General features: G+C 37.2%; 2 protein-coding genes across 6 annotated transcripts; one reads left to right on the forward strand and one right to left on the reverse strand.

Annotated features, from left to right (window-relative positions):
- Positions 1–4438: 4438 nt before the first annotated feature.
- Positions 4439–25037, forward strand: LOC123813834 (histone PARylation factor 1). The gene is made up of 8 exons (XM_045831236.1): positions 4439–4579; positions 7895–8054; positions 10170–10359; positions 11499–11597; positions 16921–17071; positions 20163–20250; positions 22863–23035; positions 24792–25037. The coding sequence occupies exons 1-8, from the start codon at positions 4529–4531 to the stop codon at positions 24921–24923; spliced, it is 1044 nt and encodes a 347-aa protein (XP_045687192.1). The 5' UTR covers positions 4439–4528; the 3' UTR covers positions 24924–25037.
- A 3040-nt stretch (positions 25038–28077) lies between these two features.
- Positions 28078–97958, reverse strand: CLCN3 (chloride voltage-gated channel 3). Of its 5 annotated transcripts, XM_045830885.1 has the most exons (15): positions 97456–97958; positions 97243–97354; positions 87105–87280; positions 60361–60518; positions 54677–54776; positions 52901–53088; positions 51998–52120; positions 50663–50869; positions 47736–47816; positions 46276–46821; positions 43506–43692; positions 40122–40520; positions 37444–37660; positions 32685–32760; positions 28078–30992 (listed from the first exon to the last, which is right to left on the reverse strand). In XM_045830885.1, the coding sequence occupies exons 3-15, from the start codon at positions 87262–87264 to the stop codon at positions 30834–30836; spliced, it is 2601 nt and encodes an 866-aa protein (XP_045686841.1). In that variant the 5' UTR covers positions 87265–87280; positions 97243–97354; positions 97456–97958; the 3' UTR covers positions 28078–30833. The 5 variants fall into 5 exon arrangements, with proteins under 5 accessions (XP_045686841.1, XP_045686840.1, XP_045686844.1 ...); XM_045830884.1 differs by lacking the exon at positions 97243–97354 and having other exon boundaries at positions 97456–97957; XM_045830888.1 differs by lacking the exons at positions 32685–32760; positions 97243–97354 and having other exon boundaries at positions 97456–97957.
- Between the last annotated feature and the right edge of the window lie 8081 nt (positions 97959–106039).

Raw genomic sequence — 106039 nt, forward strand, 5'->3', positions numbered from 1 at the left:
GATCCTTGTCCTTTTTAAGCATTCTATTTGGCCGTGAAGTCTGAACTATGCCATCTAAACATTCCCCTTATTGTACTTGTTGCTATATAGTTCTGATAGCACAAGTCTGAGTTCCCATTCTTTTGAATCTATAGAATCACATCCATGTTCTTCCTTTGACATACATTTTTATAAAAAATGCATGTTTAAAATATCATATGATTCTTTAATAAAAAATCAAAGGTCCTGGCAATTACCAATCACTTCTGTTTTCATAGAGAATTTTTCTGCAGAAGTCTACCAGCACCATCACTAACAAAAAAACTTATTTTAAGGTATGTTGGTGATAATTGTTACCCCAAATTTGGCAAAAAGAAAAAGTAATTCAAATAAATAGGATCTGTGTAAGACCAATTCATTAGAGGAAAACAAAGAATTGGAAAGATAAAAATTTTGTAATTTCACACCACACCTTCTGAATTTCGAGAACTTCCTGGAATCATATAGACATGGGAAAAGCACCAGTCAGCCTAGTCAGCAAGAAGCTAAAGTATTTGCCCCAAAGAAATAACAAAGAAATCCTAAACCAACTAAAGGCAGCAGAAAATAATGATTGCATGTACTTATTCTGACCATTTGGAAAACAAGGGACCCAAAGCTCTGTCCACCTTCCTGATTAAAGGGAGGTTCAGAGGATACAGTAAAAAAGATGCATCCTTTTGATATGAATTTCCTTGGTTAATTCAAATCTGATAAAAATGCAAGTGGCCTTCTGAACTATAGACCTTATTCACTGTAATTACATAATTGAATAAACTCCACTAATTGCTAGAAAGACAATGTCACATAATGTTGAGTGCTCTGTCTGTCAGGCTATTTGGGTTTGAATCCCACCACCTGTTTTTGCTGTGTGACCTTGAACAACTCACTTAACCTAGGTCTTAGCCACCTTATCTGTAAATGGAGATAAAAATAGTAACAACCTTGTGTTATTATGAGAATTAAATGAGTCAAAATGTGGCCCTGGCTGGTGTGGCTCAGTTGGTTGGAGTGTCCTCCTGCAAACCGAAGGGCTGTGGATCAGGGCACAAGTCCAGGTTGTGGGTTCCATAGCTGGTCAGGGTACGTACAACAAGCATTGATCGGTTGATCCATGTTTCTCTCTCACACTGATGTTTCCTTCCCTCTCTCTCTCCCTCCCTTCCCCTCTCTCTAAAACCAATAAGCATTCCTCAGACAAGGATAAAAAATAAATATATATAACATATGAATCAATATGTGTAAAGAACTAAGAACAGTACTGTCGCATAATAAATACCAATACTTATATGCCAAATTTTACTGATTCTCTAAAAAAATTGCTGTACCTGTGGGAGTTCTGGCCAAGATGGAGATGTAGGTAGAAAACCTTCACTTCCTCACACAACCAAAAGAAGGATAACAACCAATCTAAAATCAATAAACAACCAGAAATGCCGGAAAATCAAACTGCATGGAGTCCCGACAACCAAGGAATTAAAGAAATAGTCAGCCAGAACAACAACAGTGGTAGGAACCCGTGGTGAGGTGGCAGACTGTGTGGGCGGGGCCAGTGGGCAAACCTGGGGCCAGGTAGTGGACCATGCAGGCAGGGCTGGCTGCAGATGAAACTGAGACTCAGAGCTCTCTGTGGACTATGGCGGTTGCTGCTGTGGGAGAAACTGCTGGTCTCACAAGAGAGTTCGAGAGTTCCTTGGAAAGTGCACTAGAGACAAGCAGGCAAGCTGCACCATGCCCTCTCTGGCCCCTCCCACACAGGCAGCGCCACAGCGCAGCAAGGAGGTTGCCCTGCGGGAGTGAACACCTAATGCCCCGTCCCCTTACAACTTCTTAGGTGCACCGAGGTAAAAAAATAGGGCCCAAATGAAAGAACAGAGCAAAGCTTCAGAAAGACAGCTAAGCGATGAGATTGCCAGCCTATCTGATGGAGAATTTAAATCCCTGGTAATCAAAATGCTCACAGAACTGATTGGGCTTGGTCAAAAAATGAAAGATACCCAAAATGAAATAAAGCAAAATATTCAGGGAACCAACAGGGACAGGAAGGAAACCAGGATTCAAAGCAACGATTTGGAACAAAGGGAAGAAATAAACATCCAACCAGAACAGAATGAAGAAACAAGAATCCAAAAAGAATGAAGAAAGGCTGAGGAATCTCAGGGACAACCTGAAATGTTCCGATATCTGAATTATAGGGGTGCCAGAAGGAGAACAACAGCAAGAAATTGAAAACTTATTTAAACAAATAATGAAGGAAAATTTCCCCAATCTGGTGAAGAAAATAGACTTCCAGGAAGTCTAGGAAGCTCGACTGTCTCTCTCGGAGAGTCCCCAAGATTAAAGACAAAGAGAGAATCTTAAAAGCAACAAGAGAAAAGGAGAGTTACCTACAAAGGAGTTCCCATCAGACTGTCAGCTGATTTCTCAAAAGAGACCTTGCAGGCAAGAAGGGGCTGGAAAGAAGTATTCCAAGTCATGAAAGACAAGGACCTATATCCAAGATTGCTCTATCCAACAAAGCTATCATTTAGAATGGAAGGGCAGATAAAGTGCTTCCCAGATAAAGTCAAGTTAAAGGAGTTCATCATCACTAAGCCATTATTAGATGACATGTTCAAGGGACTTATTTAAGACAAAGAAGATAAAAAATATGAATAGTGAAATGACAACAAACTCACAACTATCAACAAATGAACCTAAAAGAAAAGACAAACAACGGAAGCAAAAACTAAGCAAACAACCAGAACATGAACAGAATCAGAGAAATGGACATCACATGGAGGGATTTCAGTGGGGAGGGGGAAGGGAGGAATGAGGGGTGGAAAGGCACAGGGAAGAAGCAGCATAATTGGTAGGCATAAAATAGACGGGGAGAGATAAAAATGGTATAGGAAACAGAGAACTCAAAGAACTTATATGTACAACCCATGGCCATGAACTAAGGGGGGGCAATGCTGGAGGGTTGTAGGGTACAGGGCAGGTGGGAATAAAGGGGAAGAAATTGGGAAAACTGTAATAGCATAATCAATAAAATACACTTAAAGATTGCTATACCTGTGCCTGGACTGCACCGTCCCTGTTATTTCCACAGGCCTGAATCCGGCAGAGGAGACAAAGGCAGCCAGGAGACTTGGATTTCTCACAACTAAGAGCAAGGACTCACGCTTTGACAAAGCTGAGGGGTCAGAGGTCGATGTTGATCACCCCTTCATTTCCACAGCCCCCCAAGACCTTCCCTGAGGCCTCCACGTGATCATGCCTGTCTTAGGCGATTCTTCCTCTTGGGAAATCTTACCCATCATTGGCTAACTGACCAAGCATAGGAGGCCGGCACAGAACAGGCAGCGTTCATGCCAGGGAAATAAGTTTTGTCTCCTTAGTGGCTCCTGATTTGGAGGTCTCTTACTCAGTCTAAATCACGGAGGGTTACAGCTTCCTGAGACCAGGCAGGGCGGGCCCCAACACCTGCCTACATAACACACTTAAATATAAATGAAAAACATCAATAATTACTTTGTTTCAATATAGTGAACACTCCCTGAGGAAGTATGCCAAATTTGATGAAATTTATCATATTTTTCAAAATTGTGGAATAAATATATGAATAGAGCAAGACATTAAATATCAAATGTTGAATTAAAATTTTATTCACATCAACAAAAGTGGTAAAAGTCAAGAAAAAAGAACATACTTGTTCAGGAAATAGAGAACCCATCTCAGGAATGAGGCACAGGACATTCCCAGGATGGCAGTGAGAGAGACCCCAGGGCATCAGCCCAATGTACTGCCTCTCAAACCTTATTGTGCAAAGGAATCGCTGGGGGATCGTGTTACAGTGCAGATCCCTATTCAGTAAGTCTGAGTAGCGTTTAAGATTCAAAATTTTTAATAGGCACTTCACAGGATGCTCCTGCTGCTGCTTCAGGGACTACACTTTGCACGGCAAGGTGTAGAGAACAGTCCAAATTGTTACAAGACTGTACAGAGGAAGAATGAGAGTGAGAAATTGATTTGCTTCTGGGAGATAATGGAGGACGAGTTAGTGTCAGTCAATAATAGTACAGCAGAAGAGGAAGAGGGATGAAATAGAGGGAAAGATTACTCTTTTAAATAAACACAAATCAAGCAAAAACACAGACTGATGGGGGAGGGCCGGGACGTACTTGTTCCTTTTAAACACCTGAGGAGGAAGGCCGGACCACCTAACCGGGAACAAATTCGTGGCTCTGGGGTCTCAGGGGCACCCTGTAAGATGCTCTAGATGGCCGGGTTAGCCCGCGTCGCAATGCAGACCCAGAGAGGAGAACACCACCACCCCTCCGCTAGCCGGGTAGTGGGCGGAGCCTCGCCCGGCCCCTAGGGCGCGTGGATGTGGGCGGAACCTTCTCCGTAAATTGGGGTGCCAGTGGCGGCGCAGGAACCGGGATTAGTGGCTCTTGAACCCGGAAGCAGTCGGCGGAGCTCGGAAGCTTCGGAGAAACGCGGGAATCGGCTGGCACTTGGCTTCAGGATGGTTGGCGGCGGCGGTGGGAAGCGTAGGCCCGGCAGGGAGGGCCAGCAGGTACTGCCGCGAGGCTGTGCGGACTCCGCGTGAGCCCTCTGTGCTAGCCAGGGCGCCAAGGTGCAGCGCAGCGCATTGATCCAGTGATCCTTGAGCGCCCGCTCTGTGCCTTGGCACGGGAGAGCTGTCCTGCAGACCGTGCTTGGGGCCTCCATTTCTCCAAAAGCAGCGCCTTTGTATCTTCTCCCCTGCTCCTGGCGCGGTTCCTAGGGAAGTAGATTGAAACAGTCAACGGTTCTTTCGTTCAACTGGCTAAATTGAATGGAGACAGAGTACAAGCCTGGCGCTGTGCGGGTCTTGTGGATTCAAGATGAATCCTGCCGCCCATGCTTCACGTAGAGTCCCCAGCCCAGGGAGGCGGAGCACCAGTGAATATACTCGTTACTTTTTTTTGTTTGTCATTGTAACAAAAATGTATACAAAGTGCTGTGGAAACATTGGAAGAGGATTTAACAAGTCCCTGGGGGGCGTTAAGGAAGCTTTTAGGGCAACTCAAGTTTGAGAGGGTTCTTAAAGGCAGAGAAGAGAAATGAGGGTAAGGAGTAGTTAAGTGCAGAGGATGTTTGGGCACAGCGGAGAGTTCTGAGAGGCTGGATCCTGTGAGGTGGGAAGGTAAGGGGGACATGATCACTAATAAGAAGGGGGCATGAAGTATGTGCATATTGTCATATTTTTAAGTGATTTCCGAAGCTCTATAACCACTACAGTGGTACCAATAAGGCAGCAAAGAACTGTCATCGTGGTAAGCAGAGTTTTAGAAATCCCACTCTGGCTGTATTATAACCGGGTAGGGGGAGACAGGGTTAGAGGGTCTGATGAACTGTGAGAGGGTCGTAGCCTGGGCGTTCATTATGTCGGTCATGCTTTCTAGAACACAAGGGTAAAAGGCAACCTCTGAAGGGGACAGCTGTCCAACGTTCTAGTTATTGGGGATTTGGAGATGCTCGACAGGTGTGTGAGGTAAGGCAGAGCTGAAAACAGTATTTCCCTTTGGTGCAGTGAACTGCTTTGACAGAGAAATAGTGTTAGAAACAAAATACAAAAAATAAAGACGATTCTGTAGAGACTATAGCTAACAAGAGTAGCCACAGTGGGTTTTATGTATGTGTGTTTTTATAAATAACTTACTGCTTATAACAGCTGTATGATACAGGCAGAGCGCTACATATGCCCTTTTTGTAGATAAGATAACAAGGCACAGAGAGGTTAAGTAACTTGTCCAAGGTGGCAGAGCTGGAGATCAGAAGTCAGGAGTCAACCCAGGTAACCTCTCCATTGTGCAAAACTGCCATTCAGCAAGGTAGATTGAGGCTTTCCTTTCTAAGTCTGAGCCAGTCTTTGAAAGCTTAACCAAAGATAGTTATTAAAACAGAAGGGAGGATGCGTCAGAACTTGATATGTTCCAACTGATTTGTATTTGTAGTTGGAGAAGCAGCGTGAAGTGGTTGAATCTGTGCTCAGGAGCCAGCCCACCTGGGTTTAAATAAACCCCTGTTCTTTCACGTTATAGTTAGGGCTCGGGGAAATTACTTCGGTTTCTTTTTTTGTAAAATGTGGAGAGTATCATCTAGCTCATAAGGTAGTTGTGAAAATTAAATAAATTAATCTGTAGAAAGTCTTTAGAATAGTAGCCTGGCACATAGTGAATGCATAATAAGTACTTTTTTATTATGTATAGTTTTTATTGTTATTATCATCATTACTGTTCCTTGCTGTTATCATCAATACCCATTTTGGGGTCCATATTTCAACACCTTTTGGTTAAACTTAATTTTTTATGATCTGAGACACTATAATCCTTGGCATAATAAACTGTTACTGTTGGCCAATACATGATCCTCTTTTACCTTGTTTATTAATAATATAACAAACACCTATAAATCCACTGCCCAAGCTAAGAACCAAAACACTCAAAATAACTCTACACTTACCTGCGTTCTTAACCTATCCTCTGGCTAACTTCCTATCACTTGCACTCGGTGAAGCTACCATCCTGGATTTTGTTTTCCCTTGCCTTCTTTTTACAGCTTTATCACCTGTGAGTGTATGCCTGAATAACCTTTGTTGTTTTTGAACTGTATACAGAAGCTATGATGCTGCCTATAATCTTCAAGAACTTTTTCTTTCATTCAGCATTCAATTATGAAGACTGATTCGTATCATGTGCACCTGTACTTCCTTTTCACTCAGTGTAATATTACATTGTTTGAAAGTCCTGTAACTATCCATTCTCCTGGCAGTAGGCATTTTCCTTTAATTTATTCTTTTCTGCTCTTAGAAACAGTGCTATCAAGGACTTCCTCATATATATTATCTTTGTATCCTCATATATATTATCTTTGTAGACTTTGAATGCTACCTAAAGCAATATCAATGAACTTGAGTCTACTAGGAAAATGGAAGAATATAAATAGGAGAAACATTTAGGTTAGAATGTTTCAGCCTTGGCACTGTGGACATTTTGGACCAGATAAATATGTGTGTTAAGGGGGCCTATCCTGTGCATTATGGGATATTTAGCAGCATCTCTGGCCTCTATCTCACTAAATGCTAGTAGCACCCCCTCCCCCTGCACTGCAAATTTGTGTGAAATTGATCCTGGTTGAGAGGCACTGATGTAGGTGGAAAGGAAGAATAAAAAAAGAACTTAATCCAAAAGAAAGGTTCTAGAAAGAAAAAGATTGCTACTTACAAAACTAAAAATAAGTAACTTTCAGCTAAGCAGTTTATCATTATAGAAATTTGTCAAATACCTAATATGTATTATAAAACCTGGCATCATTATATAATGAGCCTGTACTGCAAAGACGTTGGAGATGAGTTTTATAACCTTGTCCTGACATTAAAGGGCCCTTCGTGAAATAATTATTTAACTGGTAGATTCCCTTATATCCAATTGTTTCTGCCATTTTGCACTTGATGTGATGACTGAATCTAAACCAAAGGCACGATGACGTCCTGTTTACCAAAAGAAGGCAAACCTGCCTTTTCCTTATTCATTTTTTTTCTACCACTTACCTTTTCTTGTTACTTTGGTTTTTTGTTTATTTTCTGTGTTTCCATTATCTTAGAGGAGGACATTAAAGACTTGCTGTGTGGGTCCCTCTTGCCACTATGTATTATAAACTGTTCTCTCCCTTTTTTTTTATTTGCCCAAAGAATCCCCAGATCTTACTCAAATGCCATTTATAGAGTTTTAAAGAAAATACATGTATGCCATAGAATTGGGTGAACAAAAATGAGCCATTGTGTTACTTAAGGGAAGTTACTGAAATTCCTTTCTGGAGAGAAAACATTTCGTATGCTAACTTTCAGAGTGAAAAAACAGTTGATGTGAAGAAGAGTAAATCCTGTGAAGCCGATGTCTCTAATGACCTTCGAAAAGAAGTAGAAAGCCACTATAAGCTTTCTCTGCCTGAAGATTTCTATCACTTCTGGAAGTTCTGTGAAGAGCTTGATCCTGAAAAGCCAGCTGGTGAGTTGTTTCAGAATCACTCTCCCGCTTCTACCTTTGGAAAAGACAGTGGGGAATGGAACCAAGGTCTAAGCAATTCATAGAAAAGGAAACTTTCAAACATGTTTCTAGTAAGAGGAATATAAAATTCTGCTGTAATAACACGTCACTATCACCTATTATCCTGGCAGGGGAAAATAAGTTCACGACATGCTTTGATGAGCGTTTGAAGGAAAACAAGTACTTTGATATGTTGGAGTTTTAGTATTGACCTAGCAATTCTACTTCTAGGCACTTGTCTCAGGGATTAGGTGAACCAAAAATTATGTTCAATGACGTTTTTGGAAACAAAAAAATGAGAAATGGCTTACATGCTCATCAGTAATGCATCATAGCAGTAATTCTATGAATATTCAATGAATAGTCATAGTTTTAGAAGAATGGATCAGATTTTTAGGCAATAGTGAAGTACTATGCCCCAAAGATTTTTAAGTGAAAAAGAGTATATAGAGTGTACTGCTATCATTACTGTTAAAAAAAAGTCAAGTGTACACACACACATTCCTATGTACTTTCTATGTGCTTATTACTATCTCTGAAAAGATACACGAAAAAAACATAGTAGTTGTGACGGAGTTACTTTTCACTGTTGCTGTTTTCTACTATTTAAATTTTTAGCATGAGATAAGGAGAGAGAAACGCTCATACTATTGATGGAAATATGGGTAGATAACTGAATTTTGACAGTATATCAAAATACTTAAACTGTGCAGCAATGTCTCTAAAAATAATAATGGCTGTGTACAAACATGTATTAGCAAAGATGTTCACTGAAGCATTGTGGCAGATACCGGCCAGCAGTATCCATCTCTGCTGCGGATGCTCGTCGAAACACGAGAAAAACATACACAGAGACAACCAGGTCCTGTGGGGAAGTAGGGACTGAACGGCCACTCTCTCTAGTGGAGAGTGCCCCGTTTCCATTCCCAAGCAGATTTTTATTGAGAATACCAACCTAGTTTGTGGATTCACAGTCTGGCAGAAAATATCAAAAGAAGTGGGTGACTTACAAAGGTGCAGACAGAACCCCCCACTGTGATTCTGGGCAAAGTTTGGGGTTTTATCACCACAGGACCTAAAAGGCTAGTCTCGTTTCCTGCTTGTGCCTTCATATTCTAATTTAATATCATCCTCCAGCAAACAGATCTCACAGGATCTTGCATATTCTATGTCCCAGGCCTGATTACCCCAGGGGTCCGCCGTCTCTGGTCTGGGCTGCACTGCCCCTGTTATTTCTGCAGGCCTGAGTCAACAGTGGAGACAAAGGCAGCCAGGAGACTTGGATTTCTCACATCTAAGAACAAGGACTCAGGCTTTGACAAAGCCAAGGGGGCAGGGGTTGATGTCCATTACCCCTTCATTTCCACAGCCCTGAGTCTCTTCCCAGAGGCCTCCTCATGATCATGCCTGTCTTAGGCAATTCCCTCCATGGGAAATCTTACCCGTCATTGGCTAACTGATCAAGCCTAGGAGGTCAGGCACAGAACAGGCAGTGTTCATGCCAGGGAAATAAGTTTTGTCTCCTTCGTGGCTCCTGGTCCGGAGGTCTTTCACTCAGCCTAAGTTACGGGGGGTTACAGCTTCCTGAGACCAGGCAGGGCAGTCCCTAACAAAGCATTGTTTAGAATAGTAAAAAAAGTAAATATCAATAGTAGAATAGATATCTATAGTAGAATATTTGCAAGTATTAAAAATTATGTAAAAAACTTAATAGCATGGAAAAGTATTCAGAAAATTTAAGTGGGAACAGGTTGGAGAACAAAAAAAACATTACAAAACAGTATGATCTCCCTTTAAAATATCTATATGATTACATTTGTTCACAGAGCGGGGGAAGTGCTATTATTGTATACCAAACCGTTAACCTTGTTATCACTGGCTAGTGAGATGGGTAGTTTTGCTGCATTTTTATTGCTGATTTCTTTTCCATTGAGTGTTTATAACTAACGTCTTCACATGTAATTAAAGATTTTTTCTTTTGCTTTATAAAGTTTTTAAAGACAATACTAACAAAAGGCATTGTGTCCAATCTGCATTTAGAAAGCTATTGTCTAAATAAACTTATTTAATTTATAGATTCACTTTCCACAAGCCTTGGACTTCATTTGGTGGGTCCATATGATATCCTTGCCGGAAAACATAAAATGAAAAAAAACCCAGGAAGCCTGAATTTTAATCTTCACTGGAGATTTTATTATGATCCTCCTGAGTTCCAGACAATTATTATTGGAAATAATAAAACTCAGTTCCACATGGGGTACTTCAGGTAAAGGACCGTTTCCTCTACAATACAGTTCCTGTCCTTCTGACGAGCATAGACACTCACTGGTCACACCCAAGGTGAAGGACTTATTGTCCCCTTTTTGGTGGGAGCATGGACCATCTGCTGCTCTGCTATCTAACCCACACAAGGGTGGGTGAACTCTAGGTTTAACTTCACTGGTTTTTCCTTTGGGGTTCAGAAGAGCTCTTTTAGCTCCAGAAAGATAATTTAAAGTGGCTGCTGGAACTTTAAGATTAGTCACCTGCTTCCAGGGGCCACAGAGGCAGCCCTTGGTTAAGAATGTGCTCTGGAGCCAGACAGACTGGAGCCTGATAGACTGGTCCTACTGTTCATTATCTGGGTGACCCTGTGCCAGTGACAAGTGACTGAGATTCTGTGACTCAGTTTCCTCTCCTGTAAAAATGAGGATAATGTACATCCCTAAAAGAATGTTAAGGGGATTAAATGGTATGTGCAAGGTGCTTAGAATGTTAAAGAAATAGAAGTTGAGGGGGAAAATACTTTGTGCACTGGTACCAGGGAGAAGTCTGTCATGTAAAGTAAAGGTTGACTGTAAGTTAGTGGAATAGAGGAACTAGAGGAAATACGCTCAGGGAGAAGTGCTGTGGTGCAGTAGAGTGCATGCAGACAGTGCTGGGAATTGGGTTAATGTGGTTTCTGCCTCCGGCTTTGCCATTATCTTCCCAGGACCTGGACTGAGTACTTCATCTCTCTGTGTTGGCTCCTTCAATTGTAAAATAATAAAGGAATTTGGTTGTATGTATATAAGTCAGGTCCTTTCGTCTGTAATGTTTTATAATCCTCTTCGTCCTGTTTACTTCGTTTTTCTACCTGTTTCTTTTTTTCACAGACTATAAAACTGGCAATGAGATGATGGTATATAATCTTCCCTACTTCTTTTGATAGGCCTTCTAAGTAGGTCCTAAGAATCTTAATTTTAGTTCCTGTTATATAAATGTAAGATTTGCTGTAGTTATTCCTGAGAAATTTAGAGCTTACACCTTGCAAGTTCCAGTTTTAAAAAATGCAGATATAAATTGTTGTCTATAGACCTAAAATACTACTTGCCTAATAATGTAAATCATGGGCAGCTAAACTCTTAATATCTTTTGCTTAATCAGGGATTCTCCTGATGAACTTCCTGTATATGTTGGTACAAATGAAGCAAAGAAAAACTGTGTAATTGTTCAAAATGGAGATAATGTGTTTGCTGCAGTCAGGTACGAAAATATTTCAATCCCATCCTAATTATAATATTTGTTTATAATTTTTGTGCTATATGGGGAATTGAGGAACCTAAAAATTCTAGATTTCTAGAGATAATTTCTGACTTTTGCAGGTAGTGTTATCCACATCCTTTTCTACTTTTCACCAAAATAGTATACCTCATATAACCAATTATTTTATTTAATGGAACTATTGCTTAATCTTGACCTTAGTTCTTCCATGACCAAATCAGAATATATTTTTTTTTAGTAAAAGATGGTATTTCAAACACCATGATTATGACTTCATTGTAAGAACTCGCTGTATATAGTCCAAACAGCAGGATTTGATACAGCGAGGCCCGTGCTCATAAAATCCATGGAAGGGCTGATGGAGCAGCCCGAAGCTCCCGGAATGACAGTTCTGGCAGAACTGGCTCGCCTGTGGAGCTTGTGTCTCTGTCAGCGTCAGAAAACTGGGAAATCAGCAACTGCTGCCACCTGGAAGATGGTGTGGTTTCGGGACCACACTGTCTTTGCTGTAACCTGTGCCGGTAACATGGGTGCCCTGCCCTCTGCCTCTCACCCTCATGAACCTGAGACCAGGTGCTGAGGTCTCAGCTGCAGCTGCTCCAGAAAAGACGGATACCTCCACAGCTGTGCTCACTGAGGGACACAGCAGAAGCACGGCCTCCACCTGGTATCTCTCCTGCCTTTTGGGTTTCAGAGTTGCATCTGCTTGAGAGAAGCTAGGTCCTGTGTGAAGTCTGAGCTGGAGAATAATATGGGAAAAGATTTTATTTGTTTATTTTTAGACAGTTGGGAAAAAGAGGGAGAGAAACGTCAATGTGTGAGAGCGACATTGACTGATTGCCTCTCACACGCCCCCACCACCCAACTGGGGACCTGGCCCAAAACCCAGGCACATGCCCTGTCTGGGAATCAAACCAGCAACCTCTTATTTCACAGGCCAGCACTAAATCCACTTAGCCACACCAGCCAGGGCCATCTTTATCATTTTATTTATTTTTTTTAAAGATTTTATTTATTTTTAGAGAAGGAAGGGAAGGAAAAAGAGAGAGAGAGAGAAACATCAGTGTGCAGTTGCTGGGGGCCGTGGCCTGCAACCCAGGCATGTGTCCTGACTGGGAATCGAACCTGCGATGCTTCGGTTCACAGCCCGCGCTCAATCCACTAAGCTACGCCAGCCAGGGCCATCTTTATCATTTTAAATACAATAAGTAGATCATGTTTTGTGGTACCTATTTTTATTACCTTACTTTTAAAAAAAGACTTTTGTGCCCCGTGTTTAATAATGCAGATTTACACAAAGAATTCAAACTGAGTTAACCTAGTGCACCCACTAGACTGATACGTAAATGTCATACATCCTGGTATATTTAAAGGGCAGCTCACTGTAGATGTCCGAAAAAGATTATTTCTCTTCTGATGCCTCTGAGTTTTATGAAATGTTTCTTATCTCTGTTATATAGTTCTTACGCTATCTTTTCTTATAGTAACTGTTAAAATTTATATAGAATTTATAGTTCTTTTAAAGGCCTTCAGATTTATCATTCAGTTGAAATTGGTGGCATCTTTATTAGAAGCTATAGTTGTTTACTTGCCTCTTGTCTGTCTCTTACACTAACATTAAGTTTCACAGGGACAGAGGCTTTCTCATGTACAGCACCTGCCCCATAATAAGGTTCTTAAATAATTTATTCATTCTACAAATACTTTGACGTGCAAGAACACCAAGGTTTTCATTAGTCTTATTAAAAAAATCTTTTTTAAAAGGAAAGTTATAGTGGTTATCTAAAATAATCCAAGACTGTTTTGGTATTTTTTTAGCTTTTTGGAGGACACAGAAAAGAAAAAGAAAAAAAATTGGTGATAAATTTATAATTTAGGTGAAGACCAGCAAGTAAGTATTTGAGTACCTGTTTCACTCAGATGTTTTCTGTCTCCAGTAGTTTATCTGTCTCCAATAGTTTATCTCCAACACAGAGGTAAAAAGATTATAATACTTTTCAAATATCACAACTATTTTAGTTTTTAAAACCTTCCTTTTCTTAAAAAGCTACTTACAACATTTAATCCACTTTATTTCTATATCAGCCTGAGTAAGGTTTTTTAAGGTCTTTTAAGGCCATTTGTTATAAACATTTGTTATTCTGTGCAAGATTGAACAGTAGTCAAAGACATTGAAAATCACCCAGCAAAGATTAATAAAGATTAAAGAATGATCATATTGTTTAATGCACATAGAAAATACATATGTATTCAGAGTTTTCATTTATCTTTGGATAACTAAAATAAAAATGAATTTCCCCCCATTCTGTTTTTTTTTTCTTTTCCTCAAGTAACTTTAGCAATACTTTTGACTTCATAGATCCCCTAGAAGGATCTCAGGGATCTCCAAGGGTCCACAGTCTGTTCTTTGGTGACTGCTATGCAGTTAATCGTTTCAAGTGTGACTTCATATCAGAACCTCCTGGGTTACTGGTTAAAAAAGTACTTGACCTTGAGCTGTACAGGTCCTACCTCTAGAGATTCCACTTTAGTACATCTAGAACAGAACTCAGGAATATTTTTTTTTAAATATACATTCCAGTTAAGTCTAAATGTAATACAAAATTAAACTTTTCTAATTTTAATACTTAAGTTTGTAAAATTTATTTACCCTGTGTTTAACGAACTCTTATTTTGTGCAGGGCCCAAAAACTATTTAAGCAGATTTAGTATTTATTAAAAGAATCAATGTATTTTATTTTGTCCAGTATATCAGATCTGGTGTGATCTTGTTAAGTGATCATTTTTCCTCTTGCCTGCTGCCCCACCTTTCTGCCACCCTACCTCGCTGTGCTGGGTAATGTGGGTTTATTGCATAGGCAGTGTTTTTTCAAACACTACCTCAAGGTAGAGTACTATTCACTAGTAACCCAGGAGGTTCTGATGTGCAGTTCTTATCAAAGAACCATGTATGGACCCATAGGGAACCCGGCACCACTTTGGGAGGCTCGTGAGGCCAGAACAAGTCATGGTAAGATATCATTTTGGCACCAGTGGCCAGAGGTGACGGATGGAGGCGATACTGTTGGCACCATGATAGGAACCAAGGCAGTGGCACTGCATGAGCAGCCATGATGTTATTGATAGCAGTGACACCAGGCAAGTGTCATTTGAAATGTCAGTGATGAGCAGTAGAAATTTTAGAGCTCTGTCACTGAGTATGCATCTTTAACATTCTAGATGACAAAATGGCATCTAGATGACATATGTAAGAAGAAAGCCCCCTCTGTGTACTCAAGGGAAAAGTTCCAGTGTGGCAGGGTTGTGAGCTGAACTTTTTCCCACTTTCACCTGAGAGTGTGACTGAGAAATGCTGGTCATTCAGACACGGTGTTTGGCAGACATTTTCTCAACTGAACTGAAGGAAACAAGTGGCTGTATTTGTTGCCAGTGATTACAATTCAAGGTTTCAAAAATAAAAATTAGAATTGGGGGAACTTTCAAACACCATTGTAGGCTTGATAGCGCCTCACCCCCTAAGGACTTGTCTAATGTGACTAGTGATTGTAATGAAGGCGATTCTTTCCTGCTGTGGTATACTGGAGTGAGGGTGCTACAGTGAAGTCTCAGTATTTGGGAGATCTGCATCCTTCAGTGGACCTGTATTTTCCAAATACAGGTTCATTCACAGGGTTCATTCACGGTTCAAGGTACCGTAGTGGATTTTAGTGCAACAGAGTACAAAATGTTCATGGTTATTATTTCAGTTTGTACTTGGCAATTGTAAGCATCAGAAAGCAAAGTATTAGATAGTAAGTTGAAGCCAGGAGACAAAAGCTTCATACATTGGTGCCAAAGCAGTCATAATAATGTGAAGTGTGGAAGACAGCAGTTGAGTGCCTTAAGTAGCAATGGAAGTCTTCACAGAGACATTTTCTCTAGGCCTTGAATGCCTAAGAACTTACTAGAAAAAGTGGGCAAAAGGGTACTCTAGGCAAGGTAGCAATAAATGAATGAGAGCATGAAAACAAGAGCCACATAGTATTTGAAGGCCTAAATGCCACACCAGAGAGACTGAGGAGGACTATGAAGATTCTCTTCGACCTGACGTCTTTAGTTTGCTTTTTAGTTAATATATTCTCTTGACACCCAACTGGTTATGATGGAAGGTCACAGTGTAGGCCTGTGTGCTGTCACCAGAGGACAATGATGAGGTGGTTTTGGTTTCTGTGGCACTTCAATCTGCCCTTCCAAGCTCTGTGAACTGGGCTAAATTGATTATTCTTTGCCTCAGTTTCCTGATGTGCAAAATGGGGATAAAAGTAATACCCACTGTAAATGTTCTAAAGCTTTGTACCACACCCAGCCCATAGTGAGCTGTCCAGTGTGAGTAGTGAACAGAAGTGTCTTTGCTCCTGGAGGTCCGGTAGTGGCCACAGGAGGTAGTTGACTTGTGTTTCCAACTGAGCACTGCTTCCAGCTCTTTATTTTACCCTTGTCCTCCTGTGCTGCTGAAGGTCTTAACATGCTTACAGTAAAACAATTATTTCCCTAACTGGCAGTAACATTGTTCTGTTCACATACCTTTAAAAGTTGTTTTGTATTGTGCTTCTGTATAAGCTTATAAAGTAGCCTTGCTTTCATTGTATGTTTTCCAACTTTATCTTAAATTTGAGCCCTGGCTGGTGGCTCAGTTGATTAGAGCATCATCCCGATATGCTGAGGTTGCGGGATCAATCCCCAGTCAAGGCACATACAAGAATCAACCAATGAATGCATAAATAAGTGGGATAGCAAGTCAGTGTTTTTCTCTCTCTCTCTCCCCCTTCCTCTCTCTGTAAAGTCAATAAATAAAAAATTAAATTAAGAATTTGAAGGTAACATATAAAAAATGTTTTCTGTATTGTAATAGTGTCCCCTGGCTCTTTAAAAATAAAAATTCCCTTTTGGTGTTTATATACTGCTTCTTTCTGTTACACCAGGCTTCTCCAGAGCAGTATGTCACTTCTTAATAACAACTAATGCCACCTAAAACTTGGCTTAATCTCAGCTTTGAAAATATCCCTTATACCTATATTGTAGACAGAGATAAGACAAATTCAAATCATGTTTGTTGGTATTGTGGCTGAGAGCTTTTTACTGATGCTGCTTTTTCCTTGTTTGAAGAAATCTATTAGGGATTCTGAGAGAGCTATTGGTAATTATTCTTCAGACTTTTTGTTGTATGGAAATTGATGTTTTTTAACTTAGCTCCCTTTACTTTCCAAGGTCTATGTACTCAGTGCAATGGCTTATAGTGTCATGAGGGCTTTTACTTCTTTTTCAGATTATTTTTGATGAAAAAACTTAAAGAAGTAACAGATAAAAAGAAAACTAGTCTCTTGAAAAACATAGATGAAAAGCTCACAGAAGCAGCCAGAGAACTGGGGTACTCACTGGAACAGAAAACCAAGAAGATGAAACAGAGAGATAAGAAAGTATGATTTAAATCTGCCAGTCACTGGCTACTTTGCTATTTTAGTAGTTTTTTCTCTTAACTCCTCCCCACTTGTACGAGTAACCTTGTTTCCTTATCTCCTGCCCCATCCCAAGGCTAGCTGGACGCCACCCCTAGGGGCCCCCTCCAGGCTGTGCAGCAGCTGGATTGCGAGGACAGCACTGGAAACGGGCCTGGGTGGCTGAGTTGTGCGACATGTCTCTGCTGTGGCTGCATAACTCATGCCAGTGTTTCCCACTCTCTTAACCCTGTTTCAACAGTTATTCATTTCATAGAATTGGGTGAAAGCAGCTTTGTACATAATGCTTAATTTTTTTTAATGGGTAGGGTCTAATACCAAGATTTAGTGCAGGGTGTCTTTGGGGGTAGTTTTGTAAAGGCATTCCTCAGATGCTTTGCCTGCCGGACAGTGTGTATTGAGATTTGTTGATTTCCTCCAGCATTTGTGGCTGTAAGCAGTCCTCCCTCCTTTTCCCTTATTTGTCCCATTAACCTTCCTTTGCTTTGCATCTCTACTAATGCCTGCAGTGTGAGTGGAGTGTTTCGTAAACAGCAAATACTTTGGCAAGGTTTTGGGTCCTTTGCTTTATCACTTACAACTTTCAGAGTAAGTTAACAGACAAGGTAGAATTCTGCTTTGGGGTAAATGAGAATTCTGTAGGAGTTTGTTTTTATAACCTCAGGGGAGGAAGGACGCTTGTCACTGGAATGAGGGCACCCCAGTCTCCTTCAGCCTCTCTCCATTGTCTGCTGTGGCTGTTTCATTTGATGTTCTAGGCCAAATGAAGTACTAGTTATTCCTGAATAAACTAGTACTGGTAACTAAGTACATTAGTGTACTTATAGAATATCCTACTTCAGTTGCTTGTTGCCCTTAGCTCAGTTGCAGGGTGATGTTCTGGTAAAAATTAGTTACTAAACTGCAGTGTTAGCATTTCTGTTTCTTTAGCCCCAAAGACTGGAAGTAGCTTCTGAAATGTGCATCTGAATGAAACTCCTTGCAATTGGGCCCTTCAAAAATTTTTAAAGATTTTATGTTTCCTTTCTCATTTTCATAGGGTGCCTCTCCCAGCTTGTAAGTAGAAAGAGGGGTAGCATTTGATCTCGTTATGATGTTATTTCTAATTCTCGACTAAAGACTGAGCTTGTACAGGAGAGCTGTTAGCAAATTCTTTCATCAGAGCCTTGTTTTATTTTTCTACCATCGACTATCATTTATTTCAGATGGGATTTCCTTATTTCTCCCTGTAACTACAAATAAGATGTGAGTGGGGTTTAAACTTCATAGGTATGTTTGTTCCGATCCCCTCTTCATGGTTTTTAAAGTTTCGTTCTTTCAAAAACAGCTGGTAAAAACATAAATACAAAGAAAAAAGAACTTATAAGATAGCCATGATTTGATCCTACCAAAGACATGTTGATTATGCTTTCAAATCCAAGTTTGTTCTTTATTATTGTCTAATCTTCATTTAATTCATGCTTGTCCAGTACTGAAAAATTCAGTTCCACTAGTGTATGTGAGTTAGTGACTTTGTCCTTATGTATGAGAGTAGTAATATATCCATTCTGGTATAATAAGCTACTCTGTAATAGTAGAAGTCACTGTTTCTATACTGACATACCCTTACAGTACTTTGGAGTGCAAAGTCCTTCTCAGTTACCTCATTTGACCCTCTCAGCAAATCTGCAGAATAGGTAGGAATCATCGTCCTACTTTATACATAGGTACATGGAGGTTCACAGAGCCTTCTCCTTGTCCAGAATCGTGAGACAATTTTTGATGCTTAGCATTCAGCCTGTCTTCCTACTAATTGGCTATATGCCACTTCACCTTTTTTTATTCCTAGATTTCATTTTTTAAAATGAACTTTGATTTAATGATATTGTAAAAGGAGGGCATTATCCGTCTATCTACCTCTGATCCTAATGCCGTAGAATATCACCACCCTTGAACAGGATTTTCCTAAATTTGTAATCCTATTTTTTTTATATTTTTGTTTTTATTGTTTGTATATTGCAGATATTTTTCATGTTAGTTTTTTAAACATTTTGTTCTTGATTTATTCTTGATTTTTTAAATGTAGTTGAGTCTATAAGCCTTTTCTTTCTCTGACCCAAAATTATTTTTAAAATTTGCCTTCTGTTTTATGGTTTTATTTTTACACTGAAGCCTAAACTCCAACTGCAAGTTATTTTGGCATATAACTTCATTTGTGTTTTTTTTTCCCAAGTGGTGAGCAATTGTTTGTGAACTTCTTGAGTAATCTGTCCCTTCTGGTGGCTTAATAAAAGATAATGGGACATTACAGTACAGTAAGGTCCAGACTTGGTAGAAAGTAGTTTATTTGGGGGCGGGGGTTGTGTCCTCCTTCTCTGCCAGTAATTTCCACTGGACTCCACAAAGAAGTGGAATATATGAAGCGGCTGTGTTTGTTTAGAAAGACCTAAGAATGATGTCACTAGTGTGAGTAAGAACAGTATGGACTGGAAGGGCTACGAAGGTGGCTGTGGTTGGGTCTGTTTTCATCTTTGAAGACTGCCCCTTAGTAGAAGCTCACTGGCTATGTTATTTGCCTCCATAGTGGGCACCACAAAACTAGAAACTGCCCTGCTTTGGGGAAGTTTGAATATTAAGCCTAAATTTTTTAGGTAAAAATAGTAGGCCGACTTTGGCAAGACAGATGACAGGAATTCTGTTCTACCACACCTTCGTGCTGACAAAAATATTCCTTTTAACTTTTAGGCCCAGATACAATGCTTTCTACCTAAGAGATACTTTGACCTTGGAGAAAATAATTTCCGGGCTTGCCCCTGTAATAGGCTGCATTGGCATCCTTCCCTCACAAAGCACAAATACGCAGAGACTTGGACTTGACTGATAGACTTAATAAAAGCCAGTTATTACTCTTTTTTACTTACTTGAAGTGCTTGACTTTTAGCTAGTTTTAAAGAAAAGGAATATTAACGTTATATTTTGACCAAAGTTGAGGGTTTGTGTGTGTTTTGTTAGGTTTGGGTGAGGGTTTGTTTTGTCTATTTACCATGATTATTTTTTTTCCCCTTTAACTTAGGTTGTGACAAAGACCTTCCATGGTGCAGGCTTGGTTGTTCCAGTAGATAAAAATGATGTTGGGTACAGAGAGCTCCCTGAAACAGATGGTAATGTACTGCTTGTGTAAACATGTGCAAATGTGAATATGCATGTTAATTTGTGAGGGGGAAGGTTTTCCTTACATAGTGCCTTTATCGGACAGTCACTAGGCGTTAGTGACAGATAGCAAGCCCAGGTTTTAGGGTCACTTGGGCCTGATTTAAACCTGGGTTTGTAGGTGTGTAACCTTAAGCAAATTATTTAATTGCACTAAACCTTGTCACTTTTATCTGTAAAATGGTTAATAATAGTGAATACCACTTATACGGAGGGGTTTTGAGTGTAAAAAAATGTGTCAGGTGCTTAGCACAGTGCTTACCTTATAGTACTTAAAATACAGCATTTCCAGGAGTTTAGGGACTTTTAACCTACTATTGCCTGTTAAATTTTCTGAACTATTTCAAAACCTTTATTAATCAACATATTTAATAGTAATTACTGAAATCGTATGTTTTTATACTTTTTTCATCTGCATATTTAAGTTAACTTAGCATTCAGAAACCCAAGATCCTGAACTGCTTCATTTAGAAGTATGAAAACCCTTTGAAAATGGACGATTCATACACAAAATACAAATACTGCTGTTAACAAAATCACTTCTCAGCTCTTTCCCCTCCCCTTTATCCCTTCTTACTTCAGACATCCCTGTTGGCTTTGCCTTATCTATCATCCTGTGCCAGGGAGCATACAACTCAGAGGGAAGTCGAAATTAGCACGTCCCCCGGGAAGAACCACGTGTTCCTGCCCAGCATGTGGCTTTGGCCGTCCATTTTTAGAACAGAACCAGTCAGCCGTGGTCGGTAGTCTCTGGGGTTGGGACCTAGAAATCGGCATTTTTAACCACGTCTCTAGATGTATGAGATGTCTTGTATCAGTTATGCAGATGTACTGTTTCGCCGGCCTCCCACCACATCAGAGGAATCCCGGGGGAACGCAAGAGAATGGCTGAGCTGTGCTGCGCAGTGGCCCCCCGCCGTGCATGGCTGAGCGCTTCAGTGTGGCTAGTGTAACTGAGGAGATGAATTTGTAGCTGTGATTTTAATTCAGTTGTTTATATTACATACTGAAATTATTCTGGGTAGTTGGATTAAATTAAATCTTAAAATTAATTTCACGCTTTTTAAATGTGGATGAGAAAAGGTTCAATTACACATGTAGCCTGCATTGTACTTGTTGGAGCGGATACGTCCCACTGCCCACGGCTCCTCCCCACGTTCAGGGTAATCAGTGTCTGAGAAGGCATGCAGGCTCCACCGTACTGGTCTGCCTCTGGGCACTCTGTTCGAAGCTTTCACAAGCAGAATCACTGTCTCGGTTGGGAAAGGCTGAGAACATTTGTTACAGAAACAGCAGTCTCAACACTTCTGAGGTGGTGGGCTTTGAATTTTTGTGTCCTGGAGTAAACCCTGTTACCCTGCCTACTCGGGGTGGGGTCCTGCAGTTTTACTTCTTTCTAACATTCTAGACATTAAATCCTTCAGTGGTTTAATTATTTTGAATGAGAAGTGGTAGCAAAACATAAGGACCTAATATCTTGCTCCTGCCTCGTGGTGTTTGCTAGGAGCAGTTGACTGGCAGTTGGTTCATATGCGAGTGTTCAGCAGATCAGTTGATACTCGTTTGCCAACATTTAAAGACCCTAGTATGTATTTCCTGCCATTGCTAACCCTTAATATCTTGTATTTGTAGTTATCAGTAGAATATTGTGCCTCATACATATAACTTGATAATCACGTCATCCTCAGGTGTGATTTTTCAACCAGTCCCCATCTCCCCAGTATAGTAGCCAGTTAACGTGTGATGTTGTGAGGTTTCCGTCATCTCCATTCTTTCCATTACTGACTGACTGATCCCCAAGGAGGTAGTGTGCCAAAGGGGAGTCTAACTAGAGTGTCCAGTGCACCTTTGTCCTCATACACATCCGGAGATCGGACACACTGGCACCCATCAGGCAGTATGAACAATGGGGAAAGCCAAAATAGAAACGGTAAACCACCATCCTTATTTAGATAAACATTAGAAATTTTCTGTGTTCTTTCTCCAAACTGCACTTCTGCCGTGGTAAAGGTTTCATTTGGCTATTTCTTACCTGTTCTATTGTCTTTTCCCTGTATTTTTTAAATGTGGTAGGATGGGGCAGAGTAACCTTTATGGTCTATTGGGATTTTGTTTAATCCAGCTCCTAATAAAGACTAGCCCAGGGGTATGTTACATGTGGTCTCCATTGCCATATTCTTTGTTTTTTTCCCCCAACATTTTAAAAAGGGAAACATTCTGAGCTGGATAGCCTTTAAAAAAGGGAGTTGGGCCGGGTTTGGGCCTACTTCGCCAGTTCCTGGACTAACGTACTGAACATCGTCAAAAACTTAGTAAGATCATGATCGCAGCTTGATCCACTGTGAAATAATCACATTCTGCCAATAAGAGAAATCATTTTGTTAGGCCATTGTTACACTTGAGTCTTAATTAGAAAAGTTATAAAATTGCCATTCTAAATCACAGTGCCATCCGGTTATTTATATCAGTTGTATGAAAAGTCCTGAGGAAAAAGAAACCTAGCTTATGTTTTTACCTTTGAAGATGGTTATAGATAATTTTTAATGTCACTGATTTCTTTCAGCTAATCTCAAGAGAATCTGCAAGGCAATTGTTGAGGCACCAACTGATGAGGAGAGACTGAAAGCTTTTGCTCCCATTCAGGAAATGATGACTTTTGTGCAGTTTGCTAATGATGAATGTGACTATGGCATGGGGCTTGAGTTGGGAATGGACCTCTTTTGTTATGGTTCACACGTGAGTAAAAAATCACCCCTCCCTCCTGTCCTGAACCCGTTCCCCTCCCCCGACACACACATGCACATCACAGCCTCAAGTCCTAGCACATGTAGCACAGGTAGGGTATGTATTTCAAAGGGAACTTTTTGAAGTGATGTTCTGGCAAACGCGAATAACCAAGGTTATTTGCCTTTAGACCTCCATTAAAGTGAATTTACCTATTAGACATATTAATGGGGGCATGCACGTGCGTGAGTATGCACACACCCCTTTCCTAGAGCTGTTTCATTTCCTGTTGTCGTGGGGGCCGTACTTGTTCTTGTGCTTGAATTACTCGATGAAGAATACATACTATTTTAAAATAGGCCTTAAATTACTTAATGGAAAATAGCATCTCATATTTTAAGTATTTGCTAATTAAATAGGAAACACCTCCCCAACTGTTAAGTCAGTGCTTACTCAACTGTGGTTGCCTCAAGGTCAACGAGGCAGTAAGGTGTAGTGCCTGCAATGTGTTTCTAGAGTGAAACTGTTTAGTTCTAAATTACTTCTTCCCACTTACAAGCTGTGTAAGGCTGGGCAGTTTTTCCAACCCCTCTGTGTATATCCTTACCTATAAAATTTGCACACAGATCATTTAATTCCAGTCAACCTATGATATCACCTATGAAGCACAGAGAGGGAAAGCACCCTGCACAGGCAGTCTGGTTCTAGAGTCAGTGTCTAAATCAGTAATTCCAAAAGTAAAGATACAGTTAAAATGCAAGCTGTCTCGGTAGCCCTGAGGTGAGGCCTGAGATGCTGCGTTTCTGACCTGCTCCCAGGAGGTGGTGCTGCTGCTGCTGCTGCTCTGCATGCACTCTGAGGAAGCTGGACTGGACCAGCAGCTAACTAGCATGCACTTGGGCGTCTGCAGGGCTGTGCAAACACAGGCGGGTGCACCCCCCCCGCCCCCCCCCCCAAAGTCTGAGTTCATGGGTGGGTCCCGGGAATTTGCATTTTTGACAAGTTACCACTTCTGGTGAGTCTGAGAACCACATTCCTGTCATTTCTCTGCCTTCCCCACGTGGTTAGGAGTAAAAAAAATCCAAATGTTTAGCAACGACAGCCCTTGACCAGGCAGAATAGTGGCCTGCCAGAAAATGGACCAGCTTAATAAAAAACCCGATTGGTATGAGAAATTAAACATGGAATATAGGAAGGTTTTATTATTAGCACAGTACTCAGTACACAGTGCCAGTTAATGTTTATCATCAACAAAAGTGTTGACAGTTTTTACTCTAGGATGTAATAGCACGACAGGCTAAGTCACTTGGTAAACCTAAGGCAGTGACTTACAGGATGTAGGGGTTATGTGGTGGGTGGGGGAGAGAAGGAATTTGAAAAGGGAGTGATCTGAAAACTCAGATTCAGTGTACCTACTCTTACAGTATCAACTGAGGAAATAACGATTAAAATCTTAAATGGTGGGGATACACTAAGGCAAAAAAAAAAACCAGTTGATAAACCTTATGTGAGGGAATAGAGAAGCTTACATTTTTAACCTGTTTTTCTTCTGAATTTCTTCCAAAATATACCATTGGTCCTTTAGAGCTACAAGATTGCCTCTTGGACTGAATGGCAGGTATCTGTCTCAGAACTCACTGTCCTGGTCAACTGAAAGTAGCTAGCAGGGTTAGGGGAGTGTGCTGTGTCAAACAGGTGCTTTTTCAAAGTACTTTGTTATTACAGAGCATCTGCTATATTCTCTTACTGTTATATTTTTATTTTTCAGTATTTTCATAAAGTTGCTGGCCAGCTTTTACCTCTTGCATATAATCTGTTGAAAAGGAATCTCTTTGCAGAAATTATTGAAGATCACCTGGCTAACAGAAGTAAAGAGAACCTAGACCAACTTGCAGCATGAGTGAGAGTTGGCTTTCCCTGGTGTACTGTTTTTAAAGCACTCATATTAAACTTGTGATTTTTTCTTTGTTTTTAAGGGATACAGAAAATAAAGTGATGGAAAAGTTTACTGAAACTTTTATAAGTCTTTTCTGGCCTGGTTTCTTTTTTATGTGCAAATAAATGGTAGTCAAATCATCTAAATGGTGAGGCCCTAATCACATTTGAAAGAAAGTCATCAGACTATCCTCTCCTTTCAGGGAGTCCTGTTTTGGAATTCAACATGGGCAAGTAAGAATTTAGTTCTAAGACTTGAGTTAATAATTGCTGTAGATTGAAGGATTGGATTTAAGGAGAGCAGAGAAGGCTTAAGGGAAAGAAACTCATGACACTGCCCAGCAGTCTCCCAGAGTCGAGTGCCTGGCCTTGACCCAGTGAAACTGCAGTTTTAACTACCTCCTGGGGACTCATGTGCTCACCCATCAATCAGTGCAGTTACCCCATATGGAATATTCTTTAAAACAATTCTCCTTTGACTCAGTCCATATTTACTAGTCAATATTGCATAGTATATTGATAGACTATACAAATCAATGTAACAATTTAAATTTTAGTTTTCCATTGCAAATTACTTCATTGAACTTGCAGTACAAATCTGTCAACAGCTGTGTTTTTACCAGATTCAGATCCTCATTAAACCTGACAAAATGTTCTTCACTTTAAAAACAGAGCAAACAGTTCATTGTTTGCAAACAGCAAACTTTGTGGACTAGGCTAAAGAGCCTTATTGTGAGCTCTTTCTCATTTATGTGAAGTTCAAGTCACCTAGTTTAGTGCCCACATTGTGAAGACTGGCTTGACTTACCCAAAGAACTTCTGTTGAACAGTTTCCAGTTACTTACCCTGTGAGCTGTGTCCTTAAACAGATGTTAGAAGATAACTTTTTTTTGATAGAAGGAATAAGTGGATTATTAAAAGGAAACACTTGCAGTCAGGATTTTACTTGAGTAGCATGCCTCCAGTTATGAGTTGTATCCCCCTCAGTACCAAACCTTTGTATAAAACCCATAAAGAGGATCTCATTTGAACCTCAAGTTGGTCATGCGGCCATCTTTCCTCAAACATGTAATACCGCCATCTTCAGTGTATTTCACTAGGAAAATACCAAAGTTAACATCCATGAAATCTCACCGTGCTACTAACTACACATTGCTCATTCTTAGGATTGTTGCTAACGTTGCACTATGTGCCTGAGATGCCATCCCTTTTCCCTACTCAAGGACCCCTCCGAGACCATCAATTTTCCCTCTCACACATTCACACCTACAACAAAAGCTCCAATGCCCTGCATCTTAAAACACTTTATTGCGCATCCCCTTTCTGAAAAACTCGGAAGAACTGTAACACCTGCCTTTAATTCCTCCCAATCTCAGGCAAACGTCCAACCAGACTTCTGCATGACCCCACTGAAACTGCTTCAGTCACACTCATCAGTTACCCCGCACTGGCTGGATCAGCAACACCTGACACTTGATCCTCCTTAAAGCCATTACTCACTTGGCTGAGGGGACTACCCTTGGCTAAATGATACAACTCCCCACCATCCCTCCCTCACTCACTGGATGCTCCATCTTCTGCTGGCTCCACATCTCCAATCTGAGCATACAAATGTGTCAGTGCTCAATCCGATTCTGTCCACTTGATCCCATGGTGTCTCATCTTGTCCCAGGGCCTCTCATTGTACTGAGATCTCTCAGACTAGAGGGTTTCATCTGGGCCTGAGTCTCATATATACAACTGCCTACTTGACAACCCATTTGGAAGTCTAAACATCATTTAAAACGTGATGTTGAAAACCAAAATTCCTCTGTACACATCCCCACATCTATCCGTGATGCCGTTCCCATGTCAGTCGGCCGTTCTATTGTTCTGTGCACAGGCCCAAACCCTGGAGACCTCCTGCACTCCTCGTCTCACCACTCCACACTCACTCCGTCAGCACATCCTGTCTGTGCCACCTTCAACACGTCGGATCCAACCACTCTCACCGCCTCCACCAGCTCCGGTCGGGTGCAACCTCTATTGTGGCTTACCTTGATTATTCTAAGAGCCTTCTAACTGGTCATGCAGCTTCCACCCCTGCCCCCTTCTTCCCAGTGAAGCAGCCAGAGAGATCTTGTCACTTTCTGCCTCGCTGGCCTCCTAATTTACTCAGAATAAAAGCCAAATTCCTACACACCCAACCTCTCTCATCCTATGCTCCTTCCGCCTCCAGCTACACTGACCTACTTAAGTCTTCCCTGTGCTTGCGGGGCACACCCCACACCGCAGGGTCTCTGCTGGGTTTCCTCTTCTGGGGACAGCTCTCATGGATAGCTGTGTCATCCCCTCTTTAGCTGCTCAAAAGTCACCTTATCCCTGAGGCCTTCCTGGATCACCCTCTATAAAAGCAGCATCCTCCCCGTTACTTTTCTCCATGAAGATTCTGTCTGACTTACGCACACCTATGACGGCGTGCAGCACATACGAATCAGTTTTTAAAATCCGCAGAATTCATGGTATTTATCACCATCTGACAAATGTATGTGTCTCTTTCCCTACTGGAATGTATGCTTCAAGAACACAGAACAGTGCTTAGTACACAGTAGGTGTTCAGTATATTCTTAGTGAATGAGTAAATGAAATGAATGATAAAAGATCTATCCTTGAATTTTTAGAAAAGTGTTCTCTTTACTAAAAGTTTAATATTAGAAGACTACTGAAATCTTTTAACAATTCAAATGTTACCACCTTCTTTTAGGCAGCTCTATTAGCAAATTTCCAAGGTAAAATTTAAAATGTAAATCGTTTACACATTTTCTCTTCATGCAAATAGTGTAATATTTCTTAAAAAAATTTAAAAACCATAATTTTGAAAGTAAACCGAAATGAAATCTTTCGGTATACTTGCAACTTTCACTGACGTGAAGGCTCCATACTGTTGCTACTATGTATTGAATATATAGCTTGCTGTTCAATCCAGCATCTGCTGTGCTGTGGCTCCTCGCTTGCCAAGTGCAGAAATGGCTTCACATACACCACCCTTCGAGGCTGCATGTGCCAGCTACTGGCCTATGCTGCACAGAGCAGTAAAGTGGGAGGACTGTCACAGATATAATTAAAGGCCAAACCACAAATTGTCATATAGATTTTAATAGATATTCTGATTAACTCATCACAGTAATCATTTTTACTGTAATGATATGCAGCTTTACTACACTAGTATAAATGAAAACAGATAAATACAGCTCTAGGCAACATCACAGATTAACAAACTAAGCATTCTTCATGAACCAAACTGAAAACAATTATTAAGAAGAGATGCTGACAGCCTTGCCCATTCTCATCATACCTTCTCAAAAAGGGTACTCAAATAAGGCGCTCCATTTACTCTATCGGTCAATTAATTTGCCAATCAGCTAGGCACACGTATTTCATGGTCTCCACTATTCATGGTTTGGTTAAAAAGCAGACACACCTCAACAAGAAGAAAAGAAAAATGGAACAGATCAGAATATCAAAGAAAACCACTGAATGCATAAAAATATGGCACTTTTCCTGTATTTCAGTTGTAAGACATACCAGGGTGGAAACAAATCAAGAAGAAAATTACTATCCACCCTGAAATGTCTGTCTCTGAAGCAGGATGGGCAATGAAAGGAGATCCTAAAATCAAAAAAGAAAACATGGAAAAAGAAATCCATGTGAAGTTGAATGTTATGAAGCTATCTGCAAAGAAGCTCGTCCCTCCTTTGAAGGCTTGTAATTGAGGACAAGCAAGTTATTCAGTAGCCAATCCTGCAGGGCTCCCACTCTAGCAGTGCCTTGCACTCTGCAAATGCACTCAGACAAGCTGGAGGTAAGTTATTTCACTCTAGATGGTCAAATAAACTCAGAAAGACCACTAAGGAAACGTTCTGAAGTCTGCCAAAGTGGGGGATGTCTTGGAGAAAATACTAACTTTAGGCAGATAGCAAAACTCAGCACGTTTCACAAAATTGCTGAAACTTTGCTCAACTTTCAACTGTTATTCTAATATGGCTTTGTGATCTTATAAATCTTCAAGATCTTACAGATATATTATTATTATTATTATTATTAAAAGCTAGGAAGAGACATTTCCAAAGAGCAGCTCATTGCCAGTTGTTTCAGAAAATGTCTGTCTGCAAAAATTTCACTTTTCGACCCAGAATGCATAATCACAGAATATTTAGGCCAGTCCTTCAAGTAAAACTGCCCTTGCCAACAGTGAATGCAGATCATGATTAAGACAGACATTTCCAAAAACAAAAACACCCAAAACACCCCAGTACCTTTTCAATTCATCCTGCAAAAATGTGCACTGTGGCTAGTCAAAATGTCACTGAAGAGAACACTTCTGGATGTGACATATCCAAAGATTCAAAGCTTATGTTCAGATTATGATTTTAACTGCTACCTTTGCAATTTTATTGTTTCCACTTGATTTTTTTAAAAAGGTAAACACTATTCAACATTTGATTTTAATCTGCAAAGTGATGTGTAGTGTTTCCACTCTCCAGTTAATGAGTCAGAATGGACAGGGTGGAGGGTGGCAGTGAAGACCAGAGAAAGGATTATGTACACACTGGACCAGAGAGAAGCCGCCACCGCCTCTCGTACACCCTCGTTCCCACTGTAAACTTTGTGTTCATATCTCCATATTTGCAAGTCTGAATTAGTCTATAAAAATTGCATTAAAAAGGTAAAATTATTTAAGTGAAATATTAACTGATCTGTATTTTATAAATTTTAATCCATAAAAATATAAATAAGAATGGTAAATTTTTAGGAGAAGAAATATACATTTAGTGCAAGTTATGAATTACATTTCTTCAGTGTCAGCAGTAAAATATCTTGAGGAAAGAAAAAAATGACTGATCTTATTTCAAGAAAAAAAAAATTCCAGTGTTTAAACATGCAGTTAATACCAGACACAGCTAGACAGGGTATTTCCTTCTCTTTACCGTCAAAGCAGCAGCACTCTGTCTCCTTACGCCACACAGCACTTGCATATCATAGTAGTTTCAGAGACAGAAAATATGTGTAAGACCAGGCCACATTACCCATGAAGTCTGAGAGGAAAAAAACAAAAAGAAGACTTTATCCGTACAAGTCACGTTTCATTGTGGACTCGGAACCACACGGCACACAAGCGGAGGGTTTCGTTCATGCTGCACTGGAGAGTTTACCTGTCTGGTCAGCCTGTGCTGTGGTGCCTGTGACTGCTCCAGGCACTCAGTGATGGTGCCGGCGGCAGGGCTAGTGGCACAAGAAACACTCCCTTCTTGTGATGAAACCTCAGCAAAATCACAGTACATCTCAATATGAGAAAGGACTGCTTCAAAGGGTACACCGATTTAAAGAGGCTTTGTTACAGCAAGAGAGAGAAAGAGAGAGGGAGAGGGAGGGAGGGGGGCGAGAGCTCTTCTGGAATGTAGAAAGGTAATGCTTAACTATACAATTCATGAATTAAACAGAACAGTTTTGATAAAAAAAGGGCAAGACCTGCAGTCTTACAGATGGCTCAATTCAAAGTTATCCCTCCAGGAACAGGGACTGATTTCATGTCTTGGCGATGTTGGAGTAACAGGCCAGGCGCTCTGAGCTGGGCTCCAGGGTCCTCTTGGCTGGGGCTCAAGCCTCACTCTCAGGACCCGTCCTCGGCAGAAAACGCATCCCATGCAGAAGAACAGGAGTGGGTTGGCTGCTCTACCTCACTCATTTCCTTCTCTCTCCTTTCCCTCCTCAAACAATTCCTTTATTCCAGCAGCACTATTTGCAAACCATGCTGCAAAAGCCTGGCTTTTCTATCTCCTTTTGTTTGTCTGTTTGTTTGTTTAAAGGAGAACTGTAAATAGACGACTCCCTCAGGTTACATAGTTGTGCTATTCAACAAACGGACTTCCTCTTCTGCCTCCTCTCTCTCCTCGTCCACGAGATTCAGTTGAACATTACTGAGGCGGGGTCTTGGTTTGCCGTCTGGGCCATATGACGGAGGATATCTTTTTTTGTTATAATGCCAAGGAGGCGCCTGAAAGGGATAAATAAAAGACGGCCATTTAAATAAAAGGGAAAAAAAAGAAGCAACATTTATAGCTAAATCCTTTTTGACAGCAACAGAGCAAAGCAAGCAGCCTGAGTTTTTATTTTCAAAAAGCATTTTACTGGTAATGATAATCAAATGATCCAGCAACCATCCTTTGACATACAAAGTAGTATGGTCACTAATAGTACAATGTCCTTTCACTGAGACTCTCATTGAAGTAGAGCTATTTTGATTAATGTATGCCAACAAAAAAGTAACAAAAAATGGACATGTGAGCAAGAAATGATGATACTGGTCCCATTTGAGAAGGAATATTCATTTTCATCACACCAAGAAAGCAGTAAAGTGTCTGATGACCAAATCCTCTCAATATTTCACTTTTTTAAAAAACCAAAACTAACTTTTAAAAAATAGACTGCTCAGTTGTATGCATAATCTTCATGAAAGCACATACAATTGAGATGAAACAGTCAACACAGGACTTCAATTGCAAACTTCAGAGCCCCAAGAATAAATCTACAAGACAACACAAGTTTCTAGTACATTCATCAATGTTTTCCTTTTTTGATTTTGACCAAAAAAGTTAAGATACAGTGCTTTTATGAAAGTCTTAGTTGTTAATGCTTACATTAAAAGATAGATGAAAAATCAAGAAGCAGTCCTAAAATATTATTATGTGAAGCACAAAGCGGAATGAATGAGTAGCTACTTATTATTCTGGTTAGTAGTTTTAAAAAGGATGCATGAACGACTTGTGAAATATTAGCATACAATAGGAATACATAATCAGTTGTGTTTTAACCAAACTGGGACAAGTTTTATACAGGTATGACAATTGCAAGGCAAAATAATTTCAGGCATCAATTGCTAAAGCCAGACAACTTTTAGCAGTTAAAATAATAATTCAAAATTTATCTTCAATCATTAAACCAATAGGACATAGAGCCAGTCAAAGCCAATGCATCTGACCCTAAAAGCTGCTTACAGCATTCTAGAAGCATCATACACAGGGGCATACACTCTTCTAGGCACACCTCACTAATGGAACGGCAGGACACACATCACTGACTGGGACAGTATGGGAGGTACGGAGGGTACAGCAAAAAAAGAACTAATGCTATGCTCATATATATATACACATATACGTATATACACACACGTACACATTACGTTCTACTTAGTGTGCCCATAAAAAAAAATCCATTTAACTGTCAGCAGTTCTAACATTGCTAAGCTCGGTTAAAATAATTTATGAGCTTAGATTTATCACAATATCAGGAAACATTTTTTATTAAAACGGGAGAATTGGGGGTGACGAGGTATGCATTTTTAACCAGTCTGGCGTCCTCTGAGACTGGCATGACCACTAAGGTAGACAGATATATTGTGTTACTTTAAAAATGTCCAGTGATATTCAGTCAACTACCAACTCTTTATAGTTCTTAAATTGCAACTAATGATTCTGGTGAAATGTTAACTTTTGTTTACTTCCCATGAATGGAATTCACACCTTTAAATTTATCTTACAGACATATTTTATGAGATATAAATGTGATTGGCAGCATGTAGGATTTTTTTTGTTCAGCAGGTATCTGGGAAAGAAAGAACTGACAGTTCACAAGTTTCATGCTTCCTGACTTCTGGGTGTCTATGAGGAGATCTGATATATCTAATCACCAAGGGTTCGACGTGCTGCTTTAGTTGCTCGAGATGCTCTAATATGTTCTTCTTTGTGATGATCCCCAAGACAATCCTGAAACAGATCATGTTATGCTAATAACTGTGAGAAATTAAATTAAAAGAGCTTCCAATCATAGTGATAATGAGAGGAAAAAAATAAAAACATGAACCATAAGAATGCTTTTAAATGAACTTTAGAAAAATATAAACAAAAATGATTTGAAATCCCTGGTGCCATTTGCATAAATTCTATTGACTTTCAAAAGTGACATGATGCTATTTTTAAATATTGGTGGGTTGTTTTCCTTTTTAAATTAAAAATAAAAATGATAAAAAGTTCACAGTGAAGATGACTACAAAGAAAAGTCAAAAAATATTAACACATAACTATAAAATTATGAAATTTAGTTTCACTTTTCAGTGTTCCTTCCTTTGAAGAAATTATTTTTCTATTTATCTAAAATGCCGCATTGCAGCAGCTATTATGTGGATCTACTTCAGCAATGAAAAGGTAGAAGTCTTAGCTTTTATTGCCTATAAAGAGATTTAAGCAATCCCCTGGATTTTGGTATTATTTGGAATTAAAATTAAAGGGAATGTGCACCAAATAAATAATGCTGACCAATATAAACACTCCCTAATTTTCAGGACCTGCAGAATGCTACTTCTTAGAATAACCTAATAACACATATTTAAGGTGTCTTTTATGCACTTTCACTTTATGCATTTTTTTCTTGACATGATTATTTCTCGGTTAATGTATCATTATTATAACATCAAGCAAAATAATGGACATAAATTCTCATAAGGATACTTAAGCATAATTAAACTTTTAATTATTAAAACAAAATACTGATTACTGATTATATAGTGAGAGTCAATGAATTCAACTATAATATATGGCAACATAGACAGTGAATGTCAAAAACCTTAGAAAGCTTTTAGTCATTGAATTCTGGAAGCCCACCCAGAATGCCCTTCAGATTAACTGAACACATCTCCCTGGTGACCAGGTTAAGCCTATTTTACTATGAAACTGTCTTTGAACATTCTGACTTCTTACTGGGGTCACCAGGGGACTTCACTGAGTCAAAGCAGGCTGGTCCTACAGATATGCCAGTTATCAAACAGTTACTTCAGGTGATACCTGGGAGTGGAGGCGGGGAAGCAGGGAAGGTGGGGAATGAAAAAGGCATAAATAGCTTCTCTGTTAATGTTTTTCAATTATTTTTGTTTAATTTATTGATTTTACAGAGAGAGGAAGGGAGAGAGAGAGAGAGGCAAGGGGGCGAGAGAGAAAACAGAGAAGAGACAGCAGAATGGGACAGAGAGAGAGAGAGAAACATCAATATTTGCTGTTCCATTTACTAATACATTAATTGTCTGATTCTTGTGTGTGTCCTGACGGGAGATCAAAGACAAAACCTTGGTGTATCAGGACAACGTTCTAACCAACTGAGCTACCATTATTTTTTAAACACAATATACTGATCAGAGAGAACAAAGATAAACTGAAAAGTTCTCAATAAAGTCCCTTTTTTGGAGAAGGGACTTTCTAAGTCCCTTCTCCAAAAAAGCTGAGACACTGCATTACATAAAATAAAAGCACTCGATCATTCAGCAGATGTTTTCCTGACTAAAAGTTCGAGGTCAAATAAATAACAACAAAAAAAACATCAATTCACTTGAATTTATACTTGTAGTCAGGAAATGTGAAAATCTTGACAAAATAATTCCAGTCTAGTTCTTATTCACTTTTTCTAGCTAATTATATACAATAATTAATTTCAGTTAATACATTAGTAAGCTCCGACAAATCATAAGGTACACAATGAGAAAAAATTATCATTTTAAAGGACCAAATGGCAAATTTAGAGATTTACAAAGCAATGTTTATATTTACAAAGTAATGGCCCTAAAAAAAGTGGAAGTAACACATTTCCTCTCTTTGGTTAATGGAGGAGAGTGATTTGAGAATGACAAGGCCAGGCTCAGTGTAGCTTTGTGAACTTCAGGAAGTGCAAAGAAAATCGAAGCAACAATGTGACTCATGTAAAGATTAAGTTACTGTTTCCTTGTGGGCTAACAAACAATGAGAGTTAACAGAGCATGACCCAACATCTTCCCCAAGTGCGATCCAACACCAGGTACAAGAGTTCTGCCCCTTTCCCTCCTTCAAAAAAAGGTCTGATATTAGAGTAAGTCTGGAAAACTATGTTTCTATTATTCCATCTGAGAATCAAATAATATCAACATTTTATAAGTTCAAAGAAGTTTCATAGTGAATAAACCTCAAATGTATTTAATCCAATATTTTACTAATTTATATGATTACAAAACTCTTTTGGAACAATCCTAGTAACATCCTGCTACTTCCACCAAGACTGAAAGATCCTGAGAAACTCTGCTAATTAAAATAAAAATGTAGGATCGTCTACAACAGACATCTTGACAGACACACCGCCCCTTCATCTCTCTGCTCTCATTTTCTCCTTGCACCCAAGGCTCCAGATTTGTTACAGCTCCTCCCCCAAAGAATGAGTTTCCACCTCTGAGGACCCAAAGCAACTGTCTAGAACATCACAGTCCACCCAGAAAACCCGAAGATGTAATTTCTTTTCTGGGTTTAAGTCATTTAAATGTAAGTAAGAACACTCTACTTTCTTACATATTTCAAGGCAAATGTCCCAGGAGCCACCACCCCAAATGATCTCTTTTTTTATCTATCAATGTTTATTAAAGGACAGAAATAAGGAAAGTATAATCAATGCAATCAAACACATTCTTTCAGAAAAAGCCACCCCCCCACCACAAGCTTTTTTATAAAAAGGAAGTATCATAAGATTTTAATTAACTATTCTCCCTTTTCCTCTACTTATTTTCACACTTTGTTCTAAATATTTTCCTTTCCAATGTCTGTGCTGCCAAACCCCTGAGGATTAATCAGCAAAAGGAAATACAGTAATTAACCCACACAGCTTTGTGGCCACAGTTAATCAATCATGACTAGAGAATGACAGTGTATTTATTTGGCAAGACATAAAAGGACGAACCATTCCAGGCATGGAGAACACCTTAAAGCAAGCAAAAGTTTATAACAAGTCACCTTAGCTTCCAATTGAGCCATTTATAATTAAAAAGGCCCAAGAACCAGTAAAGCTTTATGAAAAGTTACTCCATTTAACATGTTCTCATTAAGTTTTTAATCAGTGAAGTTTGGTACCATTATTTTTAAAGTTAAGCAACATTAAAGAAAAAAGTTACTTTACTACAAACATCTCTTCTCCAATCAGTACCTGTGATATTTAATAATTATGACCTCCTTGCCCTTAAGACTTTTATCTCTTTAATAATTTATTTCATATTACCTACACTTATTCTAAATGGTTAGCTAAAATGTTAAACATGGATCTAATTCTCTAGCATCTACTTCTATTCCTAACACAATACTGTCTAATATATTGTCTAAGAAAACAATAGTAGTTTAAGAAATCACAAAGGAAGACACATTCTATAAGTTAATTACAGGTAAAAAGACAGCAAGAGACTGGGTTTTAAAATTGGAAAGCTACTTTATTCCCTGATCTCTGACTTGCTTAACACATGACTAGGCAAGTTATTAAGCCTCTTCAAGCTCAATTACTACATCTGAAAGTTGGGATATTGCCACCTGCTTTGCAGAGGGGCTGCAAAGTTAAATGAGAAACATGAAGAAGGTGTTCAACAAATTTTCTTTCTTTCTGGTCCTTCTTCCTCCTCCCTCTAGGTAGGAGTCATGTGTTCTGCACAAAATGATGTTTTAAAAAACCTGCTGTGATACTCTTCAGTGTTTCATATTCCAATTCATGCTCTGCCTGCAGTTTATGCATAATCCTTCGTTTCTCATTTTGATCCTTTCTGTTATCAGCCTTCAGGTAAAACAATGTTCTTAAGTATTTCAACTAGGAACAGGAATATAATGGGAGAGAGGGGGCGAGAGAGAATGGGCCTGGAGAGGAGCCCCAGGTCAGGAGCAGAGGGCGCAGTGGGGCTGGAGGAGTGCGTCTGCTGCGGCACCCTGGCACCCTGTGCGCTCCTCTCCACCATCCCTGTGACGTCTGCCCAGCCAGACCGTCCTGCCCTCCCACCCTCGGGAGACGCTGGCAGCTCATATGCACAAGGCAAAAAGTAATCAACTTACACATTTCAAATACATAGTATTTGTCATTAGCAGTTTATGTAAAAGGTTTGTGAGAAGGAAGAAAACAGGAAACAAAGCATTTGCTCACCGTTCTCAACTAATTTACAAATTTCATTTAATTACACATTATTTCTCTCATTACGTGACAAATTAAATAATGGCTCATGCAGTAAACAGCCAAATATCTAGAAAATTATTACTGTACTAGATATATATAGTCTAAAATGGAAATCCTGACAGAAAGAAACAGGTGTTTGCAGCAGTTCATTCAGGGCAGGACTACTACTTGGCTAAGGGAGGGAACAACTCTAATACCACGAACATGCTGGGACTCTTTGCCAACCCTCAAGCATTCCTCACAAATGTCACTGCATTTGTGGGGGGTGACATTTCTCTTACTCTTTCTTAAGTGTCAGTCTGACTGATCTTTATTTATAACCAAAGTAAAAGACACACTTTCCCACTTTGAAGCTGATTACACTCTCTCCTCGTAACTGCATATGAATTCCACTAAAAAGGATTAAAAGTTCTGGTAAGTGAACTGCTTTCTTTTTTTTTTTTTTAAATGAAACCTACCCATTGTGAGTTACAAGGCACTGCCTCAGACCCAGCTTTCGGAAAATATCCACCACGATCTCCATGGGCGTGTGGTCCGTCACCGTGAAAGGGCTCATGTCCAGAATGCTGCGCAGCTTCAAGGGCCGGGGGCTTTCTGCCGGAAGGGACGGGGTGTGCTGCGCAAAACACACACGGGAACTGCCCACGATTCCTTCTTGTTTTTTTCTTGCACTTTCTGAAGAGATTGAGAAGGCCAAAAATTAAAATGTGATAGGCTGTATTTTGTTTTAAGGGTAACATGCTCATTCAGAGATTAAACAAATAAATGCATCCATGAGTTTTGGTCCTTTCCTTTTTTTCTTTCTCCTTAACCAAGAAAGGAATCAACTGAACAGTCATGGCAATTTATGTTTAACAGAATCAGAATCCACAAACACCACATCATCTCCACATAAATAAAATGTTGGTGTGTATTTTATGGGGCTGAACCTGTTTCCTAACTTTGGGAGATAAGGAAACATGGTTGGAATATGAGATTTTAAAACCTGCACAAATTAGAGAAATCCGTCATCAAATACGCCTGCCTGTGCTAACAGCTACTTGTACTGCATTGGAGGTGGGACTCAAGAGAGCTTCATCCTTGCTTTGACCATGCTCTGCACTTCACCACTGTGGACTAGCTAGTTCTTCCTCTTTTCTAATTTTTTAGTTTAATATTCTAGATGAGTCCAGAGCACTAACAGGTGGGTTGAAACTATAATTATTTGCAAAGGCTGTTAACTGCCCCCTCCAGTGTGCTCTGCTGCCTACTTCCACTCCCACCTCTGAAAGCACTAGACAGAGAGTGGCAAAGATGCAGAAAGCTACACAGGAAGAACAGAAGCCATGGAAACAAAAAGGAAATCCATGAAATGGAGAAAGTACAAAAATAAAATAGCTTTATGCTTCTATTTTGAATTAGTGTATACTCAAAACTATCCTTTAATAAGATATTTTATATGTTATACATACACATAAAACCTTGTATACAAGTCTACTTTTACCATTCAAAAACTTAAACTTTACAAATATATGTGGGTAAATACTTCGGGCGTGTCCAAAAAGTCATGTGGCTAACACTTCTGATGACGTGACTTGATCTCACATATGGCAAGTACTACCTCTATTCCCTTAAATGACTCCTCTCTGCTAACTCAACATTCTATTTCTCAAGCCAGTAACAAAACTAAAAAATATATCCACTAAATCAGTGGAATGTAATTCTTAATTTTACCACTTTCTTCTAAAAACCTGGTGCCTTTCTTTAATTTCAATGCAAATTCCAAAATTCTAATCTTTTCTGTATCTTTGCCTGGCTACCATTGAAACCTAAAGAATGGGAATCTAAACAACAGAATTCTTTTCTGACTGCAGGTTTGGCCATGGTGATGGCACAGAAGCTAAAACACTTGAACAGAGACAAGTCTGACCACATATTTTGCCCAGTCTGGCAACTATTATATTACTTAAAGCAAAACCTGGAATGATGGGATTGCCAGTTTTTGAAAACATCTTCCAAAAATGTAAGCCTTTTCCTAAACTGAGCAGGCTACTCTCTGTAGGCTCTTTCTTTCTCCTCCTCCTCCTCTTTTCCTTTAATAGCTCCTACAAAACGGAGAGTTTCCAGTCTGATTGAGAAACACTTCCCATCTGTACTGTGCAGTCTTCCCTCTTCAAGTGGCACCAGAATCAAATGTTTTACTCCCCTTTTACAATGGCCACAGGGACAAGTTGGAAGGGAGATGACGGGCTCACAGAAGTAACCTCTGGAGACAGACCAAGTGCTGGACATTTTCAGCTCAGGGTCCTCTACTACAATCTGCAGGGTGCCAAAGCAATAGCTTGATGAAAATATTCTCTGTCACCTCTAGGAGTTGAGGGAGAAGGGGTTGGTCTGCTCATTAAGATTACAGTACTACTGGGTAAGAGGAAAGATTAATTTTGGAGGAACACAATTGCTTCCTCCTCAGAAAAAGTTTACTTTATCTCCAATAAATAACATAGTATGGCTGATGTCTTTAAATGATATTTTCAGGAACATCAGCCCAAAATATAATAGCAATACAACTGCAAATACAATAGCAATTGTAATTACAATAGCAAATACAATTACTTCCATACTTTTTCAACCTGACATTTAACCAAAAATAAAATCTCAATGATTTTCTCACTTTAAACTAAATATTAGAAGTCAATGCTGTAAACCTGAATCCAAAAACTAAGGAATTAAAACCTTGTGAATCTAATATGAAATAGACCAATGAAGATGGAATTTTCAGATACCTGCATTCAAATAAGTCAACTTTATTCAATATGAGAGTGTATTTAGCTGGAAGCCCCAGCACTTGCTAAGGCCTTATATAACATGTTAATCAAGAATAATATCAATTTAACAAGGTCTATCTGAGTGGTAAAAAAGAATGACTCTAAACTGATGATAATGCCAAGTCAAAAGATAAAACTATATTTAGCAAGAAAACAATCCATGGAAGCATAAATTCCTTTCCTAAAGAACATAAGACTTCTGCCCACACAGACCCAACCGATTAAATTTGATTGCTTTCCTTCCTTCCAGAAATCTATTATATATCCATGTCTATCTACCTTGATACCAATACATGTAAGTGTGTGTGTATGTGTATTTTTTTAAAAGGTACCTATTGCAATTGTCAGATCTCTTCTGAGGGCAAATCCCACTAATCTCTGAGATTCTTTTGACATGATGACAGGGAAGCCATTGTAACTGGTTTCATTAATCATATTTTCTATGTCATCCACTGTCATATTGTCCTGGGTCAGGACAGCCAAGGGAGGGTCGTTCCTTCGAGGTCTCATGACATCCGCAGCCAGGGTGGTGTGAGTGAATTCTTCTTTTGCATCCAAGAAAGGGTATCCATTTAACCGAATGTGTGCTTCATAAATGCCTTCCCTACCAAAGGCGTCTCCAACCCATTTACTGGTCATTACTGCGGCCATAAGGGGAACAATATACTCCAGGCCTCCAGTGAGCTCAAAAACAATAACCACCAAGGAGACGGTCATCCTTGTCACACCACCTGAAAAAAATAAGCACCACTGGTCAGGAAGGACAGGATCCTCATCCATACATGCTAGCAGGATTTGTGCACTAGGCTGGTTGACATAAATTGTCAACAGAACTTAGTGAAAAGGATTATCATCAAAAACTACTATTAGGACAATCATCGCTATTTAATAAGATCTAGAAGAATACCAATCATCTTTGTTTATAACACAGAAGACTTGAATTAACATTTTAAACACAGAAGACTTGAAATAACATTTCAAACCTTTCTGCTTCGTATAAAAAAGAATACCTATCCAACCAAAACAAGTATGTCATTTTGGTTCACTGCCACAGCAAAGACATAATTTCTCCCTTGTAAAAGATTATTATTGATTCTTAAGGAATCTGGTGAAGCACATCAGAGCTATCATCTTCACCACTGATTTATACATTAAATTCATATGTGGGTAGAATATTAATTTGATTCATTTCTTCCCCTAAATCTTTCCAAAATGAGTAAAACATTCTGATGCTTTGTGATTCGTGGCAGCAGTATAAATTCCCTCCCTCAGAAAATTCATGCATTCCTTCACCCACATCACCAGTCTGAGCCGCCTTCTCTATGCGGATGACTCCCCAGCACCTCTCTGTCTACTGCCACACGTGTGCCCTGTCTCCGGCTCTGCAGGCCTTCTCTTGTGCTCGTCTCATTGATCGGTGAAGACACCGTCACAGAGAACACTGCACACTTAAAACTAAACTCCTCTTCTTCTCAAAGAGCCCCTCCCCCACCCCGTGCCAACTCCCCTGACTCCAACAGCAGGTGTGACATTCGTCCTGACAACCTAGGTAATCGTTCTTGGTTCATCCCTTTACTTTATCCCAACATCTGCACTCTCACCTAGTCCTCTATGATTTGCTCTGCAAAATACCTACAGGCACCTTTGTCAACATTCTCCCTGATACCAACCTAGTCCAGCCCCTCAAGACTTTGTTCCTTAATTTTAATACTCTTTTGTGTTTACCTCCTTAACTGCAGGCCTATTAGCTTCAATCCCCTTTCTAAGCCATGGTCCAGGTTAATTTTTCCTAAGTAATACTTTCCTCATGTTGCTTATTTGTGGAAAAACCTACCAGGGTTCACCAGTTCATACTATATTAGGCTTAAATTCTCCCTTTTTGTTTTTTAACCTAAAAATAGAAGGGAGAAAGGACCTATTGTATACTACATATCTACACTATGCTAGACATGCCCTCGTCAATTTACAAAGGCATCTTTAAAAATTATTTTTAACTAAGCAATTATTTTACCTGACACTATCCTAACAGCTTTACATACATTTTTATCTCATACAATCCTTAAAACAACTGTAGGAGATAAGTAATTATTATTTCCATTTTAAAGGTTTAAAAAAAAAAGTAGTAAAGGAACTTTCTCAAAGTCACCAAGCTACATGTGGCAAAGCCACAGCTCTGTTACCGATCTGACCAATTCCAAATACGAATTCATCCTAACATAAATCGTGCTCCATAGTCTGCTCCTTCCCACCAATCCAACTCTCTCCCCCAAAACACTCAAAATGCACTCTTACTTCAATATTGTCAGTTCCTTCAGAGCCCCAAGATTACTATTCCTATTCCTATTCTGATTTCTTTGTCTTCACATTATTATAGTCTTCAACAAAGTCCTCTCCCTTAAATTCTATTAATCTATAAAATAAAGCTCATGCTCTATCCTACCTGAATTACTTCAGTTCTTTTTTCCTCTGGATTCCTACAGTTTTCATAGACTCTTTCAGTACTCTATATAATCATCTACTGCTCACTATTTTCTCAGTGTGGGTCCTGTCTCCCCAACTTGACTGCAGCTGAGGTTGGCCCATGTTTTATACTTCTTTTTCTATCACTCACTGCACCTAGCACAGCCCTAAACAGAAAGTGGATACTTAATAAATACTCACTACTTTAGTGAAAAATGATTCTGTCCTTCACTTTCATTTGATATTACATTTCTGAAGATCAATAATTACTTTATACACTTTTGATCAATAATTACTTTAACACTTTTGATGCATGAACAAAGTAAGTCAAATGCCAACTATCATTAAATATGTAACCAAAGTTCAGCTGGCATGTTAAATATAAAATAACTACTTTTATGACCAAAAGGACAATAAATAGACTTTAAGCATTTTTTAAATCTTCACCCAAGGATATGTTGATTGATTTTACAGTTAGAGGAAGGGGTACAAAAGGAAGAAGAGGATGGAGGTAGGTGAGGAAGGGGAGTGGAGGGAGGGGGAGGGAGAAAAAAAGAGAGAGAGAGAGAGGGAGAAACATCAACGTGAGAGACAAACATCGATTAGTTGTATCTGTACACATTCTGACAAAGATCAAACCCTCAAACTTTCAGCGTGCTGGACGATGCCCCAATCAACTTAGCTACCCAGCCAGGGCTAGGCTCTCAAGTATTGAATGCAAATAGTTTGCTTTTCTTTATTAATAGAGTAGTTACCTTTCTCATTTTGCTATAAATACACCTTAAATGGAAGAAGGCTGGTAAAGAAATCTTTTACTGAGGCTAAAAATAAATCACTGCAGAGCCCAAAGTAAAGCTATTCCGCAGCTCTGCTCGCATGCTAATCTCAGGAACCATGCTCTGGCTGGTATAGGTACATCAAGATCCCTGACAATGAAAAAAACAAAAACATCCTTGGACAGGATTCAAATTAAGCCTATGCTGTACTGAGATGTTTTCTGTTATAGAGCATTATGTGGTATTATAAAAATGCTGTTATTAAATTTTTGCATTAAATTTTCAGAGACAGGTAAATAAAACCCAGTGCTATATAACACCATATAATAATAGTACTGTTTAATTTGTTAAAACATTCTCTTCCTCTGTCCTGTACCCCTCCCTCTCCCTCACCCCAACCCTGTTAAGCACGAGCAGAGTCTTACTCTGTTTCCTCTCAGATTCACAAGCACCCAGCACAGAGAGGCACAGTGGCATTACCTAAGCACGCAGCAGCACCAACCATGGCGTAAAGGCCAGGAGTAATGCAATCAGCCCCGACCTCACACCACTCCTTAAAGATAAACCAATCGTGGTGGTAATAGGCAAGCTGCTCCACGGCAATCCCCACAATCCTTCCCGCAATGGCTCCAATGGCCATGCTGGGGATGAACAAGCCTGACGGAACCTGTAACAAAACGGAGTGCTTAATCAGGCAGAGGTCCTCTACTTGCTTGCTTGAAACCTATGTTCTGTGGATTGCTCTCTCACACTTGATTCTTTTCACATTTATATAGCAAAATCCTAGTATAAACTAAAACTTTTAGCAAAATCTTATTATAGAGTATTTTGAAAATTCTATCAATTACAAATTTACATATCACATTCTCTACACCAAAGAGAAAGTACCCAAGGGTCAATTCTCCTTTATCTCAGGGGTTCCTTAATGCCAGTCCCTAACTAAATTTTCATTAATCCATGTAAAATGTGAGACCCCCCACAAAAAAAAACAAAAACAAAAAACCCCCAGCGATATGAAGCACTTTTCATAACTCTAAATCAACTCAGTCTGAAATTCTACCCCCTACTCCAAGATTATGTCCTTCCTATATATGTTTCTATCAAATGATAGAAATATTAGATGCTATTCCTCTTAAGTGTCTCAATGTAAAGTGGCCAATGTCATCAGGTCCCCCAATGTTTTTTAGTGAGTATATACAGGTATATATATTTAATTAAAAAAATTCCCTCCTTTTAATTAATTTGTTCATATTCATACATAAGTCATATATGTATGAATTAAAAGGAGAAAAAAGTTATCGCCCAAATTTAATAAGGATAACGGGAATAGCAAACACTGTGTAAGCAAGACCATTTAAAGACCATTAAAAGACTAAAAGACTAACAGCTACAAACTGTTCTGCATCTGAAATAAGATGAGCACGGAGTGGTGGCATGGTGGGGAGTGTGTCGGGACCATGAAATGGGCATCCAGCTAGGAGGGATCAAATATGTTTTACACTCTCCTGCCAGGCAGAATCCCTCAGCCACAGTGGAGGATCGTAACAAGGAGAGGCCTGCCAACTGCCTCTGGTCTCCTGTGGCTCAACTGAGGGTGAGAAAGTTGGGATTTACAGAAAATCAACTTACTGTAGAAATAGGAGTTTTAACAACTCCATTAATTTGATTCACTAAAGAGTGAAATTTCAAGGTGTTTTTTATTATTTAACTCATACTTAATATAATGTGGGCTACATACAGAGGACAATAGAAAAGAGACAGTATTTCAAAAATACCACTTCGATTTCATTAAAATTCAGCTGGTATTCCATATTACGTACGGCTGTGAAAGCACACTACCACTGGAGAACACGAACTATGGGTACAATGATTTAAAGAACAAGGATCAGTAGACATCTGATTCCCCATATGCATTACTGACGGTCACACAATAGCATTATATTTACTGGTAAATCACTGATTAACAAATGCTATTCTCACTTTTGTAAGTTCAAAAGAAGCTATGTCCCAGGTCATAAGGTCTTAAGTCCTTTATGGAAAAAGGCAAGGTGTTCATGGCCTAGTAATTTACCTCTTGAGCCTACAACGCCCTTTCAAGGTAACGCCCTGTACAGATATGGTGAGACAGAAAACTGGCTTCCCAAAGATATGGGTATCCTGATTCTGGGGAATTTATTATGCTATGTGGCAAGGAGCAATTAAGGTTGCAGAAAGAATTAAGACTGTTAGCTGACCTTGGAACAGGAGATTATCCTGGATTACTTTGGATCCAAAGTAACAAGAGTAATAATGAAGGTGTTTTAAATGTGAAGAAGGATTTAGAAGAGTGAGTTTCAGAATGGTGAGATAAAAGAAAGACTGCAGCACCACTGCTGGTTTTGAGGATGGAAGAAGAGCTAAGTATGTCAGCAGGCAGCCTCTAGAATGCTGGAAAAGCAAAGACTCTCCCCTAGAACCTCCGTAAATCCCTGTGAACACTTTGATGTTAGTGAGCCCAATTTGGGTTTCTGACCTCCAGAACTGTAATAAATTTGGGTGACTTTTAAATCAAATAAGTTTGTGCTAATTTATCACAGCAGCAATAATCACAAATTGTCTGACACTCTGTCCACTAAATGGAAGAGTGTGTTTCCCTCCCCCTGAACCTGAGGGGAGGGGGCTCTGTTACTGTCTAGACTAACAGAACACAATAGAAGGCATGCTGCTTGACTTCTTTGGCTAGGTTAGAAAACGATCCCCTTGGTGCGCTTGCTTTGGAACACTGAGCTACCATGTAAGAAATCTAACTACCCAGAGACTGCCATGCTGGAAAAACCAGAGAGAGAGAGAGAGAGAGAGAGAGAGATGTTCCAGGAGCCCAGATGTTCCAGCCCCAGTTGTTCTGAGTCTTCTCAGCCCAGGTGCCAGACAAGTGAATGTCTGAGACAAGCAGCCCTAGCCATGTCTGATGACAACTGTGTGAGAGACCAAACCATGCCCAGTTACGTCCTTCCCAAATAGCTGACAAATAAAGAGCAAAATAAGTTATCTTAAGATGCTAGTTTGGGGGGGTAATTTGTTACAGATTAACAGATACTATGGCTCAACCTTATCTCCTCATGAATTCTTTTATTCATTTCTTAAAATTAAACCCAAAAGATAAGAATTTTTTCAGGCAACAGTTATGAAACGACCACATTCATCTCTTATTCCACACACAAGTTTTGATCATGCCCAGATTACCTAAACATCGCCCCACATTGGCACTTACCTTAATACCAAAAGTGAATACTGTCATTATGATTTTAAATATGAGGGCTAAGCATAACTGCCATATAGCTGAATATACTCCGAGGCCTGCTGGACGATCAGGAATATCATCAACAATTTTACTGGCATTCATGTCATTTTTGTAGTCACAGAGAGAAGAGGATTCCAGGGGCCCACAGTCTGTAAAAAGCTCTCTAATCAGTTCACTGGTGTTGAGCCTCGTATATGGATTAGGAAAGGCTATCACAGCAGTAATGGCTGCAACAATAATGACTTCAAGAACAGGATACTTTCCAAATTTGGTGGATTTGCGTCGACGACACCAGGCAATATTTGCCCTAATGAAAAAGGCTCCCCAAAGCCCTCCAAATACCCCGAGGAGAATAAAAGGAAACAGTTCAAAAAGGTACCATGGTGTATGATACTCCACGTAAAAAAGAACCAGACGGCTATTTCCAAATGGATTAATGGATCGCAAAACAAATGCAGCAACTAAAGCAGCAAAAAATGATCTCCATAAAGTTTTAAGAGGAAAATAATAGCTAACCTGAAAAAAGAAAGGAAGAAAAATTAATGATATAATTTTATAAAATGTTTCTGATATGTTACAACTTAAGTGGTAAATACCATAGCTCTAAATTTTGCTACAGCTAGAATTTACATAGAATGGATTCTACTGTGGTAAGAAAAATATTGATTTTTAATTAACTTTAACTCACCTCATTATACATAAACAGTATCAACTGGTCATAAATGTCTAATAATTAATTATAATACTTTGTTTTATTTTTAAAAGGAATTTCACTTCCAATCATAGCAGTTAACAGTAAAATGTACTGCCACTAACTCATGTTACCTCATAAAGAAGTATTTAATTTACTTCTTCTATAGTAAATTAAAAAAGAACACAAACAACTACAAAAGTGAATTTGAAAACATTCCTAGTCATATTTTTGTGTAAATGTATTTTTGGTGCTTAAAAAGTCTTAAGCACCAGGGAGAAAACAAAAACAAAACATTCCACTAAAGTGACTAAAACTTTCTTAAACATCAATAACTGCAACAGAAATAATCACACAAGATAACCTTGCAAAGACAATTTAGTAATTGATTAAAAATTTTAAAATAAAAAGGCTGCATTTCGGCCAATAGGGATAGATTGTTTCAAATATTTCCTACTAAGTCATATTCATATCTGCTTAATGTCAACAAAGTTAATATTTAAACCATAATTAATGTTTTATATATAAGTAATATTTTTAAAGTTTTTCAAGGTAAGGAACATATACAGTATGCTACTTGTTATGTACTAGTGGAAAATAATTCTATAAAAATAAATTTTTAAAATTAAAACTAAAGACTGTATCTATTACACAAGATATAAAACTGAAAAGTGTGCCAAAATTTATGTGTGATGGTACTTATACATAATTTTAATGTTGCTATCTCTGTTTTACATACCTCTTCCAGGCTAAAAAGAACTCCTCCAATCGGTGCACCAAAAGCTACAGAAACACCTGCAGCTGAGGCAGCTGACAGCACCTTAGAAAAAATAATGTGGCTTATTTCATGTTTTTATAATTCAAATATATGCCGAACAAAAATTATTCATGTTACTCGAATTTTTGAAACGACTATTTGGAATTTAACTCACATTTCTCCCCTCCTTAAGCAAATGCAGATATTTTTTCTAAAAAGATTTTTTAACTTTTCTGCTTTAATTGAAAGGTTATTCATATATTTAATATTCCGTCAAAAAAACTTGTGTGAGATATACTAATGTAACTGGGACATAAAGAAGAGGAAATAAATACAATCAACTTACAAGATGTTTGTGAAGACCAACGGAGAGAGTGGTAACTGGTTTGAGGAGAAGAGTTGCTTACTTATTTTTAAATAGGATATAATTTCTTCCGATTTTAGAACTACATCATCATCAATAATTACTCTATTCTGAACCCTAGTGAAATATCCAGGGAACTAAAAGCCTGCTGAGTTTCCCAATATTTTCAGTACCCTAAGTCCATTGAAAACACTCTACTGCCAACAAAGGAGAACCTCACTCTGCAAGCACAAACAATGGCTACCCTTCTGACACAGTCTCACCAACCAGAACCAGTAAAATAAAACAAACTCTCTCATGGCTCTTCTCTCCAACATCCTGGTCTGTCACTTGGCACTGCCCAATCCTACCATTGTGCAGCCAATTACACATATTAATTCATTGGGCATTTATTTGTAATTACTTTTCTAAGACTCTTTATTCTTTTCACTACTTCAATAAATATTTGAGGCTACCAAAGCATTTCCTCAAATGGTCAATTTTTAAATTTCTGAAAAAAATTAGAAACCATCAAAATTAAATTGTAAATTATTAAGAGCACAAACTACATAGGCAGGCTACTGTTTGGTAAATTAAAAATAAACAAATATTTGTTTTAATTAAATTGTATCGGGCTTTAGGAATGTAGACTCTGCATCTTTTGAGGAAGTAGTGAGAGAAAATTTAACTTTTTTCCTCAACCAATGCAACTGCAGACAACTCAACTGAATTCTCTAACTCTACATTTAATAAAATACAATTTTACGATCAAGCTAACATCCATGAGCCTATAACTCACATTTTAATATCTTTAATAAGTAATCTAAGAATCATTTAATTAAAAAGTGTCAAGGGAGTGGATATAGAAAAAAGACAAACTATGAGGTTTTAATGCATTCACGAACAAGTAAACTCTCAACATTTATGTACTAAGGTGACAGAATAAAATTAATGTCATAAACATTACTAATCATCACAGTGAGTACATTAAAATTTAGGTGAATTTAATTTCTGGAACATTTTATAATAAATTACATTTTGCACTTAAAATGAATAAATAAAAATAAAAATCTTACCTACAAAATGTCAAGGTATAATAGCAAGTAAAGGAACTGGACTGGGGAGAAATCAAGACAATTCCGTCTAGCCACTGACTCGATGCACTACAGCCTAGCTCAGGGTTGTTGTGGACAAACACGTGCCCACAGTCCCAGGAGGAGGAGAGCAGTTCAGAGTATAGACTTTAAAGTGATTGGAAAAGAACTGACATTCTGCTTTGTAATCTCGGACAAGTGAGGCAAGATTTAGCTTAGTTCCCTATCTATAAATGAGAACAATAATGCCAAGTTAATAAGATTATTGTGGAATTAAATTTTAAAATGGAAGTAGAGAATGTGTCACAGAATCACATGCACAGTAATTAATCAATAATGTTAATTATCTTTGTTGTACAGGATTTGTTGTTTCAATACTTGAAAGCACAATTACCGCTCAGTGATGGAACAATGATGCTCTAAAATGTCCCACTTTTAGATTACTGCTAATAATGCAAGGAAAATATTTTAGTACTAACATTAAAATGAACTAGAATTATTTCAATTGAGGAATTAAACTAGTTTCACAAAAAATACTCCACTTTTTTCACTGCAGCATAAAAAAACAACAGGATGAAACATTCTCCTGTGCTAGGGCCAGAGACCCCTGGGTTCTCAATGTTTCATGATATGTAAAAATATTGTACCTTAAAAACCTAAGAGCTCTGTACTATCTAGGGCTGCAGATTAGACTGGGAAAACTAAAGGGATTGGAATTCCAAAGTCTAGAGCTAACACGGATGATTTCAGGAACCCACTTTCCTTCTAGAAAATATCCAGAGCAATCTAGAAACATCATGGAAACTCTAAAATATATAAAGTTTAAAGATCTCCTAGACGATCTTAGGCTGTCCTAAAAAAAAAAAATGGTAAAAGAAACTGCCCTGAACAGCTGAATAAAGAGGAATTCCTGTATCTCCTTTAATGTAAATCTGATTTAAACCTCAGGGGGTCTTAGAGGCCCTCAGAACTTCCCCATGGTGCCAAATAGCTCTCTGCAGATGGCACACAACTCCCACTGGCATTAGACCCTTCCTCCGGAGGAAAACAGGGCTGTTAAGATTTCCCAACTCTGGAGAAAGACTGATGGTGAGAAGTAAGAGTATAAATAATGTTGTATTTGAGAAACACTTCAGAGGAAGGGAGGTGTAATGCAAAGCAAAAACAAATGGAAAGACCTTTGTGAAATTCAACTGAAATTTGGACACCAAGTAGTCCATCACCAGGTAGAAATTGTATTATTTCTCTAAAATATACAATTAACTGAGCAGCACTGGGGATGGATTATAGAAAGACCTTAGTGATTAGTCACAAAAAGGAAAAACATAAACAATTTTCACATTAAATTTTTCATCTGAATATAAAATTTACCCAAAAAAGTAAAGTATGATCTTTATACTACAAAAGTCTTCACTGAAATAAGTCCATATGACAGATATTTATATGTTAAATCAACTACAAAAGAGACTTACCTCCCTTTTTTTAGCTTCATTTGTGCTATACTTTGGAAAGAGGTAGGAAAAGATATTTCCACAGCAACAGGCAACATGTACCAGGGGACCTTCTTTTCCTAAACTCAAACCTGATGCCACAGCCAGTACTAATGTAATGGTTTTAATCATTAAAGTCCATTTTCCCAAGTAACCTCTGATGATGAATCCACTCAAAATAGTTTTAATCTGGAAAAGAAAAATCAAGGAATCTTAATCTCCTTTAAAAAACCCCACAAGAACTTAACTAAACTTGTTCTCTTGTTTTACTCAGAAAACCACTTTGCAAATTTTGGTGGATTATGAATTAAGTCACAATTATTTTTTTCAAAGGTTTCAATTAATATGCTATATATAATAACTTCATATCACATTCTAACACTCTTCCCAAGCAAGGACAGAAGACAACCTTATCTCACAACATAACTAAAATAACAGGCCACGTTAAAAGAAGCACAGACCTTCCAAGGACTGCAATTACATAACCAGACTAAGGTGAAACTGAGTATGTGTTGTAGGAATATAATACAGTTACATTTCAGACTTTCTGTTACAGACTTTCTGTAACAGACATATATCTTCTCATAATTCTGTCATTCTGGGTAACTTTTACCTACATGTCAAGAAGGATGAGTGACAACTGCTAAATACTGCATGACACTGCTACTTATTGAAGACATTCTTTAATAGACTTTAAAAGGTCCTACTATTTAATTTTTATAAGAAATGCATGATAAAAAGCTGATAAATTATTTAAAACAGAAAAAAGGGGAAAGAATGAGTCAACATCATGTTCAATCCTTATAGTCTCCTTTACTGTTGATAAACAATAAACCCACTATTTGTGCCACTGACTCCCCATGATCAAATGTTCATTTTACAGTATAAAATAGTTATAAATATTATCTTCTAAATTCAAAAATTAACTATATAATTAAAATATGGTTATATACAGAGAAGGAATATATTTAAACAGATTCATAAGCAAAGCATCAACTGACCCATCAAATAACTTTAGGCCACAAGATATTTTTTAGGGTTCTTGGGGTTTAAATAAGTCTTCTGATATTTGTTTAGCCAAGTAATAAATTAGTGGTGAGAAAAAAATCAACCTCCACAGTAAATGATGAAATAAATGACTATAGAGAGGAATTTCTTTCAATGATGCTTACAATTAGCTTACATTTTTTAAGTTTTCTTTTTCATATTACAAACAAACCATTTCCCCAGAAAAACTACTTTTTCCCCTAAAGGAAAAAAGATAAGCATCGTAACAGTTACTGAATGTTTAATGATACTAAATACTGCATGGCTTACCTCTGGGATTCCAGAGCCACAAGCATATGGAGCAAATACCTTTACCAGGGAAACCGCAAGAAAGGCAAAACTCAAGGCCCAGAAGATGTACATTATGTAGTTCATGATGTAAGAACCAGGACCCTAAAAAGCAAATAGTTCAATAGTATGAATTTAATTTACAGTGTACCTCAAATGCAAGCTCTTGCCTCATTAAGAAACTTGAGTAAAACTTGTAAAGGCTCCTGGTTTATTTCCCCAATAATAAAAGGTTTATATAAACAAAACATTTAAGTAGAATCCAAAAACATATTTGTATACATCCCAAGAAGCCTTAATCTATAATATTTAATGTTTTTCCCGATCCCTAAAATCCTGTCCAAAATCTCAGCTATACTTCAATCTCTAAAATTCAGCTATAATAAAATTTTAAAAACATATCCATATATGATCATGTAACATTATATAATATTCTAACTCCTAAAATGTTCATTACAGAGCATCAAATGTAGTAAAATAACAATTTCAATACTGCAATGCCATGAAGAAAAATCTATGGATTTCTCCATGGTACCTCCAGTTAGAAGGCTTATTTAACTAAATTTTTTGATAATTCATATGTACCAAATAATCATGATATAATATGTTAAGCAGTTTTAACAATCTGACTTGATTAACAACTTTTTGCGGTTATACAAATCTTGCTGCACTTCTTTTCTACAACAGGAAATATATTTCACGTCATAGTCTGGGAGACTCATGTGTGACTGCATAATTAATAAAAGTTTTTTGAAACAATACTTATATTTTACTTGCTGCAAAGTATTCTCATTTTCCATTCTATCCTATCGCATTTCTTTTTTTTCTTTAATACAGGTTACAATCATCAATTATTACCTCATCATGAGAAAAAGCACAACTCACCTCTGCTTGACCAATGATTAATTCTGCCCACGTTTTCCACTGTGGACATTTATCCCTCTCCTCAAATGTTGTCTCACTAGATCCCCAGCAGCACTGCTCATGGTTGTACCACAACGCATTAAGGCAAATGCCCTCCTTTAGGTCGGTCATCCAATCAGCAGCAATGTCTATTAATCCCGCCAATGCCCCTACAAAAGCGTGTTGGAGATGGTAAAAAATTAAGTCATTTTGGGAGAGTTAAGAACTATCAAGTCAAAAGGGCCAAGGAAAACAGAGGACTCCCTACAAATAGTCACATAGGATATATCATGTGAACTTAAGATTTTCAAATCTTAGTTATCAGTTTTTATTCTCTTTTTAAAAACTATAAGTACCTATTCTTTAAAACTAGCTACACTGTTCAAATTAATTGTAATTTTAAACAGAGGTGTTTAAAAGATACTAAAACATCTTTAAAAGACAGCTACCTGGCAAGAGGTTCACAAATCTGGTTACTGAAGTCAGTTTTTACTAGTATGTTTCAATCCAAAACTTAATTAATAGACTTACAAATGATCTCAATCTCATTAAAATTTAATGTCCATTAGAAATAATTAGTGAAACTCCTAGCATTAATGAATTACTTTGATAATTTCATTTTTTCTTAGATAACAGAAGGTCGAATATATCATGATCACTTACTGACAAAATACAAAAAAAATGCATAAATTTATGGTCAAAACCTAGGTCCTTCTCATCAGATAAAAAGATCAATGAGTCACATATACAGTGGCCAAAAAAATTCTTGTGCATGTCATTTAGCGGTACCAGCAGTTCCCTCTCTCCTCCACACAATTTTTAATTTTTTCTCATGTTCTTCTGGACAGAACCTTCCATGGGAAGCTGAAAGTCATTAAAACAGTCCTTAATGTTTCCTTTCAGATCTTCAATGCTATTCTTAAAATTTCACATGTTGTGACTTTGGAGTTACTCTAGCACGGTGGTTAAAAGCATAGGCTCTTGAATTAAACTACCTGGATTTAAAATCTTTGCTTGGCCACTTACTAGCTACAATATATGACCTTTTAGTCAAGTCAATTAAGCTCTCTGTGCTTCAGTCCCCTCATCTGCAAAATGGTGATAATAATAACACATATACCAACGATTTTCAACCAGTGTGCCATGAAAAGCTTTAAAACATGCAACAGGTTTAGTCAGGGTCACTGACCTCTTTTCCCTTGGACTGTCAAATAAAAATATGACAAGAGCCAACATAACAACAGGAGTCCAGCGTGAATGAATCAAAAATATATCTACTATTTTGTTAGATGAGCAAAAAACATATGTTTAGGCATGCTGCAAAATTTTAGTAACTAGTTTATATATGACATGAGATGAAAAAGGTTGAAAATCGCTGATGTATAGCATCAGGTTCCCCTGAGGTTTACACACATAAAGCTTTTAGAGCAGTCCATGACACAAAGGAAGTACTCACTAAATATCACCTCTTTATTATGAAATTAACATTAAATGATACTTTATTCATCACCTGGTCCAAACCACATACTTCATAAATACAGAAATTGAGCCCGGAAAAATGAAGAAAAAAAATTGATAGAGCCAAGACTTGACTCAGAAGCCTCCTACCTTCTAGTCTTATATTTAAGTTTCTGAAGGAAAGAAATGAACAAAAAATGCTTTTAAAAATCCAAGAGTCCCTGAAAAAAATTGTGGAGAGGAGAGAGAACTATTTTTATTCTGTTACTCATAAGAGGATTGCATTAAAAACTTCTTTACCTGATGCCAATCCTGTCAGTGTTACGACCAGCCATCCTGACCATGCGTCATATAAACTTTTTGTCATTTCCCATGCTGATTCTTTCTTTTTGCTGTTGATCTGAAATTAGAAATGTTTACGCTTATTATTCAAACTAAAAATAGAAGCTGTGATTATACTCTAACCATTTTTCTCAGTTATTATACATAGCACAGTCATTTCTGCACTAAATAATAGGAAAGGTGGGTTTGGGACAGAACCAGTATCAGCTGCTATACCTGTAAACCAGATGACAAACGTTTACTCAGAGACATGTATTTTAACAAGAATACCTCAGAATTTGAGACCAAGGAGTCTACAAACCACATAAAGTCTGGCCCAGACTGGTCTAAATTATATCAAATTTAGCTTGTACATGTCTTTTATATTAACAGAAATAAGGCATTATAGCTTGAAATGTCTATCGTTCCCTAGATTCTCTGCTCCTAGGAGTTAAGTGGATTATTATATTCTTTAAAAGGTAAGGTCAGTTTATAATAGTGCCCAAAAATGTAGTATAGAATAGTCATATGAATAAAGTGGCTGTAAAATAAATTTACAGCCTTGGCTGGTGTGGCTCAGTGGATTGAGTGCCAGCCTGTGAACCAAAGGGTTGCTAGTTCGATTCCTAGTCAGGGCACATGCCTGTGTTGCAGGCCAGGTCCCCAGCAAGGGGGGCATGAGAGGCAACCACTCATTGATGTTTCTCTCCCTCTCTTTTTCCCTCCCTCCCTTTCTCTAAAAATAAATAAATAAATTTACAAATACATTTGTAGGTCTATAAGTATACAGGAATGAAGAGCTCCAATCCCATGGGTGGGGTTCAGAGGCTCTTTCGTCACTGTGCAAGGCAGAAATGTTCTCGACTGAGTCTAGTGGAGGAGGTGAGATTAGCAGGACGTCAACAGGTTTGATTTCCAGGTCTCACTCTATTAAGACATAAGAAGCCAAGTCTTCCCTCTCCTAGTAAGAATGCACTTCTGAACCTAAAACCCTAACTTTTTCTGTTTGACTAGGATTGCTGTTTCTGAAAGCCATGATTCTACTCAGATGGGGAATCTAATGAACAAAATGAACAAACAAAATTGAGATAGACCCACAGATGGAGAGCAGGCTGGCAGCTGTGTGGGGAAGAGGTTGGAGGCTGGGGGTGGGTAAAGGGACAGAGTAAAAAGAAAAAAAGAGAGAAAACTCATGGGCAGGGACAACTGCTGGGGGGAGGAGGGGTTGGAGGAGGTAGAAGAGGGTAAAGGGGGTATAAATGGTGATGGACTAAGACCGGACTTGGGGTGGTGAACACACAATACAGTGTACAGATGATGTGCTGCAGAACTGTGCACTTGAAACGTGTTCAGTTTTGTTCACCAGTGCCACCTCAATTAGTTCAATAAAAAAGAAAAAAGGCCGTATCCTAGAAACTTCAGTACTACTAGCTACTATGAGCATACAGGTAACGTTGGCTAAGAAAAAACGGGGAGGGAGCAATATTCTCTGCCTAGGACTTCAGGCCTCAAGTGCCCCACGGGAGGGCTGCAGCTGGGAGTGGATGGTCTGGTCTACTTCAAACATCTGGTCTACTTTCAGCCCCAAGATCCCATTCAAAAGACCTAGTAAGTTCTAAGTTAAATGACACAATTTTACTCCTTCTATTTTACCAATCATAGATATTAACCATTCTTTAGAATTGAAGGTGGATAATTTTTCAAAAATAATCTTTAAACCCATGCTGCCTTTTCTCAAAAATAACTGGAATGTTTAATAAAATACAGTATTAAGTAAAAACCTGGAAATCATTTAAATGTTCATCAATATGTTATTAACTAAATTGCAGTACATCTACGAAATAAAAATTTCTGCAGCCATTAAAAGAAAATACAATAGATGCAGTGTCACGCAGAGGGAAAAGCAGAGTGGATAAAAGTGTGTATAGTATGCTACAGTATATACAAGAAAAATAAGTATATAAATATACATGCTTGTATTTAAAAAAATAAAAAGATAAACCATAAACATTTAAATGTAAACCATTACTTAGAAGAGGAAGAAGGCAATAGATCGAAAGGAACAGGGGTTTTAAAACAAAGTCATAGTATGTACAACCCTAGTGGGATCAACACTAAAGACAAAAAGTATCATAAAAAAAAAAAAGAAAACACTAAAACTCTTCAGTAAGCGTATTGCTGGCAATGGTGTCGGTAACATTCTTAAACTGTTGTATATGTATTGTGAAGCAAATCAAATGACTATGTATGTGATGTTGAGATTTACAGCATGGATGAAAGGTGATAGAGATTTAAGAACTAGAGGTTAAGTAAAAGCCCTACAGTATTGGATTTAAATGAGAAGGCTGCTGTAAACTTAAGAGGCAATCAATGACCAATTCAGAAGCAGTAAGTATCTCTAGTGCCCAGACTGTCTCTAAACCATTTTTCTTCAAAGGAACCAGAGCTCCTTGGAGTAATGGCTGACTCCAGATTTGGGGTAGAGAATGTGTAAGATGAGCTAAAGATCATCCTGTTTTTCCAGAATACATCAAAGTCTCCTAAGGATGTGTCAAAGGATACATGCACCAACCAAAAGAAGCTCCCACTTGTCAAAATGAAATAACATAGACATCAATAAGCATAATAATTATGATGATTAAGACACATCAAATATGTTTAAATTTACGAGTGCATGAACATACAGAAACAAAAATCAAGCAAGCAAACAAAAACCTCATCAACTTTGGGGATGCTTGGGAACCATATAATTTCTAACTTTTTCCTTTTCTCTACAATTTAACTTATGGACATCCAAATAATTGGTATGAGGAAGATTCTCTTTACAGAAATATTCAGGGTAATAAAGGAGGAATGACAATTAGATTACAACCATTTTACAAAACACTGAAGTAGTAGTACATCTAAAATGACATAATAATGTTGAATTGCTTCAAATAATGTGGTGCAGGAGGACTACAACTATAATAAAGGTTTAGGAGGAAAAAAGAATTAGGTAGGTATATGCACTGACTTTTTTTTTAATTTAATGTTGTAAGAACAGTAGAACATCTATGTGTAAAATTTCCCACCTTTAAAAAATTTTGTTAATATATATATGAGCATAGAAAACATTTGACTTATCTAAAAAGAGATGATTGATATGATTAGCTAGGACACTTAATATTCCATAAAGTGTTACATTATGTGAAATGTTTTTAAGGACTGTGGACTACTTTATAATCAGAAAAATGGGGGGGGGGTGCTGTGGTTTCAGTTTCAATTTTCTCTATAATTTTATGGGCATGGTGTCTTACAGATACAGATACACTGCCTCACTTTAAAACACATTTAAACCCCAACCTGAATATGTTATTTCTAAGTACAAATGTTATTTACCTAACAGTGACAAAAGATACAGGATTTATAGTGTGTCTGATGTAGGTTCATTAAATTAGAATAGTGGTTCTCATAGTGTGGGACGCAGACACCCTGAGACCTTCCCTAGTGGTTTTCAAGGTCAAAATTATTTTCATAATAATACTAAAGCATGATGTGCCTTTTGCATTGTGTTGACATTTTCACAGACAATGCAAAAGCAGTAACAAAACTGCTGGCTCCTCAGCACAAATGAAGGCAGTGGCATTTAAATGCTAGTGGTCATCATATTCTTCACTGCCACATAACCCAGTAAAAAAATAAATCCCATTTTCACTTAAGAATGTCTTTGATGAAGCTGTAAAACTATTGTTCTTCAATCACTGAGTCTTTTTAATATTATATGTGATGACATAAGTGTTCTGTCCCAAGAAACGGCATCTGTGTGATTTGAGTTGCAAATAAACTGAACACTCATATGGAACACCATTTTTACTTGAAAGACACTAAACTATGGTTTTTCAGACTTACGAATTTCACAGGGATTTTCTCAAACATTAAGCCAAGTAAGCCTGTCCTTTCAAGAAAAATAAATGGGTATTTGTTTCCAATGATAGAATTTGAGCTTTCAAGTAAAAATTAGAATTTTGGAAAACCTGTACCCCAATACTGTAAGGATGACAGATTCCCAATACTTAAAAACTAACCTGAAGAGATGAATACTGAAATTAACAACAAATGTGGGGTTTTTTTAATATTAAGTAACAAAAAGTGTCAATACTTAAAAGAACTGCGTAATCCAGTGAATCAACATATCTCAAATGATCAATCATTGCATGATGTTAAAATCATCTATTTAAAGTTCAAGGTGAACCAGTGGATTTTAATGTAACAGAAGACAAAGTTCATTGATACAGTTTCAGATTACACGCAGCAACTAACCTTTAAGAAAATACCATTTGTCACTTTGGTGCAGTATCAAAGAAGAATATCAACAATGATCTAAACGGTTATTAAAATACCCTAGCTTGTCCAATTGTGAGGTTGGCTTTTCTTCATCCACTTTAATTAAAACATTTCAAAAATGACTGAATGCAAAAGAAAATATGAGAAACCAGCAGTCTTTATTAAACCAGACAACAATAAGATTTATAAAAATGTAACACAATGTCACTAAGTATTTCTTTTATTTTGTAAAATAGTTATTTTTCATAAACAAGTGTTTTTATGTAAACATGAAATGGGTTTGTTTTTACTTTTAAATGAATTTCTTTTAAAATTTCTCAATTTTTATATTTAATATAGTAATATCAATTAATGTAACCACATATACTAAAGCTCCTTAGGCATCCTCAATAATTATTTATAGTTTAGAAAGGACCAGAGACAAAAAAAGTTTGAGAATCACTGAATTAGAACACTGATTTCACATATTATGTCTTATTTCCAGTTACACCCTGTTTTCTGTTCCCTGAAAAAAACAAATATTGACTGGTGAATCTCAGAAGCAGTACTACTTATAAACAATATAATTCCAATTCCATGTTTAAAATCTATGTATACATTAATATTAAAAGTTATAACTAATAAGTACAAACAGTTATTTTCATTTACAAGTAAACTTATAAACGCAGACCCCAAAGTTACAAAGGACTTTCTGGAATCTGAAATTTTACTGTCAAAGAGATTTTTTTCTCTCTCATTTTTAAAATAATTTATTTTTGGATTATACCAATAAGTCACAATCAATACAAGACCCACAAATTGTATTTTTTAATAAAAAGTACCACTTTTTTGAATAGTGATTACCACTCAATATTAATTTGAGAAATATATCAGAATTTAAACACTGAAAAAGGAGGAAAAAAAGAAAATAAACAAATATAAACCAAAAAAAGAAACAAAAGAGCAAAACCCCATAAAACTATCTCCCAGTAAGTTTCTTCTTTTTGAATGAGGATTATGTAAGACGTTTCCTCTTTTGCATAGCTGCTGGGCTGACCAAAGCCAAAAATCATGCAGACTTCCAAATCTTGAACTTGGCTTAATCTTTCCCTCAAATCATATGTGGTGTTTTCCCTTTCTTCCCTTTCTATTTTATCTTACTACATACTTTTTTGTTTTTATTTTAACACTACCTCAAATCCTTTCTGGAAAGATATGTGGTATAAGTAAACTAAAAAAAAAGCTTAAATGTACTTTAATGCATAATACATATTTTGGCTGTCTGAGATCACTAGCATAAATATATTACTAAATGATCTAATTATGAAATATATTTTTTAAAAATCAATGAAAATACTTACCCGTCTATGCCTTTCTCTGTCTTTACATTTCTCTCGCACCCAATCAATAGTATGGAAATCATCATATGTACCAACACCTGGAATTGGTTCATCCAAAAGATCCAGTAGGTGTGTAGAACTGTTAATGCTGCCTCCATTTGTCATTGTGTAATGAGTTCCTACAAAGTAAAAGAGGAACAATGATTATGTTTTATGAGAAACCATGATGAATTATGTGACCTTCTAAGAAATTTATTAATAATAGTATCACTAGAAATAATACTTTATTGTAATTACAATAAAGTAGAGAAAATGAAAATTATCCAAAATCTGGAAATCAGGCAAAGTGATTATGGCATGTCCTTTCAAACTCGTACTAGAGTATCAAAAATAAGTCTGCCTCATAGATTCTAGTCCTAGACAGCTAAGTAATTTTGGACAGGTCATTGTTAAATGTTAAAAACCTTCATGAAATATGCTACACCTTACAAGAAAAGAAGTATTTGACATTTTTCTAAAGCCCTAAAAACTTAGAAAAGCTGGTACATAATTTCAAATAGGTGGTTTTGGCATAAGTGATTACAAATTACATTTTCAAATTATGCAGCATAATACAGATTTTATGCCAAAAATAATTAAGAAGTGTCATTTTAATGGAAATGTAACTAACTGATATAGAATATAAAGAGTGGCACTAATGTTTAAATAAATATTATAAAAATAAAACACAAGAAACCTGCTTATTTTATTCTATGACTTTAAGATTTGCAGTCTGATGGTTTAAAATTACTCATTCACATTTATTTACAGATAAAACTATCATAAATATTAGGTCACTCTACAAACTATCATCTGGCAAATTTAGAATCTGAACTTTCTCCAATCACTATAAATGCTCCCTAGATTAAAGCAAGAGATTATCATACATCAATTGGAGGGTGAAGGGGAAGGGTGAATTGCAATAAAAGCAACTCTAAAAACTAATTTTGTTACTGATAAGATAGAAGTCAAATAAACTATACTGCAGGTTTCTTGATAATTCAAAGAAGCAGTGGAAACTAGCATTAATATAGAAAGAGTTAATATTTTAAAAAATACAAATAATATAAATACTGAATATTGTACTAATAAACTTAAATGTCTATTTACTTCTATCAGATAAAACAGGGTACCCTCTTATCTCCCTATTCAATACATTTGAATGTTTGCCTTGGAAAGTTGTAAAACTTCTAAAAGGAGAATAGTATATTGATTTCAGTGTTTTCGCAGAAGTACTCCAGGAATAAATAATTTATCGTTCTTGACTGAGGGTTTAAAGGCCCAATCCCTGCAATGACCCACATTCACTCACATAAAAATACTCTCTAAACCTTACACTTAAAGTGTCAAGTACACCAGCTCTTTCTTCCTCCCCCATCCTAATGTTATTCAGCAATTTCACTTTGTAAAAACTAAAATGCTGCAAATTTTCTTAAGAGAAAGCAACTGGAGAATAAATATAGTAAGAGTAGTATACTATCTTGACCAAATTGAGAATTAATCTCTGACTCTACTTTCCATGTAATATAACCGGTGATTTACAAAATTATTTTTGGATGAAGTGTCAAAAGCTTCTATGGACTTCTGGTATGATGACATCACTTGTGACCAAACATACATTAACTGAATCTTACAAGGAAAAACAAGATAAACCTAAACTGGAGGCAATTCCACAAAATAAGTGACTTGCATTCTTCAAAAATGTCAAAGTCATGAAAGACAAAGTTTGACTGAGGAACTGTTTCAGGTGGAAGGAGACTTCTGGATTATCGGATGTGAGACCAGGAAAAAAATGTTTTGTTTTGTTTTTTATATTAGAGAATACAGTGAGACAACTGGCAAATTTGAAAATAGCCTGTAGCTTGGATAATAGTGCTGATCAATGCCAATTTTCTGATTTTGAAAATTGCACTGAGGCTGTGTGTAAGGGAGTATCTTTTCATAAGAAAATACACACTGAAGTATTTAGGAGTAAAAGTGCATTATGTCCGCATCTTATTCTTACATGCTTCCAAAACAACAACATGTGCATATATGTATATATTCTATTTACACAGATAATAGCATATATAAAAACGAGAGATAGAAATAACAAATGTTAACATTTCAGGAATCTGGTAAAAGGAAGATTATTTTTCAACATTTATCAGTCTGAAATTATAAGAAAATATTTTTTAAGTATATTATGAAAAAATGTTCTAAAAATGTACACTGTGATGTCGGGAGCCGACCAACAGCTGACCTTTGACACAGTTGGGTCGGGTGAGACACATCTGCACAGCAGAGGTGACTGTGGTCAGATCTCCTGTCTATCTCCTCCTGTATGCCTGTCCCTGCTAGCAATAGTTGGTGGGATTTTTAGATACCTGTGTGTTATAACAAAAAATCTCCATGATGCCTCTGATTCTGCGTGAAATGACTTGCTGACCACAGAATGGAGACCCCTAGCAACCCTAATGTTGCCTGTTTCCCTCACCTGAGAAGTTAAGGACAAAATTAAACTATGGTCAGACCAACTATCAGAATGCTGAAGGAAGTTGTTGCTAGGAATGTTTCTTAGGGAGTCACCACCTGAAAGCTTAAGATTTATTAGAGCCATTACCTCTCTCTCCCATACCCTGGACAGGAGTGTATAGAAATAAGGAGTTCTAGTTGAGAATAATAATCTCAATACATGGAAACAAACACAAATTGAGAAACAAACACAAAACATGCCCTCCCCCAAGGTGTATAAATCAAAAAACCTAGGTAAAAAAAGTTACCTGAGACAAATTTAACCCTCAATGGATAATAGTTGATTTCTATATACATACAAATCACCCCTTGCACCCTTTTAATTTAGACCAATTCCTGGAATCTTAATAGATACCTAGTTATTAACTGGCACCTGAAAGTTTGTGCCCATATAGCTTCGTTGGCTATCTGATTAATGACCCTCTTGGTCAAAATAACCTTTGTTTAATATTGTTGATCTGTGGGACCTCCTGTACTTTTCGGTTATTTCTTTGTTTAACATGATTGACCTGTAAAGCCTTCTGTGTTTTTAGAAATTATTTCTATGGTCACCGTTTCTGTTTTAATAATCACAGTATGCACTGAATGTTGTATAACCTCACCTGTAAACATAAAGATTGATCTTTCTCAGTGAATCAGTTGGGCCCAAAAAGCCTGGCTGTTCTCTGGCACCCCAACAGGTGTCTCACTTCAGTCTCTTCGCCTTAGCCGTGCATCCTTCGGGGACCCTGAGACCCCGCAGAGGCTGGACCCTGGCACTATGATATGTTTTGCAAACTTCAAACTTTCCCCAGTATGTACCCTTATCTGGTTAGAGTTTAAGAGAAAAGGACTACTGATCTTATTACTCTTTTATGCAAAAAATAAAAAAGCAAAATTTCTATACCACTTAATGTGCATCCAAGACAATGTTATCAGACCCAATGTTTGCACCAATGTACATAAATAGGAAATGAGGCATGTATTCCTCCAATAGACTTTAGAACTAGGAAGTAGAAAAGTAGAGACTATCAATCTCATTTTTATAAGGTAGCAAAAGGTATAGCACCATCATAAACTTCTATATCAGCCATGTGTCTTACTTTCAGTGACTTTCAAATAATTACTCTGTAGAAACTACTCTAACATCTAAACTATGTACAATCGAAGTCCTGATTGAATGTATGATTTTGATTTAACAGTTGGCCCCAGCACTCAATTCAGTTCTTTCACAGCTTGTCCCATAAGCCTCAGCCCTTTCCCTTACATTTTATTAACTTCCCATGGTAGCAGCAGGAAACAATGGCCAGGCCTTAACTAATGGTCACAAGTTACTGCTTTTCTTAAGCTGAAGTTAACATCATGCCCTAAGTTATATTTCAGTTCCTAAGTGAAATGACCCCTGGCTGCGTCCCCGTGAAACCAGACCGAGGGACCCCGAAGCTCACCTCAAGACCTGAAATCACAATTTACTTCCCTTATTTCACTCTAGACTATTTGCCCAAACCCCTCATTCTCGATGGCACGGTTTTTGCTCCATAAAGTAAACCATCTGGGACTTGGATATTTTGGAACATGAGCTCATCTATTCTCCAGCCTGACACCAATCCTAATAAACTAACTATTTTCTCCCCTGAAAACTCCTGCCTGTACATTTCTTTCAGTCTGTGTGTGCTGGCAAATGAACTCTCTTCCAGCTCAGTAACACACATGTGCAGTAATTCTAAACATGTCAATACCAGAAATAAAGGACTCAACACTTTTTAAACCAGAGGATCCTGTGGATCAATGTACTATGTTTTGTAGCCTTTATGTTATGTCCTTTGGAATTTGTAAGGCTGCCACTGCCCATGTTAAGGTGGAAATCAGCCAGAGCACTTCGTGTCCCCAACAGACTGCTTAAAGGTCAGTGTGTCTGCTCATGCCTATTTACTTCCACCTGACATGGCGATGAGGTTTGAAACTGTGTAGTATAGAGGGAGATGCTGATTGATCTTGGTTTTGAGGGAGCCCACAGAAACCGATTTCCCCTCTAAATTATTTCTAAAAGAGGTTTGGGTGCTTCTTATGGCTGTTGCTATCAAATTGGCTCAGACAGTAAACAAGACAAATTTTGTTATAAATATATAAACTTTTTGCTGAGATAGAGCTGATTAGAATATTTCTTGGACTCTGATAAATATAATTAAATGGAATCTCCAGGAGGAGGAAGGCAGACATTTCAATCTGGCTTTAACCTTTCTCCTTTTGCTGTTTCTTGTTCACTTTACTGGGTTATTGACAACTGAAAGGTATCATACTGAATGTGATGTCAGTAAGCATTTTTAAATCTAAAATCTATTATTGCAAAAGAATTGCTAAGTAAAATTTAAGAATCAGCTGGCCATTAGAAAAATATTCAGACCTATGTTAGTTTATGTGTGACACTTCATGTACTTTCTCTTACAGTGTGTTCTGCCAAACATGGAAATCTGAGCAGTACAAAAGAGAACAGGAAAGGTTTTCTACCCTACTCTAAACTGGGTAGGGAACATTCACTTCTAACGGGAGCACAGGAATACCTACCTATACATCCCACAGGAAGAGTAATTTTAAAGGTTTTATGTTTCCTAACCTATCATTTCTTTGTGTACAGTTTACTGCAACTTAGATTTGTATAAAGTTTAACTTACATGTATTAAAACGAGATCAATAAAAATAAATTATATCTGTGTTAATAAAATGTTTATAAGCGACAGTACAAGTTAACCAATTTCAGCTTCAACTTTGTCTTATGCACAAATGAAACAAATAACCTGTAGGTTACCCCACAAGCACAAATTAAAGTTCTCTCAAGTATAAAATACAATTCCCTCTCTTCCCTAAAATAATATTTCAAGAATTGATTAATTAGGAAATTATAACATGGCTTTCCTACAGCAGATACTGGGGAGGAGCTCTAGAAGGCCAAAAGGTTTATGAAATGAAGTAAAAGTGGCGAGGCTACACTTCCCTGATTACACCTTTCTTTGTCCTCAATAAAATCTCTTCTTATACTGGAATTTTATTACCACAAGATGACATAATCTGCCCAGGACTTCCCATTTCTCAAAGCACATGCAGCTCTCGTTCATTTATCTACGAAGGCAGTAGTAGAGACATACTGGAACACTTTTTGGAACTATAATCAATGTTCCTCACCCACCAGTACTTCCTTGGCCTCTCCACCCACCTTCCCCTACAGTGCAGGGAGACAGCCACTGCCACAGTAACAGAAATACATAGCAGATCCTAGAGAACAAGATTCAGTAATGTGGCTCCTGAGTTTCAAATTTAGACTTTTGAAACCCATATAAAAAATACAATCTTAAAAGTCAATACCTCTGAGTTGCAAGTGATGGGCTTCTGAGTTTTAAAAGGCTTTATGTAAAAAGGCTTATTAGAGTTTGCACATGGATTAGTGTCCTGGATTGAAAAACAAACTGATGAAAAACCAATTCTACATAGCTACATAAGGTTTGCTGGAGAAGCATGAAGAGGGAATTGGATAAACAAGAGTTATAACAGACTGGCAACTGGTTTTAGCCTTTATCATTTTCTATAAACCAAAAATATAGATGAGGTTATACTGGCTACACTTATTTATAAGCTTTTCATTACTTAGCATAGTTTCATTACTAGGCATACTTTCTAAAGCCATCTCAAATCATTAAATACATATGCACATCACTTTCAATGTACTTCAGATTATTACATTTAAATGTTGTGACATACCGTATTTTAAACTTCTTGGTTAGTCTGCTTTACAGACAGTATGTGGAATGAACATATGTGTAGTATACTTACTTAGTCATCCTCTTTTTCAATTAATTTTTAAAATTTTAACCTTTTTTTTTGTTCTTGCTTTTTTATCCCCAACCCCATACTCACATATTCAATATTAATAACCAGGTATATCTCCAAACTTCAAATAAACACATTAACCAGTAACTGTCCTCAGATTAGGGTTATTATTTGTGTAATGGACCCCTGTTTCTGCCAACTGGTAACTGTTTCCGTTCTTCCTGTAACAGAATCCAATTACTTTTAGGAAATGTCTATTCCTCTATTGTATGCAATCCTGGTGAGGGCCCCAGTCACGGTATCCTCCCTTCCCCAGCTAAGAAAAAGGCACTTGATCCAAGTTAAACTAATCAAACTCTATCTCCTAGAAATGTAAAACCTTGAGCAGAATGATACAAAGACAGAAGGAGTCTCTTAATTTTAACAACTGAATTTCAAAAAGATATAGGATAGCTCCTGTTACCCGATTCCCCAGGTCAAGGATTGTAGGAAAGTGCAATCTGAAAATAGTAGTTCCCAAATTTAACACAAGAAAAAAAATTTTTTTAAATTTTCTAGAGGTCTGAATACCAGATAGCTGTCAGCGACTATCCTCTACTACTTGGCTGAAAAACAGCAACAAAAAAGACTGGAGAAAAGATCTTTTCAGTGTCCTAGTAAGGAAATTCCATGACCTTAATGCGTTTTGAGGTCAAATTCCAGTCTGCCACCTATTAACTACATGATCCAGCACAAGTTACTTACTAACCCTTTTAGGTACCTGGGTTTTCTCACCCACTTTAGGAATACGGTATGTGGACTGGAAATAAATCCTGTGTGTGTGTACACGTGCGTGCGTGAGTGTATCTGACGAACAGCAAGAAGCAACAAACACAAGCGATTGTTTCTGCTCAAATATTCTGGCATTTAAAACTTCATCAGGCTGCATTATATTACTTGTAAGGTATTAATCTTTACCATAATACTGACAATATTACAAAGAGGAGGGGGAAATCTTACAGATTTGACTAATGAGTTCTACTACGACTGTATATTGAGCAAAAATCCTGGAGATTTCTAATAGATAATGTAATTCATTATACCTGACATGGACACAGAAACAAATTTCCAAAAAGTGTAGTCAATGACCAGCCTTTCCATATCTGAACATTATATAAATCAAATTATCACTAACATTTCATACTTCAAGTATCACCAACACTAAAATGCCTCAGCAAACAGGAAAAATTATTCAATTAAGTGAGCTGTGACTGGCATGTAGCTTTCTTGCAAAAATAACTTTGTTGATAAAAATGTATGCCTTGTTTACTTTTTCCCCAAAGAACTTGATAAAATTCAAGCATACCTATATAAACACAAATTCATTATATACTAATATTGTAATATGAACAAAAAGTTTTTATATTATCTGTAGGAAAATTTAAATTATTATTATTTAAAGTAATATTTTCACCAATGGGAAAAGAACAATCTTAAAGAAAAGATGCTGGGACAACTGGCTATCCACACGCAAAAGAATGAAGCCGGACCCCTACCTCACACCACACAAGAAAATTAACTAAAAATGTATCATAGACCAAAATGTAAGGGCTAAAATTATAAAACTCCTATTAGAAAACATAGGAGTAAATCCTTGTGACTTTGGATTAGGCAATGGTTTTGCAGATAAAACACCATACACAACTAACAAAAGAAAAAAAAACAGATAAACTAGACTAAATAAACTAGAATTTAAATAATCTTTCCTACCTAGAGGCCAGATATTGTTACTATCTAATGTCAAATAATAATAACAATAAACCAACTAACATTTACTGAGGACTTACTGTGTGCCAGGCATTGTTCTTAGCACTTTACATGTATTAGCTCATTTAATCCTCACAACACCCCCATGAAATAGGATTCACTATCTTATTTTATAAATTAGAAAAATAAGGCACAGAGTTAAGAAATATGCCCAGAGTTACAAGGCTATTAAGTAGTGGAACAGGGCTTCAAACCCAAGCAGTTTGATTCCAAAGGCATTTCTCACCGCTGTGTAATACTGCCTAAAAAATAATTTCATGGTTTGTTTTCTTGTGTATTTTAAGATATGTGGACACTCCTCTCCAAGTTAGGTGGTGCCTTCTCCCCAAACTTGTGAACATGTATTTAGCTCTCAGACAATTAATACAATACTACCCATCACCACCATCATGCCTTTCTGCCTTTGGTTCCAAACCACTTGTCCTACAGTATTTAAAATACTGCAATGAAAAAAATATTGCAATGTAGTCACGGCACTACTTCATTACCAGCACTCATGTCCCTACGCTTTAGCAGACAGTAACACACCTTATTCTCATCCTCAGATTGTTTCAGACTCATCTTAGGACACAAGAAGCCTACCTTTACCCGAGAAAGAGTTAACTGCCTTCCTGGGTGTATACTTAAGAAACTGGTTTTCAAACTTGTTTGACTGGCCCACTGCAATAAACATTTCTCGATGACACAGTATACAGATATACCTAAGTAAAACCAAAGTTTAGTATACTTACTATTTAGCATATGCTTTAATACTTTCATTTTTTACTTTCTTTCTTTTTTATAATTGATCATGACCCAACTGATTTCATAAACAACATTTTAAAGCCTGATATTTGAGAAAGACTGAACTACAGAATACAACATTAATGAAATTATCTGCTTTCCCATAAAAAAAAAACCAACCCTTTATATTCCCACCCACTAGCCCTTAATATCTATTTGGTGAACTGGTATCTATTAATATGTTTGCTATAAAATAGTACTTAACAGGTACACCTTAAGCTGAGCATATTAGTAAAGTCACACATCTTCAACAGCCTATGTCTTTTTTTTCCAAAGGGAAATATCCAAATAATAATTTTACATGAAAAAGTAGGTATATATTTATTTTCTTAGAACATTACTTACTACCTCTGGGTAATCTCAAAAGATGTGAGGGCAGTGACTGTTATCATTTAAGCTCATAATACAGATTACTGTCCTACCACACATGCATAACACACATTCGATTTTGTTAAATTATGGAGACGGCAAACAGAAATCCAAAACTTGACATATCCCCTAACCCAGTTTCTTTTGTATATTAAGAGCAGGAAGTCTAGTCCCCAATGTATTCCCTCTCTCTGTGACCTCACTGATAAGAAATGGTCATCCTGGTGAGAAAGGGGAAAGTAAATGTTGTAAATTGATAAAAGAAGTTCCAGAATGTCAGCAGACTCCCAAATGAAAAATTAAAAGGGAATGGCAAGCACCATGCCTAGGACTTGTTGGTGGTCAATTAAATGTCTGCTGGATAAATGAATAGGATAAATAAAACACATGCTCTTTAAATCTGTTCTGCCATCCAGTCTTATTTAACTGCCATCTATTTAAATTGCAAAGACTTGGAAATTAAAAACAAATCCCACAGACACTGAGCAAGGATACAAAACCAGTCAGTAGCAATGCTGAACACATTACCCAATTCACTGTTTTCTTCTCTGATCTATTACCACTCCAAGATACAAAGGCACATCCTTAGGTAGAGATAATAAAATGGATATTAAAACATCTATATGTTCCAAGTTCATTTATTATCTATGCATATGATTTATATATTACATGAATAAAAAATTATGAAATTCGTTCTCTTAAATGGAACAAATAATAAACTAAAGTAACTCCATTCTTTATCTAATTATGGTTGTAAAGGACTACAAAAATTACAAATTAAACATGTTTATTAAAAACATAAACAAAACTTTAAGATACAATTTAAGCCACCAGTCTCCTCTAACTTCCTACAGGCACAAAAACAAGACCTGAATGCTGGAAAAGAGAGCCAAGTTTACAAACCTAGCCTATGTGAAAGACCTGCTCACATGAAATCCTGACACACACAAAGCATTTCCAACTTACAACAAGCAATGTGATGGTGTAAAATTAACCATAGTAAAGTGTAGGTTATTTTTAGAAAATAGAGCTAGACATAGTAATATGAACCAGATTTTTTTGAAGATTTTACATTCAGATGCTGTAGGCAAATAAACTTAAAGACAGGCTTTGTTTTATACTATTGTCTTAGAATACAAAGACTTTCTGACATTAAATAAAGAATCTTTATTTGTTCTTTTAATTTACAGACACAGAGGAATTAATTGGAAAAAAAGATTTTATTTTCTAGTTGGTTAAAAGATTGGAAGTAATAGAAGTACAATAACAACCTAATTCTTACAATCATTTTACAAAGAGCCTACAAATGTTCCTATAGCAATAAAAATATCATCTAGCACCTGGATTTCCAAATAATATGCAAAAAATGCTAACTACTAATACTTTTAGGAGGGAATAAAAATGAACAAATCCGTATGTTATACTAAAAACAAAAAAACTACTTAAATATATCTCTGAACTAATAAATGTCAAGAAATGATTTAAGGTAGAAACTTAAAAAAATAAGACTCCAAAACTTTTATTTCAATAGGAAGGTCACACTTTATGGGGTTTAAGACTGTTACTAGTCTGGCCTTCAGGTTTCCTCTAAGATCCGGGACTCTTCCACCCTCCACCCTTCTATATTCCCCCTTTATGACCCACTGAGATACAACGAAACTGACCGAGGAACGCAGGAGGCATTCACTCCCACCAGAGCACGCACTCATTCTACCCTCTCCCCCAGAAATAGTGTATCAAATTCCTGTGGGTACTCGAAGACCTAGCCTACTTTGAACAAAACATTTGTCAAACAGAGACTGATTTTTTCCTCCCCTAAAGTCCAGGAAAGAACATCTAGTCTGAATCATTCACTAGAAATTTATTAACTTCCTTGGGGTTTTGTTTGTTTTTAAATTTGGGAAGCCTTCTCATGCACCTTCCAGACTCAAAATGCCAAGTTACTGCACGTATATATAGTAAAAAGCAGTATATACCCACAATTAGAGTATGAGCCAAATCATCTGGATCAAATCCTGACTTTTATCATTTCCTTACCTCAGTTCTGTCAATGGAAATATGGGTATTAAAACAGCACCTACACTTTTCAAGCCTGTAATGAGGATTAAAATGAGTTGTTATATATTAACTGATACACCTAAAGCACTTAAATAGTATCTGGCAAACAGTGAATTCTACACTAAGTATTAGCTATTACTAATATTACTATTACTACCACCATCTTTCTTCACATCACCAAGTAGTGCTTAATATATATACACAAGAGCTCAAAAAATTCTTTGAATGAAACAATATTAAAATAATTTTTAAGATCTCAAGGCCCAAAAGATCAAATTCATGATAGGGTCTGGTATGAGAAAGAATTGAGCCCCCCAAACTAATTAAACTTCTTGAACAAATTAAGAAGAAAGTCAAAGCATAAAACTGACAATCCAAATAAAGCAAGATTTTTTTCCTGATAAAAATGAGACATTTTATAGAATAACTTGATAGTTTCTACACAGGAAAATTACACCAAGAGATGGTTAATTCTAAAATGTCATAATTTCTTATCTATCAATAATATATTAACTAATTCTATTTTTAATCTCCTGACGTTTCCAGGCTCTAGTCTTCCTACTTAAGTAGGAAGCTACATCGCTTACCATCTCACCTAGAACAGCAGTATTAAATTTAATTTACTCCACAAAGGTAATCCCTAACTCTAGAACTCTGAGTTTCAGTTTACTTTATTGGTATCCTCTACAATTTCATACTTCCATTATCTGTCTCTTTGCCCTTTATCAGCCCGAAGAGATATTTCTAGTCATTATAATTTTGTCCTGATTCAGTTTTCTTGATTTATGTTAGCTGCTGATCTCCACATCTCCAGTTCCTTTGTGCTGACCCATGGCTACAATAGCTTATAAATTATGAAAAACAAATAACCTCTTATCCGCAGATACTAGGATACTGCAGTTCAGTCAAATAAACCTATTAACTGACTCATTGGTACTATAAAGACATAATTTTACTTTCAAATAACATTAGCTTATATCAATTGAGTAAGTCTCATCAAGGAACAAGGAAAACTATTTGGGCTGCCAAGAGACCTTACGCAAGATTCCTAAGGGATTACTTATGAGTATAATAGAAACAAAAAGCTTACATTTTAGTAATAACCATTATTAGTAACCATGCCTATTCTCACACAAGCTTTGGCTTATTTCTTACTATTTGCATATCTTATACAGAGATGAACTTCATAAGCAAGTTCTGTCATAAATTCTGTTGAAGACTGTTAGCTTAATACTGGTAATTTAAATTGCCCAAGCCTAAATCTTCTGGTTTATCATCGTCAACAAACAGATGTTGTAAGAGCTGAAAGAAATCAGTTTGTCTTGTTTTACAGTTTAATTACTTACTAATTAGCAAATACTGTGACATCTGAACAGTCACCATTCATCCAAGTTGTTTCCTGTTTAAAGAAATCCCTACCAGAAAAGGAGTGATGGTAACACAGGAAAAAGTACAGTTAATGAACACATTAAGAACTGGGGGGAGGAAAAAACCCCAACAGCTCCAGGTGGTAAGATTATGAGAAACTTTTATTTTCTTCTTTATGCTTTTAGGTATTTCCCCAAATATTCTAAAATTATATAATTATTTTATATATTATTATATATAAATTTTATTCAAAGGCCAACTGTAAGAGAAGCACAATACTTCATATATAACATGAACCTCATATAATTTTTCTCAAAATCTGAAAAGCAAGTTTTTACTAACAACAAAATACTATGGATATATAATGTTATAACTGTTCACAGCCTAAAACAGTATCTAGTAGACAATGTAACCAATAAATATTTGTTGACTAAATTAACTTTTTAATTCTAATGGAACTTAACACTAAAAAAAGTGTATCAGAATAAAATGTAAGTAAAACAGGCTGAATATGCTCAGGAAAATCATGACTTTATTTCATAAATAAAAATTTGTACTAACTATAAAATAAATTTATAATACTATAAAGTAATTCAAATTAATGTGGCTCATAAATAGTTTTTATGGATGTGGGTCATCCATCTAAGATAGTTTTCTTTAAGTTAAATTTTTCTTTTTTTTTCTAAAACAATTGCCAACAGTCTATTTTTAGTATAACCAGTTTAAGAAAATTGAATAAAAGTAAAAGTTTAATTAACATGTACTCAGTTTTAAGACTTTAACAGTACCTGCCAAAAGATTTATATGAACACAGAGTGCTTTCCTGGTTTTTTACAAACTATTGATTATTATTTTTTCTGATGTGTAAAAATTACTCTAAATATTTTTATTATATCAATTTTTAAAAGCTACCTGTGTAAGACAGGAATGTTGATCAGTTGAAATGCATATTATATGAAAAATATTAATATAAAAATGTGTTCATCTTTATTGCTGTCTCAGTGTTCTAAAATACTGGTAGAGCTTTTACTATAAATTTACTTTGTGGTGTGAAAGCTACATGGTAATTGGCAGCAGCTGAAATATAATGGTACATAGACAAACACTTGATTTCTCGTGTAAATTAAAGGAAACATAAGTTTTCCGAAGGAAGTAAAACATTATTTTTATAGGTGTCAAGCAATACCACATTAGTTAGCTGTAAAAGAGGATTAGTTCATTTTCCCAGTTAAATAGAAAGAGGATTTCACACAGAACATGGAGCCGGAGCCCGATGTGATCTGAAGCAATACTAATCTGCACAGAGAAAACAATCAGGACTGTACAACATTCAGAAGGTTTCATTTGCCCCTTATTAACAACCCAGGTCAAATAAACAACATCTGCAATATTTAAAGGGCAATGGAGAACGTGTTTAAATCGGAGAACCACCCAGCCGCATGCAAAACATACCAACAGAAGATTCATAGCAAAGGGATGGTATTACCTCTTTTATGTAATTCCCTCAGGGGAATATAGTCTCCTCCCCCGTCATAAGGCAAATAAGGATCAGAAGAGGCATCCATGATTAGAATTTTTAAAAAGAGGAAGAAAAAGAAAAGCTTGCTAGCTTAAAAAGACAGTGGCATTTCTTCCACCCCTGCTGCAGCAGGCAAGGGAGATGCCATATTTGATGAGGGTTAGAACTGTATGTAGTTCAATTCGCTGAAGCAACTGTGTTCTTCCACAGTGGATGATGTCATCAAAGGGAAATAATTGCAGCCTGGTTGCTAGTGGCTACAATCTAGCAAGGCTTAGAGGCGGAACAGCCTTCTTAATCAGGTCCTGCTACGTATTATGATGACTAAGCTCCAAGTATAACAGACAAAACTGGTTTGAGAATTTTAAAGCACTCACAATACAGCTTCTACAGCACCGGTGGCAACTACAGTAAGACAACAGAGCATTATTTCTTTTTTACTTCAAAATAAACATAGAGAAGAGCAAAATTTTTAATATAGAGATGTGTAAAGGAAATTCTGGATATAGACAATGCCCCTTTTCATTTTCAATGTAGAAAAACAGGAGCAACACTCTCATAAGGCTGTGTGATTTTATAATATGTGTACTAATTTTTATACAGTAATGTCATGCGAGTCATAAAGAACTATAACATATCAAAGGCTTCAAGAGGCTTGGTTTTAAAAGTCAATTTTTAATGATCTCAGTGTACTTCAGACTTTGTAGGTTCAAAATATTTAGTAACTGAGTGGCTGAATGGTGTTTTATCTCACTAATCCCTTTCAGCAGCCTCGTGCTTCCTTTTTTCAAGAACTAGCTAGTAAGACATTCTAACTTTTGAGGAGAAAGAAAACTTATCAACATAATAACTAACTTGGCTATTGTTTGCGAGACACCGCGAAAAGAAATTTACTAGGTAGGGGTTTTCCTATCTTATCTCACTATTTTCTTACTTCACAAATACTTCGTGCTCTAGAAACAGCAAAAGGCTTTTAGTAAAATATGTCTCAGAAAATTAACTTCTATTGTGTTTTTCCCGGAAATTTTAATGAAATTCAGAAATAAAGCAACTCTTTTTGTTTCAAACTGCCATTAAAAAAAAAAAAAAAGCTCATGCTCCTAATTTTTACAGTTACCCCTGAGATAGTTCCTTTGGACTAAGATTCTCCTTCTGAAATAGCAGTATTGTTACAGCACCACTAAATAAAAAATGGGCTATTCATTAGAAGCAATTCCAAAAGATTCAAGAGGTTCTCAAAAATTTGTTTTTCTAAGTATTGAATGAGCCAACCCTAAGGTCCAGTCCAATTCAAGGCATTTATATAAGGACTGGGGTAATGAAAAAAAGGTAGACTCAGACGGTAGTAAAGAGAAGAGAAAGTCTATTCACTTTGTCTAGTACATAGTACAGTTTAGTTATTTGGGGTATTTTTAAATTTGGTTAAATAAAGTTTTTATATTTCAAAAAGTATGAACCTCAGGAAGACAGACATTCTCATTAAATCTCAACTGGGATTTTGGGAAAAGGGTTTTCAGAAAGGAATATAGACCAGAGTTAATGCCATAGAAATATTCTATCTAAGTCTGAGTCTATTCATATTTACATTGCTGTTGTGATTTTTTTTTATATTTTTTGAATTTTCTTGGAAATAATTTTTTAAACAAGGAAAGCTTTGAAAAAGAGCTAACTTTACTACATTAAATATGATCATTTGTGGTCATCTGATAAGTAAGTTCTACTATTATAAAACTTTAAAAAATATATGCTATATGGCATTGATAAATATTTTATTTAATTTTTATGACACCATTTACATTTTTTCATGCCTCTATATAAAATGAAAATCTATCTACAAGGTCTCCTGGTATTTGTAGACAGTGTCTTAACTTGTTTTTCCTGACTTACAACTTAGTCAGAAAGGAAAAATGAAAATGACAGCTGGACAGCACTAACTAGAGGAGGAAGAATATCTTGCCCATAAAATATGACAGTATTGCGTAAGTAAAAGTTTTGTATCGTAAGTATTTATGAATTATTTTTAGTTAACAAAATATATATGCACATTTATACAATATATAAATTGTACATATTTTTACAGAGTTCAGTTTAGAATGAGACACACCCAACTTAACAACAGTTATCACTGAGGAAGGAATGAGGTGGAGAGTGGGGAAGATGATGGCACCTTTAGTTTCTCCTTTATATAATTCTACAATGTTTTAAATTTTTAAACATATATATTACACATTTAATTTTTACATAAATATATTACTTTTGTAATACAAAAAAATCTGTAAGTTTTAAAATTTTCAAGAGTAAACAAATGTCCATGCTCATGGGGTCCATGGCTGCCATTTTCTTAAAAGAATTACTACTCAGGCTAGAGTGCTTTCCAATTATACTTCAGAAAAGGAAAGTAGGCTGGAATGTGTGGCCAGAGAGAACTCTGACACACAGGTTAGGTACTACCAGACTAATAAACTGAACTACAATGAGAGTGGGTCTGAAGTAGAAATAGACAGAAGACAAATTCAAGAACTCCTGGATACAGCTCGTGAGGACTGGGGAGAAGCTCAGGACAGAACTTCTGAAGAACACAAACACTAAAGTGGTCGCACAAAAAGGAACTTAAAATTCACAAGGGGAAGATATTCCCACTTCCAAATGCACTCCAGATTCTAACTTCAACTTGACGTGGGATACTGGGTAAATCACAACCTCTCCGAGGCATGTAAGTCAGGGAGGCTAAAAAGATGACAACAGATGATGGGGATATTTTAACTGCACAACTATATAGCTATATGTAGAACATATATTATGACTATAGTATTATAACATTCAAACATTAAACCCTTCCTAAAATACATGATCCAAGAAATCTACAACATTAGAATTACTTTACAAAATTATTTTTGCCTTTAGCTCTACCAATTTAAGGAAACACAGAAAACACAGAAACATGTTAAATGACAGCTCAGGAACTTAAACCCAAATTAGGAAACAAATGACCAGATTTCTTCAACAAATAAATAGTAAGATAAAGAGGGAAGGGGAGGCAGGGCACTATAGAATTAAAAACAATTTTTATGAAACAATTGGGGAAATGTGAAATAAACAAGATATTTGATTTCAAAAATTATTCATATTTTATATATGTTAATAACCTTAAAAGAATTCTTACATTTTAGAGATGCAAAATGAAATACATATAGTCAAAGAAAAACCAGAGCTGGACAGTCATTAAAATAGTAAAAACAGGTTTTATTCAGGACTATTGCAATGGGGGCAAAGAGACCTTGACATAGAAGTTGGCTCAATTCCCAATACAACAAGGAAGCAGGAATTCAGAGCCAAGAAGGGAATTAGGGGGATTATCAAAATACTAAAAGGATTTGGATTTAGGATAATGCTGGCCCTGTAGAATAAGTTTTGGGAGTCTTCCCTCCTCAGATACATGTTAGTTCTTCTTTAACTGTTTGGTAAAATTCACCTGTAAATCAGTCCAGTCCAGAACTTTTGTTTGCTGGGGGGTTTTGATTACAACTTCAATGTAATGAGCTGTAATTGGTCCACTCAGATTTTCTGATTCTTCCTGATTTACTTTTGGAAGATTGTATGTTTCTAAGAATGTATGCATTTTGACCAGATAAAGACACTACAATGAAAGAAAATTGTAGGCCGATAACCCTGATGAACACAGATGCTAAAATCCTCAACAAAATATTAACAAACCAGATCTAGCAACACACTAAAAAAATCGTACACGATGATCAAGTGGGATTAATTCCAGGAATGCAAGGTTAGTACAATATCCACAAATCAATAAATATGATATACTATATAAACAAAATGAATGATAAAAATCACATTATCATATTAACAGATGCAGAAAAAGCAGTTGATAAAATCCAGGACCCATTTATGATAAAAAAAAATCCTCAACAAAGTGGGAATAGAGGGAACATTCCTCAACATAATAAAGACCATGTATGACAATCTCATAGCTAACATCATACTCAATGAGCAAAAACTAAAACTGTTTCCCTTAGGATCAAGAATAAGACAGAGATGTCTGCTTTCACCTCTTATTCAACATAGCACTGGAAGTCCTAGCCACAGCAACCAGACAAGAAGAAATAAAAGGCATCTGAGTTACGTGGGTGTAATAAATACTTTGCATTCATTTATTAGATAAGAAAACTGAAAACCAGAAGTGATGGCACTAATATTAATTAGCTAAATATTAGCTAAATATTAATATAACCTGTATCTTCCCTCCTGTTCCTTTTTCCTCTTGAATGATAGGAAAGGAGGGCCCCTCCTTTTGGTGGTCCCTGGCCAATACAGTTGTAACAGTATGGGTGAGTGATACAGTTCCTGTTACTCCACTGAATACCCTACCAGCTGGCGGGGCGGGGGGGGGTCCACCCACAGGCCCCACCCCCCGACCCCCAGCCACCAAGGATGAGAATAAGTCTACCAAGACATGATCTGCCTGGGGAGGAAAGGTGGCCACTCTCACAGAAGGGCCAAGAGCCTTTTCCTCAATGGGATTTTATTGGGTTCATTTTGCACAGGTATACAGGTAAAGCTCATTAATCATTGTCAGGCAGTAAGGATCAAACAATAGATAACATACAAAGAACTATGAGGACTTATTCTGAGTCAGGGTCTGTTAGCTAAAGGGCTACAAAACCTTGGGCTACAAAACCTTGCTCCGACCTCTATCATTTAATTGAGAGCATTCTAAACAAAGCAGGTTTCACAGGATTCTACATATTCTTTCTTAGGCCTGATCACCCGAGAAACCCGGCCTTTCCAACTCAGGGCTTCACCACCCTCTGTCATTGTTTCAGGCTTAAGGCATTGTTTCACGCTTAAATCAGGCAGGGAAAGTAAGCCAGCCCACAGATTAGGAGACTTCTCACAGACAGAATGCAGACTCAGGCTATGTCAAAGCCAAGGGGCGAGGATCCATCACACCCTTTTGCTATAGCCTTCCAAGTCCTTCCCTGGGGCCTCCCCATGATTGTGCCTGTCTTAGGTCGTTCCCTCCTTGGGGAATCTTACCCGTCATTGGCTAACTAATCAAACACTGGGGGGCCAGGCAGGGTGAAGTAAAAGGAGCAGAAGCAGATGCTCCTGCCAGGGAGAGACAAGCTTTGTCTCCTTAGTGGCTTATGGTCCAAAGGTTACTCACTCAGCCTTAGCCATGGGGGGATTACAGCTTCTGAAACCAGGCAGGGCGGTTCCCAACAACCAGCTTCATAAATACCCAGTTAAACTGAAACTTTTCTATATATACCTATATTAGTTCAATAAATAAAAAGGAAAAGAGACTCCTAAAAGTTATAAAATATGACTAGCTCATATGTTAAATAGATGAAAATTCTATAAAACAACAAACTTTTAATGAGCTTCTACTGTGTGCGAGCCCATATATTAGACATTGTAAGAAGGGTGGATGAAATAAATCACATATGTGGCTGTCCATGCCACATAGGGGATTACTAACATCCCCTCCCCAAAAGATTAGAAATAAGGAAAATAAGAATGCTCAAGAGTTAAAGTATGTACTCAATACATAATAGAGCAGCTCTAAACAGAACTAGGCAGGCAATAAAATAAGTAACTTATACTCTTGTAAGCCAACAAGAATTAGCAAAATTATACTAAAGAATAATATAGTTAAATCTAGGAAGATGGAAGTCAATAAACAAATAAGACAAGGAAAATCAAGAAAGCGAGCAGAACAGAAGCAATACAGTTTACTACACAGAAGGGGCTCCTACCCAAACCTGAGAAGTCAGGTAAGGCTTTCTAGTGGAAATGAGGTCTAACCTAAGAAGCAATGTACAAGTAATAACTGGTATTGTATGCAAAGGAAACATGTAGAGAGACCTGGGGATAGAAGAGACGGGCACAAGCCCAAAACTAATATTTACAAGGTCCAGGGCAAGAATATATAATAGGCAGTTAGGCATGAGCAGAGTAGGAACAACAGGCCAGGTATGGAATGTCACGAGGCAGAAAGCCCTGAGTGACTAGCAATGGGCAAAACTGAGAAAACAAGGTCTCATACCCAGGAGGATCTTTCCTTCCCCAGCCTACTGCAGTTTAGGCCCCCTGACCTTTCATATTATCAGTCATGCAGTTTGGACTCTCCCCTGACCTCTCCTCCCCTAGCATGCCGCCAGTCCTGTGGTAACCTCCTTAGAGGAGGTACAAGGGGGCCAGAGAATAGCCTCATAAGACTCCCATACAAGCCCCTGAATGACTACTCCCTTAAGCGTTAGGCCCTCAGGATAGTGAGGTTCACTGGCATCAAATAATCTGAAAAACAAAGCCTTTGATGTGCATCACAGTTTTGGTCAAACAAGGGATGACATTGAGGCCGCCCTTGTGTTTCAGCCCCAGGCCTGGAAACCAGACAGAGCCGCACCATGGCTGGCATCAGGACCACATGCAATGTCCACTAGCTTCCCCTAGTGCAGACTAATCAATAGAGACCACAACCCTAAAAGGACACACATGAAAAAGCTGATGAACATTCCAGTGAGATCCTCCCCCAGGACCTCAACTAAGATCCCCACCTTTAGAGAGCACATAAAAGCCCTTAGGTCTAAGGACCCAGAATTGTTTCAGTCTTCCTCTCTCTCATCTCTCCCCCTTCCCTTCCCCTCCCCTCCTCTCCCCTCCTTTCCCTTCCCTCTCTCTCTACCATGCCATCTTCCTTTAAGTGTGTCCCTTTGCCTTTACTCCTCCTACACTCCAAGGGCCCTGCTTTTTGCCTCTGTAACTTGTTCCTCCAGCCCACACCACCCAGCTGGCTCACTTCTTCCACAGCTCACTTCTTCTACCTCTGTGATTTCCTAAATAAACTTTTGTTTATATTTGAGTCTTGGTTCTGAATTCTTTCCTAGCCAGAACTCAAGTACTGAGGTAGTTGAACCCAGGTCCAATTGCTGGTAACATGCGGTGCCGTCCCACTGCCAAAGAGTACAAAAAATATCCACTTGCCATATGATTAAATATTTTTAAAGCATAAAGTTAGGAAACCACTAATAAAATATGTTCTGGCCTCCTACACTGAAATATATACTTTGTAATAACTTGAACGTTTTGGCCAAGTTTCATAAATCTACAGTTTTATAAATTGGTGACAATTTAGAAAATACTGCAAAGCATTAAGGAAAAACAAACAAACACCCAAATTCTATCACCAAGAGAAAAATCCTTATTTTGATATATTTCCCCCACCAAATATGTGTGGGTATATGTAACATTTTAAGAGAACTGGGACCATATTACACAGACAGATTTTTATCCTTTTCATATAAGCCCTTCCATCTTATAATTTATATTACAATACAGAAAGTTACCTTATTCAGTTACCCAATGTGCATTTTGCAGCTACCTTATCTTAAAACAGAGTTCTCAAAGTGTGGTCAAGTATATTTAATAGACCTCTGAAGATCCCCAAGATCTATTTCAAGCAGTCTGTAAGGTTAAAACATTTTCATAGAAATACATTTATGTATTTAAGTATATATGTTATCAGTTTCCCACTGCTACTGTAACAAATTACTACAAACTTCCTGGTTTAAAACAATACAGATTACTCTATCACAATCCTGGAAGTCAGAAGTCTAATATCAAGGTGTCTGCAGGGCTGCATTCCTTCTGGAGGCTTCAGGGGAGAATCTGCTTCCTTGTTTTTTGTCAGCTTCTGGAGGTGGCCTACATTCCGTGGCTCCTATACCCTTACTCTTACCACTCTAACTTCTTTAGTCAGACTCTAATCCACCCCCCTCCCTCTGTTAAGGACCCTTGTGATAACCGTGGAGTCACCCAGATAATCCCAGATAATCTCTCCATCCTCTCTTTCTTAATTCAAAACCACGAAATCCCTTTTATCATGTCAAGTCACATACTTCCAGGTCACAAACACACATTACTCGTAATGTAGGGGCCATTATGCAGTCTACATAATGTTCTTTGTCTTTTCCATTCGGTTTATGGTACTACAGCAATAGTAGGTAAAATGGCTTGCATCTAGCACAAATCAAAGCAGTACCACCAAAATACAGTAGTAGTCATCATATTCTTTCCCTCATGCATGCCCAAAAAACAAAAGGCCTGTGTCCATTCCAAATGTCGTACATAAAAATGTAAAAATTATTCATTCTATTAAGTGGCAACTCTTGAATGTACATCCTTTTAATATTCTGTATGATAAATGGGAAGAATACATAAAGCACTTTTGCTTATACTGTGGAACAATGGTTCCATCTTGAGAAAAATCACTTGTATAGATTTTTGAGTTGTGGTTGAACTTTTTTCATGGAACATCATTTTTATTCAAACACACAACTGATACACAAACTACAGTTCCATGGACCTTAGTTTCTGGCAGAATTTTTCTCAAAATGAATCAAGTGAAACTGTCTCTTCAAGTAAAACAATAAACAGTATTTTTTGCCAATAATAAGATTTGAGCTTTCAGGCAAAAATTAAATTTGAAAATCTTGTATTCACCACTGTGCACCTGCCAGCTTCCCAACATTTAAAGACTTATGATGGGACTGTGACATAGGTGGCAATATTTAAAAATATGATTTTGTGTAATAAAATGTGTGAATACTAGCAAGATGTGCGTAAATGTGCTATATGCTCAACTGTGCCCCTCCAATTCCTACAATAGAAGCCCTTACACCAAGTACCTCAGAAGGTGACTGTATTGGAGACAGGGCCTTTAAAGAGATAGTTAATGTTAAATGAGGTCACTGAGGTGGGTCCTACGCCAATATGACTAATGTCCTTATAAAAAGAGACCAGGACACAGAAACACACAGACCATGTGAGGACACAGGGAGAAAACAGTCATCTACAAGCTGAGGCCTCAGAAGAAATCAACCCTGCCAAAACCCTGATATTGTGCCTTTAGCCTCCAGGACTGTGAGAAAATAAATTTCAGTTAAGCCACACACTAGATGGTACTTTGTCATGGCAGTCCTAGCAAATATAAAATCATGCATGGGTAATAAAATCCACTCAGAGCACAAGATAGGCCAATGGATTTCAATTTCACACGACATAAAATGCTTATTAATATGGTTTCAGTTTCCACACTGCAATTAACCTTTAAGAAATTACTGTTTGTTGAGTTTTGGTATAGTATTAAAGAAAAATATCCAAAATGATCTGAAAGGCCATTTAAATGATTCTTCCTTTTCTAACTATATATTTGTATCAGGTCAAATTTTCTTATATATTCCTTACAAATGCATACTGGTATTCTCATACAGCTGACCCTTGAACAACTAGGGAGGGGGATTATTAGGGGCACCAGCAACCCCACTCCACCTCACCCCCACAGTCAAAAATCCATGTATGACTTTTGACTTCCCCAAAACTAACAGCCTGTCTAATGTTGACCTTACCTATAATATAGTCAATTAACACATATATGTGTGATATATTGCATTCTTACAATAAAGTTGCCTAAAGAAAATGTTATTAAGAAAATCATAAGGAAAACAAAATACATACATATTTTATGCATTCATAACATTACCTAACTTTTTCTTAATTTTTTGTTATTCCTAGGCTACATAGTTTGTGGTTTTACCAAATCTCAAAAAATCTTTCCAATATATTTATTGGAAAAAAAATCCGCATATAAGTGAACCTGTGCAGTTCAAACCCATGTTGTTCAAGAAGCAAGTATATATATATATGTATAAGCATATATTTCTTATATGTTCCAACCAACCAATGTACCACAACAAATCAAACGCAAAAGCAGCAGAGACTAGTTTTGTATCAAGCAAGCCGTTACTTATAAAAACGTGAAACAATGCAACTCTTCTCACTAACTTTATTTTTATTTTGGAGAATATAGTTATTTATTAATGTTATTAACATTATAATGTACTGAGTTATTGTTATTTTAAAATGAATTAAGTGTTGAAATTTTTGTTTTAATTTTTAATATGGTAAATATTGATAGCTGTAATGTACATTTTTTTTAAAAAAAGCTTTATTAGAGTCTTCAGTAATTTTTCTTTTAAAGATATATTTATTTATTTATTTTTAGGGGGGGGAAGGCAGGGAGAAAGAAGGAAAGAAACATCAGTGTGAGAAACATCAATCAGTTACTGCTCCTGCACCCCAGGGACGCAACCTGCAACCCACGCATGTCCCCTGACCCAGAATTGAACCAGCGACCTTTCACTTTGCAGTAGGAAGCCCAACCAACTAAGCCACAATGGTCAGGGCTTCCGTAACCTTTTAAGAATAGAAAGAGATCTTGAAAACAAAAAGTCTGAGAACTACTTCCTCAAAAGATATATTTCTCCTGCCAAAAGCCAGGCATCTTGTGGATACTGGGAGAATGCTTTATTCTTTTTAAATGTCTGTGATAACTACTCCCTTTCAAATTTATCATAGCTGAAATTATCATGACCTTGTCACATGGAATATAAATTTTAGACCTTTTGTTAATCTCTTATATCTTCTGGCAGATACAAAATTATTTTCAAAAGAAAATCTCTGGTGTTGGGTCAACTAGTTCTCCATATAGGAAAAAAATTAATCTGAACCCTTAACTCCTATCAATATACAAATTAATTGCAGGTACATTATAAGTCTAAGTGTGAAAGACACAAAAAATAAAACTTCTAAAAGAAAATGGGAAAAGATCTTCATGACCTTGAGGTATGGGAAGATATCTTAAAACAAAAATACAAAGAGAAAAGGAAAAGATTAACTAGATTTCATTAAAACTGGTGACATATTCATTAAAAGATGTCACCAGTAAAAGAGTGAAAAGACAGACCACAGGGAGGGAAGAAATTTGCAATACATATATATGACAAAGAACCCAAAATCAGAATGCACAAAGAACTCTTACAAAATAAGCAAAAAAAACAAAAACAAAACAAAAGAAAACAAAACAAAAGAAAAAAAGAAGCAGCACTTCAAAAGAGGCCATCTAAAAAGCCAATGAACATACAGAAGGCACTTCAACTCTTAAGCCATCTGGCAAATGTAAATTAAAATCAAAATTCAAGACTACTGCACCCACACTAGAAGAGCCAAAATTTTTAAAACTGGTAATATCGAGAACTTGTGAAGATGGGGAATAAACCAGATGCTCACACAGGAGTGGTACCGTGTGTGCTGCAGCCACTTTGGAACCATCTTTGACAGTATCTGGCAGCACTACAATCTACATACCCTGTCACCTAAGAATTTCATTCCAAGACATAAATGCATAGAATTGTCTACAAAATGTGTGCAAAAACATATGTACATTCACAGCAGTATTAGTATTTTATTAACCACCAAAATCTAGAAAAAAACCTCTAAATATCCATCGACAATGCAGAATGGATAGAACAGATAGACTGCCAGCATGTTTACACAATGGGATAATACAAGGCGATGAAAATAAATTAACTAGTGCTATAGTCAACAACACAGATGAATCTCAAAACATTAGTCAAGTACACTGGACCCATAAGTATATACGTAAAATTCCATTTATAGAAAATTAAATACCTGCAAAACTAATGTATAGTAATAGTAATCAAAATAGTAGTTACCTTTCAAACTGGAAGGGGGAACAAGGGAATGTTCTGGGGGTCCTGATAATGTTTTCTTTCTTGATAGAGGGGTAGTTATATGAGGTGTTCACTTGGTAGAAATTCATCAATTTCCACACTTAGAATTTGATGGTGGTTGTGATGGTTAATTTTATGTGTCAACTTGACCAGACTAAGAGATGTCCAGATAGCTAGTAAAACATTATTTCTGCATATGTGCCTGTGAGGGTCCTTCCAAAAGAGATTGGCATTTGACTTGGGAGAGTGAAAAAAGATGCCCTCACCAAAGAAAGTGGCCACCATTTAGTTGATCTGAATAGAACAATGAAACAGGTGAATTTGCTCTCTGTTTGAGCTGGGATATCTGTCTTCTTCTGCTCCCAGACATAAGGGCTCCAGGATCCAGGGCTCAATCTGGGACTTCACCACCGGTTCCCCTGGTTCTCAGTCTTTTGGGTTTGGACTAGAATTAGACCAGCAATTTCCCTGGGCCTCCAATTTGCAGGTGGCAGTTCATGGGACTTCTCAGCTTCCACAATCATGTGAGCCAATCACTCCTAAGAAGTATCTTCCTACATATCAGTATCAATCCTATTAATTTTGTTTCTCTGAGAACACCAATTACAGTTGTGTACATCTCTGCACCATGTTATGTTTAAATTTTAAAGTTCGTCCAAATACAAGGCTTTCTTTTGGGGTAATGAAAATGTTTGGAACTAGAAAGAAGCAGTAGTTGCACAACCCTGTGAGTGTGCTAAATGCCACTTAATGGTACACTTTAAAAGTGGTTTTTATGTTACATGGATCACCTCAATTTTTAAAAAGTTACTCAAAAGTGCAAACTCAGTAAAACAAATATATGCAGGTTCATAGATGTTCATGACTACAAATAGTAAGAGTTGTAAAGCCAAACTTACCAACTACTGTGTCACCATCTAACAAATTGTCATCTTCAGAAGTTTGGAAATCCATAATGACACCCGCTCCATCTAAAAGCTCCTCATCACTACTCGCACTGGTTATACTGTTATAGCTATTTCTATAGTAGCCTCTATGGAACAGTTGCTCAGACTCCATTGAGCTGTCTGGTTATCTGAAAAAAGGAGAAAAATTGTTTAAAAAATTTCCCAACACAATAAAGATTATCTAGTACATGACAGAAAAAACTTCTGATCTTTGTATTGAAAAAATATTAAGTTTATTCACTGTAACAATAGCTCAACATCTAACATGTTAAGTCTTTTAGGATGAGTTAATAATTCTATTTTCACTGTGCAGCTGTAAAAAAGAATTAAGAATTTCTTCAGGTAGAGGTATATGAGTAAAACAATCTCCAAGACCAACTGTTGAAGAACGAAGTACAGGGAAGTGTTTACAGTACACTACAACATACGTGGGGGCGGGGTGAATGCAGTATATCATCGCATGTACAGACTGTCTCTGGAGGGATTTCCAAGAAAGTTGTCCTCAGGGGAAAGGAACAAGGTGGCTGAGGTGCCAGGTCTGAAAGTGAGCCTGTCCCTTTGCATATTTTAGGAGAGGCAAGTACACGTTTTAAATACTGTAATTTAAATGATTTTAATATTAACTTCATTCTTTCTTCACTTTAAAATTTAAATCTTCAGTGCCCATTGTCAAATATCAGTCATGGAAAATATAATATGTAACAATTCTCATGTTTTCAAAGCAGATAATACCAAATAAGTATACATTTTTATTGGTTTACTCCTAGTTTGATTTTTTAAAAATGCATCTACCTACTTGCTCAACATCAAAATGGTACACATTAGCAATCGACTTGGAAGGTTCATGTGTAGGAGTTGAAAGACAGTCATAAAAATAGCGAAACCAGTAAGCCTTGTAAAACAAGACTTACTACATATGTCATAATAAGTATATACAGGAAATAAAAGATGAGAGGAACTAAGCATACTCCACTTTTAGTGCTGAATTCTAGTAGTGAAGACTTGAAGTGTTTTAAGACAATCTCTTGTTCTCAATAAATTTTCCTTCTGCATATGGAAAGTAACATCAAAGAGCTATAATAATTTAAAAAATATTTGTAAAGCTTTTATATATTTTTAGAAAAATAAAGTATCACTATTTTAAAGAGATTTAGTATATCAATTTCCTAATTTAGAGAAGGTAAAATTTTGAGAGCTCCTTGGGAACCTATCTCCATTCTCAGCATCTGATGGTGACTGGTACATAATACATGGATAATTAATGTCAAATTATTTATTCAAGCAGTGAGGTAAAAGATCAGTATTAACTGGTCTTGGAACAATAACAAAAAACTAGCATATATGTTACAAAGAAAAAAGTAAATATGTACTGCTTTATAATTTCATTAATGTCTTATGGTTACCTCTACCAAAGATGGTCTATTATTACATATTGGCATTTTTTAGAATATACTAATTGAGGCAAGAGTTTTATATTTAAGGTAAATGTTAAGACAGAATAGAATGAAAATAACCATAGTAAGAATTTTGCAATGTCCACAGAAGCAATCAAATTAAATATTATGGCTCTTGAGTAAATAATCAAAAGCTTTTTAAAGAAATAAGCATTAATTGTTCAAGAAGCATTTTAATTTTGATGTATCAAAGCATGTAGGCTAAGATTTTGCAAAGAACACAGACATTCTATTCCTCACTTCTTTACCTGATAATCAAACTAGAAGGCCTTTATACATATAACATACACCAAATAAATATTAGTTACAGGCTTCATATCACTGAGAAATCTCTCTAAAATAATTAAAACTTTCTATATACTGAGACCTCAATCAGCAAGTTCCAACATATCTCCATTTTATTCCTAAAACTCCCTCAAAAACCCTAAATGTGGTAACTTAACTCAAAATGTTTAAAAAACTTCATTTCACTAACACCTCTGAAACATCTTAGAACTCCACACCTTTCTTTATAACAAGAGCAACCTACTCTGTTCCAAAAGTTTATCAAACTCAACTCTGCATGGTTAGTATTTCCATAAATTTGATAACTTAAAAAAAAACACACAAACTACTCCTATTAACCCAGAAACCTTTAGAACTGCACTTGTCTGCTCAGCAGCCACTAGCAGGGAAACATGGCTAGTCCAAATTGAGATGTGCTCTAAGGTAAAACACCCAATGCATTTCTAAGACTTTACAAGAAAAAAAATCAAATATTACATTAATAATTTTATATTGATTGCATGTTGAAATACTTTAGATATATCAAGTTAAATAAAATACATTATCAAAATTAATCTCATCACTTTCTTTTTACCTTTTAACATGGCTCCTAAGAAGTTTAGAATTGCACATATGTGGCTGGCAGTTACAGCACAAGTGTTTTTATGGGCAGCACTGCCACAAAATATTCAAAACTATGATGGCATAAAGGAAATATAAAGAAGCAATCTGGAATCAGTGTTAAATCTTTTTAAGTTCTAAACTAGGTTCCCAGGCTGGTCCACAAAAGGCTATTTAAATCATGACACAGCACCTGAAATTTTGCATGTGAAAATACTACAGTCACCTTTTCCTTTTTAATTGTCAAATACATATTCAAAACATTATGATAGAAACATAATAGCTTGCAAATATTTTTTTAGAGAGTTATGAAGACTACAGCAATAAACTGATGAAAATTCCTGGGGATAAAACCTGGTTTCCCACAGTAAATTCCTGCATGATCTACGTAGAGTCATCCTGACCTCCTCTAATCTGACCCCCACATGGCAGCCAGTGTAGTCTTTTCTAAAAGCAAGTCTGACCAGTAATCTCTCCCACTCCATGGATTAGTCTTAATCATTTCTCACCACCCTTAGCAGACAGAGTTGAAACTAACGGACAAAGCCCTATGCAGCCTGGCCTCTGCCTAGTTCTCCAGCTCCATTTTTTTTTTCCAGTGTGTACCTCTTGGCTCACTAATCTTCCTCTCAATCCTACCAGGCTTTCCTGTCTCTAGCCTCTGCCTTTATTGCTCCCTCTGCCAAGAATCTACCCTTCTCCTCTTTATCTAATCAACTCTCTTGCTTATTCTTCAGAGCAAGTATCCCTTTATTTATTTAACAAATTCTTAAACAAAGTTTACGTTAAGCACTATCCTAAATGTGTCACAAATTAACTCATTTGATATTTTTCTTTTAATGCAATCACAACCCTAATGCAACCACAAACCTAAGTGCTATTATTATCCCCATTTAACAGATGAGGAGACTGAAACATGAAGAGTTTAAATAACTTGCCCATGCAGCTTGTAAGGAAAATCTCCCTTCACCTACTTACTACCTGGGCAGATCTTTCCTGACTAGACCAGATTCTCACTGTTAGTTCTTACAGCTCTCCTTTTCTCTTTTTTGGCACTTATCACAGTTGTAATATTGTACTTATTTATGTGATTACTTAAATAATGTTTGTCTTCCCTTCTAGAATGTATAATGAGGTCTGGCACTGTGTCACTTTTTGCTCAACATTACATATTCAATCATTTGTACAGTAAACTGGCACATACCACTTCTTCATTTTTTTTCTAACTGAACTTTTTGAGATAATTGTGACATCACATGCAGTCGTAATAAATAATACAGAGATATCCTTGTACCCTTTACTTAGTTACCAATGGTAACGTGTAAAACTATAGCGTAACATCACAGTCAGGATACTGACATTGATAAAGTCAAAATACAGGGCATTTCCATCACCACAAGGATTCTTCCTGTTGCCCTTGGACAGCTACAACCACATTCTTCCAGTGCCCCTCCCACCCCTTCCTTAACACATGGCAACCCGTAATCTATTTTCTATTTCTGTAAGTTTGCCATTTGAAGAATGTCACATAGCCCTGGCTGGTGTGGCCCGGTGGACCGAGCACCAGCCTGTGAACCGAAGAGTTGCAGGTTTGATTCCCAGTCAGGGCAGGTGTTTGGATTGCAGGCTGAGTCCCCGGTGAGGGGGCATGTGAGAGGCAACCACACACTGATGTTTCCCTCCCATTCTTCCTCCCTTCCCCTCTGTCTAAAAATAAAAAGAATACAATCTTAAAAAAAAAAAAGAATATCACATAAATGGAACCATTCATTATGGTATTTTGGGGGATTAGCTTCTTGTAGTCAGAATAATTCTCCAGATTCATTTAGATTGTTGTATGTATCGATCACTCTTTCCTTTTTATCGCAGGGTAGTATTCCATGGTATGGGTGTACCAGTTTGTTTAACCATTCACCCAGTGAAGGCCCAGGCATGTGTCCTGACCAGGAATTGAACCAGTGGCCTTTCAGTTCATAAGCCAACACTCAATCCACTGAGCCACACCGGCCAGGGCAGCATGTTTAAGTTTTTTAAGAACCTGCCAGTTTTACAATCCAACAAACAATGTGTAGGTTATACAGTTTCACCATGTCCTTATCAGCACTTGATGTTGTCACTATTTTTTATTTTAGCTATTCTAATAGGTGTATAGTGATCTCTCATTGTTTTCATTTACATTTCCCTAATGACCAATAATGTTGAACATTTTTATACACTATTTGCTATTTGCATATCCTATTCAATGAAATGACTGCTCATATCTCTTGCCCATTTTCTAATTGGATTGCTTTTTTACTGACGAGTTTTATATTTTAAAATATATATACTAGGTACTAGTCCTTTGTCAGATAGGCTGTTTGTAAACATTTTCTCCCACTCTGCACCTTTTATTCCTTTTAAGCAGGCCTATCACAGAGCAAAAGTATTTAATTTTGATGAAGTTTAATTTATCAATTATTCCTTTAAGGACAATGCTTGTGGTGTCAAAACTAAGAACCCACCTCACAAAGATTTTCTTCTGAATTTTTTCCTTAATGTTTTATAGTTTTGTATTTTACATTTAAGTCCATGATCCACTGAGAGTGAGTTTTGACATAAGGTTTAAGACACAGGTTGAGGTTTGTTTAGTTTTTTTGTTTGCTTGTTTTGTTTTTGACATATGAAATGTCCAATTGCCACAGCATCATTTGCCGAAAAAGTTATCTTTCCTCCACTGAATTGTTTTTGTGCTTCTGCCAAAATTGGTTGTGCAAATTTGTGTAGGTCTACTTCAGCATTCTCTGTTCTGTTACAATGATCTATGTGCTTCTACCTACAGCAATACTACTGTTTTAATTATAAGTCCTGAAATTGATATATTAATTTCTCACTATTTTTGTTTCAAAACTATATTAGCTATTCTAGTTCCTTTGCCTTTCCATATGAATTTTAGAATAATCTTGTCTATATCTACAGAATCTTTCTGGGTCAACTAACATTTATACCATGAATAAATAACAAATGCATAACAGATTCATGGCACACCTCTACTTAGATGTTAAACGGGAACTCAAATTCAACAAGACCAAAACTGAATAAATATTTGCCCCAAACTTGCCTGTCCTCCTACTCTCCCTATAGGAGTTTACAGGATCACCATCTACCTAGCAGCCAAAGCTAGTTTTCAGAGCCATTTACTAATTCATTTAACAACCATTTACTCGTCAGCGAACATATACCAGGCACAAAGCCAGGTGCTGGGGATATAAGTAAGATATGGTCCCTATTCCCAAGGCAGTGAGGTTAAAGATAAACAAATAACTACAGCATGGTGTGTGAGTAGTACCACAGGAGAGCTATCCACAAGGTATTTAACAATTAACACTGAAAAGGAATAGCATGCTGCCTGGGAAAATCTGTGAACAGATAGTAACAAAGGGAAGGTTTCAGCTGAATACTCAATGATTAGGATGAGTTAATTTGACTAAGTATAAGTATAAAGTCGATATAGGCCAAAAAAATGTGCAAAAACAGCAGCATAGTAACAAAGCCTGCTTAGGTTTTGGCTCATGGAAGAGAACAAGGGGACTAAAGAGTAGTGGGAGAGATGAACACAGGCCAGGTCAAGAAAGGGGCTCATGTCATGCTAAGGAACTCATTTAATTTTTACTCATTTATACATATGGGAAACCATTATGAGTTTGAAGAGAGAAACCATGCATCAGATATGAATTTTAGCAGACCAATGCTGGCAGTACTGTGGAACTCAGATAAAAGGGCAAGAGACTGAAGGCTAAAGATAGGGAGAGAAGTTAGGTGAGGTGATCCTTATTATAGTAGACCCTTCAACAACTCCAAATATATAAGATAGCAAGGACATACTGAAATAAGGCATAGCAACTTGGAGGAGGAGAAAGATTTTGAGAAATATTTAAGAGGATATGGTAACTAATAAAATGTAGGGAATGGTAAAAAAGAAATCTAAGATAACTGCTAAGTTTCTGACTTGACTGATTAATTCAAAGACAGTTGGAAGAATTAAGTTTTTGTCTCCTACAGCTTATAAGACTCAAGACTTAAGTGTTCTTTCCAACTGGGAAATTAGAATTATGAAGGGGGACCCCCAAAACCAGAATTTATTTAAAAAATTGTATATTTATTCTTCATGTTGAAACTTCAGTCACCTTCAAAGTATACTACATTTGATGCAATACGCCTATCAAGACATTTTTCCATAGCTCAAAACAGTTTTGAAACTCATCAGTTTTAATGTCTTTTAGTGCTTCTGCATTTTTTTGTTTCCCTTCTTCCACATCAGCAAAACATTTTCCTTTGAGGACTTTTTTCACAGGGGAAAAATGGTAGGAGGGTGAAATTGAGTGAATGGGGAGGGCTAGGTATGTGGGCCATGCCATTCTTGGTCAACAACTGTTCTTGTAAATCACCCACCATGAAATGGACAAACACAATGAAAGAGTCTTCCAAAAAAAAAATTCACTGAAGCTGAATGCAGCCTCTCACAATATCAGGTGGTACACTGATACAGATGGGTTTCTAGAATATTCACCTAGCAGAGGAAGCCTGTATCACTGGGGGCCCACCCTCCAGAAGAAAATTCCAGACTTTTGGGGGGTCCCCCCTCATACTTCCAAGCTTTAGTCCTATTCAAGGCCATACTACAATGAAGGGGATGTAATCTAGCCCCCAAACTGTAACAGGTGGGGAGGAGTTAGAAATAAGAAGACCCTGGGAATGGTAGTTAAGTGACTAATAGCCTGAGGTAGTATATTGATTTTTTATAGCTTTCAAAAAAGTTTCACCTTACTCATAAAGCAAACTGGTTAGGGCTGAGGACCATAGCTAAGTGTCAAAGGTATGTCAGTCAGCTATCTGGTTGGCTAGTAAGTTGACATAAAAGTATGCACAATATGAGTGAAAGAAGTGAAAATCCCAAATGTTACCAACTAGAGAGAGAGACAAAGTCTCAAGAACAATGATGGCAGGGAAGTGAAACCGACTGATGTAGGCATTTGTATGTAAGAAGCATTTTCATGTAAGTATTTTAAGAACTGTATGTGCTAAGTACTGAACACATTAAAATGTGACAATAAATTTAAACAATAATTTATTTACTAATGTTTATAGAACAGCTACTAATGTACTAGAAATTGTAAAAAATATGGACACAGTTTGTATTGATTAATAGCATATTTGTACACGACTTACAGCTTTCAGTAACCTTCAGTATAAATTACTTTACCATCCCCAAATGGGATGCTGTGATATTTTCCCATAAATTACTATGTATCTACATAATAAAAGGCAATGCATGACAGATGTCACAGGAGACACAAAAATTGTTACAAGAGCTCAGAAAAAAGACCATATTCCACGTATTTGATGATGAGAAGCCTTCTTTGGAAGGGACATGCGTAAGTTGGACCTTAGAAGGTCAGTGGGATTTTATGGGGCAGAGACGGGTGAAGAGGTTGTTAAATAAAGCAAAAGTACTGTCTTGCATCAAGCTATGGAGCCAAGAAGGCAACAAATACACTTGGAGATGAGTATGTGCACAGAGCCCAAGTCCAGTCAAAGGTTTCATGCTCAAACAAGCATGAGTAATAAAGCACACCTGCATCCAGAACTGCGATGGCTAACAGTGTAAGAAAGGTTCTTGGAAAACATATAGTGACCACTAACTTCATAAACAAAATTTATGAAAAGCTTCCTAAAGTGATTTTACCATGGCATGACATCATGAAACTCAGACTGTGACACCACAGTAGTAAGAATTTATTCTGACACAAATTGTCAATTCATAACTGATTTCTCCCAAAAGTAACATTACCTGATTACTGTTATTTACTGATTACTGTTCATAGTAACTGTTAATTAAGTCAGCTGGATGTCCAGATTGCTGCCTTACATTATTCTTCAAAAAAGTATGAAATGGATAACTCTAAAGGAAGTAGCTGTCTACTCTGAAGAAAATTTCTTTGATTCATAATGTTAGAGGCATGCCAAAGTTAAATGCCAGATGATTTTAAAAGGATAAACACACAAAAGGCTCAGACTATAACAAGGAAGAAAAGTAAACAAAAATCCAACAAAAAGGTGCCATGGAAGCCTCACACTTTGAAAACGAAGTAATTTTCATTTTACAAAACAAAATGTTCAACTACTTCCCATGAGGTCAAGAAATATAATTTGGTTCCAAAGTTGCAGATCAAAATCTTTCCATATTTTAGCAATGTGAATGGGCAGTTTCCCCACATGCATTCATCCTCCATTTTATACTTAACTAAGGAACATTTATCTTTAAGAATCAAAATGAATCAAAGATACAATGTTTATATACACATGTGAATGTGCATATGAAAAAATGCAAGACGGTTTATTAGAGTAGGACAATGAGAGTTTTAAAGAAAAAAGAATTCAAATTTCTGTAATTACTTTTATAATTGAAAAATAAGTTAACCCATGGTGCCAACTCTCTCATCCTATCTTTTCTTGGAGCATTTTAATTAGTCTTGCCAGCATTTTAGTGTAGCCATTGAGAGCAAGAGCTCTGAAGTCACACTGCCAGGCTTCAGTCTCAGTTCTGACACTTCCTAAATCCTTGGGCAAATTAATTAAATCCTGTATGCCTCAGTTTTTGTATCTGTATAATAAGGAACCCTGGAAAGTGCCTACTTCATGGAGTTGGTGTGAGAATTGAGATAATCTACAAAAACCACTTAGAAAAGATCCCGAATCACTGAATTCACTCAACAAGTATTAACACTTACTATTTCATAAGTTTTAGATCACTACTGACAAGTTTGATTAGAAACTTAGCTGAAAGTTCTACAAAGCAGTCACAGCAGCCAAACCCCACAGGATACACCGGATACTGTTTTGATATCTGACCCACCACAGAGATCAAATCTGGCTTCCTGAGAGGTTTGAAAATTATTACTAACATGTCACAACAGGAAATGGAAAGCCTAACACCAACGTGACCTGAAAAATGCCTATTTACTAACATAAAATCTTAACCTCAGCAAATCTACTTCCCTGAACTGTCTACATCCAAAACCTGGTTAAATATTTGCATTTCTAATAAGCAACATATGGTTGAAAACACATGTTAAAACAATTTCCAAGTAACGATGTAGGTACTAAGCATTCAGATGCTCTCCTAAATCATTTGACCCATTTTTCAAGCAAAGAATCAAAGTCTTTGAGTTATTAGACATGTGGTGATCACGTAAGGTCTATAAATGCAGAATAAGGCACATAAAACTGACATCAGCTAAATCACTTCCATACAGACCTCATCAAGAAAAAAAAATCTAAATTAGCTCTTTAGAGATGAAAAGAAAATCACTTTTGGAAAGATTCAATAATCAATGACACAAGTCACAATGATGGTGCAGTAACTGAATGCATAGATCAAAAAAAGTTTACATAGTTTGCAGAAATGAACTTCTGAATTACCAAAAAAAACCAAACCCGGTACAGTCACTGTTAATTCAATTGTAATAAATGTGCATATGTAAATATAATTGTTTTCTATGTCTTCCAGTTTTAAAATGTTATACAAATGAAGCACATGCAAAATTAATTTGACATTTTAAGGAACTTCTGGCCCAAGATCAAAATACAAACGTTTTACATATACACATCAACCTAAAGAAATAAAAACTCAATATTTACTTTAAATTTGGGCAAATTTAGAGCAAGTAAATCCCACTCTCTGAGTTCAAATTTAATCTTTTCCTGCAACTTACTTCCATTCTATTCAAAGGTCCTTCGACATCTCCTGGACCAAACAGGTGAAATATTACAGTATGTTCGAGGGTATATAGCTCATCAGCGTGGATTTAACATCATGTAGGTAACCTGTTATACATAAACCAAGATAACAGTCTTGGCATCACAGTTGACCCAGAACCCGTGAACAGGACAGCTAACCAATTTTTCACTCACATAATGCAACTCACCTTGCAGCTCAGAGGCATAGCAAAATCGGTGGCTGTTTTCTGCACTGTCTTTGGATTCTGCATCTGTTTCAAACCCAAAACCTAGCTAACCCTGGAAGCTCCACCTGAAAAAGCTTGACACAAGAACTATCGTAATTTAAAAAATACCTGGGGTTTTCGACTGAAGAGGTTACGGAAATTTTGCCAGGTGGGACTTTTTTTTTTTTTTTTTGGTCCTCCTCCAAACACAGGAGCAGCATAAAGTTAAATCAGCTTGCGCTGGGCCCTAGAGTCAACCTGCTGCTACCCAAAATTAAAAATAATCTCCAACATCACTTTCAAGAGACTAAAACTGAATCCATGGTCTAACTCGGGACGAAGTAGAACGGCTTTCAACCCACCACACCCTCCTTTCTCAACGCGCAGCCGGATTCCGGCCGCGGGCGAACTTAGACAACGAGAAAGGTGCCGCAGGTTCCGGAACAGACCGGCCCCGACCCAAGGAAGGGGAAGAAAAGCAGCAAAAAATCCGGAGCCCGACAGGTGCGTCGGCGCGTGACGTCACCGCGTAGACGTGAACGGCCGTTCAGCGTCCGGCCGCCCCAACACCTCCTCCTCCGGCCAAGCCAGCTCCGCAAAGGCGCCTATTGGGCAATTCGGAAGCAGGGGGCGGGGCGCCAGGAGGAACCGACCGCAGGAGTGGGAAGCACCTGGTGGAGGGCTGATCTGGTAGTGAAACCTTTCCTGTGGGTCAGCTCGCGTCACTCGGCTTTGCTGTTTGCTCCGCTAGTGACCTAGCGAAAGGACTGGAGGCGGCTGCGTCCGGAGAGGTGTCTCAGAAGTCTAGACACACGCGCCTCCAGCAGTGCCCTCGAGGAGCTGCACTTCCACGCTAGGGAGAGAAGACTGTTCTGGAGCTGTGCGTGAAACGCCTGCAGGCGTCGATCCCGAGACTGAAAACCAAAAGCAGCCGTCGACGATTGCTAGTAACTAACACTTAGACCGTGAGAAATGTGGTCCTTGGAATTCAGACCAGCAGCAGCCCATGCTGCCTGTGCTTATAGGTCGCGCGCAGGCAGGGAATGCAATGGGGTCGCATCGCCGCGTATGTCGCCGCAGGCATTGTGCCTAGCGTAAAGAAAATCGATAACCCAAATTTAGCCATTATGCATTTTGCTGAAATAATGCTGGCAAACTATATATTTTTAAGAAAATATATAACTTTTTTCAAAGTGTAAATTCAACTTGTTATAACTGAATATGATATTGAACAGTTTTCATCATGGGCTAGGATCAGTCTAAATCTAGGATCAGTCACCTAGATTTAAAAAACCTGCTGTATTTGCGTCATCTATATTTGGGTGTATTTTGCCCCCTGAAGCATGTGAAAGTAGGATGCAGACATTATACTTTACCCCCTGTATACTTTTGTATGCATCTACTAAAAAATAACAATCTTTTCAACACAATCAGAATACTATTATGGCCTGTGAAACTAAAGGGCCAAGTTATCTGCTCCCAGCACTCCTAAAATACAGTGGTTGAACAGGCAAAAGGTAACAGTTGTAAGTATTCCAGTTCAAAAAGTAGTAGAAAGGAAGATGGAGTCATTGTTCTCAAATGCACAGCCTCCTATTACAGGTGATGAAAGAGTACCCCTCTCTTCCCCATTAGAGTAGTTGGGGGGTGGAGAGGGGTTGCTCTTCATAAGAAAAGGAAACCCCCTTTGTAATACCCTCACCGGAGGGTTTTATGCCTTAAGAGGCTTGAGTACCAGCTTTTTCGGCTCATACCTGTTTACACCAGCTGACAACCTGGCAGTTTCAAGTCACCCATTCACAGCCACTTTAATTCAGGGCCAGCACCAAACCATGATTCAGGTTTTTCTCAGTGTAACTTTATTTCAGAACCCCCTTTGCCCTTCCCTGTGGCTAGGCCTTGCATAAAAAATAGGAGTTAATGCAGTAGGTTTCCTTAACAAGCAGCCCCCCGCCGCCCCCCCCCCCAGCCACCGCAAAAAAAAAAAAACCCTCCAAAAGTGCTTGCAATCTAAATCCTGAAAGAAGGAGGTCTAGTCACCCAACATGTGCAGTAATCAAAGGGCCGTTCAAGTGACCTTTTCAGGAACAAGGAATTCAGCTTCTTGTGATTAAAATAAACTATACCCTACTATAATGAATATTCTAAAAATTCTTAATCTGGTTTATTTGGAAAGCTTAAAGACTAAAAGGTCTTCTAAGGATGTATCTTAGAACCTGCCAAATTTAGAGATTCCCTCTTGTTGCCAGGAAAATCTACACTCAAGGAGAGGCATTCTTTGGAGTGCAAAGAGTTGAAAATTATAGGATATTAGGTAAAAGAGTTTTATTCTTTGTTAAATTTTTATAACATAAAATGCTAAGTAATACCCAGGTATCACCTGCTTTGTGTTGTGTGAGAAATTACCTCAATGCAGTGATACCCACCAAATATACCACCAGGTGAGCTATCCTGGAGGTCATAGAAAGAAAGGCTAAGACATCATGAGAAGCACAGGGGTAGAAGGGAGAAAATTAACATACTTAGGATACAGTGCAAATAAGATGGGAAGACCCATGAATTGAAACCTGTGGTTATGCAGTGTTCCTATGCCCTGTCTCTGTTTGGCACATCGATCTTCTTGCTGATGGTATTGTAATTGAACCAGAGTTGAGGTTCAAGCTAGGGACCAGAGATGGAAGATGCCTAAGCCAATGACACACTCTGGCTCTATTGGAGCGATACACTGGCAAGAATTTCTGTCCACAGCAGTAGCTTGCCAATTCATCTGAGCAGGTCCAGGTTTTGCACAGCTTGAGCAGGATATGTGGGACACAGTATGACTGTCACCACTAGGTGGCAGAACTAAGACCTGTGAATGTTGAATGTCTCATGTATATTTAGTGTGTCTGGAATATATAATATTTAATGAATATTAGTGCCTCTTGTATGTTGAGTGAGTCATGAATATTAAGCATCTCTTGCTCATTCCAGACTTTTCTATGTTCTCAAGTATATGCCCTACTAACTTTTTATCTGTCCACCATGTGTTGCAGGTTAGTAACTTATCTTTTCTTAACACATGACTTTTGTCCATCCTGTTTATATCTTTTCTTCCAGGAAGAATTGAGAATTCTCAGATAATACAGTCCTGGTCTTCAGAGCATGGTGGCAATGCAGTCAAATTTCTTATGACTCCATTACTTCTATCACAATAGATTTAGTGGAGCCACAGTAATTCCAAGAACAATATTCTTTTGTTTTACTTGGGAAACTGTTGAACAAGTTTCTTAGATTTTTTTTTTAGAAAAATGTTGAAAAGCAAGCAAAAACTTTGCTAAACTAAGTGGAATTTTTCACAAGAGATTTCCAGGTATTACATATTTTCTTCTTTCACTGCAGATAAACTTCCTAATTTTAGAAACAGGCACACAGACTCTGAGAATAACAGACAATAGCCACAGTCTATTAATTAGTTATATGCACTTTCTATGAGCCTTTTTATAAATAAATCCTAAATCCTTTTATGGTAGTATATTCCTACATGGGGATTATTTCAAGTATCTTTTATAAGTGGGCAAGAACAAATCAACTTGTACACTTGGTTCTGTAACATTGTTTATATTGTGCACTACCTTATTCCTTTATCCTAACTTGTTTACTTTAAAATCTGTTGTTTCTGACATACACAACCATTTTGTCAGGAGTTCTCAACGTTCACTTTGTATCAGAACCATCTAGGGAGCTTCAAAAGAGATACTCTGGCTTGGGTCCCACCTTGGTATTTCTGTTTTAATTGTTCCAAGTTTGGACCTGAGCAAGCATATTTTTAATTACTCCCAGTTAATGAGCAGGACTCGGTCAGAACCGCTACATTAGACATGGAACATTCTATTTAAACAAAGAGCTATGTGATAGTTTGGTGATAAAACAATCGATTAGGGAAGAAATTTCTCTGTAATTCCTCTGGCATTTTTGTTAGAGAATCTGGTGGTGTTAAACCCCACTTCAACAGACTTGGATGTTTCAGATGGTTAAGAATTAAAGCTAAATTCTTTGAACATTTTCTTTATGTGCTAAAAAGTACTTCCAAAAGAATCTTATCCCTTCTCAACAAATGATAGAGAAGGGATCCTATTCATTGCGGTAATCACCAGATCCTTTACTTGGCAGGGGGTGACAAAGGAGTTTCCAAGGGCTGAGATGATACCCAGTAAGGAGTTTTTATAGGTCCAGCTGTGGGCTTTTTAAACCACATAATAAAAAAAATGCCAGTGAGCCCAATCTTCATACTCTGCTCCTGGAACCTTAAGGGGATAGGCGTTTGTATTAGTATTCCAGAAATTTAGTGGCTTGAAATAGCAAAAATTCATTAGTTTATAGAGTTCTGCAGTTTAGAATTCCAACACAAATCTCACGGGCAGAAATGGTGTTGGCAGAGTTGTGTTTACTTCCAGAGGCTCTAGGGATGAATCCATTTCTGTGCCTTCTGCAGCTTCCAGAGGTTACATCTTGGCTCATTGGCCCCTTCCTCCATACTCATATTTAGTTATGGTGGGTTGAGTCCTTCCCATATCCTATCACTCTGAACTTTTTTCATAGTTACATATCCCTTGGACTCTGACTCTCTTGCCTTCCTCTCTTACTTCTAAGGGCCCTTGTGATTACATTGAGCCCACCTGGATAATCCAGAATCATCTGACTATTTTAAGGTCAGTTGATAAGCAACTTTAATTCCCCCTTGCCATGTATCCTAATATATTCACACATTCTGGGGATGGGAGGGTGGGTGGCCATTATTCTGCCTACTATAAATTGCTTAAGTCAGCTTTTGACCACAGATGTTATATGCATTTTTAAAAGCCTTCTGTGTGGGTGGGGAGATTGGTTGAAGGTGGTCAAAAGGTACAAACTTCCAGTTATAAAATAAGTACTGGGATGTAATGTACAACATGATGATTAGTTAGCACTGTTGTATGGTATACATTAAAGTTATTGAGAATAGATTCTGAGTTCTCATCACAAGGAAAGAGGCCCTTTTATTTTTTTAATCTATTGGATATTTGAGATGATGAAGGTTAACTTACTGTGGTAATCATTTCACATATGTAAGTCAAATCATTAAGCTGTATCCCTTAAACTTATACAGTGCTATATGTCAGTTATATCTCAATAAAACTGAGGGGGAAGAAAACAAAACAAACAAAAATAAATAAAAAGCTCTCCATACACAGGAAGTATTTGGAGACATAACTAAAATAAGTCATGTGAGTCAAGTCAGGTTCTTCTACTTTAACTCATGTTTTTGGTTAGAATTGAGCCAAAGCAGTAATAATGAAACTCTGCCAATACTCACATTAGCTTTACTCCTCCCTGACTGACCAGCTAAAAGAACTTTGGAAAAAGGAAAGGGGAAAAAGAAGAAAAACTCACAGTGCTAAGAGTATACCTATTCCAACCAGGTCTGGGACTGCTCGTTCACTAGTCTTGCTTTCCCTGGCAGATAGAGAGAAAGAAGTGGTAGGCATTACCAGTGAGTGAAGGTGATGTAAGCCATTCCCTTCTGCCAGCAATTCCACCACGCTGAGAGTGGCAGGTTGTAATGTGCTATTTTGTAGAATTGGCAAAATAAAGAAAAAAGAGCACTGGGAATCACAATTCAGTTTCTTGTAAGTTCTTATTCTCTGACTCTAGTCAAGTTGCTATAAATTTTCTTTGAAGTAAAAAACCTGGAGATGGGATTATTTCTCATAACTATTTTTTAAAAATACATTAAAAAACAGTTCTACAGAAAATCAGAAATGTATAAGGCTGTATAGATCTGTTTCATGTGTTTGTGAGTTGTTTCAGATAAATAACTTTGATTTTATTGCTTATATTTTATATCCATTGGCAAGAAGGAAGAAAACAGATTAAGATGTTCTGTTAGAAAAATAGTGATATGGCTCTAGTCTAGAATTTCCTTCTGATTCCATCAGCATCAGGGAAATAGTTGAAAATGACCTTTTGTTGTCCTTTTCCTTTTTCCCTAAGAAAGAATGTGAAATTACCTTTGATAGATTTGTACTCCTGATTATATTCAAAGCTTTTGACATTGAAGACAATTTTCTAGTTTCACATGATTGTTCCCTACAAAACTCTCTAAGCCTCATTGGAACTTGATATGCTCTGAGCTACTTCAACCATGGGTACATCCTCAATTCAGACTCATAAGGTGACGCCTTTCTCAGGCTCTGCACAGCTAAGGACTCAATGTTTTACTTTATTCTTCCTAAAAATAGATTAAAATCTATCTCTCTCTTCAGATAGTCAACTCCTCTATGAGCTCTTACGGGAGACCCAACCCAGAAAGCGAGAAACTCAAGAACTGATTAGATAACTGTTTTATCTTTGCATATTGAGCTAGGCCTACCTAATTAAGATTCATAAATTAATCAGACTGCTACTACAGTTTAAGTCCAAGCTATATATAGCTAATGGTTGGTTCAAACTATATAAGGCTAGACAGAGTAGAACTTCCAGAATTGGTTTAAAACTAAAGATTTCTCTCTCAGAATGTAGAGAGATACAGTCCTAAATGCAAAGACACTTTTTTTTTTCTTTCTTGGATGTCAGTATTCCATGTCTACAGCAGATCTGGATTTTAGAGCATGCATTTACTCATTTAAGGTTTTAAAGCCTTTTTCAATCACAAAAGATTGCTCATATGTCTATGTCTGATCCAATACTTACACCTGCACAAACACGTGGTCTTATTAATAACTTCACAAAGGGAAAAGACTCAGTGTAAACCTACTGTCAATTATTGGCTCTAATTTGTTATCCTTTCATTTGTTTCATTTTGCTGCCTGCTTTCTGGGAAGAATGAATAATACCTATGTCTATCCACATCATTTTCCTATTGCTCAATCCATGTAAATTAATGACAGTGTATTTCTGAGAAATTTGTAGTAGAAGAACACTCTAGTTATATAGCTAGTGCCTTTCCTCTTGGCATAGTATATAGTACTTTTAATAAAGGTTTAAGGAATTTTCATTTTTTTCTATCATAAGAAGGCCTATACCTATAATTTTAAAATCATTGGCATAAAAGTTTACAAATAATTATTAAAAATTTAAAAATTATTTTAGTGTCAGCATTTCTCAAAGCAGAAATATTGTTATAGTATTGCTTATTAAAATTTTATTTTTTAAGTTGAAAAAATGAAGACGAGATCAATAAGTAATTAAAAGAGAAATCCCTAAGTAGATACAAATATAAATAGTATACTTACATATGATAAAGTTTACATTTCAAATCAGTGGAAAAGGAAATCACAGTTAATTAACAATGCTGTTTATAACTAGCTTTCCCTCAAAGAATATAAAGCTAGTCTCTTTATGTTAATCATATATAAAAATACATTTCAAATGTATTAAACTTACCAATTAAAACACAATAACATTATTTGGATAACTTTGTGAGAGAATATTTTCTTGGTAAAATTAGAAACCTAAATTACAAAATAAAACCCTCACAGATTTGATCAGTTACAAATTTTTTTATGGCCAAAGATACCATAAAAAGTATCAAAATATTAGTGAGGGACTGTCAAAAATATTTGTTCCACAGTATGGCAAAGGGTTTATTTCTATATTTTACAAGCAGCGCCTACAAATTGATTTTTTAGAAAGGTAACCAAATATAAAAGGGATAACGGATATAAAAGGAAGAAATTCAAAATTTTTGCAAAATTAGAAACATCCAGTGATGGTAGAAATAGGCACTTTTCTACAAAGCTATTGGGAGTTTGAATTTCTTAAACTTTTGAAAAATAATCCAGGATGCAGTAGATAGTCTACAAACAGGCCAACATCGATCTCTCCCCTCCACATAAATCTTGCCTACCCTCGAGCGTTGTTTTCACCAATAATGCGGCAGATGCGACACTATACCTGTACCTGGTTGGGCCTTTAAAAGACTGGCACCTTCTACTTCCTCCTTATATGAAGTCAACTTTTATGAAAGGGGTATGACTATCCTGGGACTACAATGTTGTGAGCAACCCAAGCTACCTGTGTGTGTGTGTGTATGGGGTGCGGGGAGGGTGTGGAGAGAGTGAGAGTTGTGGAGGAATACCAAGGCACCAGACATGTGAGTGAAGCTTCTTGGATCATCCAGTTCAACATGGTCATCCACTGTATGAAGCTAAATGGAGGATCCCAGCCAAAGCCATGTATAGGAGAAGAACCACCCAACAACCTGCTCAATTTCCTGGCCGCAAAATTGTGAGGAAATAATAATTGCTGTTTTAGGTCACTAAGTTTTAGGGTAGTATGTTATCCAGCAATATATAACCAAAGCACAGGAATATCTATTAAAGTAAAAGAAAAGAAAAAAGCATACTTTTTGACCCAGCAAACCTATTTAATAGATTTTGGTGCATCCATATTAGGGAATATTAATATCATTAACAAGAATTAGTTATCTCTAGAGATATTCATGATATACTGTTAAATGCAAGTTGCAAAATATGTACACTATAATCTCATTTTTAAAGATTAAAATATACATAGGAATAAACACTTTTGTTTTTATAAGCTTACA

This window comes from Phyllostomus hastatus, unplaced genomic scaffold, assembly GCF_019186645.2.
Source record: "Phyllostomus hastatus isolate PE091 unplaced genomic scaffold, TTU_PhHast_1.1 phas_contig_159, whole genome shotgun sequence".
NCBI classification, from domain to species: Eukaryota; Metazoa; Chordata; class Mammalia; order Chiroptera; family Phyllostomidae; genus Phyllostomus; species Phyllostomus hastatus.

Excerpts from the sequence above, each read along its gene's own strand:
- LOC123813834 (XM_045831236.1), top strand. The coding sequence starts at position 4,529 with ATGGTTGGCGGCGGCGGTGGGAAGCGTAGGCCCGGCAGGGAGGGCCAG. Across the intron at positions 20,251-22,862 it reads AGAGCTCCCTGAAACAGATG|CTAATCTCAAGAGAATCTGC; the intron begins GTAATGTACTGC and ends GATTTCTTTCAG. Across the intron at positions 23,036-24,791 it reads TCTTTTGTTATGGTTCACAC|TATTTTCATAAAGTTGCTGG; the intron begins GTGAGTAAAAAA and ends TTTATTTTTCAG.
- CLCN3 (XM_045830885.1), bottom strand. The coding sequence starts at position 87,264 with ATGGAGTCTGAGCAACTGTTCCATAGAGGCTACTATAGAAATAGCTAT. Across the intron at positions 60,519-87,104 it reads AGATGGTGACACAGTAGTTG|GAACTCATTACACAATGACA; the intron begins GTAAGTTTGGCT and ends TTTACTTTGTAG. Across the intron at positions 46,822-47,735 it reads TTCTTTTTAGCCTGGAAGAG|GTTAGCTATTATTTTCCTCT; the intron begins GTATGTAAAACA and ends TTCTTTTTTCAG.